Source organism: Passer montanus, unplaced genomic scaffold (genome assembly GCF_014805655.1).
Source record: "Passer montanus isolate IOZ18808 unplaced genomic scaffold, ASM1480565v1 scaffold3, whole genome shotgun sequence".
NCBI classification, from domain to species: domain Eukaryota; kingdom Metazoa; phylum Chordata; class Aves; order Passeriformes; family Passeridae; genus Passer; species Passer montanus.
Genome location: NW_024367707.1, coordinates 19972668 through 20116213, shown reverse-complemented (window position 1 = coordinate 20116213; position 143546 = coordinate 19972668). Strand labels below are relative to the sequence as shown.

The 143546-nt window shown below is 39.7% G+C and overlaps 4 protein-coding genes and 1 long non-coding RNA gene across 15 annotated transcripts; all 5 read left to right on the top strand.

The window, feature by feature from the left end:
* Positions 1-1145: 1145 nt before the first annotated feature.
* Positions 1146-13366, top strand: IL1R2 (interleukin 1 receptor type 2). The gene is made up of 9 exons (XM_039714214.1): positions 1146-1342; positions 2871-3001; positions 3097-3355; positions 5441-5615; positions 7021-7195; positions 8235-8300; positions 9057-9192; positions 11432-11577; positions 12876-13366. The coding sequence occupies exons 1-9, from the start codon at positions 1311-1313 to the stop codon at positions 13001-13003; spliced, it is 1248 nt and encodes a 415-aa protein (XP_039570148.1). The 5' UTR covers positions 1146-1310; the 3' UTR covers positions 13004-13366.
* Positions 13367-55640: 42274 nt separating this feature from the next.
* LOC120504582 (interleukin-1 receptor type 1-like) lies at positions 55641-78090 on the top strand. Of its 4 annotated transcripts, none has more exons than XR_005628055.1 (14): positions 55641-55722; positions 57084-57165; positions 58016-58285; positions 59327-59469; positions 61192-61423; positions 62931-63120; positions 64139-64313; positions 65470-65535; positions 69368-69488; positions 70778-70923; positions 71708-71851; positions 72919-73083; positions 75122-76050; positions 77821-78090. XR_005628055.1 is itself a non-coding variant. In XM_039714213.1 (13 exons), exons 4-13 carry the CDS (start codon positions 59379-59381, stop codon positions 75496-75498), a joined length of 1707 nt encoding a protein of 568 aa, XP_039570147.1. In that variant the 5' UTR covers positions 55641-55722; positions 57084-57165; positions 58016-58285; positions 59327-59378; the 3' UTR covers positions 75499-78090. The 4 variants fall into 4 exon arrangements, 1 of the variants encoding a protein (XP_039570147.1); XR_005628056.1 differs by lacking the exon at positions 55641-55722 and adding an exon at positions 55802-56008; XM_039714213.1 differs by having other exon boundaries at positions 75122-78090.
* A 10808-nt stretch (positions 78091-88898) lies between these two features.
* On the top strand, positions 88899-101855 carry LOC120504700 (interleukin-1 receptor type 1-like). 3 transcript variants are annotated; one of them, XM_039714453.1, is made up of 13 exons: positions 88899-89024; positions 89481-89668; positions 91752-91824; positions 93144-93287; positions 94329-94572; positions 94883-95069; positions 95787-95949; positions 96232-96297; positions 96844-96964; positions 98488-98636; positions 98928-99071; positions 100457-100618; positions 101108-101855. In XM_039714453.1, the coding sequence occupies exons 5-13, from the start codon at positions 94352-94354 to the stop codon at positions 101497-101499; spliced, it is 1605 nt and encodes a 534-aa protein (XP_039570387.1). In that variant the 5' UTR covers positions 88899-89024; positions 89481-89668; positions 91752-91824; positions 93144-93287; positions 94329-94351; the 3' UTR covers positions 101500-101855. The 3 variants fall into 3 exon arrangements, with proteins under 3 accessions (XP_039570387.1, XP_039570384.1, XP_039570385.1); XM_039714450.1 differs by lacking the exon at positions 93144-93287; XM_039714451.1 differs by having other exon boundaries at positions 93144-94572.
* An 8381-nt stretch (positions 101856-110236) lies between these two features.
* Positions 110237-113931, top strand: LOC120504724. Its single transcript, XR_005628095.1, has 3 exons — positions 110237-110327; positions 113314-113447; positions 113803-113931. It is a non-coding gene; the product is annotated as an uncharacterized LOC120504724 (long non-coding RNA).
* Positions 113932-121542: 7611 nt separating this feature from the next.
* IL1RL1 (interleukin 1 receptor like 1) lies at positions 121543-142187 on the top strand. Of its 6 annotated transcripts, none has more exons than XR_005628106.1 (12): positions 121543-121611; positions 124437-124525; positions 125373-125448; positions 127750-127951; positions 128216-128384; positions 128465-128627; positions 130797-130865; positions 132732-132864; positions 132951-133111; positions 136923-137066; positions 137949-138084; positions 139017-139112. XR_005628106.1 is itself a non-coding variant. In XM_039714557.1 (12 exons), the coding sequence occupies exons 3-12, from the start codon at positions 125382-125384 to the stop codon at positions 141379-141381; spliced, it is 1614 nt and encodes a 537-aa protein (XP_039570491.1). In that variant the 5' UTR covers positions 121543-121611; positions 124437-124525; positions 125378-125381; the 3' UTR covers positions 141382-142187. The 6 variants fall into 6 exon arrangements, 5 of the variants coding, with proteins under 5 accessions (XP_039570491.1, XP_039570490.1, XP_039570492.1 ...); XM_039714557.1 differs by lacking the exon at positions 137949-138084 and adding an exon at positions 141035-142187 and having other exon boundaries at positions 125378-125448; positions 139017-139175; XM_039714556.1 differs by lacking the exon at positions 137949-138084 and adding an exon at positions 141035-142187 and having other exon boundaries at positions 139017-139175.
* The last annotated feature ends 1359 nt before the right edge of the window (positions 142188-143546 follow it).

The following is a 143546-nucleotide window of genomic DNA, read 5'->3' as shown; positions in this document are numbered from 1 at the left end:
GAGGCTCTTTGAAAGTCTCTGTTGCAAGGAACTTCCAAAACACTAGATATTTAATGATATTTTGATTATTTTATTTGCATGTCCAAGGACAGCAATCTTCCAACTGTGGCAAGGAACTGCATGTAGCCCTGGTGTGGGAAATACCTATCTAGTGAGATGAGCAATGAGTGAGACGTATGGGGAATAGTCTGGTCTTCAAGTCAGGAATTTCACAGCTACACTCCAGCATCTTGAGCTGTATCAATGAATCATCAGCAGAGTGAAACCACAGAATGACACCAGCTTCCCTAAGAGAGTCTCTCTATATATATATAGCTGCTAGACTTGCACATTTCTGTTTATAAATACTCAGTGATAGCTAACCACAAAACGATGTGGCCTTCTCAGCAGACATCTACTAAAAAAAATATAAAATTCTTGCTCTATCTTTCCTTTCTTCCTGAGTTATTCTAAACCAGACTTTTGCACCTTCAGATAAACAACTAAAACTTGAGGAACAACTGAAAGCTGAGCAGTCCTGACACTGCTGCATGTGATCAAGATATTTTCTGAATAAAAAGACAGCCAAGGCAGAACCCTTCTGAAGAAAGCTGTTGAAAATGTTGATCCTTCTTAGATGTATCTGAGGATATTAGTTTATCTGGGAACTGCAGCCCCTCACTTGATTACCCTCTTCTAAAAGGCCAAAATTGCCACCATTCATTAATGCTTTTCTTACTCCTTCCCATGAGCCTGGAAACCATAATTTGCTTCTAGCTGTTACTTCTTTATACCCCATTGCAAGAGAGCCTTAATGAAGGCTGTCACACTAAAATGGATGTTATGAGAAGAAAGGGGAATCAGCACATTTGTGATTCACCAGGAAATCACAATCACAGAAGATTTATGTTGTCCATGAACAGCTTGATAAACCACAAAATGTGAAGACTGCGATTATTTAGCTGCTGACTATGCTGCAGTGTACCTTTTGTTACCCGTGAAGTTTTTACTCGAGGTAGCGTGTGAAACAGTCATGTGAAGACAAGAGTGTATGTAAGCTACCATTCGTCAGAAAAGGGGAAAATTAGTCATATATTTAGCAGTCATTTCCCCTTTTTTTGGGAAATCCAAACACATATTTTCTCTGTGTCTGTGCCTCTGTTTCTCTTATCCTCACTCTACGGAAGGAAAGAAAGTTGGGTCTAAAACGTTATTTGGTTTTGACACAAATCTGATTGGGCAATGAGAGACAAATTTCCGCTGTGTGTTGAGCTCAACCCTATATAAGGTCTTCACCAGGAATTTTCAGTGTGATCGCTTCTTTTTGTGAGATGCTTATGGCTGAAAGACTACAGAAACACAGGTAAGTGAATCTGACTGAAATTTAGGAATGAAAACTTTCCCTAAACCCTCAAATGGCTTATGGAGATTGTTAGTTACTAAACCAAAGGGACCATAAAGCTCTGAACATAAAAACCAAGTATTTTTGTCAGGCAAAGGGTCTGAAGAGAGAGAAACACCTGCCACAGGGTATTGACGTGAACTCTGGGGCTTGTTAATGCCTCTAGCACCTGGTTCAGGTGTAGCTGAGAGGCTAGAGCTCCATACCAATTCCCTGGAAACCCAGGCAGACCTAAGAGTAGGGGAGATGACCCATGGTTATGAAAGAGTATTATTGAGCAAGAGGTTGGTTTTGTGGTGTTGTACAGATCACAATGATTTGGAAATAGTTTATTGTAGTCAAACTATCAGATGTCAGGTAAGTATAGCTACTAGAACAGGAAGAAATTTGGATTAAAACCATGATGGAAGTATGAACATGATGGGATACAAAAAGATGCCCAAAGGTGTATACCTATGAATATGGCTTTGTTATGTTGATAGAAATATTTATTTTTGGTTTTGATTTGAAATAATTGTACAGTCATTTAATATTCATCATAGTTTTAAGGTAATGTTAAATGCATGCAATTTCCATTTCTGAATGTAAAATGGAAATGTATCATGTGGATATGTCTACTGTATTTCTCATAAATTCCTTACACAGAGCATAAACTAGTGCCTCTATCCAGCATGTTTTATACATTTTTGCCCATGGCACATCAAGGTAAAGTATAATCAATCAATTGACTAGCAGGAGCTGAGGCCTCGTGGGAGAGCAGAAGCATTCAGTGATGCACACAGACACTGCCATGCCCATGTCAGGTCCATACAGATGACACTTGATGCATGACTGGCAGAGCAGAATTTTGTTTTCCCTTAGCAGCCACCCTGTCTGATTTGCAGGACAGGTTTTTCAGGGTTTTCCTTATCTTTTTTTTAGAACAGATGGTAATAGTGTCCATGCTGAAAACTTGTGCACCACCATCAGGATGGGTATACATGCCATAGCAGTCCATATTTTTTGTCCCAACAGAAACATTTGTTGGGGACAAGAAAGCTTGGCTCTGCTTGTAGCAGGAAGTTTTCCTGCAGCCTGATTCACACTAGCTGGCCTACTTTGCTCCTGTGTTCACCCAAGCTACAACACTACAGCTCACTCGAAGCAGCTGACCTGTGCCTCAGTCACATCTTACTGCAAAATAAGCAGAGCTAAATGTTTCCACCTGTAGCTGTTGCTCTGAAAAGCTGTAGGGACAGCAGTAACTTGTGGTATGCTGTCTTCATCTTCTGGAGTGAAAGGGAAGGGCTAAAAGTGATATGTGTGCGCCAAGCCAGATGTTCTGGTTCCACAGTTCAGCCCCCATAAACTAGGGATGGAGACACCTTTCTGCTCCTTGAGGGTGGACCAAAGCTCCCCAGGTCTGGAGTGAGAAAAATAGCAGTTAATTCTTTAGATAATGTTGACTATTTTGATTATATAATCTCTCTTGTAATAAACTTCCTTGTAGATTACAAAACACTTTCCTTCCACCCTCTTCTTCTGATTTCCTCTGGAAAAAAATGCATGGGTTCTTCTTTGTCCTGGTGACATGCACAGTAGGTGCGACTGCTTTCAGACTCCAGCAAATCAAAAACACAGGTAAGTGTAGATTTTTTTTTTCCTTCTGTTTCCCTCACCATTCTTTTAAATGTTCCTTTCTGACAGTAATGTAAAAATATCTCTGATTTGTATAGAAAACTGCCCAGATCACACCGTGTTTCTCAATCACTTCCATGAACTGCATGGAGAACCTGTGGTTCTGAAATGCCCTTCCCCCAGTTACAAACATTTGGATTTCTCTGCCTTGACCCCTAATATCACATGGTATAAAAATGGTTCAAACACCATGATATCAGGAAGAGATGAAGATTCAAGAATCTGGGCTAAAGGAAATGCACTCTGGTTTTTGCCAGTGATGCTAGAAGACTCAGGAGCATATATCTGCACAAGAAGGTAGGTATTTAAAAGAAAATCTAGTTCACTAACAAATGACTATGTCTAAAGGCATTACCTTGATTGTAAACCCCAGTTATATCCAGAGCATTTCTGAATAAGACAATTTCCTTGCTGACCTTATTAGAGAGAAAAAATGTGGGAAGTCGAGACCCTTAGAGTGCATTGTGTGTCTCCTATAGTTACCAGAACTGAAATCTGCATAAATGGTGACACAGCATTGCCACTTTGGCTACAATCTCATAGGAGAATAGTGTATAGAGTTTTTTCTAGTTACCTCTGAGCCAGTCAGTGCTATGACAAGTGGGACATGCTGCAGGCAGCAGGTTTGCTGAGCACAAATACACTTGTTGCACCTCAGATTGCCTTATGAAGCATGTTTAAGGCACTGTAGTTCTGCGGTGGCTTTCCTTTTCCCACATCTATATCCCTGGTCTTCACTTTTCTTCTGAGTCACATTCTAAACCAGAATTTGATTGACTTGGTATTGTTGGAAGAATTTTCATGAGACCAGTGTGTATTTACCACTAGTACCAGACTCGTGGTGTTGCAGTGAGTTGAGATTTTAGCCGTGGCTCTCTTCAGCCCTATTGGTAATTTTTTTCTGAGTGTTTTCAATCTGACAGCACACTGTACCAAGTCAAAAGAGGTGCCAGGTTCTGGATTTGTTGAGGACCCAGGAAGGCAAAAAACCCCATCACCCTTAGAGCTTGAAATTCTGAAGATGTTCCAGGTCCCTGTCCCCTGTCATCTCCTGCTGCCAGCCAGCCTCTCAGTATACCTCTGGCACTTGGCTCTGGGGCTTATACTGGAGAACATATCTCTACATCCTTCGAGCTGCTTGTGGACTGCATGGTCTCCTTGCTTGCACAGCACACCTTGGGATGTGTGTCAGCAATAGAAGAGATACACAAGCTGAGAAATCATGCTCGGTGTGTCAGGTTGGCTTTTCCCCATGTCTCAGCAGCAATTTCCATTGTGGAGCAGAAGAGAAGATGCTGGTGAAGCCCAAAGAGCAAAAGGTTGCAAATACTGTTCTAGAGCAGAGTAGTTGCCTGAGATGTTCAAGAGTGCTTTTAAATCCCCTTTTTGGACTATTCTGCCTCATTTTGTCCATATATAACACTATGGCAGTGTTACTGAGAGATCTAGTAAAATGCTGTGAAATTTGTTTGAAAGTACAAGCAAATTACATTTCCTTTACAAATTATCCTGCAGGGAAGCCAGCAGATCTTTTTATCAACTCTGTAAAAGGAAGGTAGCAGCAAACTATCACAGATCTCTGCTTCTGTGTTCTGTGGAGCAAATATTTTGGATTTGGGCATCTGGCCTGTACGTGACAGATGGCCACAGTGCCCTAGCAATAGTGTCAGTCTGTCTGCTTGCAGTCCACAGCTGCTGTCCTGGAGGTGGCAGCCTGGCCCTCCTGGCTTCACTGGCTCCTTTAGGATCATGCACTGCCCTGAACAGAGAGCAGCATCTCTGAAGCAGGGTTCCAGAGGTTATAAAGAATGGAATTTAAGCATCTATCTCTCTCAGTTTGGTCTTCCTTGGGATTGGAAGTGATTGTCACTTGGGGCCAGAAAGAAAAGTTGAATATTGTGAACCTTTCAAAACCAGAATGCCTTATTTGCTACAGAAAATTATATGTACTCACAGAAACATCTATGGTTGTACAATAGTAACTGCAGATGTATTGTCATACATGCTTTAAGCTTTTTACTTAACCATTAGGGTTTTCACAGTCAAAACCTCTTCCAAGGAAATGGGGGAGGGTTCATGACATACCTGCTACTGTTCAGGTTAACATGTTCCCCCTCCTGACACAGTTAAAATCGTGCTGCAGCCTAAAGGTGCACATGAAACTCATACTAAAAATAAAAGACTGAAGGTCTGAGGCAGACACGTGTCAGCAACAAGTTTCGATCATGCCAGAAGAACTGTACCAGTGATTTTCCAGCATCCCGCCTGGTGTGATCTCAGTCTTGGCCTCTGTTAAGGAGGGAAATGGAGCCAGGAGGAAACCAAGGGTGTCATTTGAGTTCCTCTCATCACTCTTGGGGGTTCTCCCTGCTCTGTCACCAGGAACTCCTCCTACTGCGCCAAGGTCTCCATCCACCTCACAGTTGTGGAGAAAACATCTGCTTGGAAGATTGCCTATCCCCAGGTCCTCTTCACTTTCACCTCTGGAAAGATTGTTTGTCCTGACCTGTGGGATTTTACACCAAATAGGACAAGCCTGGAGCTGAAGTGGTACAAGGTAGAACATTTAATTCCTCTTTGTGCGTAACCTCATCCCAGCTTGGCACATAAATATCCACTTTACCTTTCTCCTGAACATCATGTTGCTTAAGTCACTAGCATAGTGTAATATACTGGGAATTTTGGGGCAGATGTATCTTAAGAAAACATTTTAAGAAAAGTTCTCTGGGGAACACTCAGCACAGGATGAAGTGTTTCACATGTTTTATGTTCTCACAGGCAGTGTAACAGATTATAAAGCTAGATTATTTACCCAACTACGGGGTTTGCCACCTGATATCAGGCCCTTCTCTTTGACACTGTGCTTCTTTTCATGGCCCCTCTAGTGAATCCCATAAAGTAAGACCTCCCAGGGATACTGCTTCCATGTTCGGGGGGGGTAGCTTTCGTTAATCAAGTGGAATACACTATTTGGAAATACTGGATGAATTATATAATGCTTGGAGTGTTCTCTTGCCCAACTGCCCAGTTTGCTGCTTTTCAAGTGGACAAGCCTGATTTTGCCTCTAAGATCAAATACAACATCCTCGGCTGTTGAATTTCACACTGGAGAGCAGGGGATTCTTCTTCCATTGCCACAATACCTCAGTTTGGCTGTTATTTACACTCCCACTACGATCACACTGCCTTGTGCAGTTGTAGCCTTACCATAGGAGGCAATATACAGGCTGGCTTGCAGTGCCTAGGTTATGAGCTGTACCCTACCAGCAAAATGTTGCTGCTCAGGACTCCCTTCCGAAGTGGGAACATAACCCACTTTATCTAAGCGAAAGGCTGCCCCCCTCAATATGGTTCTTGTTACAAATGTAAGAAAGAGCTACCCTGCCTTCATGAGGGAGGAAGATAATTTCTCCTAGCAGGTCTCCGGCCTGTGTATGAACAGAGCCTTAGGGATACAGAGCAGGAACTTCTAATAGTCTATAGGGTAAGTAATAGTTACGTGAAATCCTGCATGACTACAAGTATTTGTCTTCAAAGAATGCCTTAGAATATTATTCTTCTGTGGTCATGTATGGAAAGTATGGATACATACACAGGAATACGTATGGATAACATTGTGAAAACCTCCATGAGTACTAAAATCTTGTGTGATTGCTCTTAAGATGACTCAAGGAAGAGCCTATTATATGTCTTCCATCTTAAAATGTGCACTATGGAAGAGCTATGCACACACATTATAGATAGATTGAAATAGCAATTCTTCACACTTCACACATATAGTGCCCCAAGGCATTTTAGAGATCCACATTAAAAGAACTTGTGTTTTGGTGAGAAAGCAGAACTGCTCAGATTTCCCACTGATAAGTGAACTTCTAATAACAGAGAGACAGAGATAATTTGTCTGAGATTTACACAGGGTGTAGCAATCTGAGTCATAACACCAGTTTCTGTCCTTTCTCCAGGATGCTCAGCCTTTGGAAGAGGACAATGAAAGATTCATCATTCTGAAAGGTTCAGCGTCTCTGATCATGACATCTGTGCTACCAACGGATGCGGGGTATTACACCTGCAAGATGTCATTTCCATTTGAAGGTGTGCCATATGAAATCACCAGGACAATTCAATTGGAGACTGTTGGTAAGTGTCCTTCAGATCAGAAGGATGGAGCACCTCTCCTACAAGGAAAGGCTGAGAGAATTGGGTTTATTCAGCCTGGAAAAGAGAAGGCTTCGGTGTGGCTGAACTGTGGCCTATCAGTACCTGAATGGGACTTAGAAATGGAGAGGGCTTCTTACAAGAGCATGAAGCGACAGGACAAGGGCAAATAGCTCCAAATGGAAAGAGGGCAGGCTGAGATTAGCTATTAGGAGGAAGTTTTTACTGCGAGGGTAGTGAGGCACTGGCACAGGTTGCCCAGAAAAGTTGTGGATGCCCCCACCGCCCTCCTTGGAAGTGTTCAAGGCCAGGTTGGATGGGTATTAACCAGCTTGGTCTAGTGGAAAGTGTCCATGCCCATGGCAGGAGGGATGGAATTAGTGGTCCTAGGAGCCTTTTAGGAAAGGTTTTAGGGACATTTGAGGTTTCTTCCAACCTAAATGATTCTGTGGCTCTATGATTCAATGATGGACATATTAAAACATTACAGCACATAAGAAAACCTCTTCTTTGCTAATGAAACTCTTGAGAGGAGCCTTTCAGCCGTGCCAAGGGAGCGCTTGTCCTGGCCCTGAAGGGGCTCCCTGGCGGGGCGGGGGTCTCTCCTGCAAGTACCCGCGTTTGTTAAACGGAATAATAGATGTCCTGGGGGCAGAAGGCGGCGTGTCCCTGCCGAGTCCCTCGGGGGAGCTCGGCGATCAGCCATTTGGCGGCGGCCCAGGCGGGGACAGGCCGCAGTGCTCAGGGCGGGGATGGCGGCGGGGCCGGCGCAGCTGCGCGGAGCGCCGGCAGGGGGCGCCCGTGCCGCAGGTTCCCCGCGCCGCGCCTGAGGCGGCGGAGCCCGCCCGTCCCCACAGCGCGCTCCGCATGGAGCGGGAAAATCGCTGCCTGCCGGAGGCTTTGGCAATCAAACCTTCCTGGCAGACTACAGCGTAGGCTGATGTGGCATGTGTCTGGTTCTGCGGCCATGCCCGCATTTTCTCTTGTCTTAGCACTGACTCTGTTCTCTTTTTCTGCCAAGAACAAGAGAAGAGAATTACCCCGATAATTGTGTATCCAGCCCAAAAGACAACATCAGCTGCTCTTGGTAAGGCCCAACATCATATTTGGAAACATTTAGTCAGAGAAAAACTAGAGTCAGAGAAAAACTAGGTCCTCTTATGGTGTAATTTGTTGGCATAAATTGTTGTCGGGTTTTGATCTCAGTTATATTAGTTGAGGGTTGGTTCTGGACTATTCTTTGCTTTTTAACATCTACAACCAGATTCTGTCTTCTGGGTATATAGATTTACTTCCATATAATACAGATACACATCAGTCTGAAATCTCCTTATCCCTGAGTTGCAGTAATTATAGCAATTAATAATTTCAGAAATTCTGCAAAATCACTTTATTCCTGGAGGTCCAACTTTCAGCTGAATGTCCTCACCCACAGCATCTGTGAGTGAAGCTGTGCTGCTGGTTAATGCACAGCATTAAATTAAAAATAAAGCTGCTCCAGAGGGGCAAATCCCACAGTGCCCTTGGGGCTGCACTGTGTCAGAAAGGGCAAGGCTGCAGGGACACAGCCTTGCCTCTGGGGAATGTCTTTAATGCAAGAGTTGGTAAGTGTTGCAATAGGGAAATTATTTGGTTAGCAGCAGGAAGGACTGCCACACTGAAGGATCTTGGTTCCAAGGAGTAGGGGATCAAAAGCAATCTGGAGATTAACTTTAGCTTTGAAAGTAGTGGTTCTTGATGTGTGTGGGATCTCCCACTGGAGTTGTTGGTTTTCACCAAAAGAAAGAGTAGTTCTTCATATGTGTCTAAATTGTTTTTCAATCTTTTTTTTTTTTTTTGACAGGCTCCAAGATGACTCTCCCGTGCAAAGTGTTTGTTGGACTGAGCAGCCATTTCCAAACTGATGTGGAATGGCTGGCAAATTACACCAGCGTTGATGTGGTTTATAAACAAAGCAGAGTTACAGAGGGGGAACGACAGTAAGTCTGGCTGAAAGTGCTTCCTTGTCCTTATATTCTAACTTGCAGTGCTACAGGGGCTCTCAGTGCAGTTGAATGCCAGGTAATGAAATGGAAAATGGACAGATCTGAAGTGAAGGTGAGAGCTAAGGAAAAAAAAGGGCAGGCAAGCAAAAAACCCCCAAGCCCAACCCAGTAAGTTAAATAAATGCTTTATCTCTGTTTTTTGTGACATGGTATTTTGCAAATGAGCCAACTTTGATACAAACTTTAAGCACATTTTCATGAGCAACTGAGCTGTTGTAAGGGCTGACTGCAGTGGAAAGCAAGGAGACTTGATCCTTCCCAGTGCTTCTCTTACATCTCTCCTTACTCCATGCCAGCAAAGTGGCAATTTTTTCTCCCTGACATTCATGAGGTTCTCAGAATATACTAAGGCAACAGAAAATTATCTAGTGGTTTGATGGGTTTTGTTTTGTTTTCTAAATAACACGGTTTTCCCCCCTAAGCTTGTTCTTTTCCACATTAGTGGGTTAAACTGACTCACACAGACACCCACTGACTGCTAGAGCAGATGCTAGGGTAGCACTGCAGGGAATGCTGGTGGGAGGGAGAAACAGGATGTTCCATGAATCCTCTTGCCCTGATTCATTGTGTCTCCCAGTCTCGAAGTGCCTTCTTTCAGCTGCCTCATAGCTACATACCTCAAGGCTTTTCCCACCAGGAAAGGGAAGGATACCTGCTTTCTGTACCTGTGGTGTCTTACCTGAGTAACTCACTACATCCAGGCACACCTCTAGTGTTTTTGTAAATGTGAGCTAAACTTTCTGACTGAAATCTCTCAATTGAGGACCAAGTCAACTGGTTTTGTTTCTTGTTTCATGAAGTTCAGAGTGTCCAAAAAGATCATTACACTTGCCTGGTGGCTCTGCCTGTACTGGTGGACAGAGCCCAGAAGGTTCCTTGGCTCTGGGATGCTGTTGCCTCTGCTGTTACTTGCTCAACTGGTCACACACCAGCTAGCACCTTCCCAAAGGATTTCTGGCTATTGATTAGGGTTTAGCATGGGGTAGGGGCCATTTCCAACAGAGTTTGGACATGTGACATCCACATTTTGAGGGACAAGAATGTTTGACTGTTAGGGATGTGAGATGGTTTTGGCAATTTTTGGCCACCAGTGCCAGATAACAGCCTGGCCATGCTGCAGCCAGAGGAATATGCCCAAGCCTTTAGGTGTTTTCCCACTCCCCACAGCATGACTGGGGAAATTAATTTATAATCTTGTTTATACGGATAGGTGCAAATGCATTGAACCTGTGGCCAGGAACCATAAAAATGTGCTGCAGCTATAGTCTCCGCAGACTTTAGAATAGAGCAGCACTTTTTTACTTGGACTTTAAAAATTGTTTTTGTTATGCTTACCACTATCATCACTGCTGTTATATATTATCATGGAATTGCACAAGGACAGCGACAGATGAGGTTCCTGCAGGACCCACAGTGTGTGAGAGACTCCAGTTCTGCTGGAAGCTCTCATTATGGCAGCATGATAAAACAGCTCAAATGCCCCTGGGAAAACAAATTCCCTGCAGCAATCTCTGGCAAAGAGCTCCTGGGAGGAGTGCCCAGGGAATTCCATTGCTGCCATGCAATGCAGGCTCATGATGGACAGCTGTTCTGGTTATGGCTAGAAGGTATCAAGGGACAATGTTTGACTCCAGCTTAAAAAACACTTTCAAATAGTGGGATTCCTAAAATAATCATGTTGAAATTAGCTGGAAAATTCTTGGACACTTTCTGAGCTACTGGCTTTGAGCACGTGATAGACAGGAATGGTGGTTCAGCTTTCTCAGAGAACATTTGCAGGGTTCTGTTCTCCATATGCCCTCTGCTGATTGTAAGAATTAACCTTAGGTGGTCAGAGAGAAGGAATTAGGTCCTTGCACAATGCTAATGTATCAAAGATACACAGAATTCCACTTGCCTTTTTCCCCTCCCTTTTCTTTATTTTTGCAAGACAAATCCAGGTATTTTTTTCCCTCTAGACTCCAAAAGCTGCAAGATAGGTACTGCCCACTGGGACTCAAGTAGCACAACTGGGCTGAAGACAACAGGCATCCTTGAATGCTGAGGGGGCTGGTTCAGAAATGAAGCAATATCCAATGCATTTTCTTGCAATGTGCTGTTAGAATGAACACATCAAATAGAGAAAAAACATCTTATTAAAATAATTAACATTAAAACTTTCTTATTCTTCCAGAGAAATTGTAGAAAATGGTGAAAACTTCATTGAAGTACCACTGATTTTTGATTCTGTTGAAGAAGTGGACTTTTACACAGACTTTACCTGTCTGGCCCAGAACAGCTATGGATACCAAGAACTGCCAACAAGGGTCAAGCAAGAAGGTAATTATTTTTACTGCTTATTTTTGATAATTTTTATTATTATTCTAATGCTAAATTAGCATTTGATCTGTTTATACAGTAGGAGCAAGTGTCAGGATAAGTTACTGCCTGGGGAAAATCTGGTTGCCTCCTTCACCTGTAATCTTTGGTAGAGCCTGTTCAAAAAATGCACCTTCTGTAGGTCATTTACTGACATTTTATGCAGGGATAAGGATCCATCTGTGCTGATATATCTGTTTATTGGATAAGACTCCAATTTAGATACACTTTGTGAAATAAGTGTTCCAGTGAGACTACTGGCAAACTCTCTTTGCAGCATGGCCAAATCTCCTCCAGTTCCTCAACAAATAAGAAAAAAAAAAAGACAATAACAGAATAAATCATTAGAGTGTTTCTTTTCCTTATGCACAGACTGCTGCCAAAATAACAAGAAGTGTAAATTATGATGGGTGTTGTTACTTTGGCTCCTAGTGATGGGAAGAGAAGACCTAAACTGAGTGCAATTAATGTTGCAGTGTGATAAACCACTGGCCAAGGGCCAGCTGTATAAACCATGTGAAGCAATGCTAATTGTTTCTTTGCATGACGTTGGTGAATCACCAAAGCTTGCTCACACTGTCTTTAGAAAGGCACATGAACACTTTCAGACTTCATTATCAGTTATGACTCACTCCAGCAGTCAATGATGAGGGATTTGTACTCATTTTGCTGGATCATGTGCTGCCCTTGTCTTCCATGAGCTACATCAGAATAACTACAGAGGGGAAAATGTACATTGGAACAATCCAGAATGGTCTGGACAGACACTGGCGTTGGAAATTAGCTGGATTTGGGAAGAAGTTCCGAGTCTGGGGTTGATTGTTACTAATTTATAAGCTGCTCTGTAGGAAAAAAATATTCACACAACTTGAGGATGGACTAATGGTTAAGTATTCATGATCCACAAGGTGCTTGGATTTCCTGCTTGGAATGCCTCTGCTTTAAACAAACCAAGATAGAAAGCACACAGCTTTCTGATCAGGGGTTCAGAAAATTGGGTGTATGCAATGATTGAACTTTGAATTCTCGCTCTCTGTTGTTTCCCAATCCTTCCTCCTATCTTCATGAACACATTTCCCAGAGTGCTCAATCAATAGATCTCTTCCTTTCAAAGGTGGTAAGCCCTGCTGGAAGGTTAACTTGCAGACATCCTTTTTACTGTCATTTCTCCTCTTCGGACTTGAGCTAAGAGAGCTATGTTCCTGGGACTTCATTGTTTTTTTCTGGTTTTCTAATATTTAATTTGTTTACTTTTCCAGCTGTTGGTCTGTCCTGGTACATTGCAATGATTCCTGTTGTGCTGGCCTGTTTGATCGTGGGAGGGATATGCATGCACAAGTGCTGGAAAAGTAGAGCTGATAAAGGATATACAATTCCAAAGGTTTAAAGTCCACTTGAGTTCTCCAACTGCCAACAGAACAAAAAATCACCCTGGCCATCTTTCACATCAGACACAGCAAGCATTTAAGACCTGATATACTGCATTCCCAACAGACCAATAACAACAGCTCTTTCCCACTTTTCCCAGTCTTCTGATGAAGATGAAGTTAAGAATATAAGTTTGCATTTTTATGCTGCTTAGATGCAGGAAATCTGCTTCTATTATTTTGTAACTAGGATGCAATCTGTAGAATTTTGGAACACAAAATCATGCTCTGGATATGGGAAGGGTAGGAAAAGGGAGGTGCTCTCACCTTTTGTAATTCCAACACTTGTACTGTTTTTTTTTTTTTTAAAGGAAAAGAAACCCCTAAAATCTAAAAAGAGAAGCTAAGGAAGCTAGCTACAGAAGGACTATTTGACACTAGAGGGAAAAAGCAATTTTTCTATGCAACCAGACTAAATTTATTTTACTTGAGTCTAAAAAGAGCCATTTGTTTTCCCTTTTCAGAGCCAAATGCAGTTGTCATGGCAACTGTATATCTATGAACTTCTCCACAGAAAAACTAAATTTGTTCACCATTTGGATTACACTTTGCTTAAATAGACTGTCTCAGAATATCCCTCCCCCAGAGATAACTCCATCTGTATAAAAGAAAACTGTACACAGAAGAATTCAATTCTGTTTTATCTACCAATATGTTGTAGCTAGAGATTTATAAGCAGCTGTAACATGTTGTCATCTTTGCCAAGGAAAGAATTGGAGGATGTTTAAGTGTTTTGAGAGTGATTTCTCTAATAAAAAGTTTTATTCGTGTAAGTGACTGGACAGATTGCCAGTAATAATGAACAGTCTCACACTTTTGTTCCTCCAGCCCTTTTGTGACCAGTCTGGTATAGATTCAGATTGTGTCCTTTGAATTGCAGCATGTAAATTGGTTACACAGGATATAAAACACTGCCTGTTAGGTTAACCTAGCTGGATTCTAGTCTTGACATAAATCGTAAGGGAGCAATAAATAATCAGTGACCATGTTGTACTTTGAGGGTCAGAATGAGTAAAATTATTTGGTTACTTCCTCTCTTCCTCTTCAAAGAGATACCACTCATGACAGCTGAGAAATCGTTACATGTTATATAATGTGTATTATCTTCATCTGTACAGGAGGGAAGAGAACCTGCATTACGGCCTAGATTAGTACAGGTCCATAACCTCTACCTCTACCAATACCAAAATACCAACACCTCTCACAGGCACCAAAGATAAACCTTTTTGTTCATACAAATCATCCCAGAAGATTTTCAAACTTTAGGAAAAAAAATCAGGAAAAACTTAGTCTCCAAAAGAGCAAATTGTAACACACTAGAGAAGTGAATGGCTCCCATCCATCTGGGAGAGATCATGACCTTATTCCTTTCTACCACCACCTTTAGCTGGCTCTGAGTTTGGCCCAATAAATATCTGGAAGGATTTTGAAGAGTAGGATGTGGCTAGAGTTAAGAAATCTTCACTCTATTAGCAAGAACATTCATATGTAATGAGATTCAGACCAAAGCCTCCCTTTAAATACTCTAAATGCTTGTTGTGAAGATACAGGCACAGAGATTAGAGTTCTGACGCAGTTTAGGTCAAGGGCATCCAGAGAACACCACAGGACTCACTGTTTCCAAGTGTAGAATATTAAAGATGATAAGGACTACAAGTACTTTATGGGCAGATGGGAAAAAGGTAGATTCAAGTGTGGAGAAGACTCAGTCTACTTGGATATCTGTTCTTTGAAGGAAGAAAGCTATTGATTAACTGACCAGTATTGGAAGGAACATTGAAAATGTTTTAGAAGCATCAGGAATGCTCATTATTTTCAAGCAATTGCTAGTCTATACCTAGAGAACAAATTAGGTTTGTCAATAAGTGTAATGTTTAAACATGTAATTTCCTCTTCCTTTCCATCTGTATCCTTCAAGAGTAGTGTGATCACACACCTGGCTGTAGGTGCAGGGTTGGATTTCACTAAGTACTGGGAAAAAACAGAACTTTTGGTATACAGAGCCATAAGTTATATGGTATACTGATGCCATAAGTTAAATACCTCAGACCCTTCAAAACCAGAGGAGGAGAAAAAATATGAATATAAGATAAAATTAGGTATTTAGAGAATTGCTGTTACATACTCAGTGGCATTTTGAATAAGAAAGGAAAGTAAAGAAACAAAGGCTTATCTTTTATGAAATTATATTTGCTTCTCTGACTACTAGTACAATATTCTGAAGGCTTTCCTCCTAAGCAGATGTCTTCAGGTGAACTACATAGTGTAAATATTTTACAGATAGATTTGAACAAGAGATCTACATAATGGAAATGCTTTACACTGATTTGCATCATTATACACAAGGGCAACATGGTTTATCTAAGTTTTGAAAATGTTATGTGGAAAAAATGATAAGCAAATAAACCAAAATGCTGGTGTGTGAGTTGAGTGGGAAGAGAGATGTGAGACATGAGATGTCTCTTTGAGGATGGCAGCTCTTTTCCAAACCTGAAAAGAAGTACAGTATTAGGGAACATCAAGGATTCAGGGCTCTGCACAACAATGTTTCTCTTCAGAAAAATTATGGATGTAATGAGGACAAGGGTACTTCATTCCTGGGACTGTGTGGGTTTATAGCATTTTCCAGAGAGCTAGTCTACCTTCAACAACTTCAGAGGCACACCTACACCTCAGAGAGGAAAAGGTTGGTGTACCATGGTCTTGGCTTGAATTAGCATCCAGGACAGAGGATTTTTGTGCATAAGTTGTTTTCAGAAAACACGAATTGAGTTAACAACTATTTTCTAGTTTTCAGTGTATGTGATCTTGATGTCACTTATCCATCTAAATAGGCAGCATGTCTAATGTTTGACCAGAGTAGCACCCAAACTGAACCTAAATATAATGTGAAGAGCACTAAATAATTTCATCTGCTGGCTCCTAAACAAAACTTAAAAAAATGTGGGAGCAAGTGAAAACAAGGGCTGACCTGCACATAGAGTTGATCTTCACTGATCAAGACAAGAAAGTTACATTTTTAATTCTAGTAGCTAGGAAGGCATGCATGCAGGAGGACGAGGACCTCCTTGTTGAAGTATCATTGCCAGGAATAGTGTTTTAGGTATGAACGGCTAATTAAAGTATTTATGATTATTCTGCCTCAAGTCTGTAAAGCAACAGGTCCAGCAGGGCAAAAAAAAAAAAAAGTAAAAAATAGTTCTTATGTTTTGGAGCTGAGAACTCCCTATCCATAACCTTGCAGCTGCTAAGGATGGCCTAGGGTGGGGTACCTCTCATCCAGCCTTCACAAAGCCTAAAGGAATAGAGGTAATCCAAGACAGCCATTGATGTTTCCTGTCCACTCAGTGGAGAAAGACTTCTCTCTGGTGCCTAAAATAAATGGGATGAGTTGCATCTCGGAGGTGTCTGTCTTTTTCCACCAGTTTAAGACAAAGTGAGATGAGTCCATTCTTCATGGATTCATGGATAAAGGAATGACTGGTTGTGGATCACTGGATTTTGGGTTATCAGAGAGGTTACAAAAAGAATCAGTCTAAAGTCCAGAGACACCTTGTAATGTAGTCAAAGCTGCTGGGCTTTCTTGGGAAATGACTTTAATGTTGGCAGCTCTGTGCAGAGCAAGCACAGGCTTGCACTAAATTAAAATACTGTAAGGGGTTGGGAAGCAGACCCAAGGTATGTATTGTGGAATCCAACATAAGAAGGAGGCTGAAAATATCTAGCTGGTGCCTTGGAAAACATTTGTGGCTCAAAGATTTGTGGTCATAAAGTGTCACAGCTATTACAGGAAGAAAAAAAAGAGCTGTCCTGTGTGCGTGGATGTAGTACAGAGAGCCCTGCTGGGACCAGGAGGAAGCCTGCTGAATGACTGCAGGTGAGCTGGGCCCTGTCACCCTTTCCACAGCTCTCAGCCAGCTCAGCTTCCATGGCAGACAGTGTCTGCCTGCTCCTTCCTGGCGCTGCTGGGCTGCAGCAGAAGACTGGAAAAACCAGTTATATAGGAAAGGAAATATCATAAACTAGCTTGCTTCCGGTGGACAAACTCATGTCATTGATAAGTAAACCACTTATATACATATATGTATATATATATTGTGCTTTAGTGTGTTCATTGTGCTGGAAACTACAGTCTCTATCAGTTTATACATTACCTAGTATACACAGTGTAAAGAGCTCAATAAAGCAACTGAAATGTAACTCCAGACGGTTTTCAAAAAGCACATATTATCTTCCTGAAATTCTTCAGCCAGGCACTAATATTATTGTTGTTATTATTATTATTATTAAAGTTCAGAAAACTCATGTAGAACCAAGCTCACTAGTTAGAGCTTGGGAAATTCATCCATTTCTGAATCTTTAACTGCAAAGTGTAGTTTGGCTCTTATAGTTGTGTGTCCGTTCTATCAATTTTAAATTTTTTGCCCTGGTCTAAATTGTCCCAGAACCTGACAATGACTTCAGGTGTAAACAGCAATCTGCTTTGTAACATGTTGAAAAGGTCACTATCTCAGTCCTGATAAGAAGTGAAGGTCCTCTCTCACTGTTTTTACTAGTTTGTCTTCTTTTGAGTTGTGCCCCAGGAACTTCACTTATATGTATGTAAATTTCATAGAAATGCACATCTTGATTCCTTTGTGGATAATGAGGCATTGCCAGTGTTTGTGTCTCATGAGGCTTGAATAGTGCTATTGATTTAAAGCTGCAGAGGCTTTGTTCTGCCTTGGTTATAAAGGTTTCATTTATCCATCTGCTAAGCTGTGGGATAAGTGAATCATAATGTTTGCTTGCTTTGGCTCCCAAATGTCCTTCGTCATAAGTGCTGAGGGGGCTAGGTTATGACTGGAAGTAGTTGATACTGTTTGTTTACTTGCAAAAGACTCTCAAGTGACTTGTGGCTTTCAAGCTGGAGACACTGCTGAAACAAGGTAATTAAAGGGTGTGATTACATGTACCCTCAGTATGTTACTGCCACTATTTTTCTTTGACTGGACCTTACCATGGCTGATCTTTCAACTGGTTTGAGAACACTCCAGAGGAAAGTATGGGCAAGACACAGTGGTTTCTTTGGTCTCATCGTCATTACTCTGCTAGCCTGTGAATGCTGGAGACTTGTTCCTCCTTCTTATCATTAAATTGTAGAATTATTTAGGTTGGAATGGACCTCAGAGATCATCTAGTTCCAATTCTCCTTCCATGGGCAAGGGCACTTTCCATTAGAAGATTACTCAAAGTCCCATCCAACCTGGCTTTGAACAATTGCAGGGATGGGGCACCCACAGCTTCTCTGGGCAACCTGTTAGAGTGCCTCACAGTGACAAATTTCTTCCTACTACCTAGTCTAACCCTACACTCTTTCTATTTAAAGCCATTCTTCCTTGTCCTACCACTACATGGTCTTGTAAACAGTCCCTCTCCATCTTTCTTACAGGTCCTCTTCTTGTGAGTAGACAAGACCTATCAGCTCAGGGAAGAAAGAAGTGCCCTGCCTTTGATCAGAGTTGATAGGTAGCTTTTCAGATGAATCTAAGCCAGTAAAATGCAGGAAGAAGCATGGTAGAGAAAGAACTGAGATTCATTTCTCCAACTAGGAGTGGCAGAACTCTGTGACTGGTTGCTTTTTAATAGAAAAGAACATATAAGGTGATGTTGATGATTACTACTGTCTTGTTGATGATGATTATTACTACCACCATATTGAGTGGTGCCATTTAGGAAATATGGATTGCATAGGAGAACATAAACATGGGTGCAAGAGTGTGGGGGAATGGAGAACTTATGAGAATATGAGCAATATGAGCTTATCTTCTGCCTGGAAAGGCAATGACAGGCCATAACTGCCCATAAGTTCATCCAAAGGGAGAGTAAAAAAGTAAGGGCATGTAATTATTTCCACTAATGAAGGAGACTGCATAATAAGACTGGAATAAGAAATGCATAAACAAAATTTAGATGCCTCTAGTGAGGTCCTGAAAGAGGATCTCAGCAGGAGTAATGGTAGGAAAAGAAATTACTTCAAACCTAAGCTGGCTACAGCTATGAATAGGATTTGATGTGTGTGACAGCAGGAGGTCTTCCTGCAAGGCTGAATCATGTCCTCTGGCTTTGTGTTCTTTACCTCCATTGGAAAAGGCTGGACCGCTGAAGATAAAAAATGCAATCTAAGAGCTTAATTACTGTGTTATTATTATTTCCTCAGTTAAATCTGCTTTACTCATATTTACAGACCTTACTAGCTTGTATGGGCTCGAAGATCAAAAGAATTAAACACTAAACACAATTGCTGGATATGTCTTTGTAGGCATGTCCAAATGTTCTAGTCTTTTAAAATCTGCCAGGAGATGCCAATTGCCCTTGGAAAATAGCCCTTAATGAGAGTTGGCTTTAATGGTGGAGTGATCCAGTCTCTAAACAAAACCATAATGTAAGAGATAATTTAGCTCTTCATATGGCCCAAGTGCCTCTGTTATGCACAGAGGAAGAGAAAGAAGTCTTTAAATGCTACTATGTTGTTTGCCACTCATTCTCTTAAATGCTGTTTTCTGTTTGTTTATTTTATTTTACTGTTTAATGGCTGCTTCTGTGGCATTCAATTTTGGCCATGCACTGGGAGCCAAGATGGACCCCAGCCAGGGTCCCAGGAGCTTCCTGGCTCAGGCCAGCAGGTCTCACAGACTGCAAGCAAGCAGCAGGAGTGATGTCTCTGCTGTGAATGTCAGGTCACTGGAGCTAGGGAGAAAAGAGTGCAGTAATGATACCCAGCAGTGGCGTCCACCTTCCATCCCTGGAAGAGTGCTTTAGAACACAGAGACAGCTGTCGAACCATGGCTGCTGGAGGCTTGTCAGAAGTATTGTATAGTTTATGGGTTACAGCTAAGATTTTTTTGCCTGTTCCTGCACAGTGTTTTTTTAAAACCTCCATTATAAAAGCAGAATATTGATTTATCCAAATGCAATCCCCTAATCTCTCTTAAATCAGTAACTCAAGTTTTTTATTGTCTACCCAGTATGGGACACAGTGATTGTGCAGAGACAGTCTGACATTGTATATGCCAGTCACCAACTTTGTCTTTTAGATTTAGTGCTTGTGATATTTAGCATGTGCTTTCATTCTGTTCTTTTTGATTAAGAAAACTAATCAAATCCTCCTTTTACAATAACTTTTAAAAGTGGATCATGACTTAAATCTTATTATTCTTGAAAACAAATTATTATGATGCAATACTTTGAGGAGGTCTGAGCACACCACAGCTTGTTTGCACAAGCAGAAGTTCATTTTCAGAGAATATCCTTGTTCCTAGATTTCTCTAGGTTCAGTTTCAGCATTTCCTTTTTTTTCCATCTCTCTTTCATTTATTATGTTTGTAGCACATATTTGAGCAAAGGAGGTGCAAGAGGGCCAACTGTACAATGAGCCCCCTCAGGATGGTGTAGTGGGAGGGAGAGGAAAGAGACAAGTCTTGGTGCAGCTCACCTGTGAGCAGTAGTCCTTCTTTTTCTCTTCCTCAGGGCACCCTGCCTGCCCTCCAGACCCTGTCTCAGTTATACCAGTGGCGCATCTCTACCTCTGTGGCACTGTATTCAATTTCAGGCTATTTTCTTTGGCCAGCAAAGGCTTAGGTGATGTCCAACCAAGTGCTTCAGGCCTGGTTGTTCTTCTTCCTGTGTGAGTGTTTAGGTGCAGCTGCTTCGAGTTTTGTTCCTGGCATGTTTTCCTTGGAGCTGGACCACTTGAGATTAGCTCATGAGATGGGAGTCTTTGGCTCCTTGCTATATATCTAACTTAAAACTGGACATATAATTTTTTTTTGACACCAACAGAAATATGTCAGCAGCCCATGGATGCTTGTGGTCTTATGCTGTCATTCAGCCCTTCCATGTGAGCTGAGTAAAGTTCTAATATATAAGCTCAGAGTTAAAAAAATATTTGTATATTACAATAAAATAATATGAGCCAAGGCATTTGTAATGGATTAATTTTAAATGCAGATGTTGCTAAAAATTTATTTTCAATCTCCTACATTTCTCATGTCATTAAAACACTGTAAGAGTGATGACTATGGTTTCATGTAAGACAGCTAAATTTAGATCATCAAAATAAATGCCAGACTCCTAATGACACACAGTAGGTTGGTAAGTAGTGACTAACGAGGCTGCAGCTTTTTTTACTTGATCTGAGCTTGTGCTTTTAGGACAACTAGTAAACGTGTATATTTTGTTTGAAGAAAGGGGCAATTTTGAAGTTAGTACAATTAATTTTTCTTGCATGTGACTTACTTGCTCTCCTGCTGACCTCTTGCATTCAAAAGTCATTGACTTTGCCTACATTTTTATCCATGGATATAGTAAAATTAGACTAAACCCAACAGAAGAGCTTGGATATTTTAGCTTGGCATGCCATTAGCCTGAGGGACATATGCATCACTCTGAAGTATTACAGACTTTTGCAACTTATTATGAAATAGCTTAACATATTCTTGAAAATAAAATTATAATGAACTTGAGCTATTTGTTGCTCTCTCACAAGCCCCAGAGAGCATTTCAGAACACCACAAAAACTTGGGTCTCCTGTACCCACTGCCTGGAACTTGTGGCTCTCCATACTTTAAAGGCAGGGTCTCAAATGCTGTTTTTAAAAGCTATGTTTGCTCTATGGGCTCTGTGCTCCTATACTTCACAGTGAATGCACACAAAAACAGGATGGAAGGAAAGAAACAAGGTGTCCAACAGTTCTCCTAATTTTGATGAAACCTAGATGAAATTTATGAATTTTTTTGTGGGTTTTTTTTTTTTGTCAACAGGATGACTCTGATTAGTACTACTGCAGAAGAAGAAAGAAAAACCCCTTAAGAAAGCTTTCTTAAGGTATTCTAAACTATTGCCTATCTGCAATGTATTTGAGTTTATCAGGGACATTAACAACCATTAATAACTCAGTAATACATGCAGCTAATCTTGTCTAACCAATAAGTTCAAAGATTTTTTGCTGCAACATTTTTAATAAATAATTTAAAGATCCAGATGGTTGTCAAAAGATGGAAAAATCACCCAAGTATGGTTTAAGTGACTTCTTATCATTCCACAGGAGCTTTGTGGCAGAGCTAAAGATGAAATCTTATTCTCAAAGGAAACATTCACATCCTTAAAAAAACACTTTTGGTTTTACTCCAAACCCTGCTTCATCTCTTACTAACTTCCAGCTTTTACAGTGATTAAGAAAGGGATCCTCCCATGAACAACCTCCTGTATGGTACAGGCCTGATTATTTTCCATGGTTTAGGGCATCCTGTGCTCTCCAAGGTGGAAAAAAAATATAAAGTATCTTGTATATGTCAAAGGGATGGAGGATGTCAGTTAGAGAAATAGTACTGCAGTGAGTGACACAGAAAAATATTGCCATTCAAAACTACGAATTATGATGTTATTTCTCCTGTTTGCCTCTTAAGTGACTACTTCTTCCACTGATCCTGACCCTTCAACCACTTGCCTTGGTCCACTTCTGACTGCATTGAGTCTCAGCATCCACACTGATATTCTTTGCATCTCTCCTTCCTGTTTTTAGGCACACTGTCTTTTGCAATTTGGCTATGAGAAGATAGAATATGAAATTGTGTCATATGTTCTTACTCAGTAACCCTGTACTGCTTTCCTGGCTCCAGTTGTGAAGGAAAGCTTTTCCACAAACATCTGCCAGCTGATGACTGCTTAAACTGGAAATTAGCTCCTTGGTTCCCATAGGGAAGTACTTTTCCTTCCATGTCTGGGAACAAACCTACACTTTTTCTGGAAAGACATAAGCTAATGCTGAAGGCCATTGGGCTCTTGAGCTGTTTTCTTTTTAGAAACTATTAACCACTTTGCATCTTAACTTACATCCTTCCACACTGCATACAGCATGTCTCTGCACATACAGAGTGGAGAGATTGTGTTCTGCTTTGAAATATGCTTTCTCATGCACCTCTCAAGACAGAGATCATCTGCCCTTCTCCATTCTGAACAAGGCCAACCACACCTATGGACTGAAACACCATATTTTTCTTTAAATGTGAACATTGTATCCCTGATCTTGCAGCATGTCTAAATTCTGCATATCTTGCACCTTGGTTTATAGATCCAAGACAATAACTCCACCTCCTAATTTCTAGCATTTCTAACCCTCCAGGTCTAATTCAATATGGCCTGAAAATTTCCTAAGTATCTACAGTTGGGTGCTGATACGTACACAGAAGCATCTGTTCAGAAAGATGTGATGTTAAATCTGTGCCAATTATCTGCTGACTTCTGCAGAGACACATCTGGCACTGAGGTCAGCCTGAAAATCTGGGCTTTGACACAGCCATAGGTCCCCTGGGAAAGGGAAAGACCAGATCTAAGGTGTCATTTTAGAGTGAGAAGCTGAAGTTCTGTCCCAGAAAAGTGGTGCAGTATGCCAGGCTGCTCCGGCCTGAAACAGCCAGGGGAAAGGACAGGGTGTGAGTGTCTGCTCCAGTGACTGGCACGGTTGCTGCTTTTAATGAATGGCAATTGTAGGAGACAGGTTCATCCCAGCAAGTAGGGAGTGCAGGTCCCCAGCCCTGCCTGTCTCCATTTCTCCTGGCCCATTTTTGTCTATTTCCTGGAATGCATTGAGGCAGAGAGGCTCTGCCTCTCTGGAACTGGGAGGATTTGGGAAGGATGAAGAAGGGTTAGCCCTTCTTACGTCTCCTTCCACACTCCTTCACATGAAGAAGTAAACTAGTTGCACATAGCTCTGTCTGCTGGTGTTTTTTGTTTTATGAATTCAGAGACCTATTTATTTATAGCCATGGCTGTTGATCCACTTGTACAATTCCTTTTGCTTTTGAAACTCTTTAGAGAGCACCTTACGCAAATCTGTTGGTCCTTGCTTACCATAAGAACTTCCTTTGCACTGAGACTGATGGTTTTGGCAGTTCTGACTGCAGCTGCTGGCTCTTCCATGTTCCTTTTTATTCCATAGCAAAGCCTCAGATTTCCTTCCAAATGGGTAGTAAGCTAATTGCGTTCTTTTGGATCAAAGATTTTTCTGGTCTCACGCAACTTGTGGTACAGATTTACTTACGTTATTCTGGATACGTAACAACATCATTAGAGAAAATGAAAGAAATATGAGAAATACTTTGTGTTAGCTAATTTCCTGCTCACAGGTTGTGTCAGAGAGATAAATATGTTCCACATGAGAAAAGTCTTTCGACATAAACATTAAAAAAGTCTGTAGTAGTTAATATCCCCTTTAAAACAAAAACTTGATGTTCCATTACTTCAAATAAAATATATTTTGTCTGAATTTATTATAAATATATATATTTATATTTATGCATGCTATAAATTCACAACAAATATTCTGAAGTTTCTTATAATCCTTTATGGTTTTTTTTCATAATATAGTGTGAGATATTTTATTGCAATCTGGCCAGTTCATATCATAGCTAGATTATGTTAGCATGCTGATTTATAAAGGTATGGGAGAGGCACATGAGAGAGTGTTGGCTGCACGGTTTGATTGTATATGATTCTTCTGAAGTCCAGAAAAAGATGGTAGACAGACTACTTTGGTGCTTTCAGGTAAAAAAAAAAAAGGAATATAATCAGTCTTATGGTCAAGACAGAGGTAAGGATTTGCGAGAACTGGAGACCTGAACTATTCAAATATCTGTTGGGAAAGAAAGAGAGGAGGACATGGGTGATTCAGCAAGTTCTGGGAATGTGTTAGTGGCAACTTCTTATTGCTGAGGCAGAGGAAGTTAATAGATAAGTGACAGTAATTGTATCTCTTTGAAATTAAATTCAGACAGAAGTCGTCCAGTAATGTGAGTTACAGGCGACTACAAAACAATAGTGTTCCAAATAAAGGAAGGAAGTGCTGAATTGAATTAAGGCAGAGAGGTAGGAGGATATCTTTAGAAGGCATTTCAAGAGTATCTATGGAACAAGAACTCAAGTAGGAGACAAAAAGCTGATTAAAAACAAGGTGCATTTGCCAAGAGCAAAACATGCCTTTTCAGTTCTGTTTCCTCTTTTGCAGGATAACAGCTTAGAGGGGGCAGTAATTTATTATCTCGGATTTAGTAAGGGTTTTGAGGAATGCCATAAGTAAGCTTGGAAAACATGATAGAGATTATGGGAATGTAAAGGCTGATGCTCAGATAGCAAATTCTGCTCATGGAGGAGTCAACAATGGATTTCTGTGAAATGTGGGATATTTCAAGGCAATGTTGCACATTTAATTCCTGTAAGTGGCTTGACTTTACCAAATCCAGTAATTTAGGTTAACAGTGTAAGTGATGGACTAAGGAATAGATGAATGAATTTATATTTCAAATGGTATTGGGCAGGGTGGAAGCACTGGAGACAAACCACAGAGGTCACAGTGGGTTTGGTATGTTGGGTTCATGGTATGTGACTATAAATCCAAGAAAGAAAATACCAGGAAAAAAAATTAGTGTTGATTAGGGAACTGATTGGGCAATAGCAACTCTGCCAGGCATATGGAAAACAAAATCATCCAGAAATGGAGTTGGCCAATAATGCAAAGCAGTTGCAACAAAGACAATTTGCATTGCATACAGTAACAGGGTTTGTGTTCATATAGCAAGAGAGGTACTTATTCAACTGTATCCTTATTGGGAAGACCTTATCTGGCACTGAAAATTCATTGAGTTTCAAAATCACATTTTGAGAAAGATGCACATAAATTGGAGACAATTCAGAATAGATATCCAGGAAGAAGATTTTTGGAAAATATTACTTATTTGGAACAAATTTAAACCACTGAGTTTGTTTATATAAGAAAAGACTAAGGGAATATTGCTTAAATGGTAGCAGACTTCCAAAATGGCAAGAAGGTAGCAAACAGAAATTTTCTATGTTAACTGGATTAAGACAAGGAGCAATCTCTTCAGTTTTTCATGGGAAAATAAATATTTATGTTCTGTATTAGGGAAACTCTACAGCAAATTTTTCTAGTTTAAGGTCAGAAGTAGGCCATGATGGGGACGACTGTGCACTGTTTTGGCTGGGATAGAGTTAATTTTCTTCATAGTAGCTAGTATGGGGCTGTGCTTTGGATTTGGGAACACAACAGTGCTGTGAATACAGGGATGTTTTAGTATTGCTTACACAGCATCAAGGCCTTTTCTGCCCCTCATCACACCCCAAGAGGGGGGAGACTGGAGATACACAAAGAGCTGGGAGGGCACACAGCCAGGACAGCTGATCCGTGCTGGCCAGAGAGATATCCCATACCACATGGCATCATACTCAATATATAAAAGCTGGTGAAAGAAGAAGGAAGTGGTGGACATATTTGGGATGATGGCATTTGTCTTCCCAAGTCACCATTACCTGTGAAGCAGCCTGGTTTTCCTGCAGATTGCTGGACACGTCTCTGCCAGTGGAAGTGGGGAATGAATTTCTTGTTCTGCTTTGCTAGCATGCTTTACCTGTTTAACTGTCTTTATCTCAGCCCACAGGTTTTCTCACTGTGACTCTTCCAATCTTCTTCTGCATCCCAGTGGGGCTGGGGAAGTAAGTGAGTGGCTGTGTGGGGCTGAGTAGCCAGATGGTATTTAAACCATGACAAGGGCACTAAGAAGTCTCTATCAGTATGTTAAATATCCATCTGAATATTACAGATCTACCAGCTGTACTTCATGACAAAAGCATAGATTAGATGCCCTTGTCACATCCTTCCAAGCTACATCCCAACTTTTACCTTCGGGGTCCTGTGCAAGGGTTTATGGAGTCACTCCCTCTTTGTACAAGCAGAAATGTACACATGATCAGTTTAACATGTCAGGTCAGGCTTCTCTTTGTAGTTCAAACAGCTTTATCAGAGTTTTATGGACTTCAGAGTCAACCTTTTCTTTGCATGCACTGAAGCAAAGAAAATTATGTTTGTTTTTTTAACGCCCAGTAATCCATCAGACCTTTTCCTGGAGCAGGCTGGAAACATTCCTTAATTAGAAAAATTTAAGTGAGCAAAAACCAGACTCAATCTACAAGTGAGAGCTGAGTCCCTTCCAGTAGATCAAATTTTCCCTTTGCTTCTCTTGAGGAAGAGATGTAGTTTAACCTCTTGACAGAAATACCAGGTCTGCTTTTCATTCTCTGAGGCTGAGCTTCATTGTTGAATGTTTGAGCTCAGTGTGCCACAAAAATCCGAGAGATTTTCTCTGGAAGCCTTAAGTGACATTTATGAATAACAGGATGCAAATTTCACCTTAACACCTTTTCCTCATGCTGCCTTTCCAAGTCTGTGGACAGAAATACACATTTTGCATAAACACACACTTCAATTTTAGCTGAGACCCACAGATCAAATAACAATATAGCTCTACAACTAACTTTGTGATTTTGCATTTCCAAAAGAACCTAAGGACCTTTATTCAGATTTTCTTTCTTTCTTTCTAAGTTTCTGACCTACGTTATTTGTTTTAACCAGGGAAACACTGCAGTTTCTTTACTTCACTGTTTGATTTCTGGATGATTTACAAGCAGCTATTTTGGCTGCAGGAATTTGGACGTCAGCAGCCGGTTAACAAACAGGATCAGGTTATTCACATTGACACCCATATTGATCATGCAGCCTGTGAAAGTTGCTCAAGGCTTTTCTATTGAATTAGTGTTCTGATTGTCCTCTGGTAGTTTTGTAACCAGTCTCAAATAAGCACATTTGCATTTTCAGTAGCGGGTACTGTAAAACACTGGTACACCTTGGAAGAAATTAGGAAAATAAATGGAAGAAAAAGGAAATAAAAAAAAGAAGAAAAAAGGAAATAAAAATGTCTTCCAAAAAGTAGATCTGAAATGTATAGTTCAGTACTACAAGGTCACAGCCAATATGCGGCTTTCTAATGGTTATTCACCATAAAAAATATAATTGATAGTCAGATTGTTGCCGAATAAAATTAATTGCAAAGCAAATTCCTTTAACAAAATTATTCCCCTCACTTTTTTTTCTTCCACACTTGGTTGGTTTATGGGATTTTTACATGCCAAAGTTGAAGATCAGGTGGAAGCAACTCAAGTTATATTCTAGGGATAAAATAAATTATAATATGAAAAGGAAGATCTTTTCCTTGCTTTGCCTCCATGCTTCCAAGAGGGTCAAGTGATGGAGGTTGGCCTGTGCTTTTAAAACTGCAGATGGTACAAACTATGAGCTCCTGCCTACATGTGGCAATTGGCCCATTGGACTGGGAGGGTGCAAGAAGCCTCTGCTAGGCTGCAAGGAGAGAGACCCTCCAAAAAGAGCAAAACCCACTCCCATTCCACACACATTTTTACCTGCACATCCTTGCTGAACCTACCATAACTGTGCCAGCTGAGAGTACGTGGCTTGGCATCCAGCCAAAATTGGCAACCATCCAGGCTGTGTTACTCTGGGCTGAAATTCCTGTAAGGATTACTCAAAGGCTGGCTGAATTTGCAGTTATTGGCAAATGTGTTGTGATACTGTCTTCACCAGCAGCCACAGAAAACACAAGGTCTGAGAGCACAGAGCAGCTTTTAATTCAGCAATGTAGATGGCAGTGAAGTGTACTGGGGAAGATCCTAGAGTTTTCATCAAGTTTTCTCTTCAAAAAATAGAACTATGACATATCACTCAGAGAGATTGTTCAGTAATAATTTGGCTAAAAACTAAGTGTTAGGCCTGAGATTAGTTGGCTCTTTCTTCATTTTGTACAGCTTGCCTGTATTCCTAATTACACACAGCTGTCCTTTCAGTTCATACCTAGTCTGACAGTTGTTGGTGACCAAAATGTGCCTATCATTCAAGCACATATCCCTTCCCAGCACAGCTCAGAAGGCTCTTGGGATGTTGCTTTGAAGAAACTGCATGATTTTTGAAGGTGCTGAGACAGGAACATACCACCCTGACAGCTTTGGTAGTACTACCTAATTTAGTACCTGTGAGAGCAAATTGTGCTAGATGTGGTCAGGCAGGCAGAACAAAACCAGCCCTATCCAAAAGCAAAACAGAATTTAGTGCCCATATGCTCAGTTCTGTGATTTAGGTTTAGATAGTCCTGGAAGGAGCAAGGAGTTGTACTCAGTGATCCTTGTGGTTCCCTACCAACTTGAGACAGTCTATGATTCTGAAAGTTTAGATTCAAAGCTGTGATTCTGGAAAGAGGCAATGCCTGGAGAAAAGGCAGACAGGTTGGCAGCAGCATGATCAGAGTATAGGTACCCATATTTGTTTGATTAACCCTTAGCATTTTTTTCCTTAGTACTGTCCTAGCTTCAGTGCTGCTCCTCTTCAGATTAAGGGCTCAGTGGGTATATGAGCTCAGAGGATAACTTCAATCCAGAACTGAAATGGCTTTATAAAAATTAGGTCAGGAAAAACATTCAGTGTAAGGAGTGAGAGCTGCAGCTTCCTGAAAATAAGTGGAAACATTTTCAGCAGGAACTGTGTACACATTCCCAGCTGAGACTAAGATTCCCAAAGGCAATTGTGGATTGTTACTGTGGGCTGCAGTTTGCACAAAATATAATACATCAGTAATTGCAGTCAAGCAGTCTAGTCTGGCAGTTATTCATTATTTCTACTATATTAGTATCCCAGGTAGGATCAGGGCTGTCTTCTGTACTTCACAGAATATAAAGCAAAAGAGAAAGTGATTTGCCTTTATGCTGATATGCATAATCTGTGTGTCTTCAAATTTATTTAAAACTCCATTTTTTTCCCAGTTTTCCATCAACGTCACCTTGTAAGTAACCAATCCTCTCCAATAAGTTTAGTCAGAAGCAGATCGGGTCTGCAAGCAGACGAAGCTGCATGAAAGACATGCATGCTTCACTGGGATACGTAGCACTTTCCTGTGCAAAGAGAAGATGTGCAATGAGACTGGCTTTCAAAAGTGAAGTAAAAGAGCAAGTAACACTTCGGGGGACAGGGTGGGAGATTTTCCATACTTGTAAGTAACCAATCCTCTCCAATAAGTTTAGTCAGAAGCAGATCAGGTCTGCAAGCAGAAGAAGCTGTGTGAAAGACATGCATGCTTCACTGGGATACATAGCACTTTCCTGTACAAAGAGACTGGCTTTCAAAAGTGAAGTAAAAGAGCAAGTAACACTTCGGGGGACAGGGTGGGAGATTTTCCATACACCATTTGGTTGTGACATGTGACAGTTCTTCCTTTAAATTACTGTTTCTAAGAGAGATAAGGGAACCTTGCAGATGCCCTTTCCAGTTAATCCAACTGCCCGAAACTCTTGCACAAAGGGCTCAGAACAAAGAGGACTCGTGCTGGAAACAGTGTGCTGATGCAGTTCTTGCATAGTAGGGGTTTAAAGGTTTGTTTCAATAATTGGCACACACAGTTGGCTACCAGAGAGCACAGCTTGCTCCCAGTCACTGGCATGACATGGCAGTAGATGCTGCAATGAACCTGAATGGAGCATGTGGTTTAAAGGGATGAGTGATACTTGAGGCATACAGCGGGGTACAATCCTCTTCTCACTCAGATTAAGGGCAGGGCTTCCACTAACATCAAAGCTCCCGTCCTGCACACACAGTGAGAATTGCCCTATTGGTACATTTTGAGTATGAGTGAGATATGTGACAATATGGTTGCAGGAAAGCAAGATTTCACTTGACTTGTACTCCTATAAATGCAGGCTTGGAAGCTTCCCACTTTTCCTTACCAACCCTTTAAGTATTTAACTGTTAAGTTCCTACTATGTGAAGACTGAAGCTAAGTAAAAACATAAAAGCTTTTTTCCTTCGGGAGAGGTGACTTCTGCTTCAGTTAGGCTTTACTTGCCATAACATGAGCTTATGTACTGCCAGCCAGAGCTTTGGTTTTGCTGTGGCTCATTTAAGGTCCCAGTAATCCCAATAACATTGCAAGAAGTGGTTTTCTCTTTTGTATGTCACACTCAAATGAAATAAATAATAAAAACACAGAGAGGGCTTTTCAGTTTTAACATGCTCTGCAAAAGACAGAAGCAGCTGGTCTCAGTGCTGCTCAGTTAGGATATTTTTTGGCTATGTGTGTAGTGCAATGAGAAAGTTGGTATAGTTGGGCTCAAATTAAAGTTGTTCTGACTGCAAGTACTTTAAAAATAAAAAAGAAACAGGAATTTACTTAATCAGACAACCTCATAAAACAAGATAGAAACTTTTCCTTTGCTGAGAACAGAGTTTTCTTGATTAGAACTTTAGTTACTGGAAAATACTGATTTATTAAAACCTAAACTTATTTTAAAAATTAACTCATTTTGGCTAAAGTAATTTCTGTGAAGAATCTTTTTTTTCTGGGACATGAGAGAGCCAGGCTGAATTATTTATCCCAAAGTGAGTGAAGCATGAGATGGAATCTTTCTCACCTTTGCAATTTTGGCTTTTCTTCAGGAACTAGGATGTTATTTAGGTTTCTGGTAAAAAACTTAGAAATATTTTTTCTTCAAACCAATGTGCTAAGAAAAGAAATATCCATTGCTTTGATCTCTTCACCAAAAGGATTTTTTTGTTTCTTCATAAATCCTTTAGATTTTGGAGTGAGATTCCACAGGCTTTTTGAACTAATTTACATAATACTCTGGTAGGTACACTTCCCATTCACATTCAAATTCAAGATACTATTGGAGTGTGTGGCTTGCCACAGATCTTTTTGGATTTCCTCTCCATCTGTACTGATAAGACAAGAAGAAAGAGCAATATTTTCACAACTCACTTGGCCTCCTCATTCATAGGCTGCAGTATTTTGATCATCATTGGCACAGACCAGGAACAGCTTCAGAGTGGCACTGTGAGAAACTGGAGCTTTTGCAACACCAAACCCAGCTTGTTTTTATGAGTCAGCTGCAAGATGAATGCAAGTAATGTGAGAAAGCATCAGTCCTTCTCCTCCTTCCCTCTCCTCCTTCTCCTTCTCCTTCCCAATCTACAAGGGAGAGAAGGGAGCAGTATCTGCTTCCTCACTCACTGTTGATAGGGGTATTTTAGTCTGCAATTTTATTTGAGTGCTGTTAAGTAAAAAATGATGGTATTTCATACTGCCTCATGCAGATTCAGGTCACTGATGCTGCTGACCTATGAGGAGAGATCTCAGAGGGATCCTACTGACCTCTGTGCTGGTACCTGAAGTTTGTTTTGCTCAAAAAGGCAAGGTGACAGAATTTGCACGTATTTCAGAATTACTTAGGCTACTCAAATACATTAAAACATACAGTAGGGGTGTGAAAGAGTCTTATTAAATTTTCTCACAGAAGTGTCTGATAAAATGAGAGGTTTAAATTTAGTGTAGAAAAATAGAAATTCTGTGGAAAACCAGTATTAGCTGTACCTGGAAAGACAGTAATCACTGTCCAAACATCTGGCTCTTCATTAGCTGTGTTCTCACATGGCTATCACTGTGACTAGTTCTCTGAAAGCAACAGCTCAGTGATGAGCAGCAGTCTGTCAGATGGGCTCTCTGGTGTTGTTAGGAAAGGAATGGAGAATGGCACTAAAAGGATCCAGACTCAGTGTAGGTTTGGGTACATAGAATAAGTGGCTGCACCAAAGCAAGCACACCATTGCCTTGGGAAGAGCACATAATCCTAGTCCTCCAACCACTAACAAAATACAGCACAGAGGAGGGTGTCACAGATGATTGGTGGTGTGGGATGGCTTTACCAGAAGGCTCTTCAGCTTGGAAATGCAAAGAGGATCCTCTGAGTCACGAATGGTGATGGAGAAAGTGAGCAAGAGAAGAGGTGTTCATGCTTTCTCACATAATCAGTGCGAAGGCTGCCCAGCCGCTGTGGAGTGGCAGATGAAGAACAAGCAGCAGTGTTCCTTTTTAATCATAGTGTGTGGCTAGTGTTGAATGATTAATGTGCAAGTCATTTCCATGGGATGTGAGGGCAAGAAAGATAAGAAGTTTAAATAGAGACTAGAGAGAGCCATGAAGGGAAAGTTAATTTGTAGCTACTGAATGGGGACATGACCTTTTGCTGATGGGTTGCCTGAAATTTTATTACTGGAAAATAGGAGAGTATAACAAACACAGACAAAACCCTCACTAGCCTTGCTCAACTGCTGTTTTTATGAGTACCTGCAGCTGGCCATAATGTGAGACAAAAGATTGTCCCAAGAGTTGTATGGCCTCTAAATTTGATCTTATATATCTGTTCTTCTGCCACATTGGCCTTATGTGTTTGTTCTTCTGCCACATTGCCTCTAACAAGTGGCAAATTTTAAATGCTTTTATTTTGTCAACCATAAGTTACAATGCAGAGTAAATACAGGGAATGTATTTTCTTTTCCAGTGGCTTCTGGAAAAAAAAATTAATATAAACTGATACAGCATCAGCATGAGATCAGATAATGCCCTATTTGTACATATGAACAAAAACTGGGAAGGCAGTGCAGTGGAGATGAATATGAAAAGGTTTCAAATGCTCATGAATTATCAATGACATAAGTCTGTGCCTAAACCAGGCTCTAACTGAGTTATTTAGTGGAAAAATAAGAGAGTGGGGTTTAGACAACACAATGTGCAGCTTCCTGGTGATCAGACATAATGTTCTGACACCTTCTGGGGCCCCTTAGGGACGCTGCTGACTTAGTTTCCTGTTTGGACTCCCTAAAGGATACAAGTAGTAAATGATGAATCATAATGAAGGGATTATCATCCAGACAGTGCTTTCTCTTCCTTTTTGGCTCCTCCCAAAACTCAGCAATAATTTTTAGGAGCTACAAAAGTGGGACATCATGCTGCCCATGTGCTTCAATATCTAATTGCACAAGTTTGTGCACAAGATATTTTAATGAAAGGACTTTTGTAATGAAATCAGCCATTAATTTATTTTAAAGGACCTGCCACAGATCACTATTATTTGCTAGAAGTTACACCTTTCATGCAAGAAAGAAACAATGAAGCAAAGATGTGGATCCTGCTCTGCTTGTGACAAACCAATCTTTGGATTAGGTAATGTTAGTCAGACATTTGACATTTTTGTGAGTGTTTTTAAGCTGACAGGATGTCCTCTGGATCTTGGCTGGGAGCTAAACCAGAGTGTGGGTTTTTAATGGGGTTTTTGTACATCCAGCCAGTGAACACCAAATGACATGACTCAACTCATCTTTCTAAGATGGTGGAAGACAGTAGATTTCTCTTCCACGCCACAAATTTAGGATGAGATCTGCAAGGTGTAAATATAGATACCTAGTTGAATTTATATTCTCCAGTGATTTCTCATCACTGAAGGCATTATAACAGGAACATACAGCTAGTTGGGTTAAATTAATTTTGTTACCTGTGAATGGGGAAAGGCAGATTAACAATAGTTCACCATACTGAGGTATGAAAAACTGATAAATGCAAGAACAGTGAGAATTATACCAGATATACCCATGATATCTTCTGGAGTAAAACCGTCTCCTCCAAATAATGACATCTGCTGACCAGGTCCTTTACTTAGACCATTGCTCCAAACACATGGAAGCTGTTAATGGGGTTTTTGTACATCCAGCCAGTGAGAACCAAATGACATGACTCAACCCATTTTACTAAAATTAGAAGCAGCACCCTAGTGAGTAAAGGATGCAGGAGATTTACAGTTTTTCAGAGATGCTGGATAGGCCCATGCAAGGGTGTTTCACAAACCATGTAATTGGAAAAATCTAGCATTAACTGCATCATTTTAAATCCCAAGTTGTGCACCAGATAGTCCAGACCTGCAGATCTGCATGACTCACACATAGGTCACCTCCTGTTAGCTCAGATTTACTCTGTTTTCCTTTTATTATATACTCCTTTCTATGTTTAAGTGGTCAATATAGCATAACCTTGCATCTGTGTTATTAAAATGCACAGAGCAATCCCCTGATATTGCCAATGTGAGTTCAATCTCATAAGCAATTAAAACTTTTTATCCTGGTGCTCAGTCTTCATCAAGTTATTCAGTCTAAGGTGAATTACTTAATACAGTATAATAATCACAGTTTGGCCAACTACTTGAAATCTTAATTAACTAACATTTTCAGCCTCTAGACTCAAAGGAGGCTTGTGCTGTGTCATCCCATTCAGTTCTCAGTTTCTACATATTTATACTGTGAATTTGAATAAAGGAAGAGTATCACTTCAGCCCTCAAAGTGAGGTTTGTTTTGCACAGAAAACAAGGGATGAGGGGTCCTTACCATGTACTGAGGTGCTTCCCCAAGGAGGTTGTTGGCATGGCTGAGGCCTGGAGCTGGAGCTGATTCTGGGATACTGACACCTCAGCACTAGAGACAAGTTAAGCTATGGGTGTCTTCATAAAACCAATGCAAAATGATAATGGGAAGCCGGGGGAAGACAAACACGGTTAGAATGTAGGTTTAAAATAATGTTCAGAAATTGTGGTTGTCCCCAAAAGAGTCAGCCCACATTGCTCAGAGAACTTCAAATGCTTAGGGCTACAATGTGCTCTCAGTTGCCATGTTCCGCAAAATAATTTCTGTTTCAGCAAAACATTTTTTTTCCTGTGGCTTATGTGGTCTTGTTTCTGTAATATGATTACCTTATAGAATGATGCATTACAAAAGCTATTTGCAGGAGGAAAAGCATCCCATCCCCTTGGGAATAGACAGCACAGAATGATGGTAGTGTCTGAGCCACCTCACGGGGTTACTGTTTCCATTTCCCTTTTCAGTTTGAAGGGACGTAAGATCTCTTTATCTCTTGGAACTCAAAATGTTCTGTAAAATCTCCCACTTGTGTTGCTTTTTTGACCTACTTGGTTAACCAAAATTCAGCATCCTGTGGGCTGTCTCTATCTTGAGGAGAGGTTGATGATGGACTCAGATATCTTTGATGCACTTCTTGTTTTGCAAATAAAGTCTTATTTCCTCACCACAGAGCACTTTGTGTAGGAAACTGTTTTTACTCACAGGTCCAAATCCTCTTTATGTGAGTTTTATTTGATAGTTTATGAGATTTATTCTTGAACTATAGATTAATTGTGGCTGTGCTTTCTTGTTTTAATTTAATTTTATGCTGCATATATACAAGCATATTATATGCAAGCTTCAGTTTGATGGTTGCTGTGTTTGAACAGTTTGCAGAAAAGCAGAGTTACAAACTTGTCATTACTGGTCATTATTTTGACCCAGCTGGCCCAGAGAAAAGTGTTTCAAAACAGGAAAGCATCTTTTGCAAGGCTATAGAGTGAGACTGCTATACAGTGATGTGTTGTGGAACAACAGGAACAAAAGCACAGGTCATCATCTAGATGTTTAGCAAAAATCAGAAAAGTAGAATGCCTGCAGCACTGAAACTGTTGCTGGAGTCACCAGCAATTGGCTGCAAAATGAAGAAAAGGCAGAACAAACTGTATTGCTTTACCCAGTATGATTTGGCATCCCAAGAGCTATAGATGTTTCCTGTGAGTGACAAAGAGGGGTATTGATTGCAGGAGCTGATGGTTTCGGGTAGCAGTGTTGACCTGACTTACTATTTTCTGTTTTTATAGAGCTGACACTGACAGGGAGATAGAGAAGGGATACTTACTGTATCTGTTTGTCTAAGAAAATATGTACAGTGTCCTGAACACATAAATTCCTCCTAAGGCTGATGACTGACCTTTCCACACAGGCATTGTTGCTACCTTGTTACCTGCAGAGCTTTTGAGATTCCTTCTGGATAGTTTGAGCTCCACTAATTCTTTGCCTTGTTGCTTATGTGACAGTTTCTACATAGTGTGTGTCATATGACCATAGAATTAAAAGTCATCATTGTCCTGCAAAGCTCCACTAAGGGCTGTGCTAAAGCTCTCTGCTCCAACTCTCTCTTCTGATGAAGGACACAGAACTGTGGGACAGCAGAAAGTAGTCTTCCCATATGTGAGTAAAATACAACAGCTTAACAAAAGGGTCAATGTTGAGTTCCAGAGTGCTCTTTTCAGTAGGGCTTCCAGGTGGACAGCTGGCAGGGATCAGAGACATTCTGACCTCCAGGATGTTCAGCAGGCATGGATTTGAGAGCATGGGGTATTAACAGAACATGGGATGGTCCTGATGGAACTGGAGTCTGAATGGATGAGAGCTCTTATGGACTCCTTAAGGACCCAGCTCTCCTCACCATATGGACTGGGAATGTATTTTTCTGTGTGGTTCATATACTGCAGCACCAGGACTGTGAAAGAGGATGGAAGAGCTCCAAGGATGATTAATTTGAGAACTTTAAGCACATGCTGTCCAGCAGGAAACATCCAATCTGCATGCTGCACAAAGTCGGGGGACGAGAGAGACTAAATCCATGAATTTTTAGCAAGAACAGAAAAACATGTTCAAAGGTCATCTAAAAGGGCAAAAAAAGCTGAATATAGCATATAAGCAGTTGTTCTTCACCCTTTTCTTTAAAGGGGGCTTCTGTGAGCAAAACCCACATGTACAGGCTCTAGAGAATCAATGGCAAGCCAGAACAGCAAGGTCTTCTTTTTGCTGAATGTTTTCAGAAAGAAAACTGTGAATGTTTGGATAAAATAAGAACAGATCAGATAAAGCTCTTAGTGTACTTAAGATAGGAAAGCAGAGAAATTATATGGAATGTTGCAAAATGAGAAGTGAAGTGCCCCATGGAATGCTCTGCTAATTTTCAATGGTGTTTCAACAGAGTTTTGTGAGTTTTTCAGTTCATGTGGATTCACAGAAGATACATGCCTGCAAATCTTGAAGTGACTGCATGCTTTATACTTGCACTCCTTCAGATTCCTCTTTGAGATAACTGAGTGTCAGAATGCTGCCTGCTTGTCCATGCTCTCTCCCTCTCTCCCCTGTGTATTCAAAGGGAGTCTAGTCATCACTTTGAGTTATTTTTAACATTTAGCAAGAAAACTCCTAAATAAGTTGAAACATGGTGTCACAGGAAATGGAATAAATGGGTGCTGTGGTTTAACCCCAGTCAGCAACTGAGTGCCAAGCAGCCAATTGCTTGCTCCTCCACTCCGCCCCCAGTGGGATGTGGAGGAGAATCGGAAAAAAGAAAATCTTGTGGTTTGATATAACAACAATTTAATAATTAAAAAAAACCTTGTGATGATGAAGATAGCAGTGCTGAAAAGGAGAGATATACTACTAGTAGTACTAGTACTACTAGTATAATAATACTAATATAAATTTACTACTTTGAATGATGATGATAAAACCAATAGTACTGGAAAGGAGGGAGGAATAGACCCCAAGATGCACAAGTGATGCACAATACAATTGTGCAAATTCATCGCTTGCTGACCAATGTCCAGCCCATTCCTAGGCAGCTGTCAGCCCCTCCAAGAGAATTCCCTCCAGTTTATGTACTGGAAATGATGTTCTGTGGAAGGGAAATCCCTTTGGGCAGTTTGGGGCAGCCGTCCTGGCCATGGGTCTTCTCCAGCTTTGGTGCACCTGCCCTCTGGCAGAGCAGGAGACACTGAAAAGTCCTTGACTTAGGGTAAGCTCAGCAACAACTGAGACATCAGGGACTTACCAATGCTGTTCTCACACTGAATCAAACCACTGCACTCTAGCAGCTAGTCAGAAGAAGATTAACTATATTCCACCCAAAACTAGGACAATGAAGCATATATTTTTTTTTAAGTGCTTAAAATTTAACTAAGGGTTCATGGATTGAGATAAGGATTGGGAGAGATAGCTCATCAAATACCATCACAGGCAAAATAGGCTCAACTTAGGGTTATGAAGTGAATATATTACTAACAAAATCAGAGCAGGATAATGAGAAGTAAAATAAGCTATTGAAAACACCTTCACCCCCGCTCCATCCTTCCAGCTCTACCTCCTGCCACAGCAGCACAAGGAGACACGGAATGGGCGTTATGGTCAGTTTGTCACCCGACGCTTCTCCTGCTGCTCAGGGAGAGGAGTTGTTCTCCTGCTGCACCATGGGGTCCCTTCCACAGGAGACAGTTCTCCATGAACTTCTCAGATGGGGCTCCATCTCACAAGCAACAGTTCTCTGCAAACTGCTGCAATGTGAGTCCATCCCATGGGCAACAGTCTTCCCAAAACTGCTGCGGCATGGTCACTCTTCCATGGGGTGGAAGTCCTCCAAGGACAGGCTTCTCCATCCTGGGAGCAAGGGGCCCCTCTGTCCACCAGGACTCCCACAGGATCACAGCCTCCTGCAGGCATCCACCCGCTCCACATGAGCACCTCCCCCACGGGCTGCGGGTGCATCTCCGCTTCCCCCATGGATCCCCACGGGCTGCAGGGACACAGCTGCTTCACCATGGTCATCACCACAGCCTGCAGAGGAATCTCAGCTCTGGAGGCACCTGGAGCACCTCTTCCCCCTCCCTATCCACTGACCTTGGTGTCTGCAGGGTTGTTCTCCTCACGTTCTCATGCCACTCTTCTTTAAAGAAGAAACAAACAATTTTTTTTTTATTTTTTCTTAAATATGTCATCACAAAGCATTGCCACCATTTCTAACTGGCCCAGCCTTGGCCAGCAGCATGTCCACCTTTGCTAGGTCTGTCTCTGCTGGACATGGTGGAAGCTCCCAGCAGCTTCTCACAGAAGTCACCTCTGTGCACATCCCCACCTCCAAAAACAGGCCATGTAAACCCAATACATTCCACCCCTAGCCAGTCTAGGTATGGTCAGTTCTGTCAGGACTGGGCACAGCAGAGATTTTTGCTCAGCTTTTTAAGGTATGTATACATATAACTGCTAGGAGGTGCAAATATTCTCCCTAGCTAGAGGCAGAAATTCTCAGGAAGCCCCTGTTTCCCTCACAGGGCTGAATCAGGTTACAGGGAAGAGTGAGCTGATGCACACTGGGAAGAAGCTTGGGTCTGAGAGTGCCACTCACTTGGCAGCTTGGGCTCCAAGGGCCACCTCCAGGGCCCTGCATTAGGGCAGAGATGCACAGTGTGAGAAGACAAGGGGCACTTTTCCAATTCTGAAGCTGTAAGAGAACTAAAAAATTACCTGCAAAGGATGTAAATATTGTGAGAATTAGGGAAATATTTAGGCACACTGGCAATTTTTTTGGCAGCTAGAGAATTGCTCTGAAGTTGAATGCTATTGTTCTAATCTAAAAATATGCAGAACTTGACAACAGAGGAAGATGGTTTGGCAGCACCTTCTCCTCTTCCCAGCCACACACAGAAGAAGATAAAACAGGAACCTTCAGCACATCCCTTCATTGTTATATATTTTTCCAATTACCTGGAAATGAGGGAGAGAAATGTGAAGAGGTAAAGCCAACACTGTCTCCAGAAATGTGAAAACAACTTTAGCTACTCATAATTTGATACACTCATACAGGGAAAATGACAGTTTCCAACTTCTAATGGATTTATAAGTATTTCTAAGTTATGCATGGGTTTATAACATGTAAGGCATGAAAGAGAGAGGAAATGGATTAGGTGGGGAAGGAAAAGGTTATATAAGGGTTGGGATGATGGCAGTCATTTCAGGCACAGGTTTCAAGGTTTAGCCAAAACTAGTTGAATACTGGCAATGTCACAGCATCATTGAAGTAGTGCCTATTATGACCTGGACAAAATCCCTCCCTGTTGAACAGCTGCATTTTATATTATAAAAAAAGATCTAATTTCTTTGCCAAAAAATATTGTCTAATGTGATTCTATGTAATTCTGGAAAGAAATTCTAGATTAAAATTACTGCCTAGTTTCTGTTTTAATTATGGAACTTTGACCTTATGCTCACTGGTAGAAAAAGGAAGAACTTTTGAATCCTTTTGAGCAGACCTTTGCTGTCCTCCTGAGTTCAGACTAAATGATGCCATTCTTCACCGCATTTTCTTGTGAAATTAAGGTAAGAAACCATTTGCATTTGAAGATGGCTCAGCTCAAATGCAAATGACCTGCTCAAAACAAACAATGAATCTGATCTGTAAGACTTCACAAAGCATTTCACTTAGTGAAAACAGTCAATTATTTTTAGTAAAGATATTGTGAAGTGAGCACTTATACAAAAATACTAGCTTGCTTAGCACTGTGTATGAGAAAAATGCCCCAACAAGCTGTCTTCAACAGAAAGTACAACCAAGCATCAAAAAATCACAGCTCTGTTGTTAAATTGGGTAAACTGCTGCTTATATTTAAGACAGTGTTTTATAAAGGCATATATCCTTCTTACTAATTCAGGAAAATTTCCATCACTAATTGGGTCAGCTAACCACAAAGGCACATGCCTCACTTCCTCTTCAAGCATGTCCTTTGGTGGCTTCTCAGAAAGTTGCAGCTTTAAGGCAATACTTTGAAACACTTCAGAAACATCATCAATGTTCCTTTTGCAGTTATCACTTTCCCTCTTTTCCATTTTTTTCTACTTTACCCCCCTTTTATTTTTATAATTGTAAAATGAAATTCCACTTTTTCATCTTTAATATGTTCAGCTATTTTTAATGAAATTTTGAATGTTTTGGAGTTTTTTTCTTATAATGTATCTTCTTTAAACAATTTTTTGTTTTATCCATTCTTATTCCTCTGTGTTTATATTGCTTCTCTGATAAAACCAGGCACACATGGCAATTTCTACACTTACATCCTCAGTTATTTACAAGTTCAAAATACTTATTTTCTCCTTTTCTACCTCAGGTTTGCCTTCCCCTTCTTCTCTGATTTGTTTAATCGTGATTTCATCCATATGAGAAATGAGGAACTTTGAACCTAAAAAACCACAAAATATCAGTGTTGTTAGCTCAAATATGAAATGTATTTGAGAAATAGGGTGAGATGATGTCAGATGTTAAATGTCAAATTACTGCTTTTATACAAAATGGAAAATTGCTCAATATGGTTTTCAAGAGAGTTTTGAGGTTTAGCAACCTACAGTTCTGAAGGTTTTAACCTTAATGAACATGCTCCATTGCTTTATGACTCTTAGTGCCGAGAGACAGAAAAATTCTGCAGAGCAATAGGACTCTCCAGTCTAAGAAGAAAAGTGGACATCTGCTTGTATTTACTACATGATAATCAAGCTTAAAACTACTACTAAGACAAGTAAACATGGTATCTCCTCAGATGTGCTAATCCCACAGCTGGAAAGTGGGCAGCAGGAGTTAATCTCCCTGAGTGCACAGGGGCCTACACCTGGGCCAGAGGGAAAGGAGTGAAAGAAAGAAGTACGTGATTAATCTCAAAGAAGAGGTTGAGGGGTGTGCCTGCAGAAGCAACGTGGGGAGAATTTGACAGGAGACAGGTACACAGGGATTGGGAGACAAATAAATGTGTGTAGGAACTAGAGAAGAGGAAACTGTGAACTGGTGAGAATACAGGGAGGGTGTGGTGAAGGTATTGATTGAAGGAGGAGATGAATCAATACATTTAGAATGATAGTCACTGGGGAGGAAGGAGCTCATGGACAGCTATACTGTGGGAGCATCCAGAAACAGGGAGACATAGATACCTGCTATGGAGTAGGAGAGAATGAGACTGCACATGAAAGAAGACTATGATTTGGGTTAGAAATCAAAGAAAACTATGATAATAAACTACATCTCCCAAGACTGAGAAAGTAGGCAAAAAAAGGTCAGATAAATGTCATGTAGATAGATGTAACATAATGCATACAGATAAAAAGAATCTAGCCTATATCTACATAATTCTGAATGTAGAACTGGCACTTACAATTCAATAAAGAAATTGTGGTCTATTGTGCTGAATACATCTTTATAGCTACTGACAACACTGACCAAAAAAAAGGAAGGGCACACCGTAAACCTGCCAGTAAAATTTACCTGTCTCGTATGTCTTAACATCAAGAAACCTAGTATCAACTGATCTATAAAAATTATGAAAGGCCAAGCAAAGATGAGATACATGAAGTTCACAGAGTACAAGTGGCTCTCATCTCTTCAGAATGGGGAGAAATACGACTTTAGGAATGAAAAGCAGCATCTGCCCAAGGGTCCCAGCTGCTAGTCTGCACATGGGTCACATTCATATTGCATATCTGGGCCCAGAGCTGAGCACAGCTGTGAACTAACTTGTATCTGTTGTAGACAACCAGGAAATTAGCATCCTGTTTGACTCAGATTGACAAATACTATAAAATATCTGAAAATGTTGAACTGAAAAAAAATGGATAATGTTAAAGCACTCCTTTAATAAAAACATGTGCAAGTGTTGATGGTACTTTTACTATTTATGACCATGACAGTTCTTCCTTTGCTGAGTGTTACAGGGAGAGGCAGGAAGCCTGGCAAACCACAGAGGACCAAGCACGGTGTGTTGGCACCTTTTGAGAAACATTCCAGTTGCTGTCTAACCTGCCTTAGTGCTGCACTGATTGCTACTGTGCCCTATATTTGATGTGAGAGACATGATTGCTTTTGTGTAACCCTCTGAAAGCTTCCCTTAACAGCAGCTCCTTCACAGCAGTCTATCAATGCCACCATACAACTCTGCTTACAGTGTTTCTTTTCCCTTCTCTGCTGTGGCTTTCCTGATGATTAGATCTCTGAGGTTAACAGCTGGGACGGACAATAATGGTTATGGGGAGGTCCAGGGAGGAACATACCAGGCACAGAACCCTCTGGAAGGCCAGGAGACCTCTTCTAACTGGGACACAGCCTGCTAATCACACTCCTTCCCTTCCCCACCGGATGCATTTGAATGTCAGATAAACAACTTCACCTGGTCGGCACAAAAGTATGTCAGATTTATAATGTTCTCAGCAAACTGAAACATGTCCTTGAAAAGCTGTTCTAAACAGAGCAAAAAAAAGCTTTGAGAAGCTGCTGCTAAGCAAAAGAACAAGGGAAAGCACAAATTTTGTAACTTGTTGAATCTGTGCACATAACTTTCTGAAAATGGAGATAAAGTCTGTTCTACAATAAGAGCTATGTTGGAGACAGCTTCTCTAAGGTACAGATTTGGCTTCTTTCCTTTAGCTCTGTGTAGCCATGATATTTTATGAAAAATCCTTTGCTAGGATTTTTCTCCTGAGGATCTGAGGAGCCTCAGGAAAGAAAAGTAAACAATAACTATCTACTGCTGTGGAATGCAACAGGTGCACCTGTGGCCAATCACAGTCAGCTGGCTTGGACTCTGAGAGTCACAAGCCTTTGTTATTGCATTCCATTCTTGTTCTTTCTAGCCTTCTGATGAATCCTTTTCTCTCTATTCTTTTCGTATAGTTTTAATATATTATTTTAATATAATATATATCATAATACAATAAACCAGCCTTTTGAAACATGGAGTCAAGATTCAGATCTCTTCACTCATCCTGGGAGCCCCCCACAAAGCCTCAACCACAGCTCTGTTCTCTTCCTTGCAGTCCTTTTTATCCTTTGCCTTGTTTGCTCCTCCACCCAAGTATACCATCATCCTACAACTGTTCCCTGCAATGCTTCTGAGTAACAACACACAGACAAAGGCTGGGGAAAAAAAGACAGCACTTACAGTTGAATCATGTGAACAAAAATTACTGTTTCCAGTTTGCCTGCATGTAATGTGAAATTCCACCCTTGGTGTGTCCTTGTTCAAGAAAAAAACCCAGCAATGTGCTGTGGTCTGACTCCTCTTCTCCCACTTCAGGCTGAAACTCAGAAAACTGAAATCAGGAGGTTGTGAAGTTCACTCATCACCTGCTGGCATAAGGGAGGTCATAAGGAGGGAGCATTCAGAGCTCAGAACTGCTGCTCCTGTTTGCTCCAAGGATGGAAGAGATGCTTCCTTGCACAGTATCACCTTCCCAGTTCTTCAAAGCGTGGCCACTCTTTTCCCTGGAGAGGCCACTCTGGATGTGTGGATGGAACTGGTTATTACAGTAAGTCAAACTTTTTAATACATTTTAAAAAAGCCTTGAAAAAAAGCACAGCTGCTTTGTCCACTTGAATTCACTTTCAAACTCTATGCTTAGTACTTGTGAGAGGCTTATATTACCAATTTAATAACTTACACTACCATCAGGTCAAACTACAAATGTGACTCCAGTTAAATGCTAGACCCTGATCCAGGTTTTTGTCTCCTCTTACATCATACTCTGGTCAAGCTAACAGCCTCTCAGAAAGTTTAATACCAGTTTTAGGGAATGCCCCAAAGGAGGAATCATTGATGTGACCAGCATGTTCTCTTAAACTGATTATATTGCTCAATCTCACAGGCATCGACCTTCACCATTTCACTGTGCTTACTTTGAGCAGTACAAACATCAAGGCTGCTGTGAGCAGTGGTGAGTGAGGTGGGTCTGAATTCCTTACATTGAATTTATTCAATTCAGTACTGCAAAAAGCAAAATCAGCAAAAGTTGATTTAATAAAATCAGCAAAAGTGGGATTTCATGAAACAGTAAAAGAAAGCACGAAAGATGGCATGAAAGAAAGCAGCTAGTTGACTGGAGGTTATGAGGTTACTGTCACAATATTTCTTTGCAAAAGGATAGACAAGAAGACCCCCAAAAATCCACATCAATGATGATCTCTTTTTGATTGCTTTGAATCCTATAAACAAGGTCAGGACTCCTCAAACAATATTTGCTCCCATTTGGTCCTCCTGGTTATTTAACAACTTTTTGATACCTGTAGACAAATAATAACACCCTTGCTCCCAAATCCAGAGAGTTCAGTTGAAATGAACAAAAATGGAAAGCATGACACATTCTTCTCTCTCCAGCTACACTGGTGAAACAGTGGTTAACCTCTGAGTCAAAGCTGTGGCTGCTGTTCATGCTGCTCCACCCCTCGCCACAGCAGCATGCTGAACACTGAGTGACGGATTTGAATAAGGATTCCAGTTCAAATATTTGTCACAAACATGTTCTCTAAACTCTTGGTTGCTCTTTTGCAGGAAATCATGAAGAAACCTTTCTCTACTTGCAAGCAAGCCTTACCATACTTTGTAATAATATTTCACTTTGCTTTTTTAAATCTTGCTTTTAGATGTGGTGTCAGAAATCTAACACACCCTCCTTTCTTCCTACTAATACAAACTCTCTTCTTGCCATCCACTCAGCATGATAACACCAAAATTTTGACAAGGCTGTCTCTGATAGTCTGTGTAGGTCCCGCTCAACTTTTTCTCTTTATATAAGTCTGGCTGATAAGTTTTGAAGGTCTAAGACAAAGGTTGAGACAGTAATACTTCCTATAAAATTCAAGTTATCAAAACATAAGGAGGTTTATCTCAGAACAGCGGATTTGGAACACACTGCATTATTTCTCTTGGGAGACTATAGTAAGAGTCCTAATTTATTGTTATTACCAAGGCTGTCCTCACATATAAATCTCTTGGTAATATAATTTAATTTTACATGTATTCCATGCCTTTTAGGGCAAAAGTGTACATGACAGATGTTTGTGCCCTGCTTTGCATAATGGGACAAGACATGACTGGGATACAATATTATTAAAAGCATGATTATAAATAATATGTATAATGGTAAAGCTCAGTTAAAAAGGCAAGAGACACTAGAATCAGAAAGATGTATAATTAAGGGACTCCAGCACTCAAATTTTTGTTGCTTTCTACAGTATTAATTTAAGCTCTGCACTTGGCAGCAGAAAGGTCTGGGTGCTTCAGAGGAAGCTGTTTCTTTGGTAGGATGCTGGGAGGCAGGAAAATTTCAGCCTTCCTCTACTATCACCCTCTATTTTGCATTGACATCTCAAGAAAGAAACACTTCACCTGCTGTGGAGACAAGTCAAATATTTTAAATTATTTTCACCTATTTTCACTATGAAATATTTGAATGCAGGCTGCATATAGGAGGTATATTCACTTTTATTTCTAAAACTTGTACAATATTGTAACCTGGTACTTTACTTGGAGCATGAAGCAACTTGATACACCAGGAAGAGGTGAAGAAAATGGTTGAATATAAAATATGTTCTTAAGTTCATAATCTTAACTCTCTAAGTTCACCAGCATTAAACACTACACTGGTTAGTTGTTTTAGTTTTGTCTAGACCCAGCTCAGGCTGGTACTGTTAATTCCTGATAAGACATGGCCTAGACTCCTTAGTCTTTGAGAAGACACAGACTTGCACACTTCTCCTGGCTTGCAGAGCAAGGCTGATTTTAGCCAGGCCCACCTGTTGGTGATGCCTGAACCAAAGCAGTTTTTGCCCAGTGAGACTGGGGGATCCCTCACACTCCACACCTTGCACCTTTTGCCTTTGTGTGCTCCTCTCTCTCCTCCACTCCACTGCACAGCAAAATGGAAGTTCTGACCATTGAGGCACCTGAGTGCAGCCCTCACAAAGACAATCCAGCAAACATGCCAACAAAGAAAGGTTAGCGAGAGCTCCAAGACGTCCCTGATAAACTCAGACCCTGACAAACTCATCTAAACTTCCTCAATGGGGAGCAGTCAGCAGAACAAAGAATCCCTGATGGGTGCAGGACAAAAACTGACCTTCCAGGAAAACAGGAGTCAGTAACAGCTATTATAGGAACTGATGTGCTACACACAGATACTTATGCCATAAAGGTATAAAAAGTAACTTGCTGCCTACCCAAAATTAACTTCTCTGCAAGATTTATTTCTGCATGTGATTTCCTAGACTGGGGATGCACATGGATATCTTTGAAATAAAACTTCTTTATTGTCAACTAGACCCACTCTTCAGAGTCGTTGGGTGACTGTCATACTGGTAGCACCTTGCATAATATATTTACAGGCATGCACACAGGTAAAAGTTGTGACTATGTACTTGTTTCACTCATTGGAATTCTACAATAGCTTCTAATATAACTATATTTGCTTTACTCTTGTAATATATATACTTGTTTTCATAGCAATTTTGTAGTGACTTCTAGCATATATTTATATTTGGTTTTACTACTATTAGTAAAAGTTTTGTTGTAATTTGTAACAAAGAAATTCACAGAACTCCTGAATTCTGTGTCCTTGATTACTGCCATATCCTGAGAATGCCACAGTCACCATCTTTACACACCCATGAGTCAGGTAACCTCCACAGGCAGGAATTGCTGCAATGCCCATCTCCCCCAAATCTAGAGAAAAGATAGAGGACAAAAAGTGTACATGGAAACCCAGAGAAGAAAAACATTAAATTCAAAGAATTTTAAAATGAACTTCGTGTATTTTGGAATGTAGCAGCTTAGTGTGCCATCTGCAGCTGTATTTACTATCAGTGGAGACCTAACTTTGATTACCAAAATCCAGGCAAATATTATCCATGCCAAATAGCTCCATAAACAGAGCACCAGTATTTTACTGTAACTTTCATATCACAAGTCAGTTGCTAACACAATTAATTAAGGATCACAGGAAAAAACTTAACTAGCTGGACAAAAGCATACACATAAGGTTCTTTACTCCCATAGCATATTCCCTGAGTGACTGCCAAGAGGAAAAATGAAGAAATTTTAATGAAAGTGAGCAGAAAAGCTCCTGAGCCTCTTGAAAATAACAGTATTGGAGTTTGACTGTTCTTTAATTTTTTATTTTTCTTGTCCCCCTCTTCTCTTCAAAAGCCAGTTTATAGCTGGGGTCCAGTTGTGTTTTATAGCAATGAAAACACACATAGTGAACAGCTCTAAAGGAGAAAACATAATATTAGTGAGAGCTGGGATTGCTTAACACCACTGCCAGCATTTGCCAACTCATTTTTAAAGGTTGCACTCACAGAAAACCAACTCATGAATTGCTCCTGTATTCCACATTACTGTTTGCTTTCCTTTGGCTGAGGAGAATTGCCAGGTCTTCAGGTAATGGAAAGTTTCCTAGGAGAACAAAAAACTCTCACAAGTTCTTCTGGAAGCAACAAGAAATTACTATCTCAAAACATAATGCAACACACAAGGGAAATTGTTTCCCTTCTCTTCTGTAACATGACACAATAAAATGCATTATCATAAAACAAATGATTAAAATAAATCCATAGAATTCCTTGGAGATCCTATAGACTGCTCAGGAATGTCTGAGGGCTGGATTCATCTTTCCCAGCATACAGATTGAGTACAGATACATTTCTATGACTGAGATAATTTTGAAGCAGACAGAGAGGAGCAGTGCAGGGAACTGCTCCTCACAATTCTTGCGGGCCACAGTTTGTTCATCTGATGAGTTGAACTCTAAGTGCTTAAGTCAGGCTTTGTGGAAGTCTGAGAGACCTGGGAGCTGAGAGGTCTGAAGAGCTTGCCCTGAAAGGAAGGTTATAAGGAGGAATTGACATGTGCAGCTAGGGAATTGGAAGAAGGAAGATCTTAGGATAAGAGTGTGGTAGGGGGCACTCTTGACAAAAGGAAAGCTGGAGATTGTTTTATTTCCTCTGAGGGCTGTAGAACAAGAATAGGATGTAGGAGAAGCTGTTGTGCTGAAAGGAGTTGGTCTCTTTTGGGTAAGATGAGGGAATTGCAAATTACTGTTATGAAGTTTGAGCTAATGTTAGTGTTTGAAGGAGATGTAAGGAAAGGGAAGAAGCAAAACCATCTGGTAGTGTTATGTGTTGAGAATGCTGCTGATCAATAAAAGCCTACTGAGAAACCTGTTTTTTTTCTGATCAGCGTCTTACAATGAATTACAGGGATGCCATAGGTAAGGTTTTTTGGTTTAAATGCAGGGATGGAAACGAAAATCTGCCTCATAGGCTTTAAATATTTCCATTTTAAAGGCTGATCAATCTTAATTAGGCCTAATATTGTGACACTGAGAAAAAGCTATGTCATGACACAGCCACAGCAGTTTTCTGTTTAAAGTGATTTGATTTTGCTCATCTTCTTCCACATGTACTGCTAATTAGATAACTGCACACCAATTTCTACTTATTTCTGATCAGACTCTTTCTGTTGTCCTTCCAGTTTGTTCATGGCTCCTAATTTTGCAACCTAGTTTTATGGTAGGTTACGTACAGAGTGGTTTCAAAGACAAATTGCTGTACTAAGAAATGTATTTTAAGCTTTACAACATATAGTCAGAGAATCATGGAATGGTTTGAGTTGGAAAGGATCTTAAAGATCATGTACTAAGGAATAGTGGATAGGTGTTATTAATAGAAAAATAAAAAACTAGGAAGCATAACTAATTGCTGAGTGAATGAGCATGTTGTAGTTCCAGCTGTGCTCAGCACTCCAAAGTACTTAGGCTTTTCCTAAGACTTCCTTGCAATTAGTTTAGCTTCAGAGCCCAATTTAGCTTGTGCACACGGCTTCTGATGACTAATCCATTAAAAATTAGTAACATTGGCCATGCTATTTATTTGTTACAACAGTTTAGGAAAAACAAGGCATCTGCAAGAGCACAGTGGCAATGCCAGCACAAGACCGTGAAATATGTATCCAGCAGACAAAAAAATTTACTTCCTAAAAATATTAATCAAACTATTATGCCCAGTCGCTGGAAACTTTTGAGGCAGCACTTAGCACAGTGATTCATGCTCAGCCTTAGAAAGACAGCAGATTACTCTCCAGATGCAAAGGGTTTATGCTCCAGTCATGGAAAATCAATGGCTACAGATAATGGATTATTTTATCACAAGCATTATGTTCCAAACAGCTGTTACTTTGATTTTCTTGCTTTTCAGCTGAAAGGAATGTGAAAGCTCAGGCAAAAGTAGGTCTGAATTGGGTTTCCTTTGTCTCACACAGTTCTGAGGTAGAAGAAAGCAGCAGTACAGTAATTTCTACATGCTTCTAAGGAAACTAACCCTTTCTAGAGTGAAATCACCAACACACTCTAGCGTCTGCTGAGATAAGAGTTTTATTTTTCAAAGCTCAATCCACTGCAAGTTACTGCTTTTAAAGATTCTTTCTGTTTCAGCTACCATATTTCAGGGTCTGCTCTAATTGTGGATGTCCTTTCTGTGCTCTTCTAACAATTTAAAGATGAACAGTCTTGTATGGCTTTCCTTGGGCCATTTTGTTTCTCCAGTTTACTTGTTGCTTTTGTTCATGTAATGACAGGACAAGGGGCAATGGATTCAAACTGAAAGAAAGTAGGTTTAGATTACATATTAGGAAAAATTCTTTATCGTTGCCCAGGGAAGCTGAGGATGTCCCATCCCTTGAAGTGTTCAAGGCCAGGCTGGATGGAGTTATGGGGAACCTGGTCTAGTGGAAAGCATCCCTGCCCATGGTATTGATATTGGAACTACATGATCTTTAAGATCCCTTTCAATTCAAACCATTCTATGATTCTATGAATTTTAGTCGTACTCTAGCAAGACACTGGGTAATCGGATGAGAGACATGCAGCCACTGTACAGTTTGTCCAGAGTTTATTGTGTGCTGTATGTTTCCGGATGGGTGAGAAGGCTAAATATTGAAGTCCTTTGCCCACAGTTCTAGGTTTCTTTTCTGCATATTGGCCTTACTGTACAATATTTAAGAGTAATTTCTGAGCACACATTGTACAAACTAATGAGCAAATTGCGAAAGCAGAAGTGGGAGAGCTGCTCCATGATAACAGCAGACAGACAGACTTGGTTGTTAACAGATGAGGACATTCTAAACTCACTGTGTGTATATATACACTTACACATGAGGGATAAACCCCAGCATTTGTCTTACAGACCTCACTGCAAATTAATTATAGCCTGTTTAGTTGCACTTCTGCTGACTCCAAGAGCTCTAACCCACAAAGCAGGATAAGATCTTGAGGTGGATGTGTTGGGCAGAGATACGAAGTTGTGAAACTTGATTTTCATTTCAATGACTCAACTACTGGCTAGTGAAGGCATTACTTGGTTTGGCTCTGATGAGTTATGTTAGTGCCAAAAAACTGTCTCCACCTCAAGGAAATTTTAAGGAGAATCTTGAAGCCATTCCAGGATCTGCCTTGAGAACAGCTTTGGCTCAAACCAGAACTATTCAGGTAATGTTAGTAATACAAGGATAGCTGATTTACTGAGTCAGTAATGTGGTAAAACTTTGGGCCTATTTAGTCACAGTGGAAATGAACAAAGCTGTAGAGCTTCTGTGTGTTGAAGGCAAAACCAAAAACTTCCCCACAATTTTCTCAGAAGTCATGGAAAAGAGTCACAGAGAAGCATTCTGCAAAGAAATCCACAGTGACCTTGAGTGGCACAGGAGGACAAAGGAGCTCCTAGCATGCATTCCTGCTTAGGTGTGGCAGTGACAGTTACATAATTGTCAAGATCTTCTCTGCAACTGCTTAAGCAGCAGTTGCACTTGCAAAGATGTGTAGAAGTGATTATGATGTGGAACTGGTAGAAAATTTTCTAGCTTTTTTAAAAAAGAAAAATTAAGCCTCAATTTTTTTTTTTTAATTTTAAACCAGATTCTAATTGCAAAAGCTGTCTCTTGAGAGAACTGGTGTATTCATGCTTTTCACTTAAAATGTCAATTTGAGATCTATTGCTCTATCCAGTATGAATTTGCTGTAAGTGCAGATGGATGCACCTGATCAAATATGAACTTTCTCTTTCGTGTGGAAGTGCTAAACAAACAAATCTCAATACATAAGAATTTGTTTTAGGTTACTGCCATGTGTCCAAAAAATAGGTATGATGTGCCTTTGCAGGAGTAATGCTAAAAGCACTGTTACGAGTGTCTCTTCTTATGCTTCTGTTGCTACCTTGTCCTCTTTAAGAAGAGAGAGCTTTGTACAAAGGGGCATTAATGGATGGAATTTACTGGGATATGTAGCCAGCTTTGATTTGGACTTTAAACTTTGATAATAAGCAAATCAACCACCCCCAGATTTAAGATTTTCTGGAATGAGGATCTTGGTGGCCACGACTTCTGTTGTTGTGGTAAAGTATGTGTGTTCAGACTGTAGGAGACATAGAACTGGTTTGTGTTTCCAATGATTTGTAGCTTTTGGTGATGCAGCAAGTTGTAGCAAGATTTAATAGTCTATCTAATATAAGTAGTCCTTCTGACATAAATTTGTGTTTCTTGCTTGCTTTCCACATTAACCTATATTAAAATAGAAGTCAAAAGAGCCCCATGGAGAACTTTGGTGGAATTACCCAGCAGTCCTTGAATTAAGTCCTGTGACACAGTCACTACTTACAACATCAGTGATTGATGTGTTGAGAGAGGAGCTGCACCTTTCAGGGCCAGCTGGAACATCTTACTGGGTTGTTCTGAAGCTCACCCTGGACAGTTTCTCCTGAATATTGAATGACACAAACCTCTGTCTGGTCTCTTGGTGCTGACTGATTTCTCAGCAATAAAGTCTTGATAGAAGCACAGGCATTGGTCCAGAGGTCTGAGACCTCAGACGCCTGCAGCTGGATGCAATGACATGGTTCTTTCCCAATTATATGTGAACATGCACACATGTTCAGTACACAGTACACTCAGACAACTGACGGAGCAATTGAGGTAACAGGTTGGGTTGTAAAACTACTGAGCAAAACAGCTCTACAGTGGAAGAAGAGCAGATTTGCAAAATTACTGTTTTCTGACTGGAATCTTACTAATGTTTCATGATTGATTCATTTTCACATCATTCTTAAAAAAGTCTAGGAAAGATCCTCTGCTCTGTGAAAAATGCATACTTTGCTCCTGAATCACAATTTGGCAGTACTGATTGTTACGTTCTTTCAGAAGTGTACTTTCAGTTCACAGTGATTAGTTTCTCTAAAATGAGTGCCAGAGGAGTTACTTTGGGAGTTACTTTAAAAGTGTGGTCATGACACATATCAGAATATGGATATAGTGATGTGTGCCACATTCAACAAATAACCATTTTATCTAGTATTTATCAAATATTCCAGACACCCACTATATAAGTTGTTACACTTTGAGACTGATGGGTTTCTGGCATGTTCTCTATTCTCTTGCTACATGATGGAGAGCTTTCCTGATGATTGCCGGCTACTGGGAGACTTCTTTTTCTGACTCCCCCCGCTCACCAACTTTCAAACTTTGTGCAGCTTAATTTGAAGCATTGCTGTTATCCTCTAGTTAGATATTGTGAAGAAATATATTGGGCAGATAAACACTCAGAAAAATCTTTGTTTTTAAATTTCTATGACCTGTGAAGTTTTCCCAACAGAGCCAGTCACCTTAACATCAAACTTGACTCAAAACCAGTGAAGGTAAAAGCAGATTAAAAAGTATTTTGTGCAGCTAAAATAGAGTGTGCAAAGGCTTACAAACACACAGTAACAGGAATAGAAGTTTACTCCTTTAGATCATAAAGGATTTTCTCCCCATTTATATTATCAGATAAGCTGGTAAACATTTCACAGCTTTCCTCCCTGAGAGCTCCATTGCTCAAGCCAGCCTTTCATCCTGATACTGAAAACATGGAAGAAGCAGTATGAGAACCCTTAATTTCCTCAAATTAGTGTTGAAACCAAGACAGAAGAAAACTAACCCTTCTACTACAAAAAAGTCCAAGCTTCCCACTTGGAAAAGGGCAATGGTTCTGTGAGTTTGGATCACAGCTCTTATCTACCATTTAAGAAGTTAAAACATGCCTTTCCACATTTTTTCAAACTCATAATCAACTTGATAGTCCTTTCACACTCATTGGGAAATTGTTCAAACCTTGACTTGAAGCTTCTTGTTACATTATATTTTTATTATTCCTATTAAAATGTATGCTTACCTCCTCTAGAATGTAAATAAAGTTAATGAATGTAGGTCTTGAACAAAAGCAGATATGGGGATAAACAATCACTGAATACCCTGCAGTAATGTAGGACTTTGTCAGGTAGGACTTTTGTCATCACTTTGAGGAGCGAATAAAAGTAAGCTTATGGGAACCAAAATGAAGGAGATGAAGGCAAGCACAGGGGAAAAAGGTTCTGGAAACTATGGACAAGGAAACAATTCCAGGTCAACCTCACCCTGGAAAATTCAATTTCTGTTTGGAGAACTTTAGCTTTACCACCAGACTAAACAGGGAGAACTGTATGGAGTTTCCACACAAACCTGAAGGAAGAAACTATTGTTTGAACCAAAAAAGTGATATTCTGGCACAGTGGAAGGGATAGCTGATCAAACCAGAAAAAAAGGTAAACACTTAGAATCATAGGATCAAAGAATAGTTTGGCTTGGAAGGAATCTTGAAGATATCTGTTTCCAAGTTCAGGTTATATGGTGAAGAGCAAATAGAGCTCTGCTCTAAAAAGAGAGGGTGAGCAACTCAGGTGGCAGCAGACACTCACATTGCCTGTTCAGGTGGATAGCAGACAGGGGTGACAGTGCCTGGACTCACTTCATGAGTGGGGTGGTGGATTGCCAGGGCCTGGTTTCTCTTGTGTGACAGTTTTCCAGAGCAGGCATGATGAAGCCTGGCATGCCCTGGGTGCAATGGGATGCACGGGTACAATCTGTTTCTTTCAATGCATGAAATGTCTCCGCTTCCACCAGGCTGCCGAATGGGCATCAGTCAGCCCAGGGGATCACAGCCTGAAGGGGAGCTAAACCCAGGAGCGACGGCCAAAGGGAGCGGGCTGATGCCCGAGAACACGGGCTTAGCCAAGCTGCGGGGAGATGCCTCGCAGGAGGCCGTACAGGAGGCCACCGTGAGGACCAGCTCTCCCTGTGCCAGGTCCTGCATGCCCTCGGGACTCGGCAGGGCTCGGCGGGGCTGCCCGGCTCCCAGCTGCCGGCCACCGTCCCGGGCCCTTTCCGCCAAGCCTGGCCGGGCCGGCCCGGGGGCGGTCCCGGCCCTGTCCGGGGGAGGTCCAGGGGCGGTCCAGGGCGGTCCGGGGCGGTCCGGGGGCGGTGGCTGTGGCTCCCGGGCGAGGTGGGGAGCGCTGCCCGCCCGCCCCGCTAGTGGAGCGGGCAGGGGCAGCCGGCGGAGAGCGTAGGGAGGTGAGGAAGGGCGGTGGGCGCTGTGGGGACAGTGCTTCGTTCAGTCCCTGGGCCGTGCCGGGCCGGGCTGGGCTGGGCTGGGCTCGGCTCGGCTCGGCTCGGCTTCCAGTACCGCCTGCGCGGCGGGGAGGAGAGGGGAGGGAGGCTGGGTGGGCTGAGGGGTGCAGGCTGCGCTCGGCTGGGCTTTTCCTTCCCGCGTGTCTCCTCCGCGCCGGGGCCCGTTTGCCGTCCTGGGCTGGGGCTCCCCCGGGCCGGTCCCCCGGGGCCATCGGGGTGCCTTGGCCAGGTGAGGTGCAGTGCTGGCGGCTTCCAGAAAACCAACACCGACCCCTGGGTTTGCTGCTTTCAGCTGTTCTGAGGCCGCGTGTGTTTCTGCGGGGTGTGCTGGCACAGTCTCCCAATCTTTGTGACTGCTGGTTTCTGTGCTTTTCTGGCCCCAAATAGCTTCCGTGGAAGTAATTTTTTATTTGCTTTTGTGTCTGCTTCCTCGTTGTGTGTCACATTGTACAAGCTCAGGTAGGAAATACGATGGACAAATGAAGGCTGTAGGAGTGCTAACGCTGCCACATTTTTTAAAGTACTTGTAACAGGAAGCGGGATAATGTTTGCCGTAAATCTTCTTGACCTGGTAAAACACTACAAAAACTATTTCTGTATTTATTTATTGCATAACGATGATCAGACGGGGGCTCTTTATTAACTGCTTGTGTGACAAGAGCAAGATTTTGGGTGAAAGAGATGCGTGTGTCCAACCCAGGACTGAGCTGCTGCTCTGACAGTCCCGGACCTGTGCTGGTCTCAGCCTTGATGGTGCTTGGCAGCAGCCTGGGGAGCCACAGCTTGCTAGGAGAGATCCATCCAAAGTTACTGAGCTGAATCAGGCTCTGGTGTGCTTCCAGCAGCAGCTCTTAGGTTTTTGGTGTTTTCTTTAGGGACTCGAGCAAGCTGCTGGATGTGTTTTGTTTTTCTTCTTCAGAGATGCACTTATTTGACATTTGTATGTGTTTAGATCCTTAAAAAACAGGCTAAAAGGTCTTGCACAAAAGCTGCACAAAAGTATTTTAGAATGCAGAATCCTTAATTCAGATATTTTAATTCACATATTTTATGAGAAATGAGACGCCTGTTACTTATTTTTTGGTATTATTGGTTTCCTCTCTCCTCCTGAGATTAAGACATTATTTTTTTAATACTTTACATCACTGTTTTTGAGAAATATAATTTTGTCTGTATGAGCTATTCAGGTTCTTTTAAATGCCTCCTAACAGTATATTAAGAACTATACTGGAAACTTAATAACTGAATTTGGATTTAAATAAAAAATGTGTCACATTAAAATTCTTATTATTTCATATTGACAGGTATCAGGAGTTAAGATGACATAGAAAAGTATTCAAAGTATGGACTGTGAAATTAACTCCTTCAACTTCATACTGAAAGAAGGTACTGTTTTCAATTTATTTGAATATTGATGAGGTTGCCCTTTTCTCTGGGTTTTGGATAAACTCATTGTCTCCAGTTTGATGTGGAATAGAATGAATAGGTAGCACTTCACTATTAGAGTCAACCAGTGATGGCCAGTCATGTACCCCTACAGATTCTGTTTTTGTTTCTTTCCTGTTTTTCTTTGGTAAAAGCTGGGGCAGTTACCTGAACTTGAAGTACACTTTCTTCAAGTTCAGATTTAGAACAGTTAATACTGTCTCAAAGTTGAACTGGAATTTAGCTTGCAAAGACCTAACTATTGCAGGCTTTGTTAATACTCTTTAATGGCGTTTGGATGTATCTTCACCAGAATATCCTGGATAATGGGTTTGTCTTAAAGATACAACTTTTCTGTAGTTTTGCAGTATGCAAGATTGTCTGGAAAGGAGACACAAGGACTAAAGTTTGTGGTCATTGTGTCAAAGTCAGAATACCCTTATTATAATGCTAATTATCATCTTTGCCCTAAATTTAAGTATTTGTTTCCTTTTAGTTGTTGAACCTGTCTTATAAAGTTGCTTGACAGATTTGTAACATGGTGTTGTTTTTGACAGAAACTTCTTTTCCAGAAGATACTTGCTAGAATTCTTGGTCAGTCTCTACTGCAAGTTTTGTCATCACTTTTTTTTTTTTTGTCATAAATTTTTTTTTTTCATCTTTTTTTTTTAAGTCATCGCTTTAATGTACAGGGGCATGCTCTTGCTGTTACATTTAGGATGTATGTAGAAGAATTAGCTTTGTATGTGTATGCTGCTGTCCAAATGATATGTTTTGTAAAATGTTTTTTCCCTTTCGCTGCTTTTTGCAGGTAAACTGAAACTCCAAAAATGATGACCTGCTCATTGGCAAGTTACAGGAAAAGCACATACAGGGGAACTAAATAAGGACTGTGGTATGAGGGTTTTGCCAGATAAACTGTCCAAAAGAGCTATTTACCTGGAGGCTGTTATGTTAAATTATTGAGCACTGCACTGTGTGACCCTCACTAATACCCCAGCACTTCTGCGTATGAAATGCTTCAAAAGAAGAAACTGCTGTGGCTTATTTGCAACTGAAGTGAATTACATTGGATATAAAAGTAAGTCATGGCTTACTTTTTCATGGAATAACTTATCTGCTTCCTGCCATTTGTAGCTGGGTAGAAGGCAAATATTAACTAGGACCTATGCAATAAATGTTTTGCAATGGACTGCTACATGTGAAACCAGCTTGCTTTAGAGTGAGAGGCAGCAGCATGCAAAACAATCAAAAGCTGAGGAAAGGCAAGGCCCCTGAATGTGCAGATCTTAGGCTACCATGACTGCCAGAAGGGGAAGGATTTGTTTGCCCCCTGTTTGACAGTAGAAAGCTTGGGGAGATCTCTGATTACACCTCACCAAAGAAATGTTGGTGCATCTGAGAGGGAAGCAGGACTTGGTTAAGGTTTAGAGTTTCATAGAAGCCACTTGTGGGCTATGAGGGCAGTGGGTGTGCATTCAGTCATGTCTTTATTGGAGAAAACTGAAAAAAAGACCTGAGGTGTGAATTGAAACCGCAGTTCTTGGACACTTTTTTTTTGCATCTGATTGCAGCAAGTGTCAGATGCAAAAAAATGTCTGTGGTTTCCACAGACATTTCACTTTAGATGCCAATTTTAAGTGGCAGATGATAATGGAGTTACAGTATGCTTGTCCTTCTGCAAAGAAATGCAAGTTACTGCTCTTAAAAGCTGCCTCAGCTGTATAAGAACAGTTCAAAGACGGAAACCTTGTGTGATTGTGACTCTTGTAAGCATTTGGAAAGAAGAGTAGCTTAATCAAGCTTGGTTTTTAAATTAGGCAGTATGGCTTAAATCGCTATGCTAGCATAATTTGTCTTTGCTTGAGGGTTTTGGGGTATTTATTTTTGTTTGTTTAACTATGCTGGTAAAAGAATATTACACTTATGCAAGAGTTATTCCTTTGGGATAGTTCTAGTTCCAGGAAAAGTTCTAGTACAAAGCTGAAAACTGAACAGCTGTTTATGAAGGCCAAGAGCTGCTGTAGTTGAAATCTTCAATGACTGGGACTAAATTACCAAATCCATGTTTTCCCTCCCCAAGATGACTAATGCTTCTTCTGATTATTTTTTTTTTCTTAAGGAGTAATGCAGGGTGCAGAGGGCAGTGCAGCTTGAACAGTCTTACCACACCAATGGAAAAAACTTCTGGTTTACAGCAAAATATGACATCTGTATTTTTGTACATTGGTCATCTCATTGTACTGATACCTCTCTTCAGTGCTGGTAGGTTACATACTTTGTTGAAATTACTATTTACAAAAGAAAATCTGCATGAGATGAGTTGTGTGCATTTAGTAGGCGTTACTGAGAACAAGTAGTGAGTTTGGGGTTTGCTTTTGCTTTTAGCATACTGACAATAGCTGAATGCCTCTGCTGGGTTCAAATTTTACTGGGGATGTCATGGACAAATGGAGATTTTTTTTTTTTAATCTAGGCACATAAATTTAGGGCTCTGAGGCTTTGATTAGCCTCTCCATGTTTCTTGTGAAAAAATCCCAAAGTGATTGGCTTTTCTGACTTAAGGTTACCTATAGAGTTCCCTTTTCATGAGACATTCTGTATGTCTAATCCTGAAAGCAGTAAGGCTGAGGTTTTTTTACAATTAAATTAGTAATATTTTTAATAATAGGTGTAGTATTTCAGTAAAGTTTAGAACTACATAAGTTAATTATGCTTGTCTTGCTACTCTTGCCATAAGCAGTCAAATACTAATGTGTCTTGAATTAGATTGAACTATATGGAGACTTACTTGGAAGTCTTTAAATGGGAAGGCAGTGATATTAGAAAGATTAGTGAAGATTTTATTTATTTTGAAATTGAATATGTTAACTTTGTATTTGTACAGCCATTCGGCAAGATTTGTAAAATCAGTTCAACCAGATGTTTTGCAGTTTCAAATAAAAATTCAGTGTTGGACATAAAATCACAGAATGCTTTGGAATGGAAGGGTCCTTAAAGATAATCAGTCACTGATCCAGCCCCGCTGCCATGAGCAGGGACACCTCTCAATAGACCAGGTTGCTCAAAGTCCCATTCAGCCTGGCCTTGAACATTTCCAGGGATGGGACATCCACAGATTCTCTGGACAAATGTATGCAGAAGCTTGAAAGTTTTACAGTCTGCTTTATAGCCAAATGGTCAGCTCTGTTTGTGCTACAGTAGTATTCTCCAGTAAGTTTTTGTTTGCATATTTGGGCTCTTGATAGCTTTTTGCAGTCTCTGTCCTTTTTTCTCTGATTTTTTTTTGGCTGATGTTGAAAGAAATGCTTCCAAGGCTGCATGATTTGTCCTGTCAACTTGTTACACAGGCATTGTTATAAAAACTATGTTTACATTGGCCTTTTCTGTGATGTTCTGAATAATGGGCCTTTTGGTTAAAGGCGCAAATGTAGGAAGGAAATAATGCATTATAGTCAAGACTTCTTAATCTAAATACTTTTTCTTTCCAAGTTTTTTTTCCCTGATTTGTTTTTGGCTCCACAGTCCTAGTAGCAGAACATTGTCAGGAGCTGCTGCTGTTTGCACTGTGCTTTACATAGATAGTATTTACTTTAAGAATCTGGCAATTGTGAAAAAATACTAGTGTGGTTAAATAACAAGAACATGACACGTAAGTTGGGAAGCTTGGAGTTGCCTTATGAATCCCACGGATCTTCTTTTACCCTGGTTTGCAATGAGGCTGTTTGGCTTGCATGTGCTTGTTGCTTGTTACCCTAACAGAGGGAAGTTGGGCCTTAAGCTTGTAAAATAGGTGATCATGTTCACAACCAGAAGGTGGTAACAAACAAAATAATAGCCTTGTGATGTTTTAATATTAAGTTGCAACAGAAAGGTTTTCTAATTCTGTATAACTTGGAATGGGTATTAATACTTCTTAAACATAAAAGTATAGAAATTAAAAACATTGATAATTTTTCATTTTTTCTTTTTTTTTTTTTTTAACAGAAGGGTGTGTTATTTGTGATTACTTTGTGCTTGTTGGAGAGCCTATAGCTATTACTTGCCCAATAATTACATTGCCAGCACTTCACTCTGAATACAATTTGACATGGTATAAAAATGGTAGTGCTGCAGCAGTGACCACAGAGAGAGATGCCAGGATCCACCAGCGAGAGGGCTTGCTTTGGTTTATTCCTGCTGTGCTGGAAGATTCTGGACTTTATGAATGCAATGTAAGGTAAAGAAGGAAACAAGTTGATTGCTAGTGCTTGCAAGTGTGATAATTAATTTGTGAAACTTGAGTGTACAAAACTTCTTGTTTTAGGTAAAATGCTTAGATCAGTTGAAAGCGCTGTTTTCACCATGCCTTTTGTTTCTGCATGATGCCTGTGTTTCTCTGCTATTCCATGCATTTAGTACTACAAAAGTGGTTCATACAGAAGACTCTCTTTATCTTAAAGTATGACATTACTAAAAATGATCTGTGGGGGTGGTTAGTTGCTTTGCTTGTTTTGGATGAAGTGTAAGGTCACAGGAAAATGCCTTAACCTCTTTGGGTTTTCCTGTGTTCAAATTGCTGTTTGATACTGACAGATCAGAAGAGCACTGGTTTCTTTGTAGGACAAGGCTAAATGTAAGAAAGTTCTAAGAGGATCAAACAGTGCATTTTATCACCACACAAACTTCCTGGAGAGCTTAGCAACTTTTTGGAGGTCTCACTAGAAATCCACAGGTTAAAAGGCTGAAAACAGTTTTTCTGATTTACTTTAAAATATTGCCATTACTGGTCAAAATGAGAATACATCAAAAGAGCAAAGCAGTGTGCTAGACAGCTTTAGAGACTGAAAATAATGTTTTTCTACTACTACTCAAATGATCTGAGTGCACAGAAAACTAAAAAGGAATAGATTCCTTGATAAGTATTGATATGTACCTTTTTTAGTACTTTAAAGCTCTGGCTAGATCAATCTAGCCAAGCACTGGACTTCACTACTTAGGACATCAAATCTTTTTTACAATGGTTGAAATTCACTGTGTGCTGAACAGGAAATTAAGTTTGGGAAGACATACATAAAGTGTTCCTTTCCTTGTGGTGTTGCCACAACACACTGGCAATAGAATGAGACTTTTCAGGCGGCCCTAAATTTGATTTACTAATGTGTAGTTGTGTGTACTGGTGTGCATAGAGTTGTGCTGGAGAGGTTTGCGTTGTGAATGATCAGTGAAAACTTCCAATGTCGCAGGCACATTCCTTCACTGGAGTTTACCAGGAAGCCAAAATTGGAAGTCAGAAGACATGTAATCCTTTCAAAGCTACCCAGCTTTGTAATTTTAATTTAGCCTTTCCTGCTATGGTTTTAGTTACTTTAGGTATGAGGTGTACTCCTGTGGGCACCTCACATCCTCATATCAGCAGAACAAAAAACTTGCTAAAGTTCAGTTGTATTAACTGTAAGCAACATTTTGTGCATCAGACACTTAAGTGCAGCTCTGAGAAGTTCCGATGTCCCCTCTCATGTGTCCAGAGCAAATTCCATTTCTGCTCACAACACAAACTCAGAGCTTATTCCTGTCCCTTCACCTGGAACAGGGGCTGAGAGGTTGAGGATGTTGTTTACAAACTAAGGGAATGCAGCAGGGGTGTTGTAGAGGCAAGGGTGGTGGAGATGCTGAAGTCTCTCTCCCTGACTTGCTGGAAATAATGCACTGTTAATTACCTGACTTGTCTGCTGTTCTAATTACAGGAGCCTTAACCACTCTAACAAAAAAACTATAAACTTAACGGTTTTTAAAAACGATAATGGATTGTGCTTTAATGGAAGAATGAAGTTTGAACAAAAAGTGATGAGCACGAATACTGGAAAGATTATATGTCCTGATCTAGAACAATTTAAAAATGAAGACAATAATCAGCCTGAAGTACATTGGTATAAGGTATTGAGCATACGTATTTCATATATTCAAGATACAAAATGTATTATTTAAAATGTCTGTCATGGTTTGACCCTAGCACAATGCCAAGGCCTCCATGACATTGTATATTTCTAAAAGGGTTGCTGTGAGATGTGACCCAGGAACAGAACAAAGCTTTTGGAAGGGAAGGTGTGTTTTCTCTACAGTTTGAGTACAGCATGAGTGTGAATAAGAATTGTGAAATTCTGATTTGTCCTTTGATTATTTTATGTAGATAATAAGTTTTAAAACTTGTATGTTTCTGTAAATAGAAGGCTTTGCATAATTATCTCAGTTTCTCAGAATATTAGGCATTGTTAACTATGGTGTGGTATTCTTATGCTTCTTACTTTGGTTCTGTGAAAATGCTCTGTAGCCTGTGCAAGCTTGAAAACATGTATTTTATCTGTTTTAAGGTAAAAATCTAAACAGTTCAACTCCTAATTCTGATGCTGGTATTAAAGCAGCTACATGGGCCTATACACGTTAAATAGCCTTGGTGCAGCACCTATATATCTTTTGAGGTGAAGAGATTCTCCACTGCTTTTAGGTCAAGGAAGAGAAGGAAGTTTTTTCTCAGAATTTGCATTACCACAGAAATGGGGATACACCCAAACAGCACGAGGCACTGCTACAGCAGCTCTGTCATCACAGAGGAGTAGGGGTGGAGGCATGTGTTCTCATAAACTCTGCTGCATGTGTAATAACTTCTACTACACCTGAGATAGAAAACTGTCAAGCTGTTAATGTAGGCTGTGAACTAAAGCAGAGTGTTTGAAAACTTCAAGGGTTGGCTGCAGTTATTTTTTTTAAAAGTGCAAATGGAGCAAGATGTTATCAGACTTTGTTAGACTGTAGTAATGCTTAGAAAAGAATCCACATCATGGCTTTCAAGGAAGTCAGTGTTTGTCAAATATTCTAATCATCAGTAGAGTACAGTAACAGGTTTGTCAGATTTTTTTAGTTCCCTTTAAGTCACTGGTACCTTTGGTGTGTTTAGGAGTGTAAACCTGGATTTCTTGAAGACAAGCGGCTTCTTTTGGCAGAGGGTGAAAATGCTGTTTTGATTCGTAATGTAACTGTGCAAGACAGAGGAAACTACACGTGCCGTATGGTGTACACATATATGGGGAAACAATTTAATGTTTCAAGAACCATAAGTCTAGAGGTTAAAGGTGAGTGCCTGAGGTTATTCTCTTTTTGGCTCTGCTGTAAACATATGTATGCAGGCATAAGATATTTGGCATGTTACTTTTCAGCTCTGTGAAATTAGAGTTGTAAGTCTTCTTTAATTTATTCCTGAACATAAAACTGAAAGGCAATGTGGCATGTTGCAACCCTTGAGCATTGCTTTTGAGGAAGAATTGTCATGGGGAAATGAGTAATGCAGGGTTAGGAATGAGAATGAGAAGAAAACAGTGGTTCCTGGGGTGGAGGTATTGCTTTTGCCAAAACAAATAGTGCACCAAAAGTAAATAAACTTAAAAATAGAAGATTTTTTTCTGAGACTATCACAGCAAATTATCTGCTTGAAGCCCTGTTGGTAAACTTGCTTCTCTGTTGATGGGAAAGGCGATGTGATAAGCTGTATAAATGACAAAAAAAGTTAATAAATCTTCCTCTGGAATGGATTGGCTTAGTGTTGGCACTTGGTTGTGCTTTTCTGCTGTCTCACTCTGGCAGTAGTGTAATTTATTGCACTGGCTATTGTGATTATGTCTTTGTGGGCCATGTTGCTGGTGACCTGACTAGTAAAATGATGATAGTCCTGTCAGAATAGTTGTCTGGAGACAGCAGGTCCATCTTTTTAGGTTAAACCAAAATTCTGACTTTATATAGGTGATGTAAGAACAGTGGGTTGTTGGCAACCAATCTATACATTGTGCAGAATGACACAATTCTAGCCCAATTTAAGTACATGCTTGTTTAAACTTTTAGTTAAAGAAATATTAATTTTGTCTAGGTGGTCATTGATACAACCCTTTTTTTCTTCCTTATCAGTCTCTGGAAAAGTTAACTGAGTTTTTTGGTTTTGTCTTGGTTGTTGGTTTTGTGCTGCTTTCATGTCTGCTGCCAGTAAATTTGAGATTTTTTAAAAGCATTTTAAATTTTTTTTTTTTGTTAACTTGGAAGCTAAAATAGAATAAGTTGGAGAGAGTAGAGAAAATATCTTATGAGACATTTCTGTTGTAAATTTGAAACTTGTAGTAAGTATGGCTCTACAATAATACCAAACAATAAATCCAAACCCACTGTAAAACCAAAAGTATTGTCACTTGAACTAAGTTGTGGATCTTTTTGTGCCTGAACGTTTTATTTTTCTTTGGTTAGAAAAACCACTGCAGATGCAACCAGAGTTTATTTATCCAAGGAACAATACAATTGAAGTAGAACTTGGTAAGTAGTGACTATTTAAGAGATCATTAACTTTAATGAAAAAAATAAGCTCCTGGCCTTTTTGAAAAGATGTGTGAACAGTTCCACAGACTTCAGCAAGACTGGAAAATAAGTATGTGAATGGAGAATATCTGGAAGACAGAGGATAGATAATAGAATGTGATTCCCACAAATAATTTGTGGGGGGAAGTAACTGTGCCTAAGATTGGAGTCTCTTGACCAGCAGTGTTGTACAGGATGCATTTATTTATTTTCTGTTATTTCCATCTGTCCTTTTTTACCATTTCTCTGTGTTTGTGTCCTGATGTATCCTCAGTATCTGTGGAAATATGGTTTATGTACATGTAGCATGTTAGCATAGTTAGCAGTTGACGTGTTCAGTAGCTCTTTCTCTTCCTCTGTGTTTCCTGTCTCCCTTCCCTCGCCACAACCTGGATTTTGTTCCTTGTTTTAGGGCAATACAGATTTTGGATACTGATGTTTTGTGAAACAGTGAGCTGCTAGTTGATACATATCCCAGGTACTGTTTATCTTGGAAATTTCTTAAATAAGAGATTCTGGGTATAAAGAATAACTTCTTCAACAGAGAGGACAGCTGAGCAGTGCAGCAGGCTGCCCAGAAAAGTTGTGATGTCTGTCTTTAGAGGTTTTAGAATCTGACTGAGTAAGTCTCTCAGCAGCCTGATCTGACTTCAGAATCAGGCCATACTTTGAGCAGGAAATTGGACTGAAGACCTCTCTTTCAACCTCAATTGTTCTGTAATTCTCTGGGTGAAGCATATTTTATTCCAGTCTTTACCCAAGCAAAGTTACATGTGTTTAAAGTGCACCACATATCTGACAAAGTCCAGAAGAATGAGATTGGAGCTGTTTAGACTGTATTTTTTAAAACTAATTTTGTACCAAAGGGGGTGGTTTCAAACAAAAAAATTTAATTTGATTTAAAAGGCCATTAACTGATTTTGGAGAAGCGTGATTGGCTGTTTAGTAGAGTTTCTTAGTACAGGAAACTGTTTTGTAATCTTTTGAGGAATTAGATCATTAGAGAAGCTCTGAGCAAAGGTTGCATTTGTCCCATTGACACCACATGGGAGGTCAGGCCAGAGCATTGTGGATTATTTTTATGTGCATCACCCTCATGGAATTTCACGTAACACATCTACTGTTGCTGCTGCTTTTTCTGACTTTGAGCTTGTAAATTGTATGCAGTAGGTGATGTTTTCTCCTATTAATGCTTCATGGTTCTTTTGTATCATGTGAAACATTTTTGTCTGTGCTAAATTCTAACTTTCAGTAGATAGGGTATTAAATTGGATAGCACTGATGGGTTTTGTGTGTATGTGTTTAGGGGTGGTTTTGGGGTTTTAGTGTTTTTTTTTTTATTTTGTTCTTTTCTTTTCTTTTTGGGCTCAATAGCTTGTGAAAGATAACTTACTCTGAAGTTGCCAGGTTCTGGTGAGGATGGGTAGATTTTGACTAGAATTGTGAATGTGCTTTAATATAAATTATGTTCTTCCAAAGTCCAGAAGGCTTTGTTTTAAACAGTGAGAATATTCAGGATCTGATACAAAAAGTATTATTTTAAAAGCTTACAGTCCTGTGATCTTCAGATGGTTATTTAATTGTGATCTTCAGATGGTTATTTAATTCTGTTGAAATAATCTGGAATCACTCAGCAGCCCCTTCTTTTCTGGTAATTACATCTTCTCTGTCTTCATTACAAGAAATACATGCCTGAAAAACTTTCGGTTCTTTCACTATTAAGGAAATTTGTTCACCAGATTTTGGAAAAAAACAGGGAGACTTTCATAGTAATTATTTTACCTCCCCATAACCCTAATTTTTATGTGAAAACTTGACTTTTTCTTTGTAACTGTAACTATGGAAGAAATGAAGTAACGTTACAGTCGGACTTCTCTGTACTGTATCCCCTGCCCATGAAAGTATCGTGTAAATCTCATCCCCAGTTTTGACTGGTAGTTATCTCATTTAATTCAGGAAAGTTCTTACTGGTGCAGCCTCCCCTCAGGAGGAGTCTGATCTGCAGGCTCTTAAATTTATTGAAGGCAGTGTTAGGGTTTTGTTCAATCCTTGATAGCATTTTCTGGGCAATTTATTAGTCCAGGGGCTGGCTGTGACTCTCAGCCTAAGTCATTAAGACTGTGTTATAGGACAACTTATTTAGCCACCTTATTGTAGAATTTGGTCCATATTTGCTATGGCTTGGGCACAGCATTAATTCAAAGTTGTGTTGGTGTATTGTTAGGTGCTTTGGACCAACTAAGATGAGCAAACCTTGACTGCCTTACAGACATTAGGGTAATAGCCACAGGTGAGACTAAAAGGAGACTCCAGCCACAAAGTGGGTTTATTGTGACTACTGAGATCTACAAGTGATTCCCTATTACAGGGACACATGGGGGGGCACTTCCTAAAGGAATTTGATGAGATTTGGTTTTATTTGTTTTAAAATCACATTGCCATTCAATATTCAATATTCTCTGTCCAGTACCTTCAGTGGGGTACTGGGGGAAAAAATAAAACATCCTACTGCATGTCTGGCTGTGAGGCAGAATCTTTAAGCAGCTTCATGAACATGTGTATGGAAATAGCTATATGGTTTTTGAATGAGAAGTGGCAGAAGGTGGTGTCGAAACTTAACAGCACATTCATGAATGTGTGGGCATGGAATGCTTGCGGGTTTTTTTTTGAATAATTGTGCAATGCACTAAACAACATATTAATTGTTGTGGTAGAAGAATATGAGGGAAGAGATCACGGAGTGTCTCTGATTTCTGTGCAAACTCTTGTTCAAGTAACTGCTTTCCATGTGAGCTAAAGGTTTATTCCATACTTTTGTTAGAGACCATCCCTTGGTGGAAGCATCTAGATCTGATGCGGTTCTAGGAAATGAAAGACTAAGATCTTTACGTAGGCCAGCTGAGAGAGCCCACCTTCTCCTATCAAATCATTACTTCCATGGGTAAAATACAGAAGGAAAGGAATCCAAGAAAGCTGCTTACCTTCCTGTACATGGAGCTTGCTGAGGTACATTGGCAATAAATACATTTTGCAAATTGGCTTGCTTAATACTGAGATGTTCTGTAAGATCTGGACTCTTGGTGGCAAAGGAGCTGAGTGACAGGTGAAGTCAAGTGTGGTAATATTCAGAAACCATCCCAGTGGACAGTGCTGGCCAAAAGATCCTGATTTGGAGTAAAGATATGCATGGCCATTAAGAATGGGATTCATCTCCCAGATGTAGGTTGTCTGCACATGAGTATGTGCATATGATCCGAGATCCTTAACTCAGGCCAGTATCAACAGGAGCTCAATTCAGTTGCCTACACAAAGAGTGCTGTTTTGGGTGTCTGGCTACTCTAGCAGTGTGGTTTTCTTGAAGATCTGGAGTCCTGTCTGACAACTCCATATGGATACCTTGGATGCTTGAGAGCATCTCAGATGTCACCATAGGTATACATGCAACTGATTCGAGCCTGGAGATCTTTCAGTGAAGTCTGGGCAGTCATTCAGTTAAGGTATCTACTTCAATGTGTGTAGACTTCAGCAGAGATGAACTCTGTTACTACCTTAGACACCTAGCTTGTATGTAGATATGAATATTTGGACACCTACATTTAGGGTGGAATTTATACCCAGATTGTAGACATCCAAATTTGAATTACAAATGGATGAGTTTTAAGGACTTTGCTTTTCATAAGGTAAGTAGGTTTCTTTTATAGCCCTCCTTTTCCCAGCTGTTCCCTCATCACTTGATTCTGCTCCTATTACAAGATCTTCAGTTTCTGTGTTTACATTTGTTTTTTTGTAGGCTCTCATGTAGTTATGGAGTGTAATGTATCAAGTGGCATAAATGGCTTGATTCCATTCTGGCAAGTTAATGATGAGGATGTTGATATCTTTGATAAAACCTACAGGGAACACTTTTATGAGTAAGTATCCTTATACATTGAATTTGTAGTAGGTGAAGTAATCCGCAGTAATGTACAGTGAATTCATTATAAAGTAGCCACTACTCATTGAAAGGCTGATTTGAAGTCTGTATCAAACAGAAGTATGTTCTTATTGCTTGGTTTTAAATGAATAACATTTCATTATAAATACTAGGTCTGACACAAATAGAATGAAGCAAACATGTAGATTTTTATAATACTATTGTGAAATACTATTTTGTAATGCTTAGTTATGCATTTTTTCTTATGTGTTTTTTTTTTTTTCAACAGTACATTAAAGTCTTTCCTTTATCATTAATATGGGAAGGATAGACTGTTCCAAAATAAAAAGTCACCCAACTTATTTTTATTTGTGAAAATGGTCCTTTTTAAAGTACAGACACAGCTGCTAATCCTCAAGAACACAAGGCAGAAACTCTTGTTGCAGGACATTTAGGTTCCAATGTTTGACTACCCTGAAGTAAAAAAGTGTTCAGGCGGAATTTCAGATGGGAAAGTCATTCAGTTTGTGTTCATAGGCTCTTGTCCAGGTCAGTGGGCACTACTGAAAGGAACCTGGCTCCCTCTTCTCCACTCCTTCCTCCCATCAGGTATTAACACACTTCGATGAGATCCCTCCCCTGCCCCTGAGCCTTCTCTTCTCCAGGCTGAGCAGTCCCGGCTCTCTTGTGTGATGGATGCTCCAGTTCCTTATCTGTCACATCACTGCACATGACTTGCTCCAGCAAATCCATCCATCTCTTGTACTAGGCCCCCAAAACTGACCCCACTACTCCAGGTGTGATCTCACCAGTGCTGAACCTCACTGAAGGACCATTTCCCTTAACCTGCTAGCAGTGTATTTCCTAATGCAGTCCAGGATGTCTGGGGTCTGGTTATTCCTTCTCATATGCAGGATTTGCATTTTGCTTAGAACTTCATGAGTATATTTTTTAATTTGTCCATCCTGTCAAGGTTTCGCTGGCTGTTGTATCAGACATCCCTCTGAGTTTTGTGTCACCTGCAAAGCTGCTAATGGTGCACTCTGTTCAACTTGGGGGAAAAACCCAACAAACCCAACCCAAAAAAACCTGAAACAACTAAGCTCAGTATGTTTTCAGTTCATGAGATTGTTAGTTACAGAAGTTTATTTACTGTGTTTCACTAGCTTCTTAGGTTTATAGAGATAAAAAAAATTAATGTCTTTGTGGATAGATGAATCTGTCTCATATTTACCATAGATATTGAGTTATGTGCAGATGTTTTCCTTTTACCTTTTTTTATGACAGAGAGGGATTGCCTCATGGACTTGCTGTATCTGGAACAATATTTAACATTTCAAAAGTGAAATTAAAGGACTATGCTCATAAGTTCTTCTGCCACTTCATATATGGTTCTCAACAATTTACAGCGTACATCAAATTGGAATACCCAGGTAAGAGATCTCTTCTTGACAAAATGATCATTGACTTGTCAGTTAGTTTTACAATGCCCTACTTAGAATTAAAGCTGTGTGATGTAGTGTTATGCAAAATGGGCAGTGCATCTCAGTACCTTTCTTTGTGAATTTTTTTTGTCACATTCTTAGCAAAATGAAAGAAAATAGTGCTTTTGATATATCTTCTCTCATTCGGTATTTTGGGACTGAAAGTGAATATGAGCTCTAACTTGTTACATTATTATAATTTCTTCATAAAGATTATCAGGGTAGGATTTAACTACAGAAATTCTTTAATGCATTGACTAAAACATGCAGTTTGTGGAGGGTGTTTGTTTAAGGACAGTAAATGAATAGGTTCACAGACAGGTCATTGAAGGGGCAGAGACAATGGAAAGCTAGTTGGTCTGGGGAGATTAGCTGGTCAGGAAATCACCTCCCCACCTTTGACTTCCTTGCTTTCCAACTGATAGACTTTTGTACAGGAATTCTCATTCTGCTGCTGTGCTGGGTTATATGTCAATATTTTATTTTGGTGTTTCAGCTGAAGAGTAGCCTCATTTATCATATTGCTGAGGTATTTTTCTGAAAGATAAAAGTAGGCTTATCAGATAACAGTAGTGTCAGAAAGCATATATTAAACAGTTTGTCCTATTCTTTCACTCCTTTTAAAACAAAAATATTTTAATGGATAAACAATTTTGAACAATCCTTGTATTTTCCTAGTCCTAGTTTATAGTTGTACTTTATTTGTTTTCTTTCTTATTCTATGCTGCTGCAGCTCGAAACATTCAAGGGTACTTAATTGGAGGAGGAGTTTCCTTGGTATTTTTAGTATTTTTTACTCTCTTCATCTACAAGATCTTCAAAATTGATATTGTGCTTTGGTATCGGGACTCCTGCCATCTCTTCCTGGGGAAAAAAGGTATGTTTATGTAACAGTGCTGAGTGTTGTTTTCAGCTCCCACCTTTACTTGCAAAGCAGTGAGTTACTCTCATGGACCATGATTGGTCTTCCTTGGGGTTTTTGAAAGGATAATACTGTTTTTCGGATATTTAGAATTAGTTCAGATGACAAAAGCATCTACAGGAGAAAAAGTCAGCAACTTTCCGGGAGTACAGAACTATCATTGCTTTTCCTGAAGACCCACCCTGGTGATTTGAATACTGCTCTGACAGCAGTTTTTCAGATTACTTTTAATTACTGTTGTTACAGAAAGCAGTAATACATTAGAAGTGTTAAGTGTTTTTTATTTTCTGTAGATGAAACAGGGAAAATATAATTTTGTTTTGCTTTCTATTTAAAGGCACTTCTGATTATTTTACTGTCTGGAAATTTTGCTTTCCTGGCATTCAGAACAATGTTGATAGGGGTGTTGTCTATGAGAGTATGCTGAAGTATGAGTAATTTCCAACCATCTGAGAGGAGATACTTTCTGTTTCTCTAGCCATGTATCTTGTGGAGGTATTGATATTCTCTTAGATTTTCTTGGAAGTCTTTTAAATTAGATCTTTTTGAAAAGTTTGATCCAAAATATCTAGAACAATTCAGATCTTGAAATTTGACACTTTGTTTTTGTTGTTGTGTCTACGTGGTTGCTGCGGTTTGAAACTCCAGGTTGCAACACCACCTATGAGTTTGATGACAAATGGAATTTTAAGTATCAGTTGTGCCACTGGGTCCATTGTTTTTCAGATAATTCAGTGATGACTTTTTTTATTTAGTGTTCCATAGAGAAAGTTTCAACTTAATTTTTCAGGTCTCTTTTGACTATTCAGATTCAGCATCCTGAATTCTAGAAGGCCTGATCCTACAAATATTTCAGGCTTTGTATAATCACACATGCTTAGCTAATATAACAGGATTGGGGCATAAAACAATTATTCAAGTAAGGGAAAGCTCCCCAGAGTTTAGAGATTTTGCATGTTTGCTTGCTTGCTCTTGTATCTTTAGAATTTATTTTTATGGAAGTTCTATTGCTCACTCCTTAGTTTCAGATGAGAAGATCTATGATGCTTATGTTCTGTATCCAAAGAACAGAGAAAGCTGCTTGTATTCATCAGATATTTTTGCTCTGAAGATACTGCCAGAGGTCTTAGAAAGGCAGTGTGGATATAACCTCTTCATACTTGGGAGAGATGATTTACCAGGAGAAGGTAAGTTACCTGAAGACAAATTTGACTTGAGTTTTCTTGTTGACCTGGAAATAGAACTGAAAAACAAGCAGTCAGATGAGAGTCTAAATATCTCTCATCATCAAATGAACTTTTTTTTACAGTTGAAGGATTTTGGTAGTGGTTTGAGAAGGAAGGGTTCCCTGAGAAGTAGAATCTAAAGCGCTGCTTAAATTTTCCAGCTTGAAAAAATGCAATAGTCTGTTCTCAGGGTTTAGCCATGGGGTTTTTGTGTGGTATTTACCATATTTCACTGTGACTTTACTGACTGGAATGCCATTGATGGGGGGTGTGATTGTTTGATGCTACCACAATGTTAGTGCTTCTATGAAAATCTATTTTTTAATGGTTTCTGTGAGATGTGACTAGAAATAGAACAAAGCAGGATTTAGCTTAGGAATAAAGGAAAAAACTTTATTAATTTACAATATCTAAAAAGGAACACACAGAACTCAGAATGAAAACTTTATAAAACATTTTTCCTCTTTCCCTCAATTTCTACTACAGCACAATGAGGTAAAACTTTAGATTTTTAATCTAGCTACTACTCCTCAGATAATCAACTCTCATTTCATTAAGGAGAAAGGAGTTTTCTTGTACTATAGGCTTTTGTAGGAAATACAGTTTAACTTCTTGTGTTTCTATGTTACACATGGCACTGCTTGGAGAACATTTACTCTCATGACTTTTTTCTTTCTATGTCTACTGCTCCCACTACTGCACATGGACTTTAACTGCTTTTAGGGTTTTCTTGTTAAGGATGCTTTGCTCCATTTAAAAAAAGCAATAGTCTTTCACTTTTCAGACACCGTTCATCCCCTGGGGCTGAGGGGTCTCAAGAACAGAGACCTTCTTTTTCTTTACTGAAGACAGAGGGCACTACTACACCCTCCTCATCTGTCTCTCTTTATGCACTCTTTTATATAACATCACTGCACTCTTTTGGCTCTAAGCCATTGCCTCCCCATAAATGCAGTCTCTGTGTTACAGGAAGAAATGGGTCTGTCCATGGCTATACAGGAAGAGTCTAGTTAAAGGCTACTCCATCATCTCTTCTCACCTAGAATTCTTTTCAACTTCTTCTGACATCTTTCACTTGCATGAACTTTTGCCACACTTGCCCATTTCCTTCTATTTCATCTCTATCTCTCTCCTCATTCAAATCTAGGAGGATCAGTACTTGCAAGGTTTCCATTATCTAAGAAAAGGGTTAAAATCTCAGGCTCTGCCTGCCCAGAACTCCCACGGCAGCTGGGCACCTTCTTGCCACACCCCCCCACCCCCCCATCATCTCTCTTCTTCAGCTGTGCTGCCAGCACAAGATATTAAATTTCAAGGTGGCACAGGCACATGCCCTCTCTCTCTTTCCCCCTCTCTCTGTCCTGGGGGGTGGTGCAGCAGGGGAAGCCTGACCTCTTTCACAGAATGGAACCAAAAGAAAGTTTTCCTGAGAGTTCTCTGCTTTTTAACCCGCTGTGTCTCAAAAGTGTATCCATGTCTTCAGTAGTCACACCAAGTGCCAATATTCAAATCTAAGTACTGCTTAGTTTGACCACAACCTCCCAAAAAACTCACTTCCATATCAACCTAAAACAGGAGGAATCTTTTTTTTCCTCTTCCACTTACTGGAACAAAACCAGTTAAGCATATCAGAAACAGACTGTTTAAGGTAAAAAAGCTCCTGTGGTTCTGGAACTTGGGAAACTTGGGGTTTTTTTGCATTTGTATCTATGATGGTAACAAAATGGCATTGGCAAGATGAGTAGTAGATGGTAGCTCTTCTCTGTTTCTGCAAAACAAGGATATGGACATAGACTCTGATGGGGTCAGATTGTGTTGCATTGGCCAGATTTCTATAGTGGGCAAACCCAAGGTAACTAGTTATATCCTCATACCCTCTCCCTGTTTTGATGTCAAGTGTGTCGGCTTAAATATCGAACAGCTGATGAATTAGCTGCAGAATACTGGTAAGAGAAAACAGAAATCCAACCTTAATTTTGCACAATCTTTTTCTCTACAGCTGTGATCAGCGTTGCTGATGAAAAAATCCGTCAAAGTAGAAGAGTGATAATTGTTTTAGTACCAGAGCCCTCCTGTTACAGCATTCTGGAAGATGAGTCTGAAAAGCAGCTAGCCATGCATAGTGCTCTTATCCAAGATGGCATTAAAGTAATTCTCATTGAACTTGAAAAAATACAAGATTATGCAACCATGCCAGAATCCATCAGATATATTAAGCAAAAGCAGGGGGTTATCCGATGGAAAGGGGACTTTTCAGAAAGGTCCCACTCAGCAAGAACCAGATTCTGGAAGAAAGTGCGCTACCAGATGCCATCCAGAAAAAGTGGCTCTTTACCACAATTGCATTTGTTACCAAAAGACTTGAATAACAAATGAGAAATGACACTTAAGGACTGATTTCAGTTCACACAGTTGGTGATGGATTGACTGAAGGTCCCATGTATCTGTTTTGTGCAATCTCATCCACATTTACTGGAGTGGAGATACTACAGTTTCATCTCCAGATGTGAATCGTTTTTACTTCTGGCTGGATCAACAGAACACCATGAAATATCATCAGTAGCACATGTAGGAAGGACACAAGTAGTTTTCCAAGAATGATTCTGTGAAATTCCCTTGTATTAAAAATGAAAGGACAAAAAATTGTCAAAAACCTGAAGCCAATGAAGAAAATTTGATTTTTTTTCCTGCAATTAAAGTTTCAATATGAAGGGAATTACACTGATTATTGTTGTAATACAGGTAATGTGCATGGCTGGTGCCAGTAAATGTTTGTTTCTTTTTTTTTTAATGAAATGACACAAACCTTTTCTTTGTTACAAGTTTGTTACTTGCCTTGTTCAATTTGAGGAAAGATAAATCCCCATGTTACTGCATCAGTGTGTTATCATCCAGGAGAATTCACAGAATTCACATGCAGGAGAAAAGGTAAGAGACAATTCCAGCCCTCTAAAAGTGCTGTTGAACCCGACAAAGCTTAAATACTCTTCCTTGATCTTTTTTACATTTGAAAGATCAATGCCAATTTTAGTCACTTGTCACATGCGGTTAATGTAAAAATACCTTTGTAATCTGTATCAAGTCAAAAAAATAATCTCCAGAGAACTTTTTCTTTCCAGTTAAATGGCTTAATATATTTATTTACCCAAATGGAACAATTGGCTAATGATACAGTCTGTCATGGGAGGTACTGGATGATTGACTTCATCCACCTTACCTTAAGGACCATGTCAAGGGGCAGAGAGAGAGAGAGATGCCCCTGTGTTACCCCCTGCAGCTGCTTGCTTTTCTCCTTTCCCTCTGCTCTGATATGTAAGGAATCTGAGATGATTGTGTGCTGGAGGCTACAGTCACAGCTTTCCAAACAAAGGGAAAGGAAGCTGTGTAAAATGTTGTATCCTTTCTCTTTCATTTTAAAATATTTTTAATAGTATTTTATATACCAAGTGTTAACTCTAGTTATGTTTGACTTGTAGGCAGTGATGTAGTTTGCGATGATCAATTCTTTTTTTGAGGCAGGGAATTGATTTGAATGATTAGGAAAATTCATCAGATCTCTTTAATGCTATGGTTATAGCTATTAATTTTATAGAAACAGGAGATGAGAGCCAAATTTCCCATGTAATTTCAGTCTGTCCTTGAACGTTACGCTTTTAGGCTGTGAGATTTTGTTGTATAGGGAAGCCTCAGGAGTTGACTGTTACTGCTGCTTGCAACTCTGGATTTCTGTGTCCTGTCAGCTTCTTTCTTGCAGCACCTTTTGCTCTCCTACCATTCAAACTCCAACCTATATTTTCTCTTTCAGCTCCTTTATCTTGAAACAAGCAGCTTGCTTTTGTGTCAAACTTCATCACTTTTCAAGCTCTGATTGAAGGCTCTTGCAAATTAGGCAGAAATTTTCCCTCTGGAATCTCCACTTGTTTGTGTGAAAAAAATTATATTCTGCAACCTTCAGAATCTATCTATTGATTTACACACTGCAGTGTTGGCTTTTCTTCTTTCATGGCTCAAGCAATTTTCTTATGCCTCAATACTCAACCAAACAAAACTGTTCTGGCTGATAAGTGACAAAACCAGTGCAAGTAAGTTCTTTTCCCAACTAAATTAAGTGTGTGCTGGAAACTAGAAACAGTGCTTTTGAGAGACAGTGTCTTCTGAGCTTTGTGAGTTATGTGTGTGTTTGGCCAGAATGGAATAAGAATCTTTTCATTCCAGGAGGAAGGCGGGAAAGTACATTTGAAATGTCAGACTAATTCAAACTGCTATGGTACTGAAGTGTTTTATTGATGAATGTCATGTATTACAGACCTATGCAGATGCACATAGTCTTTTCTCATTCTGTGTTTTAGTCACAAGAGAAGTGTCAAGGCATGATCAGTCCTAATCATGGAGTGTTTAGCATTTACTTAGCTGTTCATGCTCTCTGCCTTTAAATATGGTGTGTGTTCAGTGGCAGCCTGTTGTAGGGTAAAAGAGCCTTGAGATCCATCTGAAGTCACTGAAAACCATCTGAACAAGTCTAATTGTTACAGTTCACATTGATAGAAGAATCAAATAGTACAGGAGCTGTATGGTTTAGTCACAAAACTCTTCTTTGAGAAATCCCTGTATCAAATGTGAAGACCAGACATTGGCATTATGGTATTTGTACTCTGAGAACTGGGGTGTAACACTGATTTTGTGCTTTCACCTTGACAGCTCACAGTATGCAGGCCAGCCAACAGAGTTCCAGCAACCTCAATCCTAATTACTTCTGCTGAGTGGAACAGATTGAAAGGAGAACTGCTACTTGTTATCCCTAACTTTAGGAATGGAAGGTTATTTTGCTGAGCCAAAATAGTGTTTTAAAAATATTTGTTCCTTTTGATATATTTATATAAATAATGCTAAAGTTTTCATGTGTGTTATGTAAAGGCACTTTGAGGAAGAGTCCATTTTAAAATTTAATAAAGGCACTACATATTTTTTCATATGCATTGCTGTTTCTTTTGCCCTCTTTCTCCTAAGACATACTGAGAATGGACAATGGCAAGCAGCGGTTGTGACTCAGTGGCTTAACAAGACTGCTATGATAGATCTTTGTTCAGGCTGCTGCCAGTCAATCTGGCTGTGGTACAACACTAGCACATACCCTGCCTGGCTAAACAGAGACTGTGAGCCTGGCTCTGCTCTCTCTGGTACTCTCCTTGCAGCAAGGTGAAGCTAGAGCAGCCCCAAGGCTGCTGCACAGCTCTTGGGGACCAGCATGGTCCTCAATAGTGCCATACTGAGCAGCCTTTTGCTGCAGCTCCTCAGGAGCTGGGGAAATGCTGGTGACCTCAGTTGGGGGGAATGTCAATTGCTTCTCAGCAGGAGTGGAGAGGCAGCCTTCTCTGATCAGCTGCTGGAGCAAGTGCTTACTCTCTGAGAGTTGGGATTGTTCAGCCTGGAAAAGAGAACTTTGGTGAGGACAAATAGTGCCCTTCCAGGGCCTGAAAGGAACTTACACAAAAGATGGGGCAAGGCTTTACAAGAGCATGTAGTGACAGGACAAGGGGGAGTGGCTTAAAAGTGAAAGTGTAGGTTTAGATCAGATATCAGGAAAAAATTATTTACTCTGAGGGTGGTGAGGGACTGGAATAGATTTCCTGGAGAAGCTGTGGGTACTCCATCCCTGGAGGTGTTCAAGGCCAGGTTAGTTGGAGCTTTGAGCAACCTGGTGTAATTGATGGTATACCTGCCTGTGGCAGGGGCTTTGGAACTAGACAATCTCCAAGATCCCCTTGCACCCAAACTATCTCTATGATTCTGCGTGCAGCCTGGCTGCCTTGTCCTTGCCTTCCAGCCTGAGTCTCACACAGGCTCATGCTGATTGCAGTGGCTCCAGTGCATAAATATGGGGCAATGAAGAGGGGAGTGCTGTGCTGCTTCTGCACCTGCCTCTTCTGCAAAGTGTTTTCACTGTAGGATTCAGGTTCTCAACAGGTATGAGTGATTCGTCCCAAGTTATACCTCATCTTTTTTTTTTTTCCTTTTGTCTGAAGTTTCTTACATGATAGAAAAAAAATGTAGTGAAACCATAAAAATGAAAATGTGAGAGGGAGGGAAGGATGGAGGCAATGGTAATTATTCCTTTTTAGAAGATTGTTTTGTGTTAGTGCATCAGACAGCAGGGAATCTGATTTTAAATGCAATGCACTTCCCTAACCTTGTGCACTGATTTTATTAGAAGTTAACGATGAAATAGTATTTAGGAAATAAGGATGAAATTATATAAATGTGACACACCAAAGTGCTTACTCAATGGTTTTGTCTTCATTATGTGACAAGCTGTAACAAAATATGTTTAAATTTTAAAATGTATTAGCACTAAAAATACTGCTGGCTTTTATTATCATATTATTTTTTATTATGAAGGACAAGCCTGAATATTATGTGTCCTTATCAGTAGTGTTTCAGAGATGAGAAAGGATGCATTGCTTATTCACTTATTCAGGGTGTAAGACATTAATCTGACTGACTCTACCTAATTTTTAATTACAGGATTAATTTTATTGTGTTTAGACAAAAGGGGAAATGAATAGTCATATGATCTTTTTTATAAATAGTGTAATGAAAACAATTTTAATCTTCTAAATTCATTGTGCATAAATTGAAACTATATTGTGGCAGCATATATATCCATTTTCTTTTCAGCTTCTACTTAAATAGTAAATGCATCCTACTGTAAAAAAGCAAAGGTGTTGTTTAGGTAAGAGCAACTTTTTATAACAAGCTTTTGTATTTCTTTGTTATTTAAATATGCTAGGTTATTTTTTCTGCCCTTCTTCAATTTCTAAATTGCATTTAAAAAGGACACCTTAATTTTTTTGTCCATATAAACACACAAATGTAAGTGATAATGTGATAGTTCTCTTGGCTAGAATGGCTCCAGAAGCAAAGGTGGCTCAGTGCATCTGAGGAGCATCACTGTGCCCCAGAAACTTTCCCTCACACCTTGTCTTGGTGGACTGCTGCAGCTCTGCAGGGCTTGTAGCAGGCTTCTCAGCACCTCGTGGGCAAAACCAGCAGTTAGCTATGATACACAAAGTAGAAAACCCCCCCCAGTTTTCAGAGATGTTTTAATGTGTAAAGGATTGCTATTGTTACCAGCAAAATTACTTTCTGCATTCCTGAAGGAGTGTTATAGATTTTGAATTGTAACAACCCCTCCAGTTTTCAGAGATGTTTTACTGTGTAAAGGATTGCTATTGTTACCAGCAAAATTACTTTCTGCATTCCTGAAGGAGTGTTATAGGTTTTGAATTGTAATTTCTATTGTCTATGTTTTAATAATTAATTGTTATTGCATTTTAATCTGAAATTTAATCTGCCTAAAGACAAAGGGTTTATTAGTTTCGGAGGGGATCTTGTTCTGATTGATTGTGGGTCCCTAGAGGGCAGTCCTGGGCCACCTACTCTGAGGTAGCTGATGCTTGGGATACCCTTGTGCTAAATTGTGGTGAAAGAAAGGCAATCAATTAGCCATCAATAACCTTCAGGCAACAACGATTTAAACTTTATGGTAGTCTGGACGGTCTGTAGCAGCCACTTCAACATTTTTGAACAACATGTAGCAGCCGTGGTTTTTGAATAGTTTGTGGATAAAGCTTTTCTGGACAACATGTGGCAACAACAAATTAAAGTTTTATGAAGAGGAAGAAAGGAAGAAGGAAAAATGGGGAAATAGAGAAGAAAAGATCTGGGTCACTAACCAGACTTCCAACACTGTCTCTGGTCTAGTTCCTGTGGATGGTGAGTGCAGGGATGTGGGTTCACACCCTGCCCCTCTCTGTTTTACTACTTATAAACTAGTCCTTGCCCATGTGCATTTTGTTATTCTTTAACTTTTCAGAAGGAGACTGGGGGGGTCTTGTGGTTTCAAATCCCTTCCCCTGACAGATCCAAGTCCACTGCTTTGTCAAACTTGTTTTTAGAAATAGTTCCCCAAGATAAGCAAGTTGACCCCAGAAAAACACTCTCCTGCCTCTGCAAGACCCTCTTTTTTTAACTGCACCTTATCTAGATGGCATGGTAACATTCATTTTATCTTCTGCCAAATGTTTGAGACATTAACTGTTTCAGGTTTCCAGTTTCTCACACTGATATGACTGAAAAAGGAATGGAAGGAATTGCTTAATGGAAATCATATATGCTTGCTTGGGAAAACATGATTTACATAAAAGTTACTAGTCAGTCTTCAGTCTTGCGTAAAAAAGTGATGCAATTCCATGGATTTTTCTGTAGTTTCTTTCTTTAAATCCAAAAGTTTGATGTGATGATTCTCTATATTCAAGAGGAACATTGAACTGAAACACCCAAGAAAATGGTTTTCTTCAATTATAGTAATCCTTTCTAAAGTATCAAGTTGTAATAGAATTACTAACACTTTTTAAATAGTTTTGTGTTTAGAAGAACATTCAGTTTCAAATTCAGAGCCTGGGAACCCAGACATTACTCAGCTGCTCTTTAGCTGGTTCTTGTTGCAGATGTGTAACTATGGACCCCACGCTATAGTCTATGGACTATAGGTCTGGTCATATTCAGAAGAGACAGCTGGATTAATGAATAACAGGATTTATTGGCTGCAACATCTATGGTTCTTTTGGATTGCCAGTGATAAAGGCATTAACTGCAGAGTAGCTGTATATAGCACTAACAATATGATTGCAATCACAAGCTGAATATCCCAGGTCAACACTCAGCATAGCTGAGGATGCAAGACTTACCAAAAGGTATTCCTTCTGGGGAGGGCAAGGAGGACAAACCCATCAACCTGTCCTTGCAATTTTGTATCAAATTCTCATTCCCCCACTTAGATATAAAATTGGGGTAAGTTTTATACCTTACTAACCACTGTTTTGCGAAGTGCTCTGATTGGGGCTGTAGTCAAACCTTGCATTCTTTGTTGCATTGTACAGAATATTTCTCCACAGGAGGTGTACTTGGTTTGTACAAAATATTCCAGGGTATCAGGTAGAAGAGTGAGATCCTGTGGCTTCCACCTCACTCCACATTCATCCCCCGTGACAAATTACAAGATCTCCATTTGGTTTCCATTAGTACTTTGTGGGTCCTCTGACATATTGAGCTTTGCATTATCCAACCGTGCTCTTTCCACCAGCTACTCTTTTCTAGTCAAATGATGTTGGTTATGAGTGGAAAGTGTAAATCTGAGGTGAAAATCACCATCCCAGAATTTATCCAACACTTACAAATCAGTTCTTGGATGGCAGATGTGGCAAGTAGCAAGCAGGTTGCAGTACATGCAGTTTGGGTGCCCTCCTAGTACTGCATCGCACCTTCACTGCCTCAGGGATGGAAGGAAAGAAAGTTCAGGCAGGCAAGTCTTCTGAGATGAGCAGAACCAAAAAGAAAACTTTTGAGCACTATCTGTGACTCCAATATTACAGGATGTTTTAGTTCTTTGGTGCTCTTGAGCCTAACTGCCCAGCACAGCTGTATCCTCACTCCACACTGGGATGTATGTGGATTCAAACCACCTCTTTGGCTTTCCATGGAAGAAAACCCAGTCTGCAGCCACAAGGGGTCATGAACATGCTCTGTAGCAGAGCCCCAGCATGCAAATGGTCAGTGCTTTGAGAGGCTGAAATGTTATCAGAAGTTCCAGTGCAAGCCCTTGGTTAACACTGAGTTAAGGCTGACAGCCTTAATTTCCCATTTCACAAAGACCCAATCTGTCAAAGGCTGCTACTTCATTTTTCATTCCCTCTTTTCAACTCTTGCTTGATTCACCCAGGAACCCTTGGTGTTGTTCCTTTCCTGAGGAATCTGTTCTGCCTAGACTACCAGTGTAAATAAAAATATTGTTACATTTTTTGTGTTACAGATTTTTTCCAACAAAACACTGCTGTGTTGTGAGCAATTAATAACTGAACAATTAATAACAGAAACCAGCTGTTTGTAAAAATCTTCCCTAATGTTACAGAAATGTTTTCAGTTGGATTTTTTACATGCAACTAAAAAAGGCACCAGAGAGTTACGGAAGTCTTGATGCCATAATAGTACCATAGATAATTATTCAAACAGTGAAATGTGATGGTGTTGGAGCTTGCTTGTTTCTGGCTTAAAAGGAAAATAATGGAAGCTTGGTAGCTGGATTGAGATGATAAACTTATCAGCAGATGTGGTACTAACCAGTCATAATACTACTTTTCTTTTTTCCTTTTTATTAAATGTATTAAATGAATAATTTTAATGTTTGTCTACTACATAGGTATGTCTACTACATAGGTAAGGTATTTCACAAGAAAGCTGTATCTTAATATAAAATGATACTGTTCAGGTATTTCTAGTTACAACAGAAACTAGTTCTAGTTTCCCCCTTTTCTTCCCTTGTCCATAATAATTTTGTTAGGACTCCTAGGGATTTTTTTGTTCAATGCTATATTCAAACATAGCAGTCCAAACAAATGGAATGATATTTTAAAAATAGTTATACTAGACACAAATAATAAGAATTCATCTGCAGACCTGTGTTTTTTTTGTTTGTTTGTATCTGCTAGTGAAATTTCTAGGCTAGTGCTGTCCCACTTGTTTTTGGTACATATTTTTAGGCTAGTGCTTTTTTCTCAGATTACATTTTGTACTTGCATCTTCAGGAAGGAAGTGAGCTTATTTTTCCAAGAAATCATATTGAAATTAAACTTACACTGGAGCTTAAGGGGGAAATGCCAGAGAGGAGACATGTCTGATGGGGAGCATGCAAAAAGATTTCTGTTAGAGGAAATTTAGTACATGCTGGCATCTGGTAGAAACTTGTTTTAATGACCTACAGTGAAGTTCTTACAAAGATGCTGGAGTAATTTCTTGACTAGTTTTAAATAATAAAAAACCCTCTACAAGTGGGAGATTTGACTGTCTCTGAATTGTCGAAAGAAGCCCCTTTAGGAAGTTAGAGACCTACATTTCTCTGTTTTGCATTTTCTTGAAAGTTGTGGTGATTGATGCAATACTTACATTATGTATTTCTTTCCTGTTTCTCATTTAGCTCAAAGTTCTTGTTGTTAGTTGGTTGTAGGACTCCTTGCACCAACATTTTTAATTGTTACAAGATGGCATTAAACCTTGTCTCTGCCTGCAATAGGGGTTATGCTTGTGTAATTGCAGAGATAAAGTGCAATGTGCAATATGCAATCCTAAGTCTGCTGAGAACATTTCAACTAAGTAATTGTGAAGACTTGCAAGAGGAAACTCATGGAGAATTTTGTTTGGTAATTTCCATGTAATCTTTTTACCATTTAAACTGTAAGGCCAAATGCTGCCTTCCAGTTTTTAGAGTACTTAATCTCAAACCTCCTAGGTACAATTTTATGACAGCGAGTGTCACATGTATTTGATTATAAATGTATTTTTTTTCTTTGTCTGTGACCAAAAAATTGGCTGTAGATGCCTATGCAATATGTTTATATAGTACCTGGAAGGCCTGAGTTTGGGAAACACAGGATGGGAAGGGGCTGCCCCTGCCCTTTGGCTAGTTCATTCCTATCTCAGGTATCCAGTTATGCTGTTCTGTCTGTGAGTTACCACGCTTCATCCTAACAAAGGAGGTGTTCATTGGTATATACTGGATGTATTGCTTATAGGCAGAAGTTATAATCTCATTTCAATTTAACCTAATCAAGCCAAATTAACTTAAAACCTTCCTGAGATATAAGCTTCTTATTTCCCCTAGTACACCCATAGTTCAGTGAAGTCTCTTGCAATTTTTGAGCGTACTAACAGAACAGAGCACAGCATTTTGTCTGAAGGTGGGCCAGTACGCTGAAGAGTGTGGTCAGGGTTGTGTGGGCATGCAGAGGTTACTGATCCATGAGAGCTGATGCAAGTGGGTGCAGGCCCTGGGCTGTACTGGATGTACCCCGTGCTGCAGGTACAGGTGGAGCCAGCTCACCTGTGTGGGGGAGCTTTAGACACTTGGCACTTGGTGACGGCTCCACCCGTTGTCTTGGCTTAACTTGAAGTGAAACAGCCCGTTTTCATAGACTGTTTTTTTTTTCACGACAGTAAAGATGATGAATAGAGTTTTCTATTCTCAAGACACCTTGTAAAGCCCTAAAGCTCCCAGTGCTGGCAAATGTCCCCACAGATGGGATTTGAGTGATGTGGCATGTGCTGACGAGAGGTCTGGCTGAGGCTGCACAGCTCTGGGTTCCCAGCATTGGAAGAGACAGGAGACTATCTGTGCTATCATCTCCTTTTACCTTCTCAGACTATCCCCAATAACCCAAATTTTAACCAATATCCCATGGATTCTCTTTCTCACATTCTCTCTTTCTCACCACTTTTCTCACTCTATAATAAAGACTTCATCTCCAATAACCCCAATTTTAACCAATATCCCATGGATTCTGACCACTTTTCTCACTCTATAATAAAGACTTGCATCAGTGCATTGCAGGAGCCTTTAGTACTTCTCTAACTCTACTGGAAACAGTTCACCTGATTTAAGGCAGCATTTCCTATATTTAAAAAAAATTATTTAAAATATATATTATACTGGTGAATCATAGGAATCTTGACCACAATTCTCCTTAGTCTGTGATTCTGGATGGCAAACGGCTATTTTTATGTTTAAAATAAAATAAAAAAAAATAGTGGTGTAATTTCTGAGTGCAGGAGGAGTAAATAGGTAAAAATCAGCATGAGCCAAGCTGCAGGGTCATATTTTCTTTTCTAACTATGCCATTAGTAAATTACATAGGAAAAATTCCATTTTTTTATACTACCAGGACTAATGAAAACATTGATATGAAGGCCATGGCTAATCCCCTGGCAAGTTCCCTCCAAGGCAGTAACTACTGCCACACCTTGGCTTCTCCTTTTTCAAGCATCTGCTGGCATCTTTTGCTAGGTGGCTTCCCAGTGAGCCCTGCAACTCTGGCTTTGCAATGGAGCTCAACTTTCTCTGCTCACCATGACAACTGGTTACCACAATGAAGGCAATAAGGATGATGAAACAAAACAACAGAATAAGGTGATGCAATCAAACACTGCAGCATAACTTTTATATTTTAAATTTCTGATTTTCCTGCCCTAGCTTAACCTCTCTAAATCAAAATTCTTGCATACCCTGTAAATTATAGTGTTCTTGAATATTTCTTCCTCAATAGAAGAAATTTCTGTTCTCAAATCATGTATTACATACATTTTATGCAGTTTTAAGTGTACACTTATATAACTACTTACCTTTAACTTATGTAAATAATTACCTGCAGTTACATTTCTTGATATTTTTATTCTTATAACTTTAAAAGATTTGTACATACAATGATAATCTTAATGTCTTCATCAAAGTTACCTTGTGCAACAAAGCTTAAAGTAGAAATGGTATAAAAAATTACATAAAGTACTTTTTAAAGTCTGTTATATTTTTATTTGCCCTGCTCAGTTTCAGGTGAGAAAGATATATGATGAATACATATGGCAGCCAAATCCAAAAAATATGATTATTGCTATAAACCACAGTTTTGCCCTGAATATACTTGTGGTTGTCTTAGAGACATGGTATGACTCTTCTTATGTAGAAGGGGTGATTTACCAGGTGCAGGTAAAACATGAGATTACTGGATTCTATAATTGCCTTTAAAAAACTAACAACTATGTTTGCTTGTTATTGGCACTTGTCCTAAAAAAAAATCAGGGCAAGTATTGCCCTGATTTTTGCAGTTCAAGTCAGTTGGTGTGGAGGACCTGGTGACCACACAAGCATGCTTGAAAAGACATAATTTCAGACTAACTGCTGTCAGGCACTGCTGATAGGTCACAGATGTTTTTTGGTCATGCAAAATAATACAAAAACTAAAAATCTTGCACAATCTTCCACTGTTTGAGAGTTAATGAGAAACATTTCCAAAATTAAATATGGATAGAAGTGGTGACCAAAGAGAAACAAGCTGACTGTATAAATCCTTCTGTTTGCCAAATCAGGAATAAGTTAATTTTCTGTGTACCTCCCAACAGCTTTGGGTCTGGAAGTGTTGCAATGTGCCTCCAGCTAGCAGTACATACCTTGGATTGATGTGAGACAGTTTATGCAGACACAGCAGGGCATAATCTTTCATCTTCACTTATCAGCAGCTAGTGGGTAGGATGTTTGAACATGTTTCCATTTGGTAAATATAATAGCACCAGAACGTGAAATGAAAGAAATACCAAAGAAGGGTTAAAAGGGGTGGAAGGGACAGGACATGTCTGGATTGTTCTCCACAGTTTTTGTAGAATACTTGTAATTTGCTTAGCAAATGATATGACATATTTTTAACAATAATGAGAACATCTACTTTGATAATTCTATAGTCCATGATTGTTGCCTGCTTTGTGAAGAACAGAAGAAAGATCTTTCCTCTACCTTAATATCTAGTTTAGTAGTCAATGAGTAAGTGTCAGTGCAGTGTTAAAATTGCCCACATTTGATTCCGTGTATAACAAAATAGTTTGAGGAACTTCTGCTTTGAAAAACTCTGGCTCTAGCTGTGGTGTGAAACAGAGAACTAAGAATCACCAGAACCTATAGAACATACTGTTCCCAGAACAGCCACAAATTAAGTAATCTCTAAAATATCAGGATTACTTAGTAGCTGTTAAGTTTGTAGATAAAAACTTAGAGACTAAATGAGACTAACCTGTACGTTCAAGCTTCCAAATATCTCAGTGACAATCTGGGCAAGTCAGACCAAGCAGCCAAACCAGCCTACTGAATAAGCAAATAAATCAATCGATGTCCCCGAGATGCTCCTGCCAACAGCCTCCACGAGTCTTGAAGGGCTTTTCCTCTTCCAGCGACAGGGTCTCTTCAGCTAGGGAGGGCTGCAGCTGTTCGTACTTTGTAAATAAACAAACAAAAGTCAGTCACCTCACATCTCGCAGTCTTGGAGGATTTCCTGCGGCGGAGGCTGAGCCCAGCCCGCGGCAGCGAGGGGCTGGGGTGCCTGCTCAAACGCTTTGCTTTTCGGAGCTTGCGTTTAACCAGCACCGCTTACCTGCGGGCAGGGGACGGGAGGGGACGGGGGTGGCCCTGCCCTGCCCAGGGCCACCCCCGTCCTGGGGACACCGGGTTGGCAGGCGGGGAAGGTGAGGCGTGGCTGGGCCGAGCCGCCCGTCCCGCGGCTGCCGGGGCTCTCCGGGAGGCGGCAGCGGGGCTCCCCCATCCCGAGGAGCAGGTAGGGGAATCCCCGGGCCCTGGCCCGGCCCCAGCGGGCCCTCGGTGTAACGGGGGCTCAGGGTGTGCCTCGGCCCCGAGCGGGCACGGACGGCCGGGCCGGGCCGGGCAGGTGCGGCCGGGAGCGCCGCTCCCCTGTGAGAGGGCGGGCGGCCTCGGCCAGGCCGGGGTGATCCCTGCACACATCCACAGAGCTGCGGCGCCCACGGTCGCTTTTGGGGCTGGGAGGTGGCTCGGAGCGAGGCAGTGTCTGCTGGGGAAACGGGGCTGGGCACACTTTAGGAGTAGGGGTGAGACCTCTCGTAAAGGATCCGTGGCTCGGCTCCTGACCGAGAGCGAGCGAGCGCCTGCTCTCCGCAGCTGCCCCTGGCAGGTCCCTGCAGCGCCCAGCAGCCACAGCCCCTTCCCACGGAATGCTTCCAGAAGTACGTCGCAATTTAAATGAAGAGTATTGGAAAATGATTTCCTGCCGCACCCGCTGAGCGATGCCAGCGTTTGACAGAAGCACGGCTATCGCAATAGTCGCAGAGCTGTCGCTGCATCCCGACGGGGCTAACGCAACTCTTCCACGCTGACTAGGTGTGTCCAGTGGAGCTATGGATGTATGTGCCGCCATCCTTCTTTTCGTGAGCAAAAGTGAGGCACTTGATTAATCTCTCTAGAAGAGCCATGGTGTACCTTGCAGTTAATAGGAGCATTTAAGGTAATTAATATTAATTTTTTATGATTTAAAATGTTCCTAGGCTTATATATGAGAAATAGTGTGGTACTCTGACTTTCTGTTGGTTCTCTCAGTTCCGAGGACTGTTGCATGTTTGAATCAGTTTGTGCTTTTGAATGAGATTCAAATAAACCTGCCACAAGTTTACCAGAATCAGTGAAACCTGTGATCCTTTGAAGTTTTGGGGAGACTTCTTTTTTTATTGAGTAGATCAACTTTGAAAGGACTAAAAAGCAGATAAAAAGGTGGTTATGCCAATTCAATCAGAAATTTTAATGCAAATTATGCCTACATTCTGTCATCTATGCTGTGATTGTAATTCAGGTGCACATATAAGTGAGGACCTCTTTCAGAAATTTGATGTTTTTTTTGAGGGGTGGGGGGTGGTTGTAATGATTTTTTTAAAAAACTGCAATTGATAAAAATATTTCCTTTCAGGATAAAACTTTATGGACATGGCTTCGCATACCTGAAATTTTCTTCCCCTTTGGAAAATCTGGGCAAAGATAACCAGAGCTGAAGTCTGTTGTGAATGATAAAGCTTCAAAGGTCGATTGAGTGCTCAAGATGTGGACAGAATGGCTGGGGAAAGGCAGAAATTTAGCCGTTTATCATGGCAGAATGGGGTAGGAAAAACATTTGCAATTGGTTCTGCAATTGAATGTATGTTATTTCATCCTTATTTATGTGAATGCATGCACAGAGAAGAGCCTAATTTTGCTGTTGTGTCTACCTTCCATAGAAATGGAAATTTTTATCAGGGAAAGTGAGAGAAGAGGGAGTCTCCTCAAAGTGGCGTGTATGGTTTCACAGGGCTCTACATATGTTAGCAAGTTTTTCTATGTTGACAAAAAGGCAAATTATAAATTTAAATAGATAGAATATTGAAATTATAGAAAAGCAGCATCCTGGAAGACTTTCTTTTGGGATGTAGTAAAATACTACTTCTGCATCTGCTAAATTTACTGGTGGGGCAAAAAACTTTTTGAGAGAGCTCTTGTGAGACAGACCACTAGAGCAAGAACAAGGTAATGTTGTAAGAGAGCAGAGTTTGTGAAAACGCAGTGATTCAGAGAAGTCATAAAGAAAATACCTGCTCATAAGTGGAGTCTATTCAATCCTGTTTTATCTTTAAATTATATGTTACAATATTTTCCTCTTCTTTAAAATTAAAAAGTATAGATTTTTAAGAGATTCTGTGCATCACGAATAATAGAAAAAGTTGTAGCTTTTGTACAAACACATATAACCTACCTCCTGAGATTTTAATGTTTGTGTCAGGATTCTTTCAGGGGCTCATCCCATCTTAGAGCTAGGCAAGAAGAGACCTGCCTGGTAATTTGAGTGGAGATTTGCAAGGCGGGAGGAGGAAAGAGAAAGGGAAGAAGGGAAGCAGGCACTGCAAGAGGCAGTGTGGCTGACTCAACACATGGCACACTTCTGAGTCAGTCTGGTGAAGTAAGACACGGCAGCCGGAAGTGTCATCTTCGACTCTTGTAGAAAGTGGTGATCAGCTCAATGTTTGTCACGACAGGATGGGGTCCTCCTGCTCATACTTCAGCTGGAATAGTTGCATTTGTCCTCTCACTGTGCTGTGAAACACTGTGGTCGGCTGAATATAAACAAAAACAGTAAAGCAGGTCAAGTTAAGGAACAGCTTGCCAGAGGCATGCAACTAAGAGATCCTTCTCCAAACATGTTAGGGATCAGAGGACTACTAAAGAGTCCTGACAATCATTCTCAAATATATAAATAAGCATATAAAAGATAAATACCTGGATTTTAGGTGAAGAAACATCACTACTAAAGTCCCAAACAACTCCTCAGCATGTATTTTGATGGTCTAGACAGAGGGCATCTGTTTCAGTGGCAGAATTTGCCAACAATACTAATGTATTCAGGCTAGAACATGGAGGTGTAAATTGCAAAGAATGGCACAAAGATGTCATGATAGTAATGACTGGGTAATAATAGCAGAAGAAAATTGTTGTAGAGAAATATATGAAAAATTTTAAGTGAAAACATATGACCAAAATCCTAACATCATGTGCTCAACAGCTGACTGAGTTTGCCTGATTCTTAGTACCCAGTGATGAGATCTTGAAATTTTACTATAGGCCCATAGAAATATCAGATCAGTACTTAGTAGTATTCAAAGAAAAAAGGTAGGGTTAGAAATAATTAGGAAAAAAAATCCAGAAAAAAAAGAATAATTGTCTTTGTTTATAAATCCATAGTGAGTTTATGCTTTGAAGACTGTATGCAAGTTATGTCCTATCCTCCCCATCAGACAGGTTGTAGCATAACTGGCTGCAGTACAGAAGTGGGTGGCAAAAAAAGTAAGAATTATGAAATCAGATCCCATCTAAGGGAGAGTTAGAGAATCTATGACTGTAGCTTAGGAAAGCAAGAAATGCTTTCCTAAGCACTAAGGGAAGGAGTGTGCTAGCGATGCAAAAAACCCCAAGTGCTTGACAAGCTGAAATAGGAGATTTTCACTCATTTTTTTTTCCTTCTGGTGTAATAATTAGGAGCTGTCAGGTGTAAAAGCAGGTAACAGGCTCAAAACAAGTAAAAGAAATTCCTGTATTTCATGTGTTCTCTTTAAACTGTGTAATTGCTATATTAATTGTGTAATGCAGAAGTTTACTTTAAATTATGGAATTTCATATTGGAAACCACTAATTGAAAGTTTTCTTTCCATTTCAGCAGGGGAACATGGCAGCAAAAACACTGTTTTCATGTAACATTGCAACAGCATTTCTGTCTTTAATTATTGCAAGTAAGTCTGTTGGTAGCTATGGTAAGTCTTGTTCTGAATTTTAATGGAACTTTTTTTCATACAAGTAATACTAACTTTCTGAAGAAGTGGCCGTAATAGTGAAATTTACATGCATGCCAATGAGTTCTTTTAAATAGTGCCAAGAGAAGGAAAAGAACCTATAAAACATCGTATGTGATATTTCATGTTCTAACTTATAACAATCATTTAGGTTAGACAGGAGCCCTTGACATCTAACTTTACAGGGTCAAAAAAAAAACCCTCTGCAAATGGAAACTCCACAACTTCCTTGGGCATCTTGTTCCACTGTTGGATCACCCTTACAATAAAAAAGGTTTTTTTTTTTTTTGTTCAGATAGAATATTTTATGTTTCAGTTTGCGCTCATTGCATAATCCTGTAAGTGAGCTCGGCTGGCAAAAGTCTGTCTCTTTGTCTGAGGAGTGTGTGGGTGGATCTTATCAATATGTGTCCTTCCCATCAGGTATTTACACACATTGATAAGATCCACCCACACACTCATCAGATCTTCTCTTCTCTTCTCTAGGCTGAGCAGTTCCTGCTCTTTCATCTTCTACTCAAGTGAGAGTTGCTCCACTCCCTTAATCATGATTGTAGCTATTTGCTGGGCTCTCTCCAGTAAATTCAAATCTGGCATGTCCTAATGCATCCCAGGACACTGTTAGCCTTCTTTTGCCATGAGGGAGCACTGGTGGCTCATGATCAGCTTGTGGTCTACCAGGACCCCGATGTTCTCTGCAGATCTGCTTTCCAGCTGGGTGGTCTTTAGCATGTGCTGGTGTCTCTTACACTGGTGAAGAATATTAGCATTAAGTGGCAGAAAAACATGATCAGTTTCTGTGGCCACAGCATATCACAATCACCACAGTTATTATGGGGCATTCAGCTCAGATACCTGAGTAATTCAATGTTTGGATAAGTAATTTGGAAAAGATCTGTGGTGAGATGATGAAAACTGTGGATGACACAAAATTATTCTTTAGTGGTTAAAACGGATGCTTGCTATGCAGAAGGTGCCTGGATATCAAATAGTTTAGTGATAGAATGTCAGTCAGTAAAATCAAGTGGCTGTGAAGGGGCATGAAGGGATGAAAGGTCATGCATGTATAGCAGAAGTAAGTATGCTGTATGTGTGTGATGTGAGCATTAAGTTAATTAATAGCCACTTGGGGAAATGCTGCTTTGATGTCTCTGGATGCTCTCTGGAATCATTAACTGTCATCAGTGGTGACCAGAATTTTTGGAAAGCATGACAGCAGAAAACAGAAAGCCTCATTATACTACGCTTTAACCCCACAGTGAATCTGTGCCAGTCGAACTCTGCAGTTCTGGTCATTACATCTCAGAAAGATGGTATCAGAAGAGGTGGAGAGATGAGTGACAGTGTTGTCTGATATGGGATGGCTTCCATATGAGAAGTCTCCAAATGAGGAGGACTCTGAGGTAAAGAGACAGAAGCAAGATGGGATGAAGGTCTATGAAAATGTAAATATCATAGAATAGGCAGATGAGAAGAAGTGTACTATTTCTCATAACAAGAAATGCATGATACTCAGAAAATTTATAAAAATCAGTGAATGGTTTTGCATGCAGAACTGATCTCAGTTCAGTCCCTTCAGTAAAGAGATTGAAGTCAGAGTGGTATTGTATTTATTGTGTCCTCCTCTGTTCTGCACAGTTGCCAATGATAGTTATCAGATACAGGATTTTGGGCTAAACAGACAGTTGCATGACACTCTGTGGCAGTTCTTATAAAATAACAAAACAAGGAAGTTTCGATAAATGTATTACTGACTTGGGAACGTGGACCATGGTAGCCAGAGCTGGTGCCTTTTTTTATTGCAAAAAAGAAAAAAAAAAAAGCCCAAACCAAACTCTTGGTGTTGCTCTTTTTCTGCATGAGTCTGTGTCAGAAGTAAAGTAAGAAAGATGAGCTCATTGGTGATTGTAATGATTCCTCTCTCAATGTTCATAAAATGAAGGGTCAGTTGAAATTCCTGTAGCAAATTTAATATTTGTACAACACAATCTTTACTTCTGTGTCGTCTTAGGACGTTTAAATATCAAAAGCACAGTCTTAACTACAGTTAAGTGAAGTTAAAAAAAAATACATTAAATGTGAATTTTGTGTGCATGTATGTGTTTGTGTACATGCCCACGAAACAGACTGGAGAAACACAAGTATTTTAGTAATTTGCATCTGAAATAAAACACGCAAATGATAACTCTGCTACAAAGGCATTCTACTGCGTGTAAAGATTGCATTCAAAAAACAGCATTTCATTTTAGTGGCATAACTACATCTGTAAACTACTGAGTAGTACTCTCCGCTGCAATGATAAGTAAGGGATTAAAATTGTATTTTTAGTAGTTGACTTGAGAATGGAGGTGAAAACTCCAATGAACTTTATAATCAGGAAATGAATTCAGTATATTTTTGCAGAGTGTTTGAGTTTTTCTTTAATGCTTATCTCTTTCCTTTAGAGAAATGTGAAGCCTATGATGTGATGTTAAAGCATAGTCTTGTGCCTGATGGGCAGCCTCTTGCTATTAAATGTTCACTGGAAAAGAGCTTGAAAAGTGGAGACTACAACTTAACATGGTATAAAGTTGGTAACAAGAGAGCTGTGCCTAGAGACAAACTGTCTAGAGTTCATCAGCAGAAGAATCTGATTTGGTTTCTTCCTGCCATGTTAGAAGATTCTGGAGATTATGAATGTGTCATAAGGTGAAAGTTAAAAAAAATTATATTTTTACAGAAATTAGTTGCAAAGTGAGTAACTTTTAGAAAGCAAGTAAAATTTTGAGGGTAAGAGAAATACTAATGAAGTAGAGGGAATGCATCTACAAAAAAATAACTTTAGTTTGGAGAAATTAAATGTAGTTTTGGGGTTTTTTTTCCTTGTAGGAAAAAGTAAATCTATTAAAGAAACTGCAAATATTTTTTCTTCTCTTTCTTCTCCAAACAGAATGCCATATATTTTTGACCTGCAAAATGTGTTAAATAGGTTAATTTAATTGTGTTCTATTAATTACAGGAATTTGACAAGCTGCAAAAAAATGTGTACAAAAGTAACAGTTTTTGAGAGGATTGATGGTTTATGCTTAAATGAAAAATTTGCTGTAGAGGAGGTGATATTCACATCATCTTCTGCAAAGGTCGTTTGTCCCCACTTGGATTATTTCAGGACAGAGAAGAATATTCATCCTGTTCGTTGGTATAAGGTGAGAATATAGTGTTTTGTTCTGTCTTATATCTGTCCATTGTTTAGAATAAAAATCAGTGATCTTTGAGAATTGGAACAGAAGAACTAAAGATTTATTTTAAGTTGGAGAAAAATGCTTTTTAAAACAAATTTGAAGAAGATAAGACTTTCTGTCTTTTAAAGGCGTTCTTGATTATCAGAACAGAATGTCAGCTGAGGTGTGGGAGTGATGCTGACCCACGTACCCACCAGGTGGCATCTGTTCATTAGGTGCTCAATACTGTTCTATTCCATTATTCTATTTCTTGTTGTTCACGCTCTCTTTAAGGCTCTTTCTGTTACAAGAATGTAGTGCTGTCTGCCAGATTCCTGCTTCAGGCTCATGCAGTCCACATGGTACCAGTAACATTGAGGCTGTTAAAAATAAAGTCTAATTATTGAGTGATGCTTCACTGAGGAATACTTTTGCAAGTACTGACAACCCACATTTTACTTTCTTATTTCTCTAATATCAAAAGTTGTTTTCCAAAGGGAATGAACTGGGGTATCTTTAAATTAAAACCTCAGCTGAAGTGAAGTGTGCATTTCTTCATATTCTGCTGACCTCACTCTTCCTCAGCCTCTGCATAACCATCCTTACGCTGTGGTCCATTGAAACTTCAGATTGTGTCAAAGAGAGACAAACCATGGAAATATACAGAGATGTGAATTAACAGAGTTCTCTATACACTTTTAGGACTGCCAGCTGCTGAAAGGAAAAAGGTTTGCCCTTTCAAACAGTGACCTTATAATTTTCAATGTGACTGTACATGATGGAGGAAACTACACATGTGAAACAACATATACCTACAATGGGAAACAATATAATATTTCACGAGACATCAGTCTGGTTGTAGAAGGCAAGTAAATAATTTCACTGTCTTTGTGCTCATTACTAAAGTGGAAAGAACTAATTTGGGGATGGACATGCTTAGGACTACTGTTTTTCACCTAAAAGTGCAGTAATGACAGATTATCTGAGATATGGTACTTTCGGTATTGAGTGATATTTTGTTATAAAATGGCTGACAACCTTGTATTTAGTACAAGGGATGTTTTTAGGTTGTACTTGTATTATAGAGCATAAAACAGACTGCAACTGCCCCTGTTCTTCTGAAAAGAACTTTCTTTCTTGTTCTTAGTGACCCCACCAAAAAAGCCTCCAGAAATAACTTACCCAAGAAACAACTCCATTGAAGTGGAACTTGGTGAGTAGTTTTTTCTAGAGAAGATATGAATTTGTATCCTAGTTAAAATGTATTCTCAAGGGGTGTCTTATTCTCTGCTTTTTTTTTATTTTATGAAAAAACTACTTCACTGGTCAGTTTCTCTCTGTTGATCTCCCAAAGGAGGAATGAGGGGTGGGAGGGAAAGAAAAGAGGCATGTTGCTTGCAAAGTCCTAAAGAAATTTCTCAAATGCAAGGAAAATTGTAGGAACCCAAGTGATTATCTGTCACATCTGTTGCTTTCCATCACTCTGGAAGTGATTCTAAAAACAGGTCCATCTTGAATCTGCAGGAAAAGTGATGCCCCAAGGAGAAGCATCTCCTTCCTGGATTCAGCTTCTTCTGTCCTACTATTCTCTTTCCGGACCTGCAGATCGTTGATAATATAGACCCTCTGTTAGAGTAACTTTTTTGAAAGGGTTTAATATCATTCTTAGCTGGTGTGTGTGTGTGAATCCATGAACAGGATTGTATAGACTTCAATTAGGTCATGGAAATTAATTCTTTACTTTAACACAATTTTATAGGCTCACAGGTTACTGTGGATTGCAACACCACAGGTGCTGATGGGTATGAGGTGTACTGGACAGGCAACGGTGTGTATATTGATGTGTTTTATATGAGCAGAATTTTTGCAAGTCCCTATGAGTAAGTATATTTTCAGATTAGAAAATATATGTGTTGGCAACCAAAGTAACACTTTCTCCCTTTGACATTAAAATATTTAGCAACATTTTCCCTTTGCTTTAAACAGCAATCTTCTTAAAAACTCTAATGCTTGCCTTCTCCAACTGACTTTCTGCTTTGAAATAGAAAGTTTAAACATAGTAGACACATGAGCTTCACATGTGATTGTACGTTTCTTGCTCATTGTAAAAAATCAGTCTGAATTTCCACTGCGGGGAAAAGGTGTTTTGTTACAGTCCTATAATTGTAATACAGTTTCTTTTGAGCAAGCTCTGGCCTGGCAGAGACCTCTTTTGGTCGAATCAGGCATGTTCAGGTGCATGATCTTCAGACTCTCTTTCTTCTGTGTTCCACATCTGAAAGGCTGCAAGAGGACAAATCTGTGCTATACAGGAAAAATCAATATTTGTAGGTTTAAGGGCATTAAGTTAGAGAAATTTAACTGAGATCAACTGAAGAGCTAATGGAAGCCTTTATTGAGGGCATTTTTACTGAAGCTTAGAGGTTAGAGGAGAAAAGGGAGACAGATTTCCAGTGATGAGCTGGGTTTTGGCAGAACTTGGACTGAGTTATGCATGTGAAGGGCAAGTGGGAGATAAGTTGATGATGAAAAGCAGGTTAAATGGAATTAGAAGAAGAGAAATTATACCTGACTGGAAGGACCAACTCAAACTGGAGCAAGAGGCAATCTGAAATGTTCTTAGACATTACAGGTTTTAACTAAAAATCTCAGGGTTTTTTGTCAGCCCTTATGGTGCTGCTGTGAATTAAAAAAAGTGATAATTTTTGTAAATTCTGGAGCACTATCTAGGACCAAAAAAACAGTGAAGAAAAGAGAATGATGTCTGCAAAGTAAGCATATAGTTGCAAGAAATTAGTTTTCAAAATAAAACAGAGGGAAAAACAAAATGCTGACTTACTTGGTTGCTCACAAAGAGAAAACACTCTGCAAAAGTAATGTATTATACTGTCATAAAGAATTATAGAGCCATAAACAATTGTGCTATAAACCAGAGACACGATATTGCAAAAGCAATGTTATTTTTTGTACTTCCTAGCACTTACATGGTCATCTTTGGTCACTTGCATTAGTGATGTTGGTTCATTCATTCCCTGAATGTCATATCCTGTGAAATATCTATGTCCATCTACTCTCACAGGGATTGGGAAGCCCATAGCAAGAGTTTATTTAGGTTTGTAAGGCATATTTTTGAACTTCCAACTGTAGTTCCTTTGGGGAAACACAGCTGCAGATAAGATAACCTCTTGATGTCTTGATGCTTTCCGACGCATCTGCTAAATGTCAGCACGAGGAGAGGTCTGACTGTTTGGGTTTCATTCATATGAGGTAATTGTTCATCTGTTGGGAAGTGTGGTTGACTTTTGCAGAAGGAAATAACCACTGTTGTGCTGCAGTTGTTAGAGATGAAGCCATTCCTGAATGGGCTGTGGTTTTATGGTTCTATTTGTCACCTTTTGGACAGGGGAGAAACTTCTTACGACGGGCGCCCTATGCATTCCGTGCAGCTAATAATTTCAGAAGTAAGGAGTGAAGACTATGAACAGCCTTTTGTCTGTCAAGCTTCAAATGCCTTTGGGCAAGTCGCATCCTATATTATATTTAAACACAGAGGTAAAAAATACTATTATTTTGAGGCCTGTGATTATCTATTCTTCCCCAGAAGGATTTTTGATACCAAGTTCTCGTGTATCATGTTGAGAGGAAACAGATGTATTACAGTTTGCAGTATGCATGTGCCTGTGCATAGGGAAGAAATCACAATAGCATTGTATTTATCATTATTTAAAAACCAAGGGAAATAGGAATGAAAAATGTAATATTGAAATTCATATTGAATTTATGTGAAAGATCAGTTTTGGACAAATTCAACATTTAAAACAAATTTCTTATATTTTTATGCAGTTCCTGACATACGAAGATGGCTGACTGGAGGGCTTGTCTCTTTGTTAATTTTAACATTTATTACTTTAATAATCTTCAAGATTTTCAAGATTGATTTGGTACTGTGGTACCGTAATTCTGTCTGTGCCCTTACAAGTAAGGAAGGTATGTGAGTGTCACCAGGTATGTAAGTGTAATTAGCCTACTGATTTTTCTCTCTTGCCTTTACTTCTGACAAATAATGGGATTATTTAGTACAATCTATATAGAACTTCCATAAGGAATTTGTAGATATGCACAAAGACATTTTGTGCAGGATTTTTTCAGTCATATGGATAAAATAGATAATTTTGCTTGAAGTAATAAAGACTGTGTAATATTGAAGGGAACACAGTGAGATAGGTCAAAAGAAGAACTGTAGGTTATTCCAAAAGGAGCACGTTGTTTATTGCTTTTCTGTAGTTTCTTTACATGTAGATTTATGGTCACTCTGATGATGAACAATAGGTGTCAGCAGAGCTACATCCTGTAAACTGGATGTTTAAAGACGTGCCTTAAATATTTATTTTGAAAATCAGACTCATTTGTTAGAGATTAATGTTATTGGTTTTTTAAAATAATTTTTGCAATTCCTCTTTATTACCCTCACTTTCCTTCTAAATCCTGTCAGTTGTGTTGACATATCAAAGAGAAAATTTGCTGCTAGTTCTGTGTTCTGGGATTCTTCTAATGTGTTTTAGTTTAATGCACTGTAGGCAAATATATTGGACAGGTGTGAAAAATTTGAAATAAGCACAACATCATAGATATATTTCATGTCAGTTCTCAGAATTAAACTGTCTGAAGTTTCCCATGGCTTGAAAGTAGATGGATTACATACATTAAGATAGTTAATGTTTACTCATGGCTGTGCTAAATGTTTTTACGGAAAAGTAATTTCAACTCCTGGTCAAAAATTCAGTTTTACTATAACACTGTAATAGAGTTCTAATTAAAAGGAAAAAAAAAAATCAAAGTTTTAAACTTTTTGAGTTAGATCTGATTTTGGCTTGGTTCTTTCAGTGCAGCTTGCTATGCAGCCTTAACTCTCAAAACCTCAGAAGCCTTCTGGGCTTTTCTTCTACCCGAGAAAAGCCCTCTGAGGATCATTACAAGAAAGAATTGCCATTTTTCCACCTTCTCTTGTGGTTAGTCAGGATAACTGCTGTTGAGTTTCTTTCAGGAGAAGTGGTGAAGAAAGTCCTGTGAGAGGGTACTTCCTTAATGTCCAGGCACCTCTAGGATTGGGAGCTCCTTCCTGCAGGTCCCAGGTCTTACACCCAGTTCATTTGGTGACTCCTTCATCCCCAGGATGGGAAATTAAGTCAGATGCTCTGGCTGGTCATCTTTATTTTTATTCATGGATCACTTTACTTCTGTGAGGTGATTCTGTTAGATAGGTGAAATCAGCCTCACATTACTATTTCTAAACAGTCCAAAAATGAAACTTTGCAATAAAGGCATTTTTCTGAGTTTTAGTTTTTTAATAGAAATGTTTGTGTTTGTTTTAGATGGGAAAATCTACGATGCATATGTCCTGTACACAAAAAGCAGTGAAGACATGAGCATATGTTGTCTGGAAACCTTTGTTCGTAGGATACTCCCAGATGTTTTAGAAAAACAATGTGGATATAACCTTTTCATATTAGGAAGGGATGATTTACCAGGAGAAGGTATGCTTTAATTAGCAGAGTTAAGAGGTTGCCTTTTGAAACATTGTTCTCAGATTGTAAGTTTACTTATGCAATTAAAACCCACATTTTTTTAAAAGAAAGCTGTATTTATTTAGTTTTATTGGCTAATTTGCCCAATGAAAATTTTTTCCTTTTTCCTTTTTTTTTCCCCTAATTGAAAATTCTGTTCTGATATTGTGAGGGTCTGCGCTTTCTTAGTGATGAACAAATGAGGACTTAATAGCATTAATAATACTGTTGAGTTTTTTTTGAACGATAAATTCTCCTGAGGGCTGAAGGAAAGAACTTTTTTAGAAGTTATGTTATGCAATGGATCATTAATCATGATTGGAAGTGTGAAGATCTTAAAGCAACCACTGCTCTGAACTAGCCACAGCTTCAAATGTTTGCAATTTTAAAATAAAGAACTATTTTACACCAGTTGTAAAGTTTCTATGCAGACTTTGATTGTTCCTTCATCACTTACAGCTGTGGTCAGTGTTGCTGATGAAACCCTTAAGCAAAGCAGAAGACTGATGATTATTTTGGGATCAGAAACATCTAGGGGCTGCCTGTTGGAAGACACCTCTGAGCAACAGCTAGCTATGTATAATGCTCTCATCCGTGATGGGATTCAAGTAATTCTTATAGAAATGGGTGAAATACAGGACTACACGAGCATGACAGAATCAATCAGATTCATTAAGCAAAAACATGGAGCTATTCAATGGAAAGGAGACTTCTCAGAGAAATCTTGTTCAGCAAACACAAGATTCTGGAAAAATGTGCGCTATCAAATGCCATCCAGGAAAAAGGCATCTAATTCTGAAGTGTATTCATTGTCCCTAATGTCAAACAGTTCTGCAGCAAAGGAAAGTTAAGAAGCAATTATTTAAATAATAGTAAGAAGATAATTCTGAATTGGGATGTTTCTTGCATATACTTTATACTACAAAGTAGATGTTTTCTTTGCAGAGTAGAAACTGCTCATCTTTTCCATAAATTACACCCTAAAAGAAAAAACTCTGTGCAACTTTATTTCTGTGACAGGTTTTGGATAGTGACAAAATTTGTTGTGTTAGTCTCCATCAAATATTGTAAGTAAACATGGTGATGATGATAGGCTATTAAGGAGCTGTGGTCCACATAAATGTTATATGAAGAAACAACTGTGAAGTCCATTTTTTAAAATCAAAACTGCAGTTGATAAATTAAAAGTCTATTTCTATCATCAGCATTTTCCTAGTCATTCTGTTCCAATTCTTGTTGCTTCTCCACGATTGTCTGATTATCTTATTGCTGCAAGAATCTGCTCTGTGCAAGCTTTGTCTCCTGAGCAACAGGCCTTACCCTTGCTTCTTGAAAGGGTTGGGGAAATACATGACATAGCAGGTATATTTAAAACTCATCACAACACTAAATGTGTTTCTGCTGAACAGTTGGTATCAAATGTGTTCAGCAAATGGAAGGGAATAAAATCTGTGGATTTTTAAAGTGTTGAACACTTCTGTGATATCTGGTGTATGTTTGCTTTTGAAACTTAGTCACTTGTAATGCTTGGGAAACTGAAAACAGTTCATACTTCTTGAGAACGGGAAGCTTTCTAGACTGTGCTGCTTCTCTGGAAAACAGATGTTCTCATGCTGTGTGTCAGCTGTGCTAACTGCATGCACAGAAATTCACTGAGAATCTATCAGAGCTGTGCTTGGGCTGGGTATCCTGGAGAGTGGAAAGTGGCCAGTTCTGAAACATGACCAAATTCTAATGGCAAGAAATGGTATCTCATCTACTTGTGAAAGAAAAAGTTAGAGGCATGTGGCTACATCAAACTGATTGAGAGTAGCTTGGTATTTCTGGATCCCAATCCACTTTTGGTGTGCATCCCTGTGAGAAAATGACAGGCTGTATCCTTTTCAAGGTGGTCTGAAGCAGCAGGAGTTTTCATGCTTCAGCCTTGGAGAACATAATCTAAATTCAAATACAAATTTTGCTTGCTTTTTAAAAATTATTTTCTGAAGTTATGTAGGTTCTAACATCGTGTTTATTGCCAGGATAGCATCTGTCATAGGACTTCCTTTCAGTTGCTTCTCAGAGGTATGTGTATCTAGAATATATTCTTCATTGGCCTGCATTGATGGGAGAGAAAGCAAAGTCTAGGAGTGGAAATATAATCAAAGGGAAAGATTTCCAATAGCATTTCATGGTACTTTTTTATTTTGTAAAAGTGTAGTAAATACTCCTTAGGAGCAAATGTCTCATTCTCCTGGCTGTGGGGTTCGCAACTGTGTAATTTTCCACAGCCTTCACTGACCAGAGACTAGGAACAAGGTAGATCCATCAGATGAGGCACTGTTGTCCTAGTCAATGTGAATCCATGTTCTTTGGAAATGCATAATATTTAGGTTGGAATCTTTAAAAAATAAATTTAGAGTCTTAGAGAATTCAGATAACCATAATTGTCAAATTTTTACATTGTGTTTAGACTTAGCTTGCTCAAAAAAAGTATTCAAAATTAGTTTCCTTCCTTTTTAAAATTTGTGCTTAAAAACAGAACCTTCTTATTATCCATGTAGAGGAGAAAAATAATAAGGTAAAGGTGTTGAAACTGTGGTAGATTTTTTCAGCTTCCATATTAATTTTCTTTGAAATAACAAAAAAACCCCAAACAAACAAACAAAAAAAAACCCAAAAAACCCTCCCAAAACAATAAAAACCTAAACAAAGTAATGACTAGGACTTGCAGTACTACATAAAAGTAAATTGATTTGCAATTTGTGCTGATATTTTTGGTTTTTTCTGTGAACGTGGTGCTATGATTTCGGGCTGCTTTTTTCATAGTTCTTTTCAGAGGTTTGTCACATTCAAGATTGTAATAGATTCAAGATAGGTCTCATTTCTCACTAATTCAAGATAATTCTCATTTCTCACTAATTGAGACTCCTAATGACTCTTAAGTGAAGACAGATGATTGTGAGTCAGCATTGATTTACCTGATACTTTCTTTCAAATAACCACATTTAGTGTGATTATTTTGTGTCCTTGTATAAAAGTGAGTGTGGGAGATAGGCTTTGGTTATCATGGTTGATTGTTAGCTAGCTACTTCAATGTAGCATGACATGAGATGGCTTCTCCTTTTATCAGGGGGATTAATTTTGAAGCTGAATTTTGTCTCTGTTTTCTGTCCCTGGAAACTTTTTTTGCAAGTCACATTGGAAAACACAATATTTTTTTTGTGGTACAATAAAAGAAGTCCCATAGAGACAGATGTGCTGGTAGCTTTTTATTAAAAAAAAATAAAAAATATCCCAACAACTCCACAAATTATTAGCTGGCAAGAGGTTTGCCCCTGAAAACTTGGCAGATTCAGAAGGAAAAGGCAAATGCAGTGTAATCAATGGAAAAGTATTTGTTTATCACTTTATAGTAGATATATTTATTGTTTATGCAGACAGAGAGCAAAATCTAAATGGTATGTGGTGTAAGATACATTAAAAGCATTCTCTTTACCATTTTTTGCTTTTAAACCAAAATGACATATTTATTCTGTTGGTTTGCTCCTGTCTGGTACTCCAGATTGCACTGTCCTTTCCTTGCCTTGTGATTAACTTGTCTGGATTTGCTAATTCCATTACATCTTTCCATCCATACTGTGGCACTGATGCTTTCTATGAGACTTCTTTCATGATTTTTTCATGATCATATCCTGCTTTCTTACATCTGTGGTAAATAGCACTGAGATGTGGCTGATTCATGTTCTAATATACACCTCCCAGCCAGCAGCCAAGCCCCACACACCACTCACTTCTCCACCAGTGGGATCAGGAAGAGACTCAGAAGGGTAAAAGCCAGAAAACTTGTTGGTTGAAATGAACAGTTTAATAGGGAAAGCAAAGGCCACACACATGAGCAAAGAAAAACAAGGAATTAATTGCTTCCCACGGTCAGGCAGGTGTTCAACCATTACCAGGACAGCAGGACCCCATCATGTGCAATGGTTACTTGGGAAGACAAACACCATCACTCCAAATGTCCCCTTGTTCTTCCTTCTTCCCCTGCTTGATATACTGAACATAATGTCATCTGATCTGGAATATCCCTTTGGTTGGTTTAGGTCACCTCTCCCAGCTGTGTCTCTTCCCAGCCTCCCACACACAACCAGCACAGCATCTATGACTGTATTAATTCAGGGATAGATGTTTATGTGACTGGGAGGAATGTGCTCTGAGCTCAGAATGAGTTTTTAGGACCTGGTAGATTTAATGCAGTAGCTCCAAACAGGACAGCCCTGACCAACTAGGTTGTTTTTTTTTTTTTTTTTTTTTTTTTTTTTCTTGGGTTTTTTTTTTTTTTTTCCCTTTTCCTTTAAATTAACCTCTGTATTGCATCCTAGAATGTAGAACAGTGCAAGAGCAATTTAACATTTTCCCTTTATCTTGGTGCCTTGACCGTCTGCTTGAGAGGTAAGCCCATCCTGCCTTTTGTTCAGACACTATGGTAGCTCAGTGACTCGGCTTCCTTTCATAGCTGCAGTTAGCTTGAAAATGAAACAGGCAGGGTACAGTTAATATTTAGGACATCTGTGCTAAGGAGAGACCTTTTCCCTAGAGGTACCAAGGAAGAATTATGTTGTAGAGCTTTGGAATACACGTAAATAAATTTCCAGGTCTCGGGTTTAGTCAGAGATGCTACAACTCATGAACACAGGAGCAATAGCATTTCCTCCTGTCATCTTTACACTCATTATTCTCATGAGTAAAGGCAAAGCACAACACTTGATGTGCATGTTTATTCTCTTTTAATTTAGGATAATATTAACCAGCACTCGATGCGTTTGTTGAGACAAACCGATCATTAGTCACTAAAAGGGAGCTGGAAAATAGTAGTAGTAGAAACATTTGCTTCCTCAGCCCACTCTAAGATTGCCTCCCACGTTAAAACTGATTGAAAAAAAGGAGTCTGATATCTGTTGGGCACCAGTTGAAATGTACAGCTTGTGTGACTCCTCTGAGAGAGCACGTGGGACACTGTGGCATTGCAGCTGGAGTTAGAGCCCTGCTTGGCAGTGTTTATCAGGGGTTACTATCTCACCCTGAAGAAAGGTAGAAAGGTCACCAAGTCATTAGGGTGAATTTTTTGCTCCAAAAACTTGATTTTGAATTACTGCTCCAGATCAAGTGACTTAGATGTGTAAATATTTTTGGTTCATTTCTGTTGTCAGCCTCTCATTTGGTCTTTGACCTAGTTTGATTTTTTTTTTCTTGAGCATAGCAATGGCTGTAGTCAGAGGGAAATTTTGAATGCTGTCTCATTGGTTTTTTCCTTTCTTTTTGATTAAATACTTTCCCTGATGGGTTTTATTTCTCTTGGCAATTATTAAAATCCATGTTCTCTCTTTCCCTTATCTCCCTGGCTATATGCATCAGTGGAGTGCTTAGTTTTCCTGCACTGTCTATGGTGACACACCCTGGTGCTGCTTCGTCTCTCCTTGAGAGATGATCTTTTGCACTTTCTTTCTCTGTTTATCTAATGTCCCTGGAAGATGTGAAGGGAACAAGTCCTTAAGAAGGCATTTTTTTCTCTGTTTGAACTCATTGTTTCTAATATCCACACTGTTTGTTTATTTGTTTTCTATTTTTTTTTCTTCCCATCTATGTATAACATTACTATTTCTTCTGTGCCATGGAGCTGGGGCACTTGGACAAACATTGGATTTGGAAAGAAATTCAAGCTATCTGCTCTTTTCTGACCTCTCACTCCTAGGGAAGCACACGTAGATCAAATAGATCTGTACTTTTTAGGTAAGGTGTGAAACAACTACATAATTTCAAGTGGGACATAGCAGAAATGGCAGGACAAATGCATCTTTAGGACCCTGAGATCAGCTCAGTTGGTCAGAGCATGTTGCTAATAAAGCCAAGGTTGCATGTTTTACTCCCATATGGGCCATTCACTTTAGAGTTGGACTTGATAATGTTTGTGGGTCTCTTCCAACTCAGAATATTCCATGATTTCAGTTTAAAGACCCTACTGAGAGGTAAAGTTTATATATTCTGAAGTGGCCAATAAGCAGACTATTTGGGAGTTACAAAAACCAACATTCATCTGTCCCTTTAAAACAGAAAAAAACCTTGGCAGTTAACTCCCCTACATATTGCCTCCAGGAACAAACAGGGAAAAAGCTAAAGAGCTGTCTGGACAGGGACATTCACAGTGGGAAAAAACTTGTGTGCCATATGTCCCCCTTCCATCTGTGTATGCTCTCTTCTGGGTCGTGACATCTGGTTCTGCTTGATATCTGGCTCTGATTCCTGTATTTTTAAAGTAAACGGGACTTAATTCTCCTCAGAGACTGAAGAGAATAGACCACATGCTGACTTTTAAAAGAAAAGCCAAGTTTTTCATAAAAATATGTTTCCTCATCCTAGATCTGAATGGCTTGATACACATATGCATTTAAATGAGCCAAAGATGTGCCAGCACCGTCTGCTGTCACTTTTAAAAAGCTGCTAACTTTGGCATGTTTGACATTTTTGGAGGGTTGGACCATAAAGTTTGTTGGGTACTGAAATTAGAAGATGAATTGGCTTATTATTAAGAAAGGATCACATCTAAGAGAGCAGGCAGCTGAGGATGGGAAAAGATTGGGTGGGTGTTTCAGGGTGGGGGTTAGTGAGCCATAGAAGCTGGCTGTGGGGATCCTGAAAGCCCTGGAGCCATGAGCCACACCAGCCTTGTGCTGTGCAGTGCCTCCACCTAGTGATGCCTGAGACTGAAGCTCTCCCCTTCCAATAAAAGCCACACTGTTTACATGAGATCATAATGAAGTTCTGCTGCTAATAATGCCAAGCCACAGCATTAAATAAAAAAAGCACACCAAGAGGGAGCAAAAAAAGGAAGGTATTTGACAACTGCTGTTCTGAATGATACTGTAATTATTTTTAGTGCTTCTTCTGTCATTTGTAAGAACTAGCAGGGAATTTAGTAGAAAATGAGAGTTTTGGCCTTTGAGTCTGTGCAACTGTTAATCCAAAGCATCAGAGCTGACTGGGATATGGGGAGTAGTAGAGCTCTGCAGAGCTGTGTTTCTTACTTGGCCTCCAGCATATGTCAATTAGATCTAATCGAGCAACTCTTGCCTTGGTTATTCCAAGAAGAAGACTGTGATTGGAGACCACTTCATCTGGCATCAGCATTCAGCAGATCTGCTGTGCATAATGGCTGGAGGATCATTACTGGCCATGTGCTACCCAGGCAACTGAGAGTCCTAGTCCTATTTACTTGACATAGTGATAGATGAGGAATTTGTGCCTAATTTAATTATCTGGTCCCCTGAGCTGGGAATAAACTGATCCAGTAGTTCCATGGTGAGAAAATCTTAGAGTCTTGGATGCTGAAATGTTTATAGGAAGCCAGATAACAAATGGACAGTAGGCCCCTGGAGTCCATGAAGAAGAGCTGTCTCAAGGCTGCCATCAGAGAGGAGTAGTCAGTGCATCATGAAGATCATCTGAAATGAAACATCACAGCATTCTCAGGAGCAGAAAGCACTGGCTGCCTGAAATGACCAATCCTCAGTTCCCAATCCTTACCTTGGATAGTGTGGTCAGATCCCAAGGGGCTTGCAAACTCTTTTTCCTAATGATATGTAGTGCTTTTTGTTTTTTACCCCCTAGTTAATAATCTATAGCCACAGGGTTTGTAAGCTGAAGACAATTTGCAAAACAAAAGTATCAGGTTGTTTCAAAGTCTATCTAGGACCTTTGTCTGTTAAAATATTATTGTTGTTGTTAATATTGATATCAATATAAGTGCAGCCAAATCAAAAATTCTGCCATGGTTATGGCTCAGGGAAAATGATTCTGAGTTCCAGAACTAATGGTGAGGATGAGACTGCAGAAAGTGGTATCTCAAAAATGTGCCCATGCACCCTCAAAAATGCAGGGCTGCCATGACTGAATTTTTCTGTCCCAGTTATGGGAGGCTGTGAGCAGTTGCTGGTATCTTTGGATAGGCTAAGAGTTATGGAAGAGAATGGCTTAGTGGGTTTGGTGAGGCTTCAGGAGTCTGCGAGTCAGGCCATGCATTTTTTTCCCCATTCTTCATTTTATCTCTTTTCCTTGAAACCCACCAAAAAGATTGCCTCTACCTGGCCTCATACTCAGCATCACACAGCTGTGTCTCTCAAAAAAACAACCACCTTACTCATATATTTGCACTTGTAAATTACAACAGCTCCTAGCTGGGATTGGCCTAGAGCACTTGAGACATTTCTCTCAAGGATGTGAATAATACAGGACGGTGGCTATTTCCATTTCTAGAGTAGGTGGATAGTAGGAGATGGTCTTCCATAGGAAATGAAATGAGAATTCTTGGTCACATTGTAATGGGAGTTAAGTCAAAGTACATATTTTGCAAAACAAAACATGTCATTTTAAAAAATAGCCACATGACTTCTTTGGTAGCTAAATACCATTTCAACTGAGTAAGATGCTAATTGGAAAAAAAACCAGAATTCTTGTACTGCTTTGCAAAAATTTGACCTGGACTTGGCAGCATTATGAAGTCTTTGTGGCCTGGCCTGGTGAAGAAGAGAGGAGGTGAGGAAGAATCAAGACAGATTATGATCATATGTTGCATTTTGAGCTACTTGTGGGACACGTGAAGCAGGAAAGTGCCATTTTATCTTTGTACCTACCCCTGGAGGAGGTGAGGAAGAATCAAGACAGCAGCACTGTACATAATTACTGATTATGATCATATGTTGCATTTTGAGCTACTTGTGGGACACGTGAAGCAGGAAAGTGCCATTTTATCTTTGTACCTACCCCTCTCTAACCACAAATGTACTGAATATGGACATATTCATTGCTCTTGGCTTTTTTATTTGAAGATAGCTCAAATCAGCCTGATGATCTTCTGATTTCCTGAGTGGGGCCACCTCCTGGATCACCATGTTCCTTTACAAGCCCCAGTGTAGCGGAAATTCCCTTGCCTTACATGTAGAAAGGATTTTATTCTTCCACTAAAAGCTCCTGGTTTGGTGTCAGCAAAGTATTTTCCAGCTGTGAGTGCAGAGGTGGGCCTTTTGAGGTGAGCTGTAGTAGGAATGACTTTTGACCTACAGTGAAGAGACGCACCTGTATTTCATACAGGAGTGGAGGATATATCCACCTGAAGGTGATCATAAAACCCTAAGTGAGGAAACCAAGGCTTTTGTCATGTAATGAAGTTTAGTTACAGATGCTGTGAGTCCCCACTTTCCTCCAGCTAGGGGTATGCAAGGGCTGGAGGGAGATTTGCCAGCTGCAATAGCTCCAGCTGACCTATTCCTCCAGCCACGAGCTGTCTCACAGCCAAAGGACAGAGTTTGCTTCCAAGGGCTGATGGGAAAAACAGAAACAACAAACACTGGAGGAAAGCATGAGAAATGCTGTGCAGAGTCAGGCCCAGCTAACCCAGCCTGGCATTCTGCCTCCAGCCGTGGTGAAAGGAGTTCCTGAAAATCAGACTGGCATCTCATCAGCTGCCCCAAGCTGCTGGGCTGGCTCTCACATTGGAAGCTCCACTGACAGAGGACACTGCACACATAGGAAGTCCATATGGGCTCCTGCAGAGACCAGGTTTTGAATGGGAATAAATAGACAAAACATGAACAGGCTCAGGACATTCCTGGTGGTGAGAGCCTTTGAAGGCTAGGGCAGTACTGAGGTAGGGTTACAGTGTGTGTTAGATTTTATTTTACTCTTTGTTTTTCTTAATAGTCCTTATCTCAGAAGAAGGACTTAGTTAGATGGTCTGAAGCAGCACAGCTGCTCTCACATTTCTATGGCTTGAACTATGAAAGCAATCCAAGGATGGAGCTATTCCATCAAAGTTTGCTGCCACTGTTGGCAAGCGTTCTTTTTAGTCTATTTTTTAATGTGTCATTTATTGATAGCTTAATTTATAAATGGCAAGTATTGGAAGGAATAATCTTGTCTCAATTTTAGACTCATCAAAATTCAGCATTGTCTACTTTTGTCTATCACTGCCTGTTTCTTTGTGTCAACAACATTTGTTGTCATTGTCCATTATGTTGCCACAAGAAACTCCACAGATGCTTTTCATCCTTCTATAAATTTGACATTTTGCCATGATTTCGGTAATTCCAACTAGATGTTTGTTGTTTCAAGATCTGGTATTTCCGTTGTTTATTGCAGTAAATTTATTTGTCTTTTCAAGATGTAATGGACCATCTGAAGGGACTTAGTGAAAATCACCTTGAAATATTTTGCAAGCACAGGTTCTGTTTTTGTTGTCACTATTCTATCGTCTTAGTCTTTGGAACAGAAATATTTATTTTGTTTTGATGCAAATGATACCGGTTCCTGTTGGACTTTACATTTTGACCTAAACTTCTGGGTTCTTCATCCTTCTCATTAATTTACCCAGAATTTCAGTCAGTAGAAGTTAACTGCTTCTTTCCAGACTTTGTTTGACTCAAATGATCAAACCAGAAGAAATAGGTAGAATATTTTTAATAAGAAGACTAACTCAAAGACTTCAATATCTCCCACCTATTTTTTCAAGGTTCTATAATGTAGCAATTGCTTTACAGATATGTTTTCTTCATTGGCTTGTGAGTCAGGGGGTTGCTGTTCTACTTATGACTACTTTTAAATTGTGTCTTTCCAGCCTTTAGCATATGAATTCATAGAAAAAGGGTGCTAGTTATATAGAGAGATAAAATCAATTTTCTGGTTATATTTTTATGAGAGACTGCCTTTTCTGCTGAGCTCTTAAAATTCAAACTGTGGCTATCCAAAGGTCAGATCTGACACCTGAGGTTTTTCTGGGGCAGAGAACCAGCTTGACAGAAACATTTTGCTGATTTGCCAGTATTGATAAGCTTTGTGATAACAGCAGGACGAGGGTCTGTGGAAAGATTCTCCACACAAGCACTCTCATTCACAAAATTTCTGATTGTGTGAAAAAAATAGTACAAATTAATTTGTATGAACACAGTATTGCTTCTGTGATATCCTGTGGAGGTAGAAAAGTGCCTATGGACAATTTCTTTGCATGAATTTAGGTACACTCACAACTCTCAGAGGGAGAGGGTTGGGCCAGTCTGATTAGTGGCAGAAGTTGAGGGCCTCTAAGAAACCCAGAAAGACTTCTACTTTCTTATTTGGCTACTCTTGATTAATCCTTACTGTTGAATTTAGAGGTAATTAATGGGAAATACTTACTTCCACCCCCAGTCATGATGTAAGCTGGCCATCTGCCTTCTGAGAATAAGCAGAAACAGCAGAAACAGCTCTGATGATACAAAAAATCTGAATGCATGCTGCACCCCCGCTCAATTCTTCATTCTCTTACTGGCCTTGTGGTTAGAGCAGTCATTAGGAAACTGGTGACCTCCCTTGCCCTGAAGAAGAATGTCTCCCCCAGCTTCTCCTAGGACACTTTCTGCTTCTTCTGAGGCACCTGGCAGAACTTGTACTTGGTAGTACAGATTTGGTTCTTGGAAGCAAATGTGTGAGAGCCCAACCCACTTAAAAGGAGTCAGAGCCTCAGAATATAAATTACTTATAATGTCCATCCCATAAATGGCTGGAGCCAAATTCACTCTTGGCTGTTCTATGTTTTCCTCATGACTTATACATTCCAAACAAGTAGCATCCCAGTTTCAGAGTACAGGATGGAGTGTTCTTCCTCAGATGTAGAAGTCCTTACAAACCTTAGAAATTGGGTCTTCTGGTTTCTGGTTAATTTTCTGACTGAAAGCCTTGTCTGGGCATTGTGGATTGTTCTCAGTCTGAGCTGTAAATCACTTTTCTTTTATGAGTCTTGGTACTGTCTGGGAGTGCAGTGTCTGACCCAACCAACTCCATGTCACCCACCTGTCCTGTGACATCTGCAGCAGTGTGGGAATGTTTGCACTGAGGCTGCTGAAGCAGTACAGAGCACCCTTGGCCTGGCCTAGCCTATGGTCCATATGTTACCTAGTGTGCAATTCTGTAGTGTCCCCTGAGGATGTCAGGCAATTTTTTAAGATACAAGAGCCTCAAGATCCTCACTAGCTAATCAGTGCTCTGGACAGAGGGTGTGACCCTCATTTGTGCCATTATCCGACCCAGCATTCAGGGTTGCCTGTGCTTGCTTGGGAGTCCAGTACACAGTGCACATTTACTCTGGAATCAAGAGTATGTGAAGGCTTACCTGCTGTGATTTGTCAGTCTTTCCAGGATGAATATTCACTGAACTCATATGCATTTTTTCCATTTCCTTCATAATTTCTATTACTTACTTCTACATTAGGGATGTTTATGTACCCTGAGAGATACCAACACATCCACACTAGATGACAAAACAAAGTGTACTTGAATTTTCCTTCTTTTACACTTACTTGCTTCAGCTGCTCTTTTGTAAATAGAAAGGAGGTGAAATATAGTTTCTCCTTCACACTGAGGTATAGTTTCCACAGCAGTGAAAGGACCTAGAAGTGCCCAAATCTGCTGCTTTTTCATGCACATTTTTTCCCCCAAATCCTCTGCTTTAATGCAAACAGATCCTGCAGTTGAGGCAGTGGCCCTGCCAAGCTGTGCAATGTGTCTGCAGTCTAGACTTTGCCTCTGTGGAACAGCAGTTCCTTCTTATCTCACTGGCAATTTGAGCACAAGGCAGGTTTCATTTTCTTTTGCACTCACAGGGTACAGAGTGACCAGTTAGCAAAAGCCAGGAGGTGAAGGGACAAGAACTGAGGTGACGCCTGTGACAGAAGACCATGGATCCAGAGAAGTGCTGCTTGAGCAGCATGACCACTGGCCCTAATGTGCAGCCTAGGTGAGTGAACTGAGGTTTCAGCAGAGCTGTGTGGTCCTGTGGGACTTAAGTGGCTAGTAAGAAACACCAAGGAAAAGACTGCCAGGAAACCTGTTTCCCAAAAGGGCTTTGACACAGCACTAGAAGTGGGATTTGGAATGGGAAACTGTCTGTTGGTATAAAAGATTAAATTTCTTTCCTTAGAAATGCAAAATCTTGCTACTTTGCATTTGTTCAAAATTCATCTTTTTAATTGTCCCCTATCTGGAGAAGAATTTTTTGCATATATCTGCATTACTCTATATTTCTGTACACACAGAATGCCACAAAGAATGGAAATTTGTTGTTGTGAGCCTTTTTTTTTTTCCTTCCCTAGATGTTTTTTCTGCTCCAAAGTAAGAACAGAGGGGAGGAAATGAGCAAACCTTTCCCAAAAGCACAACTTGAGACCTTACAGGAACAAGTCTCCAGACTGCAGGAATTCCAGGTTTCATGGGAAAAAAATTTTCTCTTTTGGCTCTTAGCAGAACTATTAATCACCATTCTTGTGAGATTAAATTGAATAACTGACAAAACCAAAAAAGGAATATAAATTCAAGTGAGAGTTGCCTACACTTTTGCATTTCTTCTGTTTCACTGTTTATGTAAGAAAATAAGAGCCATCATACCAGCTTGCACAACTTCCCCCACCCACAACCCCCAGGTCTTTATCCTGTTGCTAACCAAGAGCACAAGCCATCAATAATGGGTGAAGAAGAGGATGATAAACTCTGCCAGTATTAGCCACAGGGGATGGACAGCCTCAGTTTAAAGCAGCTTTTCCAACAGCACCTTAAATAGTGATCAGTGTGTTTCTCCTTGAGTCACACCTCTTGAAACCAACTGTGCATTCACTTTACTAAAAACTTCACACAGCAATTAGTTTTGGGTTTTACTTACGTGAAAGAGTAGTGTTTTCTGCTTTAACTGTATGTCTGATCATTTCCCTGTTTCCTTTCTCATGAGAGGTACTGAAAATAGGTTCCAGTGTAATTTTTCCTGATGCTGAAAGTCCTCTCCTTTCTTAGCCACAGAGCGACAGACAATTTGGTTTATTCTTGTAGCAAAGCCCTCTTTGCCTCTGATACCCTTACTGCTCTTTTTAATAACTTATTTTCATGCTATAATATGTTTTTCGTCAGTGGAGACCAGAATCACACCCAGTGCTCAAGATAAGGATGTGTTGCATCAGTATAATAACATTTCCTGTTTTGTTCTCTGTTCTTTTGCTAGTAACTCTTCATAATCTCTTTGCCCTCTTGGTAGCTTCTGAACATCAGGCTTTTTTGCAGAGAACATCCAAAATTACCTCAAGATGTCCTTTCCGTGTCCTTTTCCAGCGAAAGATGATCACTTTGTATGTGTTTGTAGGATTATTTCTCTGGGAATAGGGCTTTGTTTAGTTCAACAGCTGAAAGAAACCAAATAAAGCTGGAGGACACCTGATCTCAGCATTTCCCATGAAAATGTATCTACTGTTCCAAAACAATCATTCTGCTACAGAACTGACTGGCATTTCAGTTTCACAGGATCTAGGAAAATTCCAGTGTTTGGGCCTCATCCTGGAGCCTCAGTCCTGGACTGGTGTGTTTGGAGGGGACAGGTGGAGAGTACGACTGTTGGGTTCTGGCATGTGAGGCTGAGATGTGGTGCAGGAGGACAGAGAGGGGCACCTGCTCGTGTCACACAGTGCAGAGCACACTCTTCGCTGCTGATGTGGGAGGTCTCAGACAAGCTTGTTTCTGCAGGCTGTCAGCTGCAGGGGATAACTTCAGGAAGTTTGGCCTGTGTCATAGACCCTGTGAGCAGTTGGGCAGGAGTGCTGGAAACCTTCAGCTCTTTGAAAGCACTGGGTCCTCAGAAGCTGCTAGCAGCCTGCAAACTCTGCTGCTGGCTGTGGAGATGAGGTGGAACACAGATGCTTACAATTGACATTTTTGGATATGAAACAGCCAAGAACTAATCTCCATATCTGGCTGAACACACGCTGAGTACTCGTATTTCTAGTGTAGGCATTGATCAGCTCTGGGTTAACCTCCTCATGGAGGAGGCAGGAGCTTGGGATCCACTGCCTCAGAGAACTGCCTCACAGGAGTCATGGACCCAAAATCTGAAGAATAAATGACTTTAAACAATGTTTATGTTGTTTATGTTTTGTCTTATGTTGACTCCATCATTCAGCATTGTTTTCTTGTAGAATTGTGGATTGTCTATATTATAATGTCTACATCCTATGGGGGAAGCACACGGGGTAGAGTTTCTACTGTCTTGCCTGAAATGTGTGCTTCTTACTGGCACAACAAATTTTTGAACGAAGACTCACAGATATGTGAAGAAGTCCTGGTGAAGACCTGCCTGTGTTTACAACAGGCCATAGTTACACATAGATTCCTTTCCATGTAGAATCCTACAGAAATTAGGATTTTGGCATGGTTGACAATGGGAAAGTGAGTAATTGATACACCAAGACCATGTTATGTGGTGGTAGTAGGCATGGTGACTGTGGATAAGAATAAATAGCTCACTTTATATTGATGGCAAAAGAAGATTGGCTCCTGAAACAGCTCATCTGCCAGGAAGACTTGCAGGAAATCACGTGGAAAACTGTAAGAAGGTTTTTGATAAAGAAAGGATTCTTGGTTAGTGAGGGAAGGCAAAACAGATTATGCTGAGTTTCTATTTTCATGATAGAGAAACAAGCCTTAAATCTGGGGTGATAGGTGCTAAAAGGCACTCTTTGGTATCTCTACAGTTTACAGAGGTAGGCAACAGTCTATATTCTCAGAATTTCTTAAAGCTGGCCAAACTGGGTGCATAGAGTACAGTTAACAGCCCATTTTCTGACATAGTCTATTCTAATTTCCATGTGAATAGCTGCCAAAAGCCAGACCTGGAGAAAGTTTTCAAGTTTGTAGCCCTCCCTGTTTTGACAGGTGCTTTAAGTTCTAAGAATTAAGTGCTCTAAGAATTTCCGAACTCTAGCAGAGGAGTCTTTGGTGTTTGGACGCCTGGTGCTTCAATATACAAAACCTAACAAATACGCCGATTTTTTTATTATAGAAAAAATTACTTGGGTGATATTTCATTTTTACGAGAAGACTTGTTTTTCTTTCCAAAATACTTTAAACTTTCAGGGAATGCAATATCTAGGTTGCAGCCAGATCTGATAAATGCAGTTAGATATTAAAGAGAAAAACAGTTCTTCCAAAAACCCAGTCCATAACCTAGAGAAAAAAAAAAAAGATATTTTCCTAAGTAGTGGTATTGTAATTTTTTTTAAAAATAACTGAAGCTCTGCTTTTGAATGCTGTCAGTATGTCATGACCCTCTTTTATCAGTAAGACATTAACTCCTGGTAATTCACATACATAAAGGAACAAACAAGACTGTTTAGTAGATGTCTTTATAAACAATATAATTTGTCAAGAAATTATCTTCAGCTACTTTCCAGAGAATTGAAATTCATTTTAGTTGTGTAAATCAATAACAATTGTGTCTTATGCATCCGAGTTATGATTTCCAGAATGTCACGTATTTGTAGATATGTCTTCCTAGGAAATTGTGTAGAAAAATTCTTCTTTGTTCTCTTGGATGAGGTCAGATAAGAACAACAATGATGTGCTAAATAATTGTTTCCTCAGCAAAGGAAAATGGAGTGGATGCTGCATGGAAGGAAGTGCTTCCCATGCACTCTGGGGGAGTGTTGGCTGTAAGGACCTGGGAGGTCTGGCATGAGTCTGTGATGCTGCACCAAGAACTGACCTCTTTAACTTAAAATTTGGAAGATTTCACTTATGGACATCTTGTTTCTGCCCTGAAGTTATTTGGACACAAGAGTGATGGTTACTTCAGAGTTGTGTGTAAACTTTGGATAGGCTTTTGTGTATAAACTTATGATAGGCTCCTTGCCCAAAGATAATTGCCTGTTCAGACTTGTCATCACCTCTGTACTGTAAGGCATTCTGGCATCTAAGGACAGGACCACCTGTGGGAATGGAAGATTCTGGAGCCTCAGAAAAGTGTTTTAATTTCTGTAAGAGCAACAGATGTGCTGCGCAGATCCTTTCTGTGGTAGGGTTTTTGGTCTTCCCATGGGATCCTGCTGGTGGCCTGGTGACATTCAGACATTCAGAACAGCTGCTGTTATTTTCATTCTGGCTGGCTGTATCCAGACCCTGTGGGATGGCAGTGCAGCTGCTTTTGTTTTGGGGCAAGGCATGAAGCAGAGAAATTTAGAATTTCTTTAGAAAAGGAAACAGGTTTTAAGACACAAAGGCTTTGTTAGTGATGTTATGATTTTTGTTTGAATATTGTCCTTGCTCTGACAAGATCTAACTATCATTGTTAGATCTTTTATAAACTGGTTGTGATCAAATGGAATACCAAGTAATGTACCAATGTGCAAGCCAAAGGAAATACTTACTTGCCATCCACATAAAAAAGCACAGATATGATTCTGGTTACTTTAGCCAATTACTTCAATCAACATAGTCACTTTTATTTTACGTCCTCTGAACTGCAATACATTATCTGGCAACTACAGTGGATTTGAAAACCTTATAAGATGCTTAATACTTCTGGCTTGGTGGGATGAAAGAGCAAGATGAATAGGATAAAAATATTGATGGCTTTTTAAAAATCAAATCCTTATTAATCCTTTGCTGTCTACATGCATGCCCTCACTTACTGCTGTGTGGGAGCCTGCAATGCCAGTCGACCTTGCCTGGCCACCACGGCCCCACCAAGCTGCTCTGTTACCCTCTCAATAGGACAGGGGAAGGAAATACTACAAAAAGTTCATGGGTTGAGAAAAGGACAGGTGGATGACTTACCAATTACCGTCAAAGGAAAATCAGACTCAGCTTGGGGAAATTATTTTAATTTGCCAATTATTAACAGAGTAGGATAGTGAGAAAAACCCCAAACTAATCCCATCCTCTCCCAATCCCTCCTTTCTTCCCAGGGTCAATTGCACTCCCAAGTCTCTTCCTGCCTCCTCCCAAGCGACACAGGGGAATGGAGAACAGGAGTTGTGGTCAGTTTGTAATATTTTGTTTCTGTTCCTTCTTCCTTCTCACATTATTCCCCTATTGCAAAGGGGGTGTCCCTCGCTTAGAGGACACTTGACAAACTTCTCTAGTGTGGGGCTTCCCATGTGCAAGAGTTTCCACAAACAGCTCTAGTGTGGGTCTTTACATGGGCTGCAGCCCTCAGGAAAAGACCTGCTTTTACCTGCACCTTCCAGAAAACCTGCTTTTACATGGGCTTCCCTGTGGCTTCAGCTCCTGCCAGGAATCTGCTCCAGCATGGACTTTCCATGGACTACAGCTTCCTTCAGGTCACATCTACCTGCTCCAGAGTGGCATCCTCCAAGGGCTGCAGGAGGGCAAACTGTGTGTCATCATGACTTTCAGGCATGTCATCATGTCTGAAAGGGATTCTTGGCTCCAGCACCTCCTCTCTCACAGAAGTCTCCTCTGTACCCTCCCATGTTTTGCCAAACCCAATACACCCTGGTTAGGAATGTATCCACTAACAATGTCTTCTTGGGGTAAATGTCTCAAACGTCTCAATGACAGGAGCCATCAGAGCTATTTGGGGACCAGCCCCTCCATCACCCACAATGTGGGTCATGCTAGGGCTGCATGATAATGATAAAGGCTGGGGGAAACCTTTTCCCTGGAAACAGTCCATCTCTATTAGAATATTATAAACCTTGAAAAATCTTTCTAATTTCCCTTTTATGCAAAGCATGAGGTGCCTTTGCTACCCACAAGAAGGGCACCATGACACAGATGAACAGGAAGAACCCTGAAACTTGAGGAGGGTGGATCCCCACCAGCCAAAAAAGCATTAGACCTCACACAGGTGTGGGCACAACTCAACACCCTGCCATCCCACCATTTGCCAATTCCATCAGAGCCCCCTGAGGTGGCCTCAATAAATGGAGATAGTGAAACCTTTCCTGCTACTGTCACTTGTGTCTGAATGTTTCCCTACTGTGTCCCCTGACAGTCTGCAACCAGGGTGCAAAAACTGTACCCAGCAAAAGTTTCCTGGCTAATAGAGTCAGGTATTAGGCAAGCAAGGCTAATGTGCAGCTAGGCTAAGCACTGCTTCTTGGAGCAAAGTGAACTCTGATGGTGCTGAATTTCTGTTTCCCTATCTCTGCTTTTTATCTCAGGACTTTATCTTTTTTAATCACATTGTTTTTCCTCTTGCATGCTTGAACTCCTAACTCTTAAGATATCAGTAACTTCATTCAGTCTGGGTTTTCAGTTTTTGTGTCTTGTGTGGCTTCTACTTGCATATTCTTCACAGGAGTAATTTTGCCAACATATTTGAGTTAAGTTCATACACTCATGCTGTGGCAAAACAGTCATTGAAGCACTGATGCTTGAACCTCTGGGTCATTGACTCCTAGTCCTGGTAAGGAGCTGTGGGGCCAGCTGCATTCATCTTGATACCAGTACTAAATTGTTCTTTAACACTGAGTGGCAGCTCGATTAGGTTCCCAGCAAATTTCCAGTGCTTCACTATGTTACCTTTTAAAAGATTTTCCTGCAGTCGTGCTTAACTATCCCCTGCTTCTGTTCAAACCCATTACTTATCTCTTTGTTTTGAGAACAGATGATTTCCTTGCTTGCTGTAGTGCTGTGCATACAAGCTGCCAAGGGAGCAATTAACCCCTCAAAGAAATCTCCAGGTATTTCTGTAAGCTCTTTTTTCCATAAACTTATCAGTAGGATTTTGTTTTAGAAGATGGGCCCTAAGTTACAAGACATTCAGCATTGATTTTAGTTTCTTATGAAAGCTACAGAATGGCTTTTGTTCAGCTGGCAACTATAATCTTTAGCCAGGAGCTCAGTTTCCCATCTGCACCATGATCTGGGAACAACTGGGCATGGGGAACAGACTACAGGATTAAGAGCTCTTCTGAGGTACGAGCGACATTACAAGCACCTCTGATCCAAGTTTCGAGGGATTTTGTGATAGAATAACCTTTTATGTGCCCAGAAAATAGAAGTTAGCTTTATCTGAATATATTTAATCTTTACCTAGATGAAAATGACACGTTGTGGTTGGAGGATATGGAACCCATCACTGAATGCAGATGGTTACTCCAGAATTTTCATCAAAGTCTCTTACATCAGGAAATGAGAAAGACCTTGATTCTGATGAAACTTCACAAACTTGAGCTGGGAGTAATTTGTGAGCTTTCAAAGGTAGGAGTCTGAACTGTTTGACCAAATCATTGCGAGATTTAATTGTTGCAGGTTGGCTGGCTTATTTTTTTAGCTTTTTGTTTTTGCTTTTGGTTTTTTTTGTCATATGGGAAGTGCAACCCCCAGACCACTTCAAGAACTGGGGAGACCATGGGTGTGATACAGATAAGGTTTTTGCATACTGGCACATAATTGCTCCATCTTTGTGTATTGGAGTTGTGGCATGCTGACAGTAGAGTCCCAGGAACACTGAAAGGAACAAATGGAATTCACAACTCTGCCAGGGAAGGGAAACAAAAGATTGAATGACTGCAGGATAAAATCTTCTTTCCCTCACAGACTTGATTTAGCTGCTGGTGCAGATAATTGATTTTTCAGCACCTTCTTTGATCAGCTTAGCTTCAGTGAAGAAGTTTCCTTCACTTAGTTAAAAACTGTTCCTGATTCTCCAGAGACTTGTCAAGCTGTTTTCAGGGAGCTGCTGCTTGACTAGACCATGCAAAGCTGTTACTTGTTTTCAAGCAAAATCTGTTTCAAAGTGCCTTCTGCCATCTGAGTGTCTGCTCTCTGTTCTCCCCAGCCAGCAGATTTATTGCACTATAATTGTGCTAAAAAAGAAACAATTTGCAATAAAGAAAAACCTATGCTAATGGTAAAAGATGTCTGATTAATTGGAACTATGAGATGCTATCTCTTATAGGTACTTAAAGTAAATTGCTACAGTAATTTGCATGTTCTGCTCTCTTGAGTGGGAGGTGTCTCAGAATGAAGACAGTATCTTGCTGCTACACATAGGAGCTGCCCAAGCCAGATAAAGAGAGCTCACAGTAATATCTGGTACCAGATAAGCAGAGAAATCTCTGCAAAAGACCCATCCACAGAGAACAAGGCACTTCTCTGGTTTCTGAATTTTCCAAATGGTAGGTCAAATTTTTATATTGTCAATTAACCAGAAGTAATAGAAACAATTGATAAGAAAGTTTATTTCTTTCTTTATTTTCAGTTCAATTATGTGCTTATTTATCTCGAGAAATAATATTTGATTAAAATAGTGGGTATACTTCCATGATAGACAAATAGTGTTGGGACTAACAAAAATTTACCTTGTAGTGAAGTGTATTTAGAAATAGATTTTGCCATCAGTTTCCTGGCATATATTTTTACTAATTAGCCAAAGACACAGAAAATCTTTACTCCCCAATTGATTTTTTCAGACTTCAGCATATTTTTGTATTTTGTGTTTAAAAATTATTTTTAAGAATAATGTGTATATTAATTATAGAAATTCTATGCTTTAATACTGAAATGTCTAAATTTTGCACCCACACCTGTAACTAGTGTAATTGCCAACTCTTGTGAATGCTAGTTTTGGAATAAGTTCAGTTTTAACGTTGCAATTTTAATAGGACGTTTTCAGTCAGAATGGATTTTCTTGTTTGAGATAAGAATGAAAATCACTTCCAAAAGGTGTATGGATGTATATATCAGTAAAAAAATCCCACAAAAGTGCTCTTTCAAGGTATTTTTACTTTGTAAGATTTGTTAAGTTTTTGGGGTAGAAACTGAGATACTCTTTCCAGGTTTTGTTAGTGTGCTAGTATGCTAATTTTGTCACTTAATTGAAACAGTATTATAAACATTTTGTTGGAAAATAGAATTTTGGAAAGAAAAGCAGAAATATGTTACTAACACAGTCACCTTCAGAGAGGTAATGAGTTAAGCCCCACGGACCACTGCTTCTGCAATCTACACAGTGGGTTCTCCCTTCTCTCACCTTCCTTTGGTAGTGGATCATTAGGAAATAGGCTTTGACCTACTCAGGTAGTTATCCCAAATTTTGGGTCTAGTGCTTTCCCAGCACCACACTGCAGTTTTTGTTTACAGAGCTTAAGCTTGCACTCCAACCACGCAGTCATTTGCAGCTCTAGGAAGAAGCTGTAAGGCACTGCAGAACCAGTCCTTCTCTTGCTGTTTTCTGTCCAGACCTGCAGCCTCTGTTTCATATTGAGGTTACTGCTTACATTGGAAAATACAAACAGAATCATGTTGCTTTTTCAGTGGCATGAGCTCTTTGGATTTTCAGGAAACATTCCTCTTTTATTAGAGCCCTCTATATTGTACATATTCACACACACAACCCCCATACCCTACTTGAACTACTGCTGGTACACTACAACTTAAAAATGAAGAGAAATTCAATAAAGCAATCATCAAATTTGGTGGGAGAATCTCAGCTCAAATAATTTGCATTCTTTTGGTGCAGGCTGGTAGCCCAGTATGTGTAAGGTCTCTCAAAGACATATTTTCTCAATAAAGAGAAGGCTAACTGCAACTACTGACAAGTACGTAGATAGGAAATTATTAATTTCTTACTCCTGAATCATTCTGGCACTTGTTAGAAAAGTTAGTGAGAGCAAGTAATTGGCTGTCTCCCTTCCTAGACAAAGCTGTATCTCAAAAATGGTGAAAGCACATTTCTTGCAGCGTTCTGGTAATTACCAGCCTTCCATTTCTAGGGCTGCAATAGCACTGGCAATAAGGGACTTGCCAGTGTCTCCAACAATTGTATTACTTGTGGCTAAATTCCTAATAAGCACTTACAAATAAAATATCAAATGAGACAAACCCCCTCATTTCAGAAAGACTCCAAACTTAGTCTATAAAATGATTTTTCTTTTAAAAAAATCAGTTTAGTTTTTGTCATCTTGATGGGGTATCACTCACTTAAGATTGCTCTAAACAATAGAAGGGCAGTTAATATAACTCCTGGCAGACCTTGTTGGGGGCAAATAAGTTGCTGGAACAAAACCAAATACTTGGTGGGAAAAGGCTCCCAGTAGAGAAGGAATATTCTGGATGTTTTTGCTCCCTGCTAGTGTTAGAAACAACTTGTAGGAACAAGCCTCAGGCTCTGAATGATGAACAAAGCTGAGTGCTTTGCTGTGCTGATGCTGTGAATTCCATTGTGCCATTTTGTGATATACCTTTTCCTCCCAAGGGTCTGTCCAGTCCCAGGTCACTCATGGACCCTGTTCTGGGCCACCTTGTTCATTCCTTCCAGGGCAAAACTCCTGATGTTAGTGTTGAAACGTACCCTCTCAAAATCTGTTCACCTGGCCTAAAATTTCCTTAAAATGAAAGAAGGCAATAGATTTGCACTTGTATGTGATGCTTTTCTCCAGCAATAATGAAAGCAAGTAGATCCTCACACATAATATTTCTCCTGATGGGTCACTCACTTCCTGTACAAGGCATGGCATTGGTTTGCTGTGACATTAATGCTGAGATGCTGCATTTTTTGGTCTAAACCTCATCTTTCATGTGATTTGTGAATATCCTTGCACAATACCTGCAATAAAATTCTCACACTTTTCTCTTGAAACACTAAGTTTTGCTATTGTTTTTTCAGAGGTTAAAAATAGCCCTCTGCGTATTATTAAACTTTCTAAAAGAAGAAACTTTCCATATCAATACAAAGCTGACGATAATTCTGAAAACTCAAAAATGAATTTGCTCTGAATTTCAGACTTGGCAAAAACAGAGGACTTGATAAGTCTTGTCAATGTTTATTTAGTCTGGAAGTTTTTGGCACTGAAATAAAAATTCCTTGCAGTAAGTGTGACGACAGTACTTAACATTTCTTGCCTGTTTTTTACTACTCCCCTTATGCTCACTATCTGCAAGATGAATTATATTTTCTTTCTGACTTGATTTGTCTTGAAAATAACTTGTCTACCGTCTGTAGGAGCCAGTGGCTGCTGCTCGCTCATACATGACAATAGAACCCACTGCTCTGTGATCTGCAGCAAAGAACTGCATTAAAGATTTTTCATGGTAAGTAGAATGCTTATAACTACCTAGTATAGCTGGGTTGCATGCCTCCTGTCTCCTGAGATATTCCTGGATTAGGTCCGGGATTAGGATTAGTTTAATGCCCATGATAAAATGGTCAATTTTTTAAAATAAAGGGGGTTGCTGGAGAGTTCTTGAGCCACACCACAATTACAGCTGGTGCGTATCAGTTAGACAAATGAGAACGTAAGTGAGATACAGGATCTGCCCTGCTGCTGTTAGCTAAGTACAATATTATTCTCCTTTACCTAACTTTCCAGACCATTTCTAAAGTTCCTCTTCAGCTTAGCATTGTTTATGGCACTCACCTGGTTTTTGATCTTACTGCTCAACACTTACCGAGAGAAGCTGTCACTGAAGATAGCTCCCCTTTCGTAAAAAGACAAAAAAGTATTTTGCACCTAAGCAGTTGATTGGATATAACTTTAATTCTAAACCAGGGTATACATTTTCAAACCCAGAATCTGTCCTTTTCTAAGTAGGGGTATACTTTCTCTGCACTTGACTATGAAGAGAATGCCAATGTACATTTATCTTAATTTTAAAAAAGCAAGTTAAAAGAGGCTTCTGCCTGAGGAGCACCATGACAAAATAATTCCCTGAGTCCCACTAAACTAAGTCATAACTGTAGTTTCAATGGTGATAGAACAAATAACATCATCTCAAAGCTGCAAAGCTGCTGCTATGTACACACACTGTACAGAGCAGCTCATATGATCAGTTTATCACTGCACAATATCATTTCCTGTTCAATTTTCTCATGTACATGGATACAGCATTACTGATACAGTCAGAGTATATTCTAAGATATCAATGTTTTTCTTCTTAGTTTAGAAATATGATGGGGCTTATAGATTTGATCCTCCTATCTACCTTCCTCTCGGTTTCCATGACATCTGAAACATGTAAGTCACATTTTAAAAATACTTTCTGATAAGGTTTGTTCTGTTCAAATGTGTAGGCTGTTTCCAAATTGGTGGTTTTATTTTAAGCCTAAAGTTAGTGAGTTCACCTCAAGCCAGAAATCACAACTTAAAATCTAGATTTTAATGTATATTAAAATGTACCAAACACTGTCCATTTCTATGACAGCAAGTCTGAGTTCAACTTCTGCCACTTGGCACGTCTGCAAACAGAAAGAAAAGGGTCTTCTTGAAAGAATTTGAGAGTAGCTGGTGCTCCAGGTCCCAGCTAGGCACAAACTCCAAGAGCATGTTTTAATTGCAATGAGCAGCACATATGCATATGCACCCTGCTGAATCAGAGGTGTAAATGGGTGCTGTCCTCCACAGAAATGCTCTTTAATGTCCTGAATTTGGGGATGTTAATTGAAAAATGCAGTGTAACAATAAAGTTTCCCGGCACAGGTGGAATGTCCAGAGCAATAAACTATTTCTAATGGGCCAGCTCTACTGACTCAGCTACATAACGCTGACCAGGGACACAGAGTTGCTCAGCACTCATGTACTTCTATTCTCGAGCTGAGATGCTAATTTGTCTGAAAAATTTTGTAAGATATGGTCTCTAAATATTTCTCCATATTGTCAATTTTACAATAGGAATGTTAAGATTCAAGCAAATGAGATTTATTAAGATGCCAAATTCTACTACAAAATTTGCCAAAATGATTTTCACAGATGTCATTGAGTTTAGATGAGGCCTTTTTTTTTCAATGTCTTCCCTCCACACTATTTGTCTTCTAAAAAAATCTGTATTTCCAATGTGTTCACCTTTGGCGGGGCAATGTTCTTTTCTGACCCTGCTGATATGTTCCAGTGTCTTTGCAAGGCTTGTGGGTGGGAAAACTGTTAAAATTATGGGGTTGGGGTTACTCATAGCTGGCTGATTTAGGAGCCCCAAATTAGTAAGTGAGATGACAAAATCAGTAGAGATGGGACACTTCTTTAGAAAGAAGCAGAGCAGAAGTGTTCATCATGTAGAGACTCTCACCTCGGGGTTACTCATACTCATAGCTGGCTGATTTAGGAGCTCCAAATTAGTAAGTGAGATGACAATATCAGTAGAGATGGGCCACTTCTTTAGAAAGAACTAGAGCAGAAGTGTTCATCATGTAGAGACTCTCACCTGATTTGTGAACCTACATGTCTAAAGCCACCACTGCAAAGTGTCATTTTTGATAGACACTCTCTGCTTTGGTTAGCTGATTGGTTATCTACTTTCATTTTCATGCTCCCTAATCTACTGCAGTTCCTCTGCCAATCTCAAACTTTGTTCTGTCACCATCCTTGCTCATACTCCCATCTTTTGCTTCTTAGAATATAATTTAACTTTCAGATTAATGTGGCCAGTACACTATTCAGGTACCTGAGCACTTAAGTATTCGCCAAAATTGCTTGATTCTAGTTTCTCTGGGCCAATTTCAGTACTCAAAATAGAAGTATACCCAGCTAAAAAACCCAAAAAATTTAGTGGCTTACTCCCAGATTTCATGTGTGAACACATGTGGTTTATTTTTCTAAGCTCCTTATTTGTCTCAGTTATTTCTGTATCTTTTCACCTTCCCACCTTCTTACCACAATCTTCCTTTCATGCTATCATATTGCTTTCATTTTTTCCCCTACCCCATTTTCATGAACTTCAGAGAGAAGCTGTTTTTTTGTGGTTTTATTTTTTTTTTATTTTTTCTAAGGATCTAATCTACAGACTTCCTTCTATTATTTTTTCTTCCAGGAAAAAAAAATCAACTTAATTTCTCTGTATTAAAAAGGCAGGAAAAAAGCACTCATATATTGCATAAATAAATATTCATTATACAGAAATAAGGAAAGATAACTACATTAAAGCCAGTATTTTTCTTTGTTTTAATTAATTTTTTGAATAAAAGCATTATTTTAGGCAAAGATTTACATAATAAGCTCATTGTAAGAAATCACTGTTTTTTCAATTAAGTACTCTTGTTTTGTTTTTTACTGTGTGTCTGCTTAGAGCCTAGGGATCTGTTTGTTTGTTTATTTATTTGTGCCCCCACATTAGTTACTGTTTTTGGAAACAAATGCCTCCATAATTCAAAGTAAGTAAAATTTTTATTGAAAAACATCTAGTGAAAATAGTGCTGTGTATCATCTCCAAAAGCTCCAGGAGGGTAGAGGGACATGACAGGCCTACTGGCCCAGGAATGCCAAGTTCTCTGTCTCAGCAGACAAAAGCTTAATTTATCTGATATTTTGATTTTTGTTCATTTGCAGTTGATCCTATGGAAGGTGAGGCCTTAGTTATAAAATGTCCCAGGTGGAGTTCGTCTGTAAAAATCACCTGGTACAGCACGGATACTCACAAAGTAATTCCTGCGGAAGAGGAGGGATCACGAGTATTTTCCATAGAACGATTTCTTTGGTTTCTGCCAACTTCTAGAGAGGATTCTGGAAACTACACTTGCGTAACACATTTGTAAGTGCGACATGGAAAGTGGAAGGTGTAAGATTGGCAAGAATATATATTTTGATAATATATTACAATTATAATATGTGGAATTGATGACTTTTTCCATAAGTTTTCACCCTGCAACTGCTATTTTTTATGGCAGATCATTAAAACCAAGCTGTGACTGAAGTAAAATAATCATCCACATGTTTATAGAATTTGTTATAAGCATTAATATATTCCATGTAAAAATGCAATCACTGACTGACATACCTTATTCCATTTTTAAAGTCCAAGTAATCGCACAAAGTCATACAACGTGAGTGTGCAAGTGCATTCATACAAGCCAGGAGAATGTTTCCCAAGTCGGATTCGTTACCCAAATGACACTGGAAGAGGAAAAATTGTTTGTCCTACCATTGATAACTATAAGAATGCTACTATTGTCCAGTGGTATAAGGTAAATAAAACCCTGATAGAGCCAATGTAGGTAAGAATACTGAAAAGCTCTTTGCAACCAAACATATTTTTGTTTTTCAGGACTGCAAACCTCTTCAGGGACAGAGATACTTCAAGAAAGAGAAATATATTTATATTGATAATCCAAGAAGGGAGGATGATGGTTATTATACTTGTCAATTTATTTATACACACAAAGGAAATGTGTTTAACGTATCAGCAACAAGAATTTTCATAAGTGGGGGTAAGACATTAACTCTGTAGCTTGCTAAGATAAAAAGACTAATGCCAACTTAGAGCAAAGGAAACTCCTTTTGTACATTAAAAAGAGAAAGTGTTTTGGTTGGTTTGTTTTATCATCTCATTTAAGATTTTCATCAGCTTTATTAGATTAATTTTGTGGATGGTCACCCACATAGAACCAGATGGGGTAAAGTCAGACCTGGTCTTATTCAGTTTTTTGTTTAAAAGATTCTGATGACTCTGGTTAAGTGCTGTGGTTGATAGAGTTCTCTGGTAGCACATTTCTGAAACGAAGGATCTCCTCAGTGGAATGCCACAATGTTCTGCTTTCTGTTTTTTGAGGGCAGCAGAATCTGTGGCTAGTGAGGATTGTCTGGTGATCACTAGATCAGTCATGTGTTGATGGCCTACAACTTAATGCCTCTTGATCCATCTCAACCATCTAACATTTATTGGAGAGTAGGACTGAAAAAAATTTAAATTTGTCTTGAATGAGACAAAATGAACAAGATATATATAGAAATGGAAAATGGATGGATTTCAGTGATTACTATCTCTCTGTGATTTTAAACATGGACAATGTAATTGAGATGTATGGACTTTGGGTTGCCTCTAGGATCCTTTCTCCTCAGGGAGACTTTGTATTTGGATGGTGTTCAGGAAATGGCACACATAAATTTATAGTTTCAGATTGCATCAACTTGCAAAACTTCAAAATGCATCTTCAGTTCTGCAATCAGATCAGTAGAAAAATAGTCAGAAAGACCTTTTCTTGGGGGGTGGTGCAAGGCTTGAGTTTGGATCATGTGGTCGTTTTGTTGCTGTTTAGTTAATTTGTTTGTTTTTAGAAGCAATGTCCATGTGCAGACTGAGCCTCAGGCCCTTTTGCTCTGGGGAGGCACACGGCTTGTGGGCAGAATGCAGACTTGGAGCATAGGAGCCTTGGATGCAGCTTTTGCTGCTCTACCCAGATGTCAGTAGCGGAGTTTGTTCTGATTATTCTGAGCAGGATAGTAGACAGATTGAGCAGAGACTTAGTTCAGTAGCTGGGAAATGTTCTTTTCCTCCTTTTCTACCTGTTGTTCTACATGATACAATCATGCTTTCCATGACATTTCTCTGCCTAACAATTTTTGTTTAATGTACTTCCATCAGAACTTCTCTAACTGTTCTGCAATACTGTTCTTCCTGGGTTACAACAAAAATTTCTGGGTTTTATTTGGCCCAAAGACATTCAAATTTACAAAAGCCTTTGTTGCATCCAGACAGATCTTGAAGTTCATCTAACTTTCCTTTGAAATCATTGCAGAAAGAAGAGATCACAACATAACATGTAAATCTGGCCTGGGTCTGGCATGTCTGCTCCAGGTTTTGCTAAATTCAAAGTACTTAATGGCAACTTTGAGGTTTTTATCAAACCTTAAAATTAGTATGCTGATGAGTGGCGCTGATCTCTTTTGTTAATGTTAGAGAGCTATGATATACATTCCTGTTGCCTTGCAGATCCATGCTGATCCAGAGGAGTTTCTGCCTCTGACTGCTGGCAGCTAAGAACTTAGCATAGTCAGATAGCTGGGAAGTTACTGGCTTTCTCCTGACTTCTAATTTATCATATTCAGTCAGTCTGGGAAGCAGGGACCGAAATGTGATCCTACTGAATTTTTTGGTAAATACATGTTTCACAGAGGTGCCTTGAGATTAAAAGCTTAATGAGGAAAGGGTTAGAAAGCAATATGTTTGGAGTTCAGATACTGCATAAAAGTATGCCTTACCTATTTAATATCATTGATATGAGTAATCTCTCAAATGTCTCTTAATGAAATCCCAGAACAGTTGAGAAAACACACAAGCCTGTAACAGCATTTGCTTTTTTCACCCACTCAGCAGCAAAAACAGTACTTCAAAACATAATTTTTTTCCTTACTTTTTATGTACAAAGGTAAATAAATAGATGGGAAGAAAATACTGAAAGTAATAACATGTATGTACTCCCCAGAGATATTTGGTTGTAGGAATAAAACCAGATGATCCCAATGGGTATGTGAAACACTGTTAGTTTGAATTCTGTTTTGTGATTATAAAATATTAATTGTACAGATTACAAACCTTATCTTACAAAATGCATTTTCACAACTTGCTAATGCATGCTTTTCCTCTTTAATTTCTAAAGTGAAATACTCACCTCTACCACCTCAAATCATATTTCCAAAGAATAATGATGTAATAGAAGCAGAGCTTGGTGAGTACAAAGTTTAATTTGTTTTTAAATTAATGTTTTGTAATGGTCCAGCAAACATGGGAATCTTCAAGAAGATGTAATGGTGGAAGATTTCATCACAGTTTTGCACCATAATATTTACAATATTTAATTCCCTCCAGGTGCAGCATTGTGAACTTACGTATAACTGATGTGTTATTTAGGCATTAAGTGAAGTTTAAGAAGATTTAAATAACTTGTTCTACTCTCACTGGGGTAGACTAGGGTTATTCACAGAGTGAATCATTACATCTCAGCTGAAAGGTGACAGCTTCCATCCACTTCAAAGAGGGCTGTGGCTAAATCCCTCAAAACTGCTTGATGGTACCCCTAAGAGGGGAGGATGGACTATTCTTGTGGCTAGAGCTACTCCTTGCTACCTTCAGTCCCCATGTGGAGACAGTGCCTGTGTCTCTGTTGAGGAACGGAGAGCAAGGAACCGATTGCTGGCTCTGAGGCTGAGGAGCACTGCCTGTCTCGTGTCCATGTTGGCTAGCAGTGATCAGAGCAGTCTGCTTGGAAGATGCTGGAGGGCTGGAGGACAGGACCCAGCAGTGGATGTAGACAGAGCAGTTGGACAGCCCGTGATGCAGATCTTGCTCCTGGCTCTCCGCTCTTCAGGCTATTGATGCTCTCAGGGATTCACAGTCATCCTGGTTAGCTTGCAGCATCAGGACAAGGTGTTCCTGGTAGCAGTGAGAGTTGTCTGGGGTTTGTTTGCAGTCAGTGAGAAAGGTGGAGCTCTCCAGCAAGAGACTGAACCCATCAGAAATTTCAATAGGTAATCCAGGATACCTGTCTGCCAGGGCAAGTGGGTGAAGCTGGGCCAGTGGGAGAAGGGATTGTACCTACCACTCCTCTGCTTCTGTCCTACAGCAAGACTGCTCTGGCAGCAGGTACTGCAGGGGTGCACAGCCCTCTCTGTGCCATGTGCTGGGGCTCAGAGACTTGTCAGTCGACTCACATTCCCATTATTTTACTCCTCTTTCCCCCAGTTGTTTCGTTGGTCAGAAATTAGGTGGTCTCTGCTTGAGAACAAGCTTCCTCTAGTAAGATGGTCAGTGCCCAGTGCTCTGTGGGCTCTGCCTATCATTCTGATAGTACTTACACAGAGAAAATCCACTTTGCATTTGAAACCCAATTGCTGTACTGGTTCTATTCTCTCCTGTTTGCAAAAATGAAGGGATTTCCCCATGCTCCGTAATACCAATTAATGATCTAACCTTGAGATTTAACATTCTTATCTAAGACCTGCTTAGATGCAGACTTAAAAATGGAAACAATTTAACATACATAAATTATATTTTCTTCCGGTGCAGTGGTGACCATTTCTTGGGAATAAATATTTCCTAATGGGAAGTATTTAATAAGTAATTTCCTGTTTTAGTTTTGCTTGGACTGGCTTACTTTACTTTTGTCCAGCTTGAATGAAATCCAAGTTAAGTCTGCAGACAAGTGTTACGCAAAATAAATATTCTGAAATTTAATTAGATTATTTCTGTGTACATTTGTGTGTCAAATGCCATATCCATTCTGTGTTCCTCATTAGCTGATTATATGTGTCAAGCATTACAAATAAAGGGTACATTGCCTTCATCATAATAAATACAAATAATTCCTTTTGTAATCCTTGGTGTGTTATTAGATAATTTGCTGAAAAATTCCTGTTATTTCATTTTGTTTCTTCTATGTATCATTTTGTCAGCAGTAGTTCGCAGCAGTAGAAAAATATGTCAAAATTAGGATGACACAAGTTGTATGAAGATTTGTAGAAAAAGATTTTATGAGGAAAACATAATTTTCCTTGTTTTTCAGCAAGGAATGTTTACATCTCTGTATCTTGCTTAGGTGCTGCTTTGTCTCTGAAATGTCAGGCCCGCCTGGGGATTAAGAAACAGCCAGTGGCTGCTGTCAGATGGGATGTGGATGATACCCCAGTGAAAAACCTTGTTTTTTCAAGATTTCATGAAGAAACTCATTTGTAAGTGCACATAACACAGAATAATCTTTCTCCTACACTAACTGTGCCTAGCCAATGCTACCATCTCTTTCTCTTTCTCTTTCTAGTAGTTTTAATGGACATGAGCAAGTATACTATGAAGAGACCACTTTGAATATTACTGAAGTAAAAAAGGAGGATCTGCAGTCAAATTTCACATGTATAGCATTGAACATGATGTACAACACAAGAGTCACAGTGACATTACAACTCAAAGTGCAATCTAAGGGTAGGATTTTTTCATTTTGATTCTTTACAATTTGCACTTAGTTTGAAATATGTTGATGAGGTTATTTTATTCTTTGTTTCAGATAGTAAAAAAGTTTCAGTTAATAAGAAGCAAAACCAGCCTGTGTCTTCCCTACATGTTCCAGCTAGTTGCAAAATTCTTGTGGCCGAGTCCTTGTCCTTGAGCTGGGGAGAGAGCGGGACATTATTCAAACAGTGTCAGCAAGAGATGAAATATGCAGAGTGTGACTGTATCAGCTCTGTGATAAGAATATTCTGTTTCTAGGATAGTTCTCTGCTGTGACAAACTATTGTCTCTAGTGTAAAAGTGTGGCAGAAAATAGGCAAACTTCAAATCTGAGGGTTTCAGTTGCTGGTTTGCCAGTTTGTTTGCTTTCCTTACTATACCGCATCCACTGTAGTGCCTTTTTTTGGACTGAATGTTGTGAGAATCACCTCTTCAAAATCACTCTTTATCTTCTCTGAGTGCCACTGTGTTCCCTCTGTGCTATTCACACACACAGGTGTGAGTAGCACTTCAAAGGCTTTCCCTTGGTTTTGTTTTTAAATTCCTGGTTCTAGTAGTATCTGAAAGAGAAGGAAAATCCAGGACAGTAAATGATGGGGACAGGGATTGTCCTTAGCTCACATGGGCATTTTATATTTTAATAGGGATAGCCAGATCCTTAAGCCCTGTTGCCCACACCTCTGAATCAGATTCCTATGGCAGAAAATGCTGTTTTGTCTGTGAAGGCTCAAGAAGCAGCTTTGATCAATTGTTTCCTTTTTCATCCCTTCAGATATGCTAAACCACCAAGAATCATGAAATCATAGAATGGTTTGGGTTGGAAGGAACCTTAAAGATCATTTAGTTCCAAACCCCGTGCCAAGGGCAGGGACACCTTTCACTAGACCAGGTTGCCCAGAGTTCCATCCAGCCTGGCCTCGAACACTTCCAGGGATGGGGCATCCACAGCTTCTCTGGGCAACCTGTGCCAGTGCCTCACCACCCTCACAGGAAAGAATTTCTTCCTAATATGTAATCTAAAACTACTCTCTTTTCTCAAGGACTTTGAAAGCATATCCTGTATTCATCCCATGAATCACAGAACCTAATTTCTGTTATAGACAGATCTTTTTTTTTTTTTATTCATAGGTCTTCAGTAAATGTTCATGAAAGCTCTTGGCTGTGCCTCTGCTTTTACTGCTACCTTCTTTATATGGATATCTGTTCCCTTGTCCTTGTTGCTGCTGTTGACAAGGTGTCTGCCTCTGCTCCTCAGACTGCTGGTGTCAGCAATGCTATGTCCAGAAGTGGCTGTGCTCTGCTTTAGTTTTCTTCACTCAGTGCTCACACAGCTCAGCAATATTTATGTTAAAGCAATGACTCTTGTTTTTTCAGAAGAATAAAAATGTTATAGGATTCGCTTGTGCCTCTCATCTTGTAAATGTGAAATGAAGATATGCACACTCCTTTTTTTTTGTTTTGTTTGTATTTAATAGGGAAAAAAATTCCAAATAGATGATGGTTCCTCAGTGTTTCGCACAGCACAACTTGTGTCTGCTAGCTACTATCCTGTTAATGTTTTGTTTTTTTTTTTACACAGTCATTCAAAGCAGAGATAAAGTTCAGCCAAAGCATCATCTCTGTTCTTCCTCCAAGATGTTTAATGCTAAAGCTAACCTTTTGGCTCATATTTTGTAGACTGATGTGGACAGGAACTCTAGACCCAGATCTCTACCTTCACTGTTTGGAAGTGCATCCACTTTAGATGCCAGAGAAAACAGAAAAAACTGCTGCTCTTCTGGAGTTTGTCTGGAACTCCTTCAAAAGTTGCTTTCTGACATGCTTTCTCTGGGCTTTCCAATATTAGTCCTTGTGAGCTGATAGTTCTGTATTCCCATTGAATATAAACAGAAGATGAACTCATGAACTCAGCTGCTAAATGATGCAGTAAAGTCAAATGGAACAACAGGATCTACTCAGCCTTGTTCAGGGGCTTGTGGCACTTGGCCCCACTGTGCTGAATGTTCACTAGTGAATTAGATTAGTGAATGTTCATTAGTTAATTCCAGAGAAAGAAGAGGCTAAGCCAGCATTACTGGAAATTGAACCTGCTCTTCCAGGAGCACACCTCTGTGGGATCATCTGAGACATTACAAACGGCATGGGCACGTTGTTTCTTTGCCAGCCTTGGTCTAATCAGTGCGAATATAAACAGCATTATTTGAAGTTTGTAATTGTAAAAGTTGGTGTTTGAACCTGTTTCTTCTCTAGATGTTTATAGAGACTTAATGCAACACACCAGTAATTGTAATGTTATGATGAGCATGCTGTCAGCAAATGTATCAGTAAGAAACAACATCACACTCTGGTGCTTGGGTCTTCCCCTCTGGGTAGTGAAAGGGGTTTCCTTACTTTTTGTATTCGTCAGCAAATGTACAGTAAGAAACAACATCACACTCTGGTGTTTGGGTCAGCCCCTCTGGGTAGTGAAAGGGGTTTCCTTACTTTTTGTATTGACCAGGAAAGAGTATCAAATACTGAAATTTAATGGGGTCAATAAGGCTGAAGTTCCTTCATAGGCATCATGTGACACAAGTGTGTATTGATCAGGAAAGAGGATCAAATAATAAAATTTGAGGGGTCAATAAGGCTGAAGTTCCTTCATAGGCATCATGTGACACAATTAAAAATACGGCCAAACTTCACTTTAGAAAAGTGTTTAGAAAACAACTAGTTCTTTCACTTGAGAAAGAACTGGTGGTTTTCTTGCCCAGTCTTATTGGAAGGTGTTTCCTCCTGATCTGGTTCTGGTAAGGTAAGCTTCCTCACAAGCCTACCATTTCTTTTTCCCTTTAAATGCCAAAGAAAGAAATGTAAAGACTGTGAAAATCTTGTTAAATTTACCTCACATCCTACCAGAGGAAAGGGAAAATGTGTTTGTAAACTCTTAATTTATATCCATTTTCAGCAGAATTTCTCAGGCACACCCTCCACTAGACCAAATCTTGCAGCACCCCATCCATCCAAGCTGTTCTGGACCACCTCCAGGGATAGGCCATCCACAGTTTTTCTGGGCAATCTGTTCCAGTATTTTACCACCCTCAATGTAAAAAATGTTTTCCATATATCTCGACTTAATCTATCCTTGATAAGTCTTCATCTCTGAGGTAAAGATGAACAGATTCTAGAGCTCTTCCATGACGGAAATTGGAACTAAAGTGGTTGGCTCTTTTCTATCCCAATTTCTCTTACTCATCATTACTATTACATCCTCCTTGAACCTCTTGAGAGGAAAAGGCTGGAGAGAATATCATCTGAGTTCAGCATTGTTTATTTTATTTTTGTGACCAGGACATGTTCTGTTTTCCTGCTTGTCTAGTGCTATCTTAGTTCTTATCTTGCATATTTCATTGCTTGCACATGCTCTTTGTATCCTATTTGTGCAATCATGCCAGAAGCCTCCATTTGTCCTTTGGTGGATTTTCTTGCATAGGCTTAGATGTCTCACAAAATGGTTGTGTTATTACCAGTTTTTAAAAGTTACAAGGTACCTAAACATCATTGTCAGCTGTGGTTTTTAGCATTGGTAGGTCTGGATTCAACAAAGTGAATATTAATTATATACTGCAGAATATGCTTCTGGTTCAGGGGTCTGTGTGCTGGCTATGCCAGCTGGGGAAGGAAGCAGCTTTTTCATCTCTGTTTTGAGCTCCTGAAAGCTGTAACAGAAGTAAGGATATGAGGCTAAAGCTTCAGTACACTGGTCAACTTCTCTGTGGCTAACAAATATTCCTCTGTTTTGCAGAGTTTCTTCCTAATGTCCTCCTGATCACAGCATCTCTAGTTCTGCTAGGTGCAATAGCACTCTCAGTTATCCTTTACCAGTCCTTCCGAGTGGATATTGTCCTGTTGTATCGGGAGATATTCCAGCCCTACTCAGTCAAGGATGGTAAGTAAGATTTGAGGAAGAAAGTTTAAAAAAAGAAAAATGGCAAATCATAGAGAAAGTAATTTATTTGATAGTTGCTAACCCATGACACCAGAGCCAGATTCTTCTCTTTCTTACACCTTTAGTAAGAGGAAGTCTTACATAGCTCTGCAAGTGCTCTCCTGGGTTTTGTAGCATTGAATTACATAAAAGAGAGATTAAGTCCTAGTTTTGTAGTTTTTTAAATGAAGATATTTGCCATAAAATATTGAATGACGTTGAGAGTCTGATTTACAGTGCTATTAACTGTACTTGTTATGTGCTCTTTAATGCAAAGGAACAAACCTGATAACTAACATGCTAAAAGCATATATTAGAGCAACACAGTTTTTGTAGACCAAAAAGAAACAGTGTGGAAGACATTTCTGGAGGAATATATCCCATCTAACTCTACTGGTTGCTTTCAGCTCAAGAGTCAGACATCTACATTTAGCTGTATGCAATGAAAGTGCACACATGCAAGTTTCCATCTTAGACATGAAACCTGGATATCTGTGGCTGGGACCAGCTGTCTGACCAAAAACAATTGGTGCTGTTGAGGCTGCCTTAGGGCTTAAGTGAGACTGAACCCCTCTGCAGGGGGCAGCTGAAGGGCAGGCAGTGCCTAATGACATGATGAAGTACATGTCTTTAGGAGACCAAATCCAGCTAAATGGAAAATGTTTAAATCTGAAGCTGACTCTTACCACAGATGTGTGCATGGTAGATATCTACAGCTGATCTAGTTACTTATCTTCTCATTAAAGAGGAAAGAAGTATGCTTTTTAGGACAGTTTCCATGTAAGTATATTGCATGATGACATTAATCAGACTCTGGAAATGGATGTTTCATTATTATTACAGAATCACAAAATCACAGATTCACAGAATCAATGAGGACCTCTGTGATCATCGAGTCCGAACACCACCATGTCAACTAGACCATGGCATTCAATGCCATTTCCAGCCTTTCCTTAAACACCTCCAGGGATGACTCCAGGTGACTCCAACACCAGCCTGGACAGCCCATTCCAATGCCTAATCATCCTTTCTATGAAGAAATTCTTCCTAATGTCCAAGCTATTCCTCCCCTGCTGCAGTTTAGCACTGTGTCCTCTTGTCTTGTTGCTGCTTGCCTGGGAGAAGAGGCTGACCCCCACCTGGCAGTAACCTCCCTTTGGGTCATTATGGAGAAAATAGGCTCAAACCTGAGCCTTCTCTTCTCCAGACTAAATAACCCCAGATCCCTCAGCTGCTTCTGATATTGTTAGAATGGTTTGAGCAAGAACCTCAGCAACAAAAGAAAGGATATAGCCATTTCCACCAGAAAGAAATAAACAACTGGGATTAGAATAAAAATACTGTAATGGAAAACTTGATTTAGAGAAATGAAGTAAGGAATGAAATAAATACTTGCCTTTGTATTTGGTTCTGATTGTAAGACTGTTTCCTAAGAAATGTGATTTTCACTCAGGAGTATGATATATTGTGGGAATGATGAATAAAGCCTTCAAGATGGAAGAATTTAAATGGAATATCTTGTGCTGAGAGACAAAGCCTGTTAGTAGTGAGTTGTATCACTGAAATAACAAATGCTGAGCTTCATGGCTATATCATGCTAATATGCATTGATCAGTTGAAATCTTACTGCATTGTTATTACCACAGCTGGAATGCAATTTTCACAATACAAAGGCCAGGTTCTCCAAAGCTACAAACACACAAGACAAAAGAACTGAGCATGGCAAACACCAAATATGCACAGTCTTTAGTTTCCAAACATGCACCAGATTATATACATTATTCCGATTGGTTGGAACTTCTTCTTAGATCTATTTCAGTGACTGATATTTTTATTTCTCATCTACTTTTTGCAAGAGACATCTCTAATTCATGTTAACACAGTACTCCTTCCTCTTGTTTTGCCTTATAGATGGGAAGATATATGATGCATATGTTATCTACCCCAAAACCCACACCAATGAAGCTAATTTTGTGGAATATTTTGTTTACCAAATCATGCCAGATATTCTGGAAAATAAATGTGGATATACATTGTGTATTTATGGGAGAGATATATATCCTGGAGAAGGTAAGTTTCAGATCTGGTAATGCATGAATTACTTGTCAAGCTTGAACAAATTGTGGTTCTAGTCCCTTTTAGGTGTATAGGTCACTCTGCATTCCAGACCTTGCAGCTCATCTCCTCAGCAGCCATCTCTCTGCTCTTTCAGGCCAGGTGTCACAAGGATACTGTGCTTTCCAGTGTTCTAGGAAAAGCAAGCTACAAGGAAGGGGCACAGACTTCTTATCATTTTGGAAGGCACAGGAAACACAATCCCGAGTGTGACTTTTTTAAAAATACACTTGCTCTTTGGAAAGTCTAACTCTGTGCAGCCATTATCTGGGCAAAGCCACAACCAAACAGCATGAGCTGGCTTGGCTGACTACAGGAAAAGGAAAAGGAGAAACCCATAAGCCAAACCCACAAAATCATCTGAGGAAACATCTTTGCTGTTATCACTCAGGAGTTTTCAACCTTTTAAGAGGGGTTAGAATCACAAGGAGTTCGGCTTCTTTTCATGATATGTTCTATCTTCCCTTCACACAATTCCCAGCATTAGTTCAGGAGAGAACTGGTATGCTTTATTCCTACTTTCTTGTCTTTCATGATGAAATCGTGTTTATTAATCCTTGCTAATTTCCATATGGACGCCCTCCACACTATTGCATATGATTGCTGCCACCTAGGTGCTATCTGCTCTCCTCCTGAGCTGACTTCTCTGTTTATCTTGTGCCCTGGTTCTTCTGTGGACAGGGTCTTCTCTCTCTATCAGTGAGCAGGCATGAAGCCTAAGCTGGTGCATTTTCTGTTTCACATTTCTGAAATCATCTGCATTGGGCCAGGTGTCATTCATCAGCTCTGAGCTGAGGCTGAAATCTTTGATGCTCTTCTCTTCTGGAAAGTTGTGAAAAGGCAGCCTAGCCTTGGGAAAAATAAAGGTGAAGAAAAGCTGCAGAAGTTGAGCCAGACCATTCCCAGATCCAGCGCAAGGAGCTACAGTAGCTCAGAAAACTGTCAATGGCAAAAACTTACACCACTTGCAGTGAGTGGTCTGGCAGCCCCTAGCAAAGGAAAAGAGCTGGCTTTTGGAGCTGGCTGATGCATCTGAAAATCAGCTGGTTTGTTAAATAATTGGTATATTGAATTTCCTCAGCTGGTCTCCCTCTTCCTTTCTTTTGGCTTGGCATCACAGTGACAGTAGCACTGATCAGCTCTCCCTAACATGGCAGTGGGAAATTCAAACACTTTCAGCTGTGCTGACACACAGATGCCCTGAAAGTCTGGATTTACTCCTGCAGGGTGAAGGCCAACACAATGCACAGATTAGTGTATAAATTAACAGAGAATAACTCAGGACAATTCACTGTGATTAACTCTAACCCCACCTGGAAATAAGCCTCTTAGATGCAAGTCACCCAAAAGCCTCCTAATGACTAGTTTTCAAGGGTAAGTATTGCAAGATTGTCTCTAAGGCATTAAACTTGGTACAACACAATTCCTTACATGGAGACTGCTGATCAAACACAATTTTGTTACAGTCAGATCTATTCAACTTGACCCTAGGTCACTGGAATAGAAATTCTTAACAATACTTAAAAGCAGTGAATATATTAATGTTTCAACCAAAAAACCCTTTTGAAATGAAAGCTTTTTGTTTTGGGCTTCTTGCTTTTCTCTGCCCCTGCCCCATTGCCTTTGCTTGGTTGTTGTTTCATGTCTTTTTGAAGGGTTTAGGGAATAAAGTATTTCTCCAATAAACAAACTGTATCACACTGAAGTGAGGTAGAAATTATTTCTGGTTACAAAGCAATGAAAATGGAGTTTCCAATCTCAACAGAATTTTTAAAGTAATATCAGTGTGTCATCATTTTTTTGTGCATTGCTAGATGCAGCCAGTGCAATTGAGAAGAGGATGCAGAAGAGCAGAAGGCTGATCATCCTGCTGACACACCAGCTGATTAATTCTAAAGAAGATTCTTATGATCAACACATTGCTTTATACAATGCCCTCATTCAAAATGACACAAAGGTGATCCTTCTGGAAATGGAGACAATTGGGAATTATGAGAAGCTTCAGGAGTCCCTTAGGTTTATTATTAAGCAGCAAGGCACCATCAAGTGGAAAGAGGAGCACACGGTGCACCCACAGTCACCCAGCTCTAAGTTCTGGAAGCAGGTGAGGTACCATATGCCGCTGACACGCAGACCCTCACACCTGGCTGACAGCAGGTGAGCAGCGCTGCACTACCAGGATGGACCACAAGCCCACAGCTGGCTTTGCTTTCAGAAGGTGCATGACTGTTCACTCTGCAAGTCTGGCTGAGTTTTTTGAACTTTTTTCCGTCATTTAATTGAGTAGCAATGGGTAAATTGATGGAAGAGGTCTAGGGAACTGAGGGGACGTTTTATAGGTATGAGAGTGCTGTAAAGAAATAATTATTGATTGTGTGGAGAATTTTGCACGTCACAGAAAACCAAATGTGCCTATACTCTTTCTATATATAGTTGTATATATAACAGAAAATTATGATTGTGAATAACTGAATGCTCTGCAGGTTTACTTCATCTTTCTAATGCAGTTGATAAAATATGAATGCCTTCTGTATTATTTGACTAGAAAATATAACATGTATTTTGCAACTAGAAAGTATAATGTTATGTTTTTGTTAAATTTTATTTTCTGACACTTATTCCTTTTTGATTCAATGGTGATACTCACAAGATGAAATTTTATTTTTTCTTAGTATGGATGCCTCACTAAAGGATCTTTTGAGACTGATGTGAATACAGTGTTGAGGGAAATAAATGCAATGATATATATATGTATACATGCATATATCTATAAATATAATATGCATTGTTACAGGAAATAAATGCACTGATACATACAAAGGTACTTTATATGCACTTTATTTTTATATCTATTAAAATGAATCTTACACAAAGGAGAAAGTTGAAATATTTCAGGTACAATAATCATGTTGTTACTGTAATTATTTTCTTGAGATAGAAATAACATATAAAAAATTACGATGTTCTTTTGATATGCTGACAGCCTTCCTTTAAGCTGCTGAAAAAATAGATCGTTTTTTTATGAAAAAATTATCCACCTTTTTTCCATGCTTTAGGCTCATGTGTAATTATACTTTCTGATAGGAAATAGCCTTAATTGCAGAGGTCAGAGCCAAATCTCCTTCTAGTTCAGGGGAACAGGAACAAGATGTATTCTAGTACAGGTATCCCTGCAAACTTTAATATTTTAGATTTTCAAACCCAGGAAATTCTTACTGTCAGAGAAGGCTTCGTTTTCAACTTGAGACTTGCCACAGAATAGACTTAAAAAGTGAAGATTAGATGCAGAACATTCATTGTTACCAAGCCCAGGATTACAAACAGGCAAGTTCTTTCCTTTCACTGTAAGTTTTTATTGAATATGAATCTTCAGATTTATAAATAGATATTTGGAGTAGAAAAAAATGTGCATAAACTATCTGTATAGATATTTTTCAGCATTCAGTTAAAAGATCTATGGCAAACTAGACAGTTTTTCACTAATGAGTTGTATTTTCAAGGGTTCATTCACTCATTGCTAGCTTCACCACAACTATAAAGCATCAAATGTTGCATTTTGTAATTACCTCATTAGATTGTGTGTAGTGCTGGGTCCTGTTGCTAAAGATACCTTTGGATAAACCTTGCTGTCTCTGTAGAGGCTCCACAAGATGGATTCATGCCAGTGTGAGACTTGGTTATTCCTATGTACCATTTCTTCCCACAGAGAGCGTACCAACACTAAGGTATATGTAAAAGCAGGAAAGCCTGTTGCTAAAAACTATGAAGATTTTTACACATAAGATACAGAGCAAGACAGAATATTCACTTCCAAGATTATCACAGGATAAGTTTTTAATACAGTTTGAGTCCTGAGCTTGTAATGAACAAGAAAGGATGATAAGCAAGTGTCTTGGAAAAGAAAAGTCTAGGATGACTTTTGAAGCTGGAAAGAGATGAGGAGAAGGTACAATGAGGAAGTGCACAGGATCAGTAATGAACCAAATTGCTCTGAAATATACTGGTGTGTCATCAACTTCTGTCAGCCAGGCATGTATTCATGGTGGTGAAAAACAAGCTCACTACATGGCTTTTGTGGTGATGCTACTTTTTTCAAGTCTCATGGTCAGCCCAGAAAAAAAAAAAAAAAAAAAAGAAAAAAAGAATAGAATTCTTATTGTGGTTTGCCAGCAGTGAAAAAAATGGCCTTGACAGAAAAAAAAGAAGCAAATTCAGAGATTCAGAGAGTGGCAAAGAACATTTACAGTATCGGGGGTGAGTATGTGACCGTAATAATGACTAAAAAATACTGCAGTTGTCACAGGTTTTTTTTGTTATTCTTTAGTG

Bases quoted from the DNA above. Each gene is read 5' to 3' on its own strand.
- IL1R2 (XM_039714214.1), top strand. From the start codon at position 1,311: ATGCTTATGGCTGAAAGACTACAGAAACACAG. The intron at 1,343-2,870 runs GTAAGTGAATCT...ACTTCCTTGTAG, and splicing joins GAAAGACTACAGAAACACAG to ATTACAAAACACTTTCCTTC. The intron at 9,193-11,431 runs GTAAGTCTGGCT...TTATTCTTCCAG, and splicing joins GTTACAGAGGGGGAACGACA to AGAAATTGTAGAAAATGGTG.
- LOC120504582 (XM_039714213.1), top strand. From the start codon at position 59,379: ATGGAAAAAACTTCTGGTTTACAGCAAAATATGACATCTGTATTTTTG. The intron at 70,924-71,707 runs GTAAGAGATCTC...ATGCTGCTGCAG, and splicing joins CATCAAATTGGAATACCCAG to CTCGAAACATTCAAGGGTAC. The intron at 71,852-72,918 runs GTATGTTTATGT...CTCACTCCTTAG, and splicing joins TCTCTTCCTGGGGAAAAAAG to TTTCAGATGAGAAGATCTAT.
- LOC120504700 (XM_039714450.1), top strand. From the start codon at position 89,621: ATGGCTGGGGAAAGGCAGAAATTTAGCCGTTTATCATGGCAGAATGGG. The intron at 91,825-94,328 runs GTAAGTCTGTTG...TCTTTCCTTTAG, and splicing joins TCTGTCTTTAATTATTGCAA to AGAAATGTGAAGCCTATGAT. The intron at 95,070-95,786 runs GTGAGAATATAG...ATACACTTTTAG, and splicing joins ATCCTGTTCGTTGGTATAAG to GACTGCCAGCTGCTGAAAGG.
- IL1RL1 (XM_039714556.1), top strand. The intron at 125,449-127,749 runs GTAAGTCACATT...GTTCATTTGCAG, and splicing joins TTCCATGACATCTGAAACAT to TTGATCCTATGGAAGGTGAG. The intron at 128,628-130,796 runs GTAAGACATTAA...TAATTTCTAAAG, and splicing joins AAGAATTTTCATAAGTGGGG to TGAAATACTCACCTCTACCA.